General features: G+C 43.6%; 1 protein-coding gene and 1 long non-coding RNA gene across 10 annotated transcripts; one reads left to right on the top strand and one right to left on the bottom strand.

Annotated features, from left to right (window-relative positions):
- Window positions 1-33,049: 33,049 nt before the first annotated feature.
- Window positions 33,050-79,742, bottom strand: LOC133349211 (KH domain-containing, RNA-binding, signal transduction-associated protein 2-like). Of its 9 annotated transcripts, none has more exons than XR_009755915.1 (12): window positions 79,158-79,740; window positions 64,884-65,011; window positions 64,581-64,697; window positions 60,113-60,259; window positions 54,120-54,298; window positions 49,829-50,045; window positions 41,820-41,890; window positions 39,391-39,449; window positions 35,078-36,194; window positions 34,926-34,959; window positions 34,516-34,559; window positions 33,050-33,208 (listed from the first exon to the last, which is right to left on the bottom strand). XR_009755915.1 is itself a non-coding variant. In XM_061562512.1 (12 exons), exons 1-10 carry the CDS (start codon window positions 79,258-79,260, stop codon window positions 34,928-34,930), a joined length of 1,137 nt encoding a protein of 378 aa, XP_061418496.1. In that variant the 5' UTR covers window positions 79,261-79,742; the 3' UTR covers window positions 33,050-33,208; window positions 34,516-34,559; window positions 34,926-34,927. The 9 variants fall into 9 exon arrangements, 6 of the variants coding, with proteins under 6 accessions (XP_061418496.1, XP_061418493.1, XP_061418494.1 ...); XM_061562512.1 differs by having other exon boundaries at window positions 36,108-36,194; window positions 49,829-50,042; window positions 79,158-79,742; XM_061562509.1 differs by having other exon boundaries at window positions 36,108-36,194; window positions 79,158-79,741.
- Window positions 61,203-118,653, top strand: LOC133349212 (uncharacterized). Its single transcript, XR_009755916.1, has 3 exons — window positions 61,203-61,338; window positions 97,359-97,641; window positions 118,522-118,653. It is a non-coding gene; the product is annotated as an uncharacterized LOC133349212 (long non-coding RNA).
- The last annotated feature ends 25,526 nt before the right edge of the window (window positions 118,654-144,179 follow it).

Here is a 144,179-nt window from a genome sequence, read left to right as displayed (position 1 = left end):
TCAGAGTGAAGTCACCCGATGCCACCTCACGTAATTTTTTGGTGAGAAAAGCGCAGAGACATTACTTCATAAAACGATCATTGATATTGACGATGTCAATCTTTCAGATTAACCCAAAACCAAAACTTTATGCAGTGACATGTGAAAAGACCAAGCCTTACAAGCACATTCTTCTGCCATTCAGTGTTAAGTAATTGTCAGGGAATGTAGAGCTGATTAACATCCTCAACCGACTTGGTCGCAGTGTGTCCTATTCACAGATGGAAGAGATCGACACTGCCCTGTGTCTTCAGAAACTCTCCTCATCAGGGAGTGACATTGCCCTACCAGCTAACATCCATCCTGGTATATTCACAACTTTAGCCTGAGACACTATCAATCGTCTTGAAGAAGCCGTCAGTGGTTAGGGAACATCTCACAGAGGCAAAGGGATTGCTGTGCAAACAAAGCCAGTCAACCCAGTTTCTGTCCAAACCATGCCCACTGTTGCCAAAACAAAGCAGAGAAGCATTAATTCACCCCCGCCAATGTTACCAACTTACAACGCTGGACAATGGGTGGGGCCATCACAAAGCAAAAGTGTAGATGCCGATACTGCAGTCAATACTCAGCTTGCCAGAGAGAAGAACCTTGTTTGAGTCCTAGCACGCATGTCACAACAAGAAGACCAGTCAATCAGCAGCTGGACAGGCTTCAACATCCTGACTCGAGGTGAGATGATGGTCATCCCCGATAATGTAGGCTCTCTGTCTACCATCAATGCTCCAGCGACACAAATGTCTACTGTCAACGAGGTGCTTAACCAGTCACTGAGCGTCATGCAGTACTTAAGCCTGACAAATATTGTCTGCGTCTTTGACCAAGCCCTGTACACAAAGGCTGTCGAGATCACGTGGAAACACTGTGACAAGTTCCATTATATCATTATCAGGCTTGGGGTATTCCACACCATCTGCACACTGCTGACAGTCATAGGAAAGCGTTTCCAAGATGCTGGACTCGGAAATCTCTGCATTGAGTCTGGCATTATTGCAGAAGGCCCCATTGCTGGTGTTATGTATGGCCGCAAGGACAACAGGGCAGTGCGACTACACAAACTCCTGTATGAGGCTCTCATGCAACTGACATGGAATGGTTTCCTGTCCTGGTTGGAAGCAACTCACATAAACGACATGGTTTACCTGGAGGAGACATTGAGGACCATTGGCAACCTTGGGAAATAGTCTCACAAGCCACTTTGAAGGAGTTCCTCGAGAACAGCTCATGTACACACATCATGGAACTGTTTGAAGTCTACCGCGAGTTCCTCAGAGGGGGAAACGGCAGCCTCTCGACCTTCTGGATGTCCTATTTGGACATGGTTGAAATCTTGTTGGGGCTCATCCGAGCATCCAGAGAGGAAGACTGGATGCTTCACTTGGCAAGCATTCGAGCAATGATCCATTGGTGCTTCGCTTATGATAGGATGGATTATGCACTCTACTTGCTCTACTGCTACACCCAGATGTCTCAGCTGCCCATCAAATACCCAGATATGTACACAGAATTCATGGAAGGAGGCTTCTCAGTTCCACTGGACTCCACCAATACCTTTGGCCGAATCCCTGTTGACCAAGCTATAAAAGAAACGGTGGACAAAGACAACCTGACAGCTGGAGGGACAAAGGGATTCAGCTTGATTCCAGGAACCTTAACCAAATATTACCTAACAGCTGAGTACAGAAGCATGTACCTCAGACAGCTGAGAGGCCTGATAGGTCAAGGCAGGTCCAAACTGTCCCATACAGATTTACAGGGTCCAAGGATCAAGAGAGATGAAGCAGATGTACATGTCTCTCGTTGACCTTATGGAGAATAACTGGATCAATCCTATGTCCCCTGATGAGACAGATATGGCTAGCCTCTCCACTGGCACCATTGCTACACCTGATGTGACCAGGGATCTCTTGAGAGCTCTTGAGATAGGAGAAGAGGCCTATCAGGTATTCAAGCAAAGTTAGCTGAGGGCCCACCATCTGTGAAATTCCACGACAAGATGACCAAGCAAAGTCTGAAGACATTTTCCAATATAAGCACAAAAACAGCACATTGAAAGAAAGCACAGAATGTGGTTCTGAAGGTAGGTAGAAACCTGTTCAGCCACATGATCCTGGTGCCTGAAAGCAGGAAGGTGAATAGGAAGGATGTCCTTGCCCACCCACTGGGCCCACTGCCGTGGGCTCTGGCAAATGATGTTGGGTCCCTACGAAAAACAAACAAGGCTGCACCTGCCAGAGAGCTTGAAAAGAATGTGTCTCCTGCATAAGACATCCCAACCCCATCTAATTCCATCATAGATGGGATGAGCCTGGTCCAAAAATGTAATGGCAACAACAAAACCTTTTCACAGGTGGCAGAATCAGCCTTGACCCAGGTCCTCCACGAGGGGGCATAGAGTGAGATGATTGATGTTGTTTTTGATGTCTACCGACAGACTTCGATCAAAAATTCAGAACGACTAAACCGGGAAGCAGACACCACTCTCCAGTACAAAAACCTTGCAGGGAGACACCACGTCCAGCAGTAAATACAATTCCTGTGCAATGCAATCCCTCCAACAAGACCAGTCTCTCTTTGGATCTTTCGGTAAAGTCACGTAGAAATACATAAAATAAAATTATAATAGAATACGAAGTTTCGATTGCAACACAAGCAACCATCATCAGGTACAAATGAATGAGAAAACAAACATAGTAAACTTGGAAATATAATGCAATACAACACAGAGAGTCGACCAACAACATAGTCAACACCCCACTTGGTTGATTACGTTCTTGCAAAGATTGCTAAATTAGAAGTTAAGTGTGAAACAAACAAGCACGGCAAAGCTTTTGTGACTGCAGCTTCGAATCTAGTTTAAGACCAGTCTCATCAAGTTTCTGGTGGAAAAGTGGAAACTCCCACGATACACAGAGATGCTGCATGGCAAGGTGTTGTACATGACCTGTGAGGAAACCTTCTACAAGTTGACAGAAGATGAGTGTGAGGAAGTAGCAGAGCTGCACTCCACGCATGAAGAAGCTGACACCCGTCTGCTTCTGCATGCATTGCATGCAGCAAATGTGGGCTCAAAGACAGTTATCATCACAGCTGAGGACACTGATGTCATGGTGCTTTGTCTTGGCTGCCAGAAGGACATCACCTGTCCCATCTACCAGAAGTGTGGGACACAGCACCGCACACGGTTTGTTGATATCAGTTCACTTGGAGACAGCATCTGTGATAGCCTAATTGGCTTACACGCCTTCACAGGCTGCGACACTGTCAGTGCATTCGCCGGTCGAGGGAAGCTGAATGCCCTGAAGATGGTGAGAAAGGACACTTCCTGCCAAGAGACTTTTAGTCGACTGGGTCAGTCATGGAATGTGAGTGATGAGCTGTTCCAGAAAATTGAGCAGTTCACCTGTCGCATGTATGTTGCTAATAACAGCACGGATGAGGTGAACGAACTGCGCTACCAGCTCTTCTGCACCAAACGGGGAGAAGTCGAGTCCAGCCAGCTGCCACCATGTAGAGACTGTCTCTTCATGCATGTTCAACGAGCCAACTATCAGGCAGCAATCTGGAAGTGCGCTCTGCAGGCTAACCCTGTGGTACCAAGCCCTACTGAGCATGGATGGACAGACGCTGATAGCAAGCTGGCCATTTACTGGATGCGCTCCCCACCTAGCATGCAAGTGTGTGCGTCCATGCAAAATGCCAAGCTGCACGTGCCTGTCAAATGAACGGACATGCACAGACATGTGCAGGTTACAGGCCTGCATTAACCAAAAACTGCAGGATGATCCAAAACGTGACTTTGAACTGGGGGAGTCAGATGATGAGATAAACGAGCAGTTTGATGAGTGACACAGGGTGGTGATTCTAATGGTATTACTGTGGTAGTAGGAGTATACTTTGATGCACAGTGTCGTGATTCTGGACTTGGTTACCCTTGTTAACACCATCTAAGTACACACAGAGCTTGATAACAATAATGTAACCTTTTTCACATATACCCATCACTAATGATGTATATGGGAATACATGTATCATTGACTAAGTATATGCGAATTTCAATGTTTATAATATTGAATTAGTTCCTTACCTCACTATGGTATTCCTTATTATCCTGTGTTTTCATTGTGTATTTAAACCAATGAAGACCAGTTTTTGACCGAACTGGCTTTGGTATAAGTAGTTTTTTAAGTAATAATGACCATTTCATCGTTCCGGATGCCTGTCATAGGGTATGGGCATAAAAGTCATGGTAACTACAACTAAGCTGCCACTCCACAAAGGTTATCATGTCATAATATGTCCCACCCACATGGAGAATTACAAAAAATCATTACTAAACTTTGCCACCTCAGCTGGTACTAATAAGTGTTTTTTTTTGGTCTGGGCCCATGGACTAGTAGCAGCATCCTTAACGAGCTTTCTCCACAGAGGTCTATTTTTTACACCACTGGTACTGTACCGCATGGTCCATATCTTCTCTATCCCGTATAATGTCTATTTAGCCTCCTCTATCTGGTCAAACAGAAGCTGCGTGGGCAAGCGCTGGCTGGGCATGCAGCCAAAGCAGCTTCATCATCACAATGCGCATACAGTGCATTCCAGGCAGACGAAAGTCCAACCAAGAATCGAGCGACTTTCTTTATCCAAATATAATATGATTCTCATCAGGCCTCATTGTATTGAGTGCAGTGTCCAACCCTTACCATCTCTATCTATCTGGCCTTTCTGTTTATGTGCTATGAAGATGGGCTATCGCCGAATTTTCGATGGCTATGTATTTTTTTCTTTCAATGCAGTATTGTTGATCAGTGTGTTGAGTTTTTTTATGTTTTTCAATTTAATGATACAATCACAAATTTTAACATTTTTACGTAAAGGCAAATTAAATATTTTCAGAATGCACATTGTCAGGGGTATCACTGGTCTACAATTTTGTACAATTTTGTAGACCAGTCTGATTCAGAGATAAATTGTGCTGTTTATTATGGATTTCGATGTGCTGAATTGAAATAATGACAATTAAAATATCTGATTGGCTACTGTTCCCAAGATATGTAAAAAAATTACATTTTACTCATAAATATAAACTTAGGTCTTTTCATGTGTTCATGGTTGCTTCACATGATAACATGTCACCTTTCCTATTCAAAGTAACACTTGAAAAAATCAGCAAAAGGGTTATATATATAAAATGAATTTTGAAACAAAAGGCAAAAACTATTATGTATATATAAGTACATAGTTTAGTCCGTATTCAGTGTGTACTCGGTGCTTCTTGGCTTGTCTCTTGTATTCATTAAATGGAGCATCTCTTGTCACTGTCCAGCAAAAGTATGCAAGCATTGATGGGCTCAATTTACCCTGATAGCGTTTTTCCATTGTTGCAATGTCCTGGTCAAATGGCTCGCCATGCTCGTTGCTCACTGCTCTGCAAGTTCGGTGGGAAAAAATCTGGATGAGAGTGCAAAAATTGTTTTCTTTAGTGACGTGTTGCAACCAAGGCTTTTGTATGCTTTGAGGAGGGTTACACCAACTCCCTGTAGTTGTCTACCTTGTTGTTTCTGAGAAAATATGTTTCCACTAACTGGAAGGCTTTCCATGGCGTCTTTTTTTTGCTGTGTAGTGCACTGTCAAATGCATAATCTCGAAGAAGGGACCAAGAAAGAAACCTTCCTTTATCTTAGCTTCACTTAACCTTGGACATTTACCACGGAAGGTACTTGAAAACTGCTTGTGTTTTGTCCATGCCTTTGACAAAGTTCTTCATCAGACCCAGCTTGATGTGTAAGGGTGGTAACAAAATCTTCCTTGATTCAACAAGTGGTGGATGCTGAATACTTTTCCTTCCAGGCTCCAATGACTGTCGGAATGGCCAATCTATCTTGATGTAGTGGGAATATCTCGCACGGCTATCCCATTCGCGGAGAAAACAGCAGTACTTTATGTATCCAGTCTGCAGACAAATCAAGATAGCAATAACCTTTAAATCGCCACAAAGCTGCCACTGATGTTGGTCATAGTTTATGCACCTTAAAAGTTGTTTCATGTTGTCATAAGTTTCCTTCATATGGACTGCATAACCAACTGGAATTGATGGCAAAACATTTCCATTATGCAGAAAATATGCTTTAAGACTCATCTTCGATAAATCAATGAACAGGCTCCACTAATCTGGATCATGAACGATGTTGAGGGCTGCCATCACACCATCGATGTTGTTGCAGGCTACAAGATCACCTTCCATGAAGAAGAAAAAGGACAAGATCCTTTTGACAGTTACAGAACATGGAAACCCTAAAATCACCTGCCAGAAAATTCCACTGCTGCAGTCTGGAGCCCAACAGCTTTGTCTTATTCTTGGGTAGTTCCAAAACCTTGACAATGTCTTTCAGATCACCGTGTGTTATGAGGTGTGGTTAAGAGGAGGATGGGAGCAAATCTGGATCATGTGACCTTGATGGTCCAGGACCAGAAGTTTCGTCCTCTTCCTCGTCTGACTCAAGTGAGAATGGTTCTGGTGCATCAGGAACTGGCAGTCCTTCTCCGTGGGGTACTGGGCGTATAGCTGATGGAATGTTTGGATAATGCACAGTCCACTTTTTCTTTGTTGACACACTTTTCCAACTGGAGGCGCCATGCAGAAGTAAAAATTGCTGATATTATCTGTTGGCTCTCTCCAAATCAATGACACTGCAAGAGGCATATATTTCCTTTTCCTGTTCAACTACTGGCGAAGATCTGTTGCACAGGTGTTGCAGCATATGTGTGGGGCCCACATCTGGTCCTGATCTTCAATTTGGCAGCCAAAATGAAGGTTATAGGCTTTCTTACCCATAGTGGTTATACTATGCTTTTGTGATGCAAAAGTCACTTCACCACGAACATAGCAGAAGTGATATGCTTTGTTCACACAAGTACGAGGCATCTTTGCTCACTTTGGTTAAACAGAGATGTATCCCTTTGCAAAATCAAACACTGACAAATAAGAGAGCATGGCACTGTATGGTTTCTAGAGCTGATATAGGGAAATGTGTTTAGCAGAAGGATGTCAGCCTAGTAATGATTGCATCATCCATGACTTCTAGGAATGCCATAATGTAACTCATATCATGTATGAAGCAATACCAGGTTCAGATTGCATAATTCATTGTTTGCTGAAAAAGCAAGTGTTGCACACTCAAAATTAAGGACGTGGGCAGGTGCTACAAATCGAGGGCAAACACATGTATTGTGGTTAATCTGTAAAATGCAACAGCACGTCTGTCACACACAGCAATCTTCAACCGAGTGGCCATTAACCATGTGACTGGTGTACAAGTGCGGTTAATTAATCACAATTTCACTTAAACCCAATTCTACTACTGATAAACCATCCTTGTCTTTGACAGTAACCTTTGCACTTCACTATTCGCATATTACTTTAATCCTAAGCTGTATTTCTATCTATACCATCGACTTATATCGGTATCTTACACCCATTACCTGTACTGTATGTGTACAATAAACGAACTGTACTTGTCACCATTGTACAACTTACTGCTATACATGTGTTCTATTCTCAATAGTGTAATGCGAGCGTGAATGGGGTTGCTGCTGGACTCTGGCCGAATCACACCACCCGGGTATTGGGGGCGGAGCCCAGTATGGGGGGCGTGTGAGAGGGGCCGCCGTTCACCTCGGCTCCAATGGAAAGCGAGGTGAATGAAGGTGGAGCCAGCAGGGCAGTATGGGAAGGCCGGATCTGACGATCCGGAAGGGAGGAGTCAGGGTCACGTGGGAGAGATGATATAGAGGGGAGCCCGGAAGAGATCGGGGCCAGTTGATGGAGTGAAGAAGCGGGACCACGTTGGGTGGCCGCCGCGCCATCAGCCATAGTGGCTGATGGGGCTTCGGCACACCGTCGGCCAGCGGTGTGCGGAGCGGGAGAAGGAGCTGAATAAGGAGTGTGCGGGGCACGCGAGAGGAGCGTGCGTGGCACGCGAGAGGAGCGTGCGTGGCACGCGAGAGGAGACGCTGGTCCCTTGTCAGGACCAGCGGGGTGTGAGGACGAGTGGAGGAGCTGAGGAAGAAGCGCGTGCGGGGGCGCGCGCGAGACGACGCTGGTCCGTGGAGGAGACCAGTGGGGTGCGGAGAAGAACCTGAATAAAAGACAAGCGGAGACCAGCAGTGCCTGACGGAGTCTTTTATTACAATAGCATTGCAAGTAGTCACACTCTGGGTGCATGGGCATGGTTATAGAATAAAAAGTATTAGGGTTAGAGAATTACAATTACAGTACGTAATTACAGTACGTCATCCTTTACAGTGCACAGTGCTAAAATCCCTCCTATTGGATATATCACAAACTAACAATTCAAAGCCAAGCTTGAAGTCTAGAACAAGTCTAGAACATTTCTATAACGATAAAAAACAACCTTTGGGACCTTTACCTGTAAAATGCAACAGCACGTGTGTCACACACAGCAATTTTCAACCGAGTCGCCATTAACCATGTGACTGGTGTACAAGTGCGGTTAATCAATAACCCTGCCAGCCCCCTACAGGCCCAACTCCGTTATTGCATGCTGGTGTACACACATGCATCAATGTACTTGCACAGCACATACGGACTTTCACAATACCACACTTTACTCCCTTGCTCCACGAGGAAATAATTAAAAGAGTGATACATTCCTAATGTGCCACACAAGTATTGTCCAAACCCAGTCATAGATGTATTTGAGTCATTTCTGGTTTAAATTGAGATTTATAACTCACTTATCCTCCACCATTCCTAAGTCAAGGATCGTATATACTGACCCAGTATCATATCTTGAAAAGTAGAGCCAATCAACAATTTTAAGCATCATTTTCATTCTCAATGACCATAATTATTAAAGTTTGACGACATTTATTTCGGAAGCATTTTGGCTGTAGACCAGTGTATGTTGCTGCCATTTTTATTATAATCTTGCGTCCATCTGTGTAATTGCTCTGATAAGACCTTGAATGCCACGTGTTAAATATTGCTTTAATCCTTGCATCTGTACATGTGATTTTGGCACAGTAGACACACGCCATTCATTATACTCTGGTGGGCTGCCTTACATGCTTAATCGTTGACACATTAAGTATGAATGCATTTCTTGATCGTATCAGGTAATACAACTCCATTTCTCCAGCACCTGCCTCGACTTACATCTGTGACTGCCGCCAGTGTAAAACAACCGCCAACATTGTGAACATAACAGGACGTAATAATTAGGGTCGTTGTGGAGAATATAACCAACTAACCAAGCAAGCAATATGTCTCCTTCATATATTTGTCTCTCCACAAAAATAAAAGTACGTAAATGTTTTTTTTACGTAACGTCGTGAAAGATAAAATCATCGGTGATATATATGGCCTGAGCACACACCATTCACATATGCAGTTGAGTGCATACGGTTGTATATGTTTATACATGTCTGTGCGTGTTTTTGTTACAGCCTACGCTGCTAAAATCAATTTCCATAGAGGCTTTATTGTATAAGCGATATACTGGCAAGCCTAGGAGTAATATGTCGCTGCCAGTTTTTGACACCGTGTGTCATACCAGGGCCTGTTGGCTTGTAAAATACCATGGGGTTGGGAACATTATCTGTTCCCCACACTCAGCACATTAATCATATGCCCACTGCCCGCCACCACTGCATGGCAGAAAGGAAATTAACTGTATCGTCTTTGCTGCCAAAGAAGTGATATCGCAGCAGTTACTGAACGGAGCCAATGCCTCTCACCAAAACCAACTTGCCTGTTACAAGCAGAAGCTGTACAGCCGGACAGTCTTTCAAAAGTAATGATTTCATATGTATTTTAAGTTGGGGAATTGTTTTAACGTTCATATATTTACAGAACTACAGAGCACAACGGGAACCTGAAGAATTATTTGAATCAAATGTTCTAATCGTGACCTGCTAAAGAAGTGGCTTGGTTGCTTAGACACCAATGGTCTAATCAGAATCAAAAGCATAATATGTCTTCTTGGTTCTTTCGGTAAAGTCACGTTGAAGGGAAGTAATAAAATAATAAAAATAAAACATAATAAAATAATTCTCACGACATTTCGGCCACAACGCAAGCAGCAGTCCTCAGGTGAAGAGGACGGCTGCTTGCGTTGTGGCTGAAACGTCGTGATAATTATTTTATTATGTTTTATTTTTATTATTGTATTACTTCCCTTCTACGTGACTTTACCGAAATAACCAAGAAGATGAATCCCTGCAGTCACGAAAGCTTTAATTCGAAGCATAATATGTATTTGGATTATAGGATTCCGGTGAGCTCTGAAGCTCTTTTAACCCTGAGCCAGCACTGCTAATACTTGGGTATGGAACTAGGGCAGCTGCCAATGATCGAACCAGCTTTGAAAGTGTAGAGAGGGGATTGTCTTTGTCTCTTCACGATTGAATGTTACCTAAAAGTGTGTGTGTGTTTTATTCACATTGGCAAATATTAGAAATGAATGAGGTGAGGATATTCCCACCCTGTGTAGGTTATGGGGGTTATTCGACCATGCTTCACCAGGCTGCTCAGTGCAGGTTTGTGGAGGTGGAAAGCAGAGACGCAGGAGCACAGTAAAGTACAATCGTGTATTTTTCTCGACTTTTCCCTCGAAATTCCAGGCAAGACTACTGCAATGCTCCATTATTTGGCCTTCCTTCGTCTCTCATCCAACGTGTGCAGCATGTTCGAGATGCAGCTGCAAGAGTACTCACTCATACCTGTAAGCGTCATCAAATTATTCCCATCGTACGATCCCTCCAAATGCTACTTAATCAGTCCAGAATCACCTTCAAGATTGCACTGCTTTCAAACATCTTCACGGGCTAGTCCGTGGCTATTTCCCCCCACAGATTTTCAGTGTATTCCCTTCCCCGGTTTCTCCATTCATGTTCTCATGGTCTGCTCTTCACCACGAGCTTTCTCTTAATAATGTAGTGCTGAACTTTACGCGGACAACTTCTTCCTTTTCTGTCGTCAATTTATTTTGTCCAACACAGCACCAGCCTCTAGCGCGTTCTCTGCTCGTTCGCTGCGCTCCACCGGTCTCGCTCGCTCCGTTCCTCCCTCTCTCTCTCTGTCTCTCCCGACTCCCCTCTATGCTTCTCCATCCCACTCCAGCCGTCGCTCTCTCTCGGCTTCTCCGTCTCACTCTGACTGTCGCTCTTGTTCGGCTTCTCCGTCTCACTCCGACTATCTCTCACGTTCAGCTTCTCCATCTCCACTGCTACCCTATACTTCTTCTTCCACTCCACTGCTGCTCTACACTTCTTCTTCTACTCCACTACTACCCTACACTTCTTCTACTCCACTGCTGCTCTACGCTTCTTCTTCTTCTTCTGCTCTGATCGACTCCGTCCAACTCCCAGCACAACTCCTCGTCTCACTCTCACTCCCCCGTATTTATGCCCGTCCCTATTAATTTCCAATTAATTAGTTGGCATCTCCCCTAACGCCCCGCGCCCCCTGCCCCCGGCGCCATCTGTCCCCATTCCCAGACTTAGAGGCACCACCCTGTCCCTGACAACAACCGGCCAATCACTGCCCTGCATCCCTAATTGCCTAACGGGCCGTCTCTTTCTCCTCCGTTGTCCCCCAGCAACACCAGCCTGTCCCGGTATGACCCCACTGTTCCCCGCCCACACGTGCTTACAATTATCCCCTTTGGCGTGCGTTAAACCACTACATCACCCCCCCCCCCTCCCGTGATAAAGAATTAGCCGTCCCGGCTAAGCACAAGCAACGTAATACGCGACCAGTGGACGGGCAAACATTCCAGCAAAACCCCCCAACACAATTTCAAAAGTCCCCCCTCCTCAACAATGGATACAGTACAACAGCGCTTCAATCAAAGTTAATGGAAAGTCCTTCCTTGAGAACGGGTTCCCACAGCCGGTCCATCACCCCTGCCTGGATGGACAGGGGACAAGGGTGGGGAACGTTCCCTTGTTGGCATGGGAACGTTAAACCACTACAATAATAATGCAATTTGTAACGGACAGAATGGCTGCAACTCAGAGGCATGGAGCCAAGCTCAGAGTCACTCGAAAGTCAAGGTGAGTTTTTAAGTGTCTCTTGAAGGAAACAATGGAAGTTAAGCTGCGAATGTGCAGAGGGATGGCGTTCCAGACTGTGGGGGCAGCCAGCGAAAAGTGGCGTATAGCCGTGACCATCCTGAATCTTGGTATTGAGAGGAGATTGTGAGTTGCACTGCCGTGTGCTGTGCTGTAAGTAGTCAATAGTGAAGAGAGGTAAGGGGGGGGGGGGGTAGCCAGATATGAAGGCACGGTGGCAGAGGCAGGCGATGTTGTATGTGACCCTGCTGGCAATGGGGAGCCAGTGGAGGGCGCAGAGAGAGGCACGAGGACAGAGTTGCAATAGTCGAGGCGAGACCGAACTATGCAATATGCCAATGTGTTGGCAGTTTCCGTGGAGATGAGAGGACGTCGGAGTCTGAGAGCCTTCAGGTGAAAGTTGCAGGAATTGATGATTTGATTGGTTTGGCAGTCGAAGGATAAAGTTGAATCAAGGATCACACCGAGGTAGCTCAAGTGATTGGTGAACCTGATGCTATAACTAGAGATGAATATATGTGCTGACCCTGAAGGATTGAGGGCAAGGTTGCGTGTGGAGAACCACTGTTGCACGGCAGTAGTGCACTCTGAGAGCCTCTCAAATCCAGACGCATTGGGAGAATTGATCAAGGTGAAAAGAATAGTGTCATCATGTATATGAGTGGTACTTGACACTGACACTTGCGATGAGGTGGCCAATTGGGGAAGTGTAGGCCGTGAACAGTAAGAGACCGAGGACGGAGCCCCGAGGGACACCACATAACGCTTTTGTTTCAGCAAATGTGGATTAGCCACCCTGACTGAGGATTTCCGATCCGAAAGAGTGCTGAGCCACATATACCAAAGTCGGATGTCAGGAGGGAAGTTAGAAACGAGTGGTTGACGGTTTCAAAGGCCGATGAAATGTCCAGACTTACAAGAGCAACGATTGAGCGAGAGTCAATAATAATTAAAATGTCATTGAGGACTCTGGTGAGTGCTGTTTCTGTGGAGTAGTTTTGACCATAAGCTGACTGGAAGGAGCAGTAGTTTGGGGAGAAGGTGATATGGAGTTTGAGCTGGATGAGGGCGAGTCGATCGAGGAGTTTAGAGAGATTGGAGAGATTAGTGATGGGACGATAGCTAGAGGGTTCAACAGGGTCGAGACTTGGTTTATTTAACAGGTGGGAATCTCCTCCGGATTTGAGGTTGGATGGAAAACACCCCGTAGAGAATGAGCCATTGCGGTGTTCCTGATCGTGATGGCGAGTTCTGGAGCACATTGCTTGAACAGGGAGCCTCTGCGGTCTGGAGTACCTTCCCCACTCCACACCCGACAAATCAATTATATCATATTATTAAAATCTGAACTAAATGCCGTTTTATTCATCTCGGCATATGCAGATAAGTAGGTTATCTCCTTTTTGGAAATTTGATCGATTGATATAAATGAGTCGTAACATTTTGCCGACTCTACCACCGCCCTTCCTGTCAAGGTTTCCTAGCTTGGTTGAGAAGTTGGGATCATGGTCTGGGATGTGACCTCACTGACTACATTTTTTGTTATGATGTTTTCTTGTTTGTGCTATTTGTTTTAGTGCCATTTCTTAATTTATTTATTACTTTTAAAATTTCCTTGGGTGTAGCATTTCCACTTGCTTGGTAGTGGCTGTATATGGGATTTGGTCCTATTATATATATAGTTAATGTACAGCGTTACGTGATGACGTTATCATGAATGACAAAATATAAAATGAAAGTATTAACAACATAGCGCTGCTGCAGCAGCCTATAACACCAGGTTAATGCATGGTGGTCACCCATCCACGCACTTACGGAGGTTCATACGTGCTTAGCTTCTTATTTCTAATGAGTTAGGGAATGTTACATGACTCCGAAACTGCTGTCGTATCAAATTCCTGGGCACTTTTCTGACACCATAGCGCGTTTTTACCATAGTAATTACAAAAAAGAGGTTTTCCTTCATGACATCACACCAACAAATAAATTGGTGACGGCACACTCAAGTCAATGGTGACGAATGCCGTCGATGGACGTTGTACTAGAGGGAAAGAGTAGCAGCACGACGGGAGTTTGCTATGCCCATCGTTTATCTCTAAGTGTCAATAAAAAAAGTGAGTTCCACCATGAGATACAACAGTGGTTGTCCAAGGACAGACTGCCTCCCCCTCCCACCACCACCTTAGATATTGGGAATTTATGGCAGTGGTTCAACGCTCTTCATGAAGGTGAAGATCGCTGAGTAGGCTTTATAACAAAAACAATCCTGCTGAAAATACCATTTTCTACTCCCTTGGTAACATGATAAATATAAGGGGGAACAGCCACATTGGTCACATTATTTGCATACATAAAATGAGACACACATACACACGGGAATTACATGTGGAGGTAGCATCATAATAATTTCTTTTCATCAGTCCCGTCGCTGTATGAATGATTGCCTGAATTAAGAGTCAGTCTTCATATAATCAATTTCCTTTAAGGTTCCTTTAAGATAGACACTTTGGCATCCGGTTGCATTCACATCAGCATTTTTTATTTTGTAAATAAGTTTGCCCGACGCCCAAACTGCAGTGGCAACAATTGCCTGCAAAATTGTAATGAAACAGTTTATGGGCATGAGCTGTTAACTTCCCCTATCTTCATGGCAATGATGTGAATATAATAGTCATATACAGCATTGGCATTTGGTGTAAAAACTAAATATTGAATACACAAACTGTATGCTGTAAAGTACATTAAGCTCTCATATCCAATCAATTAAAAACAAAATAAACCACCATTGTAGATATGTATTTTAAAAAATCTCAACACTTGCTACAGAAAACGAAACACCATCATCTCACTTACAATCAGCTTCCCTATAACTTCATTGTGGGTTCCATCAAGCACGATTCACAGGTGAACTGTCAGCTTGGGTAACTCAGCGTTGCTTTGAAGCCTTGAAAATTTTGAAGATTTTATGATCATGGCCCTTGCATTGCTAAAACATATGATCTTGTCTGACATTACGCCACTAATTGCTGTACTATCATTTCTCATCCACTGCAAGGTTAGCTCTCTAGCTTTCTTACATCATGAGCATTAACTCTCGTGTTCGGAAAGGGTCTGTTTATCTCCAACATAATTTTTTTGTCAATGAATGGATTATGCATACATTCCACCGTTCCTCTCATAATATATAACAATGAGGTTCATATCCATAGTAAAAAAAAAATTGGCACAACAATCTCATCTGACCTGTCATGGAAAGTCTCTCTTACTAATCAGGCTAAAGCAGGCATTATAGTAACTTGTATTTTTTTCGTGATAAAGCCTTCCTTCACCCTGAACAATTGTAATGACGACTTGATACACTTCTCTTAAGATGGCACTTTATTGAAGACATGTTCACTTGACATCGGCGGAGATCCCACTGCAACAGCCCCGAGTCTCCCGCGCATCTCCCTTATATACCAACCGAGGCCACGCCCCCTTCCCGAACCGTCTCGCTGACTCTGGACGCTCGCTCCACCAGCAGACTCTACCGTCCTCTTCCGTTACCTGACCACGCTCTCTTCTCGATCATTCCCGTAGCCACCAGTCCCTTCGCGCTCACAACTGATACCCCTGTAATTACCTCCCATGGCCACCAGTGCATTCGCACTGTAGGCTGACTCCCTGTCATTACCTCCCGTAGCCACTCGTCCACTCACACCGCATGTAGGCTCTACTATTATTACACAATTATGAACATGATAAAATCACAAATTCGGCGCAAGATAGAATCCTGTTGTCATATCTCGGGTGGAGCACTGAGTTCCTACCTCGCTGCACGGGCAGGATTCATTCACAATTGCTCACTGAAGATCCAGCACTTACTGATTCACTCGAGTCACTTGCTCACCAGCGGTCAGTCGCCTCCTTCTTGCTCTTCCATCGCTACTATCATAATTATCGTTCCTGTTAACTTAATTTATTCATTTATCCACCCATTTTGAGGACTCGGTCTATCAGAAATTGTTTCATTTCATCCACATGGTGTTGAACCACCACACTGCAGGTCATAACAATACCACGCTCACACACTGACTTACACACTCCCCTATAAACACACCCACTCACTCACGTACAAACCAACTCACGTACAAACCCACTCATTCACTCACTCACCAGCTCATTCACATACTCATTCATTCACTAACCACACTACAAGTCACAACGCTTCTCTTGCTGCTTCTTTCCTCCCACTGCTCCACTTTGGAATTCTCTCCCATGGTCTCTTCTCCAATTAAGCACCCTTGTTAATTCGTATATATTCCCACAATGATAGTGCTGTTTGTTTGCTGGCCGCTTGACGTTTTGTGATTTTGTGCCTCTTCAGCCACTGTGTAAAATAAATTCTGTTCTGTGCTTCCATATTCCAGGGAAGATTGCTAACGTGATGCAACGCTCTGCTGACAGTGAGTTCCAATATTATGTTTGTTTAGTGATGAGAGTGGTGAAATTATGTGTGTTCGTGCACGTACACAATTGTCAATATAGTCCCTAAATTTTATTTTGAATAGCAGTCAATTAGGGTTACATTAAAATTCTGAGTAGGTTAGCGGTATCGGAGCGTGTCGTAACAGGTAGCAGATGGTGGTGTGATGTGGAAGCATATTGCACTGTTTGTGTTTTATCATCTAAGCACTACCCTAGTCTGTGAGTTGCTTTGTTTTATATCTTTCGTCAACAATAAATCACAATTGTACGTGTTTCCGAGTTAGGGAATAATTTGATGCATCATTGTCTGCCTGCAATGTAGATCAAACAGAAGCAAGTTAATAGTCGTGCAATGTTTACATTTCGTTTGTTACGACAGTTTTTAGATAGTGTGTTACATCAAAGGCTAAAAAAACAAAACAATGGAGAAAATAGCTTGGCAATTATTTAAAGTGCTAGGTGAATGCAACGTTGGGCTTTTAATTCCGCGACTGCCCAGGTGGCACGTTAATTGTGACCTTAAATAATGTGGCATAGAATTTCCAGCGTGCACCACAGTGCTAAGTGGGCTTTAGATGAGGATGATTAGATGATTCTGATTATCATTAAGTGCTGCCATTAGCATATGGGTCAAATGAATGTTAATCAACAGTAATTGCTTTGCCCTGCTGATCCCGACAATTTGTTAGATATACGTATTACAGTCACAGATTATATTTAGCATTCTTGTTGAGAAAAGCACGTAATGCCGTTTTCTGTTGTGACACGTGACATTTATTTGTAATCGTTGTTAAAATGTTTTACAATTACAGAATCGTGTTGCAGTATATTCTTGCGGCACGTAGCACGTCAATTACATTTTAAAATAAGCCATGCATCGCTTAATTAATCATACCTGATGCGATCAAAACTCTGCAGCGCAACAGTTCCTATGAGACCACCATCTTCACTTTCCTTTAGGCTCACAATTTCTATTCCACGATATTTAATCTTAATTGATTGTCGCGGCAAATAAACATAACAAAAAATAGTAAATAGTAAGACCTAGCAACAAGCAGCATCAGAGTTCAAGTCTAGAGTCAATGTGCATTCGAGCAGGTACATGAATCAACTACATCTGATGCAGTATATGCCCTTTACAGGTCTTCTTAATCAACACTCGTGATGGAATCAGAACATAATGGCTGACCCAGATATTTTAAAATATTTTCAAACTGCATCAGTTGGTTATCTAAACTTTCATTACAATCCACATAGATTTATATTTATATGTTACCAAACTACATTTAGATAATATGGATTGGTAGTAACAACCATGGGACAAGAGAAAAAAAGGTAATTATTTACCAAACAACTTTGGTAAGTTACTGTTCTGGGTATGAAAAGCAAGCTCAAAAGTGTGGAATTCACAGGTCCCAGTTTGTAACCCATTTTATTTGTTTAGCGAATGCAAAGTCCCTAAGCCAAGCGGTTGCTTCCGGTCCTGCTGTGTTGAGGGTGAGTAGTTTCCCCTGAATTTGTAGATTGGGCAGACTTCTAGGATGTGGTAGATGGTTTTCTCCATTCCACAGGAACATCAGGGGATTGATCTTATGCCCCATCGGTGAAGGTTGGCGAGGCATGGGTCGTGACCAGTCCTGAACCTGTTGAGTCTTTGTTTACCAAAGTTGCTGTGCCTGACACCGTTGCAATCATTGAAGATTTGGTCCAACAAGAACTGAGTGCTGATGTACCGGCCCTGGTGAGACACTGCCTCACCAACACTTACTTAACCTGGAATGGGACATTCTAAAAAACAAGTTGAATGTATCCCAATGGGTTCTCCCTTATCTCCAGTTGTAGCCAAAGTTTTCATGGAAAATTTTGAGACAGATGCCATCCAGGCCCGTCCATGTGGAAGAGGTACGCAGATGACACGTTCGTGATCTGGCCACATGCCCGACCAGCTCTGAACCAATTCCTCAACCACATCAATTCCATACACCCAGTCATAAAATTCACCATGGAGGTGGAGAAGGATGGCAAGCTACCATTCTTGGATGTTTTAATCGAAAAGAGACCAGATGGCTCAATGAGACACTCTGTCTACAGGAAAGCCACCCATACAGATGCCTATCTAAAACCTGACTCCCACCACCATCCATCCCAGAAGAATTCCCTCATCAAAACTCTACACCATAGAGCTTGATGTATTTCCGACCATCATCACCTAGCCAGTAAACTGGAACACATACAAAAATCTCTCAAGATGAATGGATATTCAGACTATAAAATCCGTAAAGCTATCACCCCAACAGTTGTAAAAGAACCAATTGAGGACCAAATCAAAACCATTACCTTGCCATACATAGCAGGAGTCACCCAAAATATTTCCAAAATCATGAGCAAACATAAAATCCAGGTTCGATTTAACATAGGAAATAAAATTTATGATCTGATCCCATCTGTGAAGGATGTCATCCCTGACATGCAATACCCCGGCGTCTACAAACTAAGCTGTGTCTGCGGCAGTAGTTACATTGGGGAAACTAAGCGACATGTATCGGACCGTGTTCGTGAACATAAGGCAGAACTGAAACATGATAGAACCAATACCTCAGCCGTGGCTGATCATTGTTTTAATGCGGTGGGCTCACGCGAAATATATTTCTTTAAGACGAATGTACTTTGCAAACCCACTGGCTATCAACAAAGATTCGTTCACGAAGCCATCCATATATACAGACACAGACACAATTTCAACCGAGAAGATGGGTACAAATTGAGCAATCATTGGAAGGACGTTATCAACCAGTTTTAGTCATAACTGGCTGTGACGTTCCCATCCTTACACCTTCCGATGTTAGTTGTTATTTTCGGCACTCCGATTTTACATTAACAGGTTAAATTTCTCACACTTACACAGCCACCTTCTGCGATTTTCCATTAACATGCTAATCTCTCACATTAACATAGCCAGCTCAGTGTGCTCGATGTGGAGGCCGCTCACTGATCTTACATTAACATGCTAATTTTTACCTGCAGCCCTTTAATTAGTGGAAAACCCACCACCGTCGCGGTCGCCACCCACCACTTACATTAACATTAGCTGCCTGACCCATGCTGCTGACATTTGGACTACGCCCATTTCAAACCTTTATAAACAGTTTGCCTTTAGAATCTGACCCCCTTTTCCTGATGACGACTGCTTGTGTTGCGATTGAAACATCGTATTTTTTGTTATTTTCTTTGAACCTAACTCTGTGACTTTACCGAAAAACCAAAAGATTATCTGGACCACTCCTTCCTGGGGAGGTTGAAACCAGGATGCTTTTGTGTGGGGGTCGTAAGGAGGTACTTATTTAGTAGTAGGTTTTTACCCTTTTAAACTGGTACAAAACTGACACCTTTATTCAAGGCATCAGTTCAAGGCGTCAGTTTTGTACCAGTTTAAAAGGGGAAAAACCTACTACTATATTTTGCCACTGGTAAAAGAGATCTCATAGAGGTACTTATTTGCCAAGTCCAGTGACTCCTATTCTTGTGTTCAGGTGAGATTTGTGTTGAAGTCGTGAGTGGGTGGCTGGGATGTTTGCCAGGACATGGAGCCAGGGAAGCGGCGTGGATCGTAGTGTACCAGTGGTGATTCGCAATAGTAGTGTTTAACTGTTGACTCTATGTGTGTGACGACCTTGATAAGACAGGTGTACAGTTTTCTGCTGCTGAGAATGAGAGTGCTATTGCCGAGGTGGTGGTAGTGGCCCCGCATGTTGAGCCAGCTAGTTTGTAGATGAGGTAGTTCCTGGTTTGACCTTGGCTGCTGTTATCCTCAGATGCTTCTTGAAGGTGAGTGACCTGTCCTGGGTCACCCTGAGGTATCTGGGGTTGGTATGGTGCTGGATCTTGTAGTTGTTCATCTGGATATTGAGCTCTTTATTGGCCTTTGCGTTTTAGAGGTGTAATACACTGAACACAGTTTTTGCAGGGCTTGGTTTGAATTGCCTTCTTCGAGTTTTGCTATATCCTCGTTGAGGGTCTGATCCAGGGTGTAGAAATTGGGAGCTTGCGTTGCCAGGCAGATGTCGTCAACGGATATGCATTTTCAGGAAGTGGTTCCTGGGAGGTCATTTGTGTAGAGGTTGAACAGTGGGGGCCAGCACTGAGCCTTGAGGGTGACCTTTAGTCTGTCTCTTCAATGTGCCTCTCCCAGGTGAACTCTAAAATGTATATTGCTCAGTAGTGTGGTGATGATTTTGTTGCCCATTCGGGGAGGGACTGTGGCAACTTCATGAGGAGGCTACAACCTTCTCTGCTGTGCTGTGGCCCTTGTGGAAACCAGCCTGTTCCATGCTGAGGACTTCTTCAGTGGCAGGGGATATGTGATGGAGAATGCAATGCTCTAGGATTTTATATCAGACTGATAGGAGAGAGATTGGGTGGTAGATGGATGCAAGTGTGGGGTCTTGTCCTGGTTTGGGTATGGCGATGACTTTTACTGTCTGCTATTTCTTTGAAATGGAGTTGGAATTTACAATCATGTTGTAAAACCGCGTCAACCATGTGAGAGTTCGGGCCCAGGTGTTTAATTAATTCTGGCAGGATGTTGTCATATCCTGCTGCCTTGATATTCTTTAGACCCTGTATCAATTCCTGGAGTTCTGTAACCTCAAAGGGGTCTGGGCTGCTTCGTCCTCTGTGCTTCTGGAGTTGTTGTCTAAGGTCCCTCTGCACCTTTATTTTGGTGGTTTTATTCAGGGGTGCCTTGGCTATGGCAACCAGGTGGCTGCAGATCTGGTTTGGGGTGATGGGGGGGGGGCATTTTTGTGTAGGGGGCTTTTGAGCAGCTCCCATGCAGCGTATTAAGCTGCCAGCACTTCCTGCTGGAGAGTTTGTAATCGAGCTCTGCTATGGTCTCATCCCATTTAGAATGGCGTGCAGCATTTAGGGACTCGATGAGATGGTATGCTATTTCAGGGTCCCCTGATGCTTCATATTCTTTTAGAAGGGTAGCACTTTCTATGTCCAAGCATGGTATGTAGGTAGGTTGGTAGCTGTGGGAGACTGCCAAGCAGGCAGCTTTGTTGATGGCTCTGCCGGGGCGGTTGTATGCTTTGTCTACTGTGATATTTTGTAGTGAGATTGTTGGGATGCTGCACTCCAGGGTATGACTGTATTTTGTCCAATTGGCTTTCTGAAAGTCCAATCTCAGATTTTTAAGCTGTTGACTGTTGGGACACATAGGCATGCATGAATGAATAGGGGCGGTTGTGACTGTGCAGGAAATCATCAAGGAAGGGGGTTCCTTTGAGAGAACTGACTCAGCACAGGCCAAGTGAGTAGTCCCTGTGCCATCTTGCAGAATGTAATATTTATCGTTGGTTTGGGTCGTGTATGGGAACCAGGTCATTTCTTGATGCCCAGTTTGTAAGTGCTTCCCCATCACTGTCTGGCACTGGGTAGCCCCAGGTTGGATGGTGGCTGTTAAAGTCCCCTACATATATGGCTGGGTGGAGGAGGGTGGCCAGAACTTGCTGTTCCCAGCTCACGCTGGGGGCTGGTATTCTTTGGCTATGTGGAACCCGCCAAGAAGGTGGGTGTTGCCAGGTGATTTTCTTGGGCGGTATCGGTTTAGACATAGGTGCCGTGGCTATGCTTGGCGTGTAGGTGGTAGCACAGGGAGGTCGTAGCCTTTGATGGAGTAGCAGCCAGCCTCTTCTGTTCCAATGTGGGTTTCTTGTAAGGCAGATGATATCTGCCTGCCAGTGTTGGACAGCAGGGACTTCAATGAGGCTGCGCTTGGTTGCCGACGGGCCTTCGACATTGAGTTTGAGTATTCGAAGGGCTGGTCTGACTGCAATGTGATCTTGAAGCGGTGTCTTCTTGGCTTTGGGACTTTAAGGCTATTCTCATGAAGCTTCTCTTAGAATTTAGTCTGCTTATATGATCATTCGTTTCCCCAGGCAGACCTGGGTACTGACGGGGGGCACGACATGAATGCTGATAAATTACCCCTCCTGGGACCCATACCTCACACCCCACACCCATAGTAATCTCTCATTAGATCACAAATTACAATTGGTTTCCTATCACGTCATCATGAACATCATTATGTGGAAATGATACCGTTGCAATTACAAATCATTAAGGTAAAGATATCCTCCATCCAATGATTCCAAAAGTCTGGCCCATAAGAAATATCACTCGACAATGGTTCCTTCCAAATACCTGCAAAGAAAATGACAGGCTGTGATATACGCGAGGTAGAATGTCAAAGAAAGGAGCTGAGAATGTTGAAGACTGAAGAAGCGCTCCTTCGTTACTGAGGATAAACTCATAATTTCCACACACATTTTACATGCGAAAGGGTTATTTCCATCCCATGTTCTTCATGAACGAAAACAAATGCTGCATTGCACTAGTCACTGTGTGCAGAGTACATCCAGCTACGTGGCTCTGTGGGAAAGCACCTGACTTGCAATGGTTGACTCAACACATCATCCCTCCAGAGGTGCTAAGCAAAGTCCCACTTTGGTGGGAAGCAAAGAGCGGTCGAAGATAATCATCCTCACCACATGTGTGAGGAATATTTCACCACTTACTCAGCCCTGCCAGTGGAGATGAGCACCACCCAGTGCTTGTGTAGTGTGGTGTTTATTCACGCGGACAACTTCGTCTTTTCTCCTGTGTCACTTTATTCACAGCATCCCACACGGATGCTCCTCTTGTTCAACACCACGTACTCCTGTCGCGAACTCTTCCTCTGCTCGCCTGCTACTTCAAGCTTACTCTATCTCGCTCCTCTAGCCTGTTAATTCCCCGCTATCCTAGCCTGTCATGGACTCTCTCTCTGTATACTCTGCTAGCTTCTCAGCCCGCTAGCCGATCACACTAAGACTAAAGATTCCGCTAGCCTCTCCACTGCTAGCCTGTCGACAACCGCACCTCCAACTTCGTCCGTTCCCCCATTAGGGGTTCATCCAACACTGCTGGGGAGGATGAGGTGTGGAGAGCGAGGTCCCGGACTTCTCTTGAATCTCTTCACTGCTTCATCTCCAACCAACTCAACTCAACTGCCTCGCACGTTCCCCTTATGTCCCCCTCCTCATTAAGTGCTCTCAGATGGCCCTCATCAAGCTGGTGTCCTTCCGCCGTCCCTTGCACGTGTTCTCTCCCCTATCGCCTCTATCTCTCGCCTCCTTGGCGCCTACCCCGCGTTTCCATTTGCAGCCAGCAAATCACTGCCTCTTTCCCTCATTGCTGGCGTCTCTCTGTCTGCTGTCACCCAGGCCACCCGCCTGCACCTGCTTATCCTGAGCTGACCTCACTGTTTGCAACCCCGTGCTTGAATGCAACTGCTGTTAACAAACCCTGCGCGCATTACACCACTACACTTGTTTAGCCATGGGGCATCTAACTTTGTCTTTCATGTTTTTTTTTTTACGAAGAAGCTTTCCCAGGTTGAAAGTGGTTATACATGATCTCTGTCCATCCATTATCCACCCATTTGCCTATAATAGGGGGGGGAGCGGGGGCACATGCACACCCTTGTTTTGCTAATCCAATATGAATTAAACTTCTTAAAAAAGTTATGTTGCTATTAGGAATTTTTCCTAACTGAGGCGCATTCGTCCAGGCAGAGCTGATTACCTGAGCTGCATTGTCTCATCACGCCCTACAGACCCACTACTTACTGTGCACCTGGTGCAAGCGCGACCGTTATGATCACTAATATATCCTTGGTAATCACCCAGAAGACACATTCATTGTAAAGTCTTACATATTCCATGCCTATGCATCATTTTTCTAGCTTGTTATTTTGGGTGCTAGAACTGGGCTGTAAGGGTGGGTTGGAAGGAGTTATTTTATCATGATGAACTGTACTTTTTGAGCTGTGTAAATCGAGTTTGATACACATGTACTCAGTGGTACAAAACCTCTTCTGAAACCAAACCGTTGTTTGGCTTCTAACTTGACCATTCAGTTCGCTATAAACTTCACGAAGTGTTTCCATCACAGCCATGATCTATCTCCTTTTGGATGAAGGCCTCTCTCTCCAAGCTGTTGCTATCTCTTATGATCGTACAATCCACCTAGTTCCTACGCACGAGCTGATCTCATCACTCCATCTGGTCGACGTGGTACTTCCTGGCCTGTCGCCTTCTTTGGCTGCCACTTCTTCATCGGTCTCGACCACCACTGGACATCGTTCCTTCTCGCGACGCGACCTGCCCAAGCCCACTCATTTTCCCAACAGTCAATACAGTGGGTGTCTCTTGCATATGCTCTCCGATCCCCGTAACAAAAGCACTTTTTTACAAAAGCGAAAAAGTCGGCAATCACGAAGCATGGTAAATAATTTTCTGCTATTACACCGAGCCCAAAAGAAGAACAGGTTGTATATGGATGCATTATATATGTACAGTATCGTGAATATATAGCAACATGACCGACGTAAACAAACATTAGATGCAACCAGGAGTTGAGCACCTTCCCCATGCTCATTTGAGCATTAAAAACACACACTTTTACATAAAGTGTCATGTCGTCTGTGCAAGTGTATGCCTTGTCTTTGTATTCCAGTAATATCACATCTAATGTGTAAGCGCGTGCATACGCACATTCAAATTCAGTTTCATACGATTGGACAAAGGCACTCCGTTGAAGAGAGATCCAACTTTGTGTAATTTGAGCATGTGGAGGGTTCGCGTGCCGCAGTCAGGATACCAAGTACTGCTGGATTCTTCCTGTTGTGTAAAAGTATCTCATTGGGCCTCATGATTTATTTTTAATACATGACGTGAGCTGCAGTGTTATCAGTGTTATTGCAATCATGATGCCCAGACCACCACGCAGTAGGACCTGCATTCACCCAGACACGTATCTTTTTAGTGGGCACTGTGGGATTTATTGATTTTTTTTCTCACTTGGACTATGCCTGCGGGGCATGCGAATTGCTACTGGTGCAATTGTTTAAGCACATAAAGCAGCCTCCATGCTATGGGAAGAGTGTTGCCGTGCGCAAGCCAACATCCTCCTAGAGGAGACACTGCAATTTATGAATCATCCTCATTGAACATTCAAAATTCCTTTGACCTTAAAGACACATAAAAAACACTGCTTTAAATAACGATGCCTTAAAATAGCATTTAAATTAGAATAATGAGCAAGATATGATGGGTAAGTGCTATGTCATGGGAAGATAACAGTGGTTGATCTATAGACTGGATCCTTGCCTACGAATGTGAAATTTCGCCCTCTGCACCTCATGAATTCCACTGGAGATGGGCACCACCCAGTCACGTTGTAAGAGCGCCTGGACATTTTGATTTAGACATTGACTATTATGCCTGAAAATATCTGACTAAATTGATAAGTCAATTACTTTTATAATGCAAACTTTGACCTGTAAGACTGGGCCAATACTTTGATGGGCATATGAGATGCCTCTGTCACCACGGTGCTGCTTGAGAGATGATCTTGACTTTCCGTCTCGAGGCCAGGGGTCGGAAACCTGCGGCTCCGGAGCCGCGTTAATCTCTTTAAGGACTGCTTTGTGAAGTAAATTAAGAAGGACCACCGTCTGGTAAACACCACATGGTGCATTGTGGCTCTTGAAATATTGAGGAGCCTTTTTACCGAAATCTAAAAAAATGGCTATTCCTGTTATTTTGGTTGCTGACCCCTGCTCTAGGAAATGATAATCATGACATATTTTAAGAACCGATTCGAACATATGTTATAATTTTATTTTGCATGGATATAGGCACCACAGGTTACATATTTACATGTTCTGCATACTGTATACATATCTAACCAGGTGGCACCGTGGTGAACGTACTGTAACCCCGTGACCTCGGTCCTTTCCCCCATCGCTCTCTTCCCCTCTGCAACCACAGGGAAATTAACCTAATTGTTTTATAAACAAGGTTTAAAATATGCTTGAATTAGATTAGGCTATATACAGAGCTAACCCAAATAACGTTTGATATTTTCTATTTACTTGTGTCCATTTGTCCCAGTGTCTCTCTCTCTCTCCCTGCGTTGCTCTCTTTGTGTCTGTCCCCCATCTGTCCTCATGGTTCCCATTGTATATCTTCCTTTAACTCTCTCCGCGTGTCTTTATTGTCTCTCACCCCATGTATCTCTCTTCTTGTCTCTCTCCTTGTCCCTCTGTCTTCCTATTCCTGGCTTCGCTGTGCGTGTGCCGTATGAATATATGTTGCGCATTTGGGGAGCGGTGGCGCAGCGGTTAGTGCGCTGTGCTACGAACCAGGCGACATGAGTTCAATTCCCGCTCACGGCAACCACCTGAACCGGTGTTGGACCTCACCTAGGTCGACGTAGTCTCAAATGAGTACCTGGTGCGGTGTGTAAACATCGCGATTGGGGCGTTAAAGGTGGTCAGGCGTGGTGCTGGCCACCCACCTCCTCGTGTGCCGTACCGCGGCCTTCATAGGCGCTCGCCAAAAGCACTTGACTCAACATGATCGTGCTTAGCATGTGTATGTGTATCTGATATCTGACGAATGTGGCTGCATACATGCTTTCGTTCCAAACAGGGGTCGCCAACCTGAAATGCTTGCTGAATTCTCTCAACGTATCGAGTAAAGCCACACACGGGTGTGGTTGACGAGCAAAGCTCAATATATGGAGCAAATGTGAGAACACGCAGGATATGTATAATGTGTATGCTGTAGCCATGTAAGTTTACGCTCCATAGAAGCCACTGAATTACGTGGCCTCATTGGGTTTGTAGACCCTTTTAGAAATTAAAATCCATGGAATTAACGAACTTCAAAAATTAGAACAGATATATCTGGGTTTTATCATATCTGGCTTTCCATCTGGATACAGAACTTTACTTTAGAGTGACACACTGAGCCATGCGCTGCTAAGGGAGCTCCTGTCCTATTTGCTGCTCTACACGCTGCTGTCCCTGTCGGATGTATGGGCCAGCACTTCAGTCATTTGCCACCTCTTGCGTGGGTTGATGAGATTCAAACTATCGTGGCCTAGCACTGGCGGAGCCAGTGGGGAGGGGGTATGGTGGCACGTGCCCCCCCGATGATCCGATCGAAATACCTAATTTCGATCGGATCATTGGGGTTTATTAGTAATACATCATAATTTTGCGCCCCACACTGCCACTGTGTAGCATATTATTATGTGCCAGGGACTCTATGAGATGATAGGACAATAGTCTGCGTCCATAATTGGCAATAAGTAACGGCAAAGCAGTTATAAGTGACTCCGAATTGTGCGCAGTTGCGTATACAGTACACGACTTCCCTGAAGGCATACCTTCAGCGAGCGCGATGCCGATCACACACGGTTCGAATTCAACCCTCGATCGATGGCTGCGCCATCGCCGCACACACATCGAATAAAAAGCAAAGGACAAGTCCTTACTAACAACTCCGATCATTTTTATTTGCTGGAGGCGTTGCCCCCCCCCTACCTGAAAATCTTCGCTCCGCCATTGGTGGCAAGCATTGTCCAATTGAACCCAACTTGAGTGTTAATATTTATAGTCACTCGCATTTCTCCGTAATGTGTCACCCCTATTTCCCCGGTTTTCCATTGATACATTTTTTTTATAATTGCCTGGACCGAATAAATTATGCAAAATACGTGGTTGTGCCCCAGCAAGCGCAGTAGGAAAGTGTCCCTAATTACATACAATTAGCTCTCAAATCACCGGGGCAGCATACATAGAGCATGTGGCTAATAATACCCACGTGCAAGTGTTTGACAGCATACAGACATAGCAAAACAATTAATGGTAACTGCTGTTCACTTGACGATGGGATTGCAGACAAGTTGGGATTAATAGTTAATGTTAGATTACAGGAGTAGGGTAGAAGTGCTTTTTCGGACTCTTTTTGTCCGATGAAAAGTATAGCCTTCAACGTCACATTAAGGCGTGAAACTGCCATTATTCATATATGGCGTTCCATCTCGCTCAGAAAAATACATTCGAGCATTTCTGGTGAATTTCAATTTGGTTGAGTTGTAGGTATTTATGGAAATAAAGAGAAAAAAAAACAGTTTTTCTTTAAAAACTAGAATACTGTATCTTATCTTACACATAAGTAAGTCAACCTAAGTAAAATACAGTCTAAATAGGGGGCACGTCTTGAATGCAAATTGACGGCAGTTAAACAGTAATAATATTGGGAAAGACTTATCTACATAATGAAGCGTTTTTTCTCTCTGTCTGAGCATATTAACCCTTTGGATTATAGATACGCTTAACCTTGGAATCTGTTCGGAATATACATGGAGTATAATATGAATTCATAATCCATATTTAAATGTATTGGTTGTTCAATCATCCATCCATCTGCTCCGTGAAAGGCTTAAATGAGGTTATATAGACCTCACCATCTTCAGTACATTTGCAATGGAAAGCGTTGTCATAGACAATGACGAAGTACAAAAAACAACAATGACAGGTGGGTTTTTGATCAACACTACCCGCTTAAATTTTTTACAATTGTACTATTGCTTCCTTCACCTGCATCAATGTTACCTGTGTGCCATTGCTTCAAAAGAGCCAGTCTGAGCTGGACAGACATACAGCAGATCTCTTCTTATCCATAATGATGTGAAAGAACATTGTTGATCCTATTATCCACGATATTTACCCTGCATATCCACGAGAAATAACTGTGGATAAGTGCAGATAAGAATATGAATGTCATTGAATGCCTTATCTGCAAAAAAAAAAAATAATTGTGAATAGGATTCTGATGTAATTTTACAAATCGCATACTGGTCAATACCCTTGGACAACCCGTGAATTACAGAAAGAATTTGCCACGCGGCTCAAAATTATCCGCAACAAAAGATGCGGTTAAGAGGAAGAGTGTTTAAGAAGCGACTGAAGCAGGGGCGGTTTCTTCATTAGGGCGATTGGGCGACGCACCACCAATGTCATTCAACCACAGAGTCACGCTAGCCGTCACTGTCAGCCTCTGGATATAGTCCAATCAGCGTCATGTCACGTTCTGTGGAGTACCGCCTCTTTTGGGGCGATTTCACTCCGGCTGAGAATCGCCCCGAGTGGCCCCATAGACTTACATTCAAAGATGTTTTTTTTCGAACGGGTGCGCTCCAATGCATTCTCTATGGCTTCCGGGAGGGCAAGCCCAAACGTGCTTACGTCATCATACGTGCTTACGTCATCATACGTAAGCACGTTTCATCCAACAATATAATTTATCGCTACCTAGTGGAATCTTTAATAAAATAAACTTGAGTGGTTTGTTTTAATAGTGAGTATATAAACAAACAAGATGTATTGTAAGAGTCACTTTATTTTTCATTAATATTAAAGAAGTGAAGTTGCCTTTACATGCTTAAGCTGTTAATTTATCCATTGCATGGGTGGACCTTATCCTTATCAATCATCCAGACATTTGCCCCCCCTGAGAGATTTTGCAGGAGCCGCCACTGGACTGAAGCATGCAGTGTACAATGCACAGCATGTGCATTGCCCTGTGCAATGAATGCCATCCGTTCGCTGCGTGTGCATGGGCACATACAATAGCTGTGTGCGTGCGCTGGGTGTTTAAATGTCATATTCGAGTGCTAAGGAATGGACAAATACCCTTCAGGGAGCAGCAGCCGCAAAGCCACAATGCAGGGGTAGGAAAACCCGAGCGTAATCAAAACGGATAGGAAGAACAGGTATGAAAAAATAGGAATAGGTTTTACCCTTTCTGGCAATAAAACAGGTGTTAAGATGTTCAAAACCAAATAAAAACGTTTTGCAAGGAATAATGTCTGCATTAACCACACGTACTTGTGGTGAACATGCAAATAAAACATGCTCTGATAAGTTTAACACGTAGGCTTTCACGACTAATATCCAGAATACAGGTTTTTTGGGTTAGATCGTGTGAATATAGAAATGTGTCGTTCAACCTGCCACCACCCGACACAGCCAATTAGTAAGGTTCGTCACGTAAAATAACATGCAACATCGTTACTAGTACAGCACACCAGATTTAGCTGTCGTTAGATTTGGCTGTCGCCTGATGAAGCTAGTTGTAATTACTGGCGAAACGTTGTATTCAGATTGTAAATGTTGTGGCTTTGCTCTCCAACACACCGGTGTGCTGTACTAGTAACGCATCGGCATGTTCTGTTTTACGTGACAAACCTTACTAATTAGCTGTGTCGGGTGGTGGCGGGTTTAACAACACATAATTACACGATATAACCCAAAAAGAAAACTGTATTATGGATGCTCTGGTAATATAAACATGCTCTGATAATAAAAGAACAGGGCTGCACGTGTTTTTTGCAGACACTGCTATACAGATGCTGTGGCTAAAGTAGTTGCTGATAATCGGGGCACATATAAGAGGTATTTTCGTTTAAGGCGCAGTTAATCAACCGTACGGAAGGACCAAGCAGGGTCTTGAGCCGTGAGTGGGGAGCTAAACTGTGACATTTCACGGGCAAGTTAAGCTATTGATTCAATAATGAATCATAATAATGTTACTTCTCACAACTTTGTAGTGTGCTTGGATAATGTTATATTTTTTTCCAAGTGGAAACACATTCAGATAATATATTTTTGGCAAATGAGATCTGAGGAACAGAGGGATTTGAACTCCCTGCACTCTTAGCGTGGCACCATCCTCCAAATCTGCCTTCCATGAACGCAGGTTGATTAGTGTGAAGCACATTATCACCTCTGCAGTTATTCGCATTTCCCAGCCGTCTAATGAAATGTGACCAACTGCATTATCTCCGGCTCTCGTAACACCGCAGGCATTAGAGCAGAAGGTTTCATAATAATAATAATGCCTCCGACAGCTGTTTGTCATCTTTTGTTCATTGTTATGCAGTGGTCAGGTTATGAAATGTAAATAGCTTAATGCAGCGTTTGTACTCTTTACTTAGGACACTGCTGGTGATGTGATGCTGAACGTTCTCTCATAAAACGCAGATCCTCGTGGGAATTGTATGACGTAATATGGAATTATTAACTCAATGAATATATTTACTATCGGTTTACCTTCCAATTGTCTGTATAAGAATGCGTTTGATAGTATAAGCAACGGTGAGCATATGTAATATTAAAAACTGAACACATTGGTCAATAACACTGACTTGAAATATATACTTTTTTGGCAACGTGTCAGGCAATTGCAATGATCCTTCTTCAAAGAACGATACATTGAAATTTAACACATAAATCAATTAACATGTTCAGAAGATGGGTCATTGCCCAAAACGTCAGCTATTGTTTTATTTTAAGGCAGTCTTATTGACCACTGTGTTGTAGTTTTTGTTGTTGTTTTTGCCTATGTACCACTGTCAATGCATCAGCATCACCAACGTAATTTGTTTAGGTAACGTTGCCCTCAAGGGGAGAGCTGTAATGCAGTGCAAACACCACAACTGCATGTTTAATTCCCGGCCAAATCTAACATTAACAAAAAATGTTATCCGAATCTGTGTTGACGCCACCCTCCCTTCCACCCCCTTTACTAGCCGGCACTGACCAGTATCGTGAAGTATGGACTAACGACTCCCAACGTTCGGTATGGCATGAATTGACAAAACACTAAACATTTAACCCATATAGTATTGCTTTTTGAATGTAACACGTTGTATGCGGCTTTGTTATCCATCCCACTCTTGAGTTGGCACACATGTTTAATCATTACACATTGAATCAATAACTGCTACATTAAATAACAATGCTCTTTAAAGCATTCACTATTGCTTCTGTGAAATAGCTAGAGGCACTCACTGACATAATTTGCAGCTGAAGGAAAGGTGCAATTGTATTTAAAGTACCCAGAGAGTTCATAACAATTAGGTAACTACTACTGACAGATGTGTGAATTGTAATACTTTGCTACAGGTTTTCATTTTCGCAGTGAGGGGAGTTTCCTTGATTTCATAACATTAATGTGATATCGCGACTGAAGTATCATAATCTGGGTAGCACACAAACACACAGGTCAAGACGTGCTGTGCTATATAATATGGATATATATATGGAACATAGTAACGGTCATTCAGGGAAAAAAATTAAACAGAAATGTTAATTCCATCGCCTGGTATACATGGGGTCATGGGTATGATCCCTACCCCGACGCCTGTATATTTGGTGTTTGTATGATCTCCCTGTGGTTGCATGGATTTTTCTCCGGGTCCTCCGGTTTTTACCCTCCACTTGGCTTCCATAACTCTCCACATGATAATCCACTTTGTTGCGCTTTCATTTGTGGCCAGGTCACTTCTGGAAAAGAGATCTATAGTTCAATGGGCCTCACCTGGTAAAATAAAAAAAGTTTAGTTTAAATCTCTGATTTTTTTTATTAAAGATCAAGGTAACAAAACGTTTCAATAATTTTTATAGTTGTAAAAAAAACAAGCTTATTAAAAGACACGCATAGGAAAAGGCACGAAAAAACTCGCACACACATCGGTCGATTCTTGCCAATATTGTTTATTATATAAATAATTGATTTTATAAATTGTTAAGAGACCAAGAGGATGTTAAGTAAAGTTGTATAGCTAAAAGGTAAAAACAAATTAACATTTAAACGAAATCCAACGTGAATAGTTGGGTGGCCGGTGCTCTATTCGCAATGTTCACCTGAAAGACAGCAAACAATCTGTATAAGTTCACATTTTAACTTACAAACATAACATAATGATCACACACACGTACAAACGTACATTAAACACTTCAAAAAATCATTCTAAATATTTAAACATATTAGCAATTAATTTCAAAGCCCGCCAGTGACTCGTAACAAGTGTTTTGTTTCCCAAAATATATAAATATTTCCTCAGCTTTCCAGAATGTACTAAATGATTATGTATATTGTAATAAATGTAGGAATGAACAGAGAACAAAGGTCAATGACATTTATATATTGATGCAGTCTATGAGAATGGTATATTCAGGTTTTCCATGTGAACAGTGTTCGGGCTCCCTTTTGAAACAATGGAAAAAAATCACATCAAGAGAATCATGTCATAAATTCAGCTCTACATTTGTCCACCTTACTGGAATATTATTTACGTCAAATATCGTGTCCAGGGACACAAATGAAATGCAGCATATAATTTATTGTGCGGTCACAGTAGAAGCATGGGGTCACATGCCATTACAGGACAAGATAGGCAGTAAATATTTAAAAGGCATTACATGCATGTGACAGCATAGTAAATAACATAAGTTGGGATAAATTACTTATAACAGTGTCAGTGCATCCATCACGCTCCTTGGACAATCCTATAAACATTGTGGGTGATTTGGTGGATAAGGGGTCTTCTCAGCCAACATTATAAGGTACTTTCTAAGGTCTCAATAACCCAATCAACAATTAATTGCATCGTGAATCAAGCAGAACTAGTGTTGGTAGTAATGGGACATGCCAAAAACAGCTCGCCAACTTTAAAGCAACGTGGTAATAGACTTGTGCGTTTACTAATAATCGACACGCAGCAATGAAACTTCAGTTGAGATACTGGTTGATTAGTTTTAAGCATTTATTTCTATTCAACTATGGAATGTGACAGGTGTTTAATGATAATGACTGAAGTTACACTGTGCACACATAGCATACATTTGGCACGCCCACCCTCACCCTTGCTGTTTATGGAGGTTGCATCTCTTACGATGAAAACTCTTTTCAACAAAGTAACTTACTGTGGGCTTATCAGTCTATAAATGTTTCACTTTAACCAAGTCTAACACAATGTCCCTTCACACACGGCAATGCTAAATGACCCGTACAGATGGAAAACATTCCATCCATGCCCTGTTTCTGTGACTGAATGAGGTGTGATCATGTTCATAAATGCGTAGATGCATTCAGTTTTCTTAAATGTAAAGCATATCTATTTAGTCACGACTTCAGAGGGATGCAAAAATTTGCTTTATAAGAGACTTACCTACCAAGTAGTTTGCACCTGGGTACAACAGTACTATCGTTCTCCTAAAGCAAGAAAAAGTGCAAAATTAAAACTCGGCACAACATTCAATTATTTCGCAAACATTTAAGCACATTATTGCCAGTATTCTAAAGAACAATGACTATCACATATTATCTATGTAAACCCATCTGTCGTATCATGTAATCATTATTTTCGACGTAAGATCACAACAAATTGTAAACATTCTGCAGCAGTGCATTGGTATGAATTGCATTCATTAGATTTGTATTAATACAAATTATACTGTGATCCATTTTAAAGATATATTTTAAGATAGTAGCATTATAAACAAGTGTATTATATTTCATGCTCGCTGGAATATTAACATTTACCATGGCATGTATTAAGTTGCTTTTAGTTTGTATTACCTTTAAATTAGTACCACTGGTATTAAGACTCTTCCTGTTGAAATATCAAGTTACATTTTCTTAGTGCATCTCGTAATTAATGTTTTTTTTTTACAAATCAATTAACAAAAATTATGAAGTTTTATGCGATTAAGACAAAGTATTAGGGTTACCTTCTATTGCTGAGGTGCTTATTGCTTTAGAGATCCTTTGAAATCCCCTAAATTCTCATTCGAATCAGCATGGATTAATCAAACGCGCCTGCCTATAGATATGTACGAGGGGGGTTAACTAGCGTTGAGACAACACAAAGGTAACTTCGTTTTAGCACAGCGTTAAAGTTGGATTACTTGCAGGTGAAGTTTACATTTTGAATAAACCGTCGAGTGCAACGGCAGTTAGGCTGCGATATAATTTTCCGTGAATTTCATATACTGTGCAATAATACAACCGTTAGTCAATAGACCAGTGCGATGCTCTGAACGCAATTATTTTGCAATGTTTCAAAGCAAAGTGTTTACGTCACTTATAAGATTAAAGTATTAACCGATATATTTAAAACAGCACACAGAACTACGTAATAAGATTACTTTTATTCATACAATAACATTTTATGCGATCGATTTAAGCAAATATGATTAATTCAGCATTATAGATTACGATTCAAATGTAAATTATGTACAAAAATTATCTTACTTTAATTCGCATTTAATCATTATTGATAGCAGGGTACTTACTTTATATTGAACATAAATTGTGCCATAAATAACATTTGCCTTTGCTTTTAAATTGCATCTATTTAAGTATGAAAACAAAACTGGTATTTACTTAGTGTAATTGTTTAAAAATTATTAGATCTTCATGCTTGCCATAATTAGAATACACCTTAAAACAAATAAGGTTTACAGACAGCTTGCGTTTTAAAAAGTTGTTAAATTGCTCATGATCGTACTTATTCATCCGACAAACTACATACCATAGACGTATAGGTTTAATTATTTCACTACAGACAAGCGGTAGCTGTAACAAAATTTGGCGCACGCAAAATGCAAAATGTACACCAATTCGTAGCAAAGTACGCGAAATGTGTGCGTCAGCATTACAGCCACAAAGTCTAACACTACGTTTTGAAAATGACACGCGATGAAGTCTAGAACAGCAGACAAATATTCAGTGCACAACAAACAAGATGTCAATAGATACCATAGGGGTGTTCCCTGTTGGCGCCCTTCATGCTCCACACTGGCGCTGCTTTGAGGAGGCCATTGGTATTGGACCACCCATTTTGACCTACAGCAACAACGACGACCGACTCAACGTTAGGGCTATGTGATCGCTTGGTCCTGTACACGTTACAATACAGAATGAACGTGGAAGCGTGGCGAGTAAATGATGCGTTGTTCAATGAATGGTTGATAGAAGAAGTGGGATTTTTTTTTCGAAAACTGACGTGCGCTTCATTCTCCCGGAACAATTTGTTGATGTGCTGACAATGTTTTATCAGCCTTCTTTCCGATTCTAATTATTTATAGGTGTCTATGTCTGAAGCAGAATGGTCTACTTTCTCATAGAAGCTTTGACCAATACATATTTATGTTGGTGACCTTGATCCAATCATGGAAATGGCAAGGGCCAGTCTATTTATACAATGCTAATTTTAGATTTCACAAGTTAGTAATCATTTAATCAACCCCGGAGGCTTATATAAGCAGAAATAATGTCTGACCGGGTTTTAAATTTGCACGCTATGTGCACAGGAGCCTGAACTTCAGTCACTAGCTTTTACCAGACTGAAGGCACATCCGCTTTACGGCAGCAAAGCCTTTATGTGCTGGTTTCACTTGTTAATATGCTTCATCAGCACAAGTAAAGCGCTGCTTCTGACGCATGTTGTGCTTTGAGCTGTTATAGGGAACACATCCCCCCTTTCACTAATGGGCCAAAAATGAAGGTGCAGATTTGTACTAAAATATCAAATAACATGGTCCAAGATGTCACAACAGTTTAAACTCTGCAAAGCAATGTGGGAAAAGGTCACGGTATTCTATTTCATGAGTTGCAATGTGCATGCATAGCAGAGTGAACATATAAACAATTAAATGCTGTAAGCATGGGCTTCGAAATGTATAATTAAAATGTTCATATAAGCATTACATTTGGAGCATAACACTGGTCAACACACTTTTTCTGGCATAAGGTATTGCAACGGTTTAAAGGTAATTTTGGGGTGCTGATTCCAAATCTGGCATCAGTTTTTGTCTATCACATCAGGTTTTTTAGATATCAAATATTGCATTCTCAACAAAAACTGCAGAAGGAAAATATTAAATAAATGTGGATATCTACATAATATGATATTATAAACACACTATCCTAATAATACAGCACCATATTTTAACACTAAAGCAGTCACTGACTCGCAACAACTTGCAATCATAAGTGACAGAGTTAATTTCGGGTAAAATCAATGTAAATGGGGTATGCCGATAGCATAACAAGTAAACCCGTAAAAACAAAATTTTTCACTATAAATACTTTATATGCGTGGCATCGGGGCGGCTAGAGTCATCTCGTCCTCTGGCTTGAGATGGCTGCCACCTATGGGTCAGATGATTGTCTGGCAGCATTAAACAATTGGTAATTAAATATTTAAAACATTTTCCCTAAACAGTGTAAAATTTAGGAATTTTTTTTTCTCACTAAAATGCATTGTCACGCACAACGAATCTGTGTGCAAAATGGCAGCTCGATTGGATCACGGGAAGTGGGTATAAAAACGACCGAAAAATTTCCACGGTCTGAAGCAAGCAAGCAAGCAAACATAATATTGTTGACCAGTGTGAGTACGACTGTTACGATTGAAAACAACGTATCATCTCAAATGCATACCAGTTCCATATGAACAAATCAACAATGTCACGTAATTCACTGAATATGTCATCTAAAAAAAAATCAGATTATTGCACACGGAACGTGCCACCTAAATGGAATATGCAGTGTTGGATTTATAATCGTAACATATTAAATTCAATCCACGGCATAACTGCATGCGATGTATTTGGGCCGAACCCCTTGTCGATCCACTTCTGGAAGGCCCCTCCCACACGAGTTCAGCTATGGGGGAATTGTTATGACACTTCACCTTGCTGGTCAGTGTTAATTGGTTGAGGGGACAGGAGGGGGCCAGGTATTGTTCAGATAATGCTCTCCACTGATGTTAGCCATGGTCAGCAATGAAACTTAGGTCACCGTGGGGTTCAGAACGCAGTGTAATAACCAGGGTACCACTGCTCTCCCTCTCCCCACTGTGAATGTATTAATTGACTACTATATTTACCCCCTCATTAATAATCATGAACAGGTTATATCCTCATGGGACCTCCTTTGCCAGTACCAAAATATGAGAATAGGTTTTCCCCTTTTTTTCTGGAAACAAAACAGGTGTTAAGATGTTAAAACACCAAACTGAAACATTTTACAAGAAATCATGTCTGCATTAACCACAATACTTATGGTCAGAATGCAAACAGAAAACATACTCTGATAATATATGCATTGTCTTTGAAACTGATTGGTCCACACCAGAGACAGCTTTCAAACGAGTAACTGGTGTGTGAACATCGCCACTGGGGGGACAAAGGCGGCCGGGCGTGGTGCTGGCCACCCAACCCCACGTGTGCCGTGCCGGCCTTCATAGGTGCTCGCTAACAGCACTTGCCCCCTCCAGTCTCACAGGCTAAACGGGGGGTCTTTGTCTGTATCCTGTGTGTGGAGGGGGGCAGCGACTGCGTAGTGATTCGCGCACTGCACTACGAACCCGGCAACCCGAGTTCGATTCCCGCTCACGGCCACCACCGGTGGTGATTATTTGAACCGGTCCTGGGCCTCCCCTAGGTCTACTCAGCCTCAAACGAGTAACTGGTGTGGTGTGTGAACATCGCCACGGTGGAGACAAAGGCATGGTGAATCCAAGTCCCGGGCGAAATCGGGTAGAAAAGCTAGTCATCAATAAAACTGAACATTTTGGGCCAGTCTGAATTAACTGCCATTATATCCTTCTTTGCGAGGCCTGGTGACCACGCTATGATCACATCTTCGCCCCACCTGTTCACTCAGTTTCATCTCGTTCTGCTGGACAGATTCATATTCGGGAGTCATCGCAGTGCCTGCTAAGTGTTCCACTAGCCCAGGGGTCGGCAACCTACGGCTCCGGAGCCGCATGCGGCTCTTTACGGGCTGCTTCTTGACGATATGTACGTATGTACAGTATGTACTCAGATGCATTGCGGCTCTTGAAATACTGAATTTTTTACCGAATTGGAAAGAAATGGCTCTTCTTGTTATTTTGGTTGCTGACCCCTGCACTAGCCCTTTAATCCACCGAACCAAAATTGGTGCTGTATATGTGGGTGTTTAAGCTCGAATAAAATCTTTCAATTCATTGTCTTTTTAATGTCCGTGTCAAAGTGCCAATGCAGATTCTCACCAAAGTCATCGTATTCTCCCAAAGTAAGGGTGTAGCTGTAGTCACAGTATTCTTCAGCACTGTATAATAAGAACATACCAGACAACCATTCATATGAAAAAAAAATGTCAAAACATTCAAAGTACAGGTGGTCCTCGGACATATGTCAGGTTATGTTAGGTAATGTTCCTAGAAAAGGTGCCACAAGTTGAAACGATGTATGTCAAGAACTGTTTTCCCAGAGAAACAATTATATTGTTTATATTTGAAGAAAGTTAGATTTTTTTATACGAATACATATCGCATGTTGAATCGACTACCAATCATATATAGAATACAATGATATTCTTACGAAAAGTTATTACCTTGATTCCTCGTAATCCTGGCTTATTTGGACTGAATACAGTCATGGCCTTTCTGCCATGCTCTTTTCAACACCATCACGAAATCACTGACCTTTCCTTTCATCAGCCATTTTTAAGGTTTAAATAAATAAATAAATGCTTTTCCATCAGCTAATAATGCAGAGAAGGTTTAGCACCGGAAGGCGAAGTCGGGAGGCAGATCAACTGGGTGACATCCTTCCCCCACACCTCCGATTAGTACGGTTGGCTATGTATGGTGCAAAACATGTTTAACATACATATGTAATGAGCGACTTCCGACACACGTCGAGTAGAAGGCTTCTTATTTATTAAGAGTACACAGGGCGATACACTTCGTAACGCGGCTACACCTAGGCTGTCCAAACACGCAGCCCATCTCTGTCCTGCGCTACGCTGGCTGGTTGACGAGCGTAGCGGCGGCGACAGAGCTGGTCTTGCGGAAGAACAGCCACGTGGTCGAAGACGAAGAGATGACGATGGCAGCGACGCAACCAGGACCCAGACCCCACACTAACAGCCTCAAAACTCTGGTTCTGTGCTCCTTATACGTATCTGCCTGGCGTGGCCAAGCTCCACCTCTGGCCACACCCCTTTCTAGAACCTATGAGACCCTTCGGGATGGTTCCCGGAGCTTCTCGACTGACACTGCCCTTAACCTTTACCCTAGATATGCCCCTTCATAATAAGGCATTATGTAATGCAGCTATAACTGTAATTTCCCTTACAGACTGGCAGGTGTCACCCTGTCATTACACATACATGCGTACGTATGTTTGTTTGTCTGCAGAACCGGCGCCTGAGTCAGCGTCATTGCTGTAAGTGCGAGTCCAACCGCTGTGATTAACAACGCGGCTGTGGCGAATGGCCACCTGCCGAGAGTGTGGATCGACGTAAGTCGAACCGACTTAAGTCGAGGAACTGCCTGTACTGCTTAAGCATCAATCTTCAGTCGTGTGGCAGAAATACAATCCGCTATACAATAATCACAAGTTTGCTGTAAATTTGTGGATTATTGGCGGTTCGCGACTGCTTCTGTAATACATAGCACACCTTGACGGATTGAAAGAGTATCGCGGACCGCAAAACGGCAATCCGTGGCAGTGGCAGAGGGGCTAACGCAAAGCTGCAATTTTTATATTTTAGCTTTGCATCTGCACAGACTAGGTGTGCTATTCTGGCAAATCGCCTGATGATGCTGGATGTAATTACCAGCGAAACGTCGTACTCAAATTGTAAATGTTGTGGGTTTACTCTGCAACACACCGGTGAGCTGAAGTAGTAACGAATTGGCGTTTTGTTTAATTGACAAATCCCTTACTAATTTGGTGTGTCTGGTGCTGGAGGGTTATGACACATTTATACTAATGCGATCTAACCCAAAAACCATTATTATGCATAATGTTGGTTTCGAAAGTCTACGTATTAAACTAGGAGTGCTAATGTGACATGTTTTGTAGGTTTTGAGACTTGGATATCAAGTGTAAAAATGTTTTACAAATATTTTCACTTTATGACAAAATTGCCTAATTGGGTCTTAGAAACACCCATAACCTTATAATCCACCAATTTACTGCAGATTAATTTAACCTAAAGTCACGTAGTTGCACTTCTCCTTAGTCCGCACATTATTTGTTGATGAATGGAGTCGCACACAGCTTTTCCTTCCATAATCCGTGCCACACTGCATTCAAGCAACATTTTTTGCAGATGATAGAACCTCCCCCAAATAATCCCATATCAACACGAATGTACTGTATATGATTATAGAATGTACTGTATAATCATATAAAGTACATTGTGTATATGTTTTCACTTTTCTAAAACATAATTATGCAGATATTTTAGGACTGGTTTATCATTTTATTCACAGCACAGGTTTCACTTTAATATACATGTATTCTAGTTGTATGATCATGTTATACCAATAATAATCATACATTTTTGATATCACACCTTTTCAACCCAGAGCCCTTCATTATAAAATGCGGTAAACAGTGGTATGACACTTCCAGTAAACTGCATTTTCACCTTACACACAAGAGTAAAGTACATGTATTCCCATACCTGTTAGTCTGGGAGGTACTGCCGGCACCATAGTCCTCTTCGTATCCATTCTCATACACATCTTCATAAGCCTAAGTAGATTAAGTCACATGTAAGTAAGTAGAAGATTATATTTTTATGCTGTATATGAAAAAAAAGTTAAAAGTTAATTTGCAGTGAAATGAAATTAGTGAGGCGTGAGAAGTGGTTAATGAGGAGTGTGGGCGACACACTCGGTGGGGGTGATGCACGAAGGTCGCAATGAACCCTGCCGCGAGGTGCCACACGCACGCCCACATGGCATCTCATCTGCCAATGAGATGGTGACTCGAGTCGATTTCATTCGCAATTTTAGCAAGGGAGATGTGCAGCCCTGTAATTGCCTACTCACACCGCTGCTTGCGGAAGGAAATCCAGTGAAGGGAGCTCTGGAGAACCTATTCCACGCTGCTCATACGTCTTGGAAGAGCTTAGAGTACCCACACCTTACCCCACCATACATGATCTACCGATCGACTCATTCCATTTTAATATATACATTATAATAATACCTCCCAGTATAAACCTTGGCTTGGACACACAATGGTCTATTTTTTTTACATTATGTTGCATCCAGGGAGTAACACTAAAACGAAAACCAGAGCGAAAAGCCGGCTTCCAACCATTTTTTTTTCGGGATACAATCTGAGCCAATGATTTTTTTTGGCTCGAAATGAAAACTCCTCAAACAAGGGATGTGGTTACAGGTTTCAGAGCAGTTTTGCAAAAAAATATATATCTAAATAAATACTGCACTTTGCAGTTCAAATTGTAAATTAAGGTGTAAAAAAATTGCTACGACCTCTATAAGCCAATAACATGGGGCTGCAGTTGCTTGGTGAGATGTCTCATATATTGCACGGTCTGTTCTGGATGACCAGTCGCACACTACTGGAGAGTTTTTAAGTTTTAATTTGTATATAATGTATCCGCATCTGCCATGATTTGTGTGTATGTGCTTTAGGGTGGACCATGAGCCCTCGTAGAAGATCAAACCCAGGGATCTTCTGTGTTGGGTCTTTCACAAGGTGTTTGTTTGTGAACTCCATTCAGCTCTTCAAGCTTCATCGGGGTTGAACTTGCATTGCTGAAGCTTAAGCGTATGGGTCCAAAAGGGCTTGCATGATTTCAAGCGATGAAGAGGGATATTGTTAAGGTCCTGATTAATGGCAAGACGACTGTTTCCCTCGATTTGCAAGATCGAGGGAAATAGCAGCTGCGTCCAGGCCAGGATCCCACTTGTTCTTCAGGGATCACTGACTTGACGAGGGGGCCGATTCTCCAGATCATGATGATGATTATGCCCTCCAGGAGTGTATAGGTCGTGCACAGGAGTGATATTGGCCTATAGCTTTTCGGGTCATCAGTTGGCTTACCCGGTTTAGGTACAGCAATGACCATCATCTTCCACCATGCTTTTAGGATGCATCCAGTTTTCATGTTTTTGGTGTACAGTTTTTCCAGTCATTGCAGTGCCCTAGGGTCTAAAATGATAGAATAATTCTGCAGAGGAATCATCTCTGCCGGCAACCTTGCATTTCTTCATTGCAGCCAAACCCTCTCTCAATTCCTCTGTGCTGATGGCGGTGGGGTTTGTGAGGAAATTGAGGCCAATGTCTGGGGTAATTGGCAATGGATCTCTCGTTTGATGTTTTTGTCGAGCGGTATTCTCCACTAGTTTGGAGGCTATAGAGTTGGGCAGGACTCTTGCGGCCCAGTATTCTGTTGGATTAGCAGCACCCAGATGTAGTAGGGCCCTGGCACAGGGGCTGGAGTGTGTGAAGTCCAGCCTTCAACACACTCAATGCACCGCTGATGTCTGGCTAAAGACTCTCGCAGGACCTTTCTGTTGTCACCTTCTCACAAAGCTGCTTGGCGATGGTCTTGTAGCCCATTCCAGCCTTGTGTAGGTCTACAATCTTGTGCCTGACATCCTTGGAGAGCTCTTTGGTCTTGGCCATGGTGGAGAGTTTGGAATCTGATTGATTGCTTCTGTGAACAGGTACCTTTTATACAGGTAACAAGCTGAGATTAGGAGCACTCCCTTTAAGAATGTGCTCATAATATCAGCTCATTACCTGTATAAAAGACACCTGGGAGCCAGAAATCTTTCTAATTGACAGGGGGTCAAATACTTATTTCCCTCATTAAAATGCAAATCAATTTATAACATTTTTGACACGCGTTTTTCTGGATTGTGTTGTTGTTATTCTGTCTCTCACTGGTCAAATAAACCTACCATTAACATTATAGACTGATCATTTCTTTGTCAGTGGGCAAACATACAAAATCAGTAGGGGGTCAAATACTTTTTCCCTCACTGTATATAGCAAACTGTGCTAATCGGAGGTGCGGGGGAACGACAACAAACTAATCGGAGGTGCGGGGGAAGGACAACAAACTAAACACAAAAAGCAGTTTTAAAGAAATGGCTCTTCAATCCAGATTACATCATATGCGAGAATACAGCAGTGAAAAATAAAAAAGATTACGTATTATACTTCAGAATGGACTATAGTGACATGGAATGAACTGGGGAATATGCTTAATTTTGAGCCAATGCCCTGTGCACGATGAAGCAGTGCCTTCGTATGTCCACAGATTATTGTCAGTGAATAGAAGGCTATCTTAATAATTGTATCATTTTGTATATTTTATTTCATGACTTATAGTAATAGATCGCTGAAAATCGTGTCCTACAATTAAAGCCACTTCGTTGCAAGCACATATAGTACTTGCCATGTTGTTAGAATTACAGGAAAAACTACTGAAAAATACACGCCAAATTACTATGCGTATAATACCCTCATTTCGGCAAGCGACATGGCAAGCATATATAGCTATATGTGTAATTCCTTCACAATATGAATAATTTTATGTATAAAGCACCTTTCATTGAGGGCCTCAGATTGCTGTACAAGACGCAGCAGACACAACATGGCAAATAACTCACAATAAAATAAACGGTAAAATAATTAAATAAATGTTGCTAAGCCATTCGCTGAATTATCTAAAAGTTTAATAAACGGAAGTGGACAGATCACATTTAAGACGAGCTTTCAAAATGTCTATAGACTCAAGATATCCTGATGATATCCTGATGTCTTGTGGGAGGGCATTCCAGAGTCTCGGGGCTGCTGCACGGCACACAACTCGGTCACTCATAGACCGAAGCCTCAACCTAGCAACACACATGGGTGCAGTTTGTCTCTAAGGTAGGCTGGGGCAAGGTGGTTATATACTTTATATATTTTATAGGCCAACATGGGCATGATATGATCTGAATAAGGGTTTTATAGATCCTGCACAAAGTTAATAACTTTATCACTACACATTTTCAAGAGCACTGATATGAATATGGAATTGGTTATTATAAAAAGGTACTCAAGAGCTCCAACCACTGTGCATCTTAACACTACTGTGTATTTCAAAGTTATTCATAATTTCTTAAGTGCAACTGACATCCTGGAGGTATGTTCACATACACAAGTGTTGGCCTGCTGTTGCACGTGTGGTTCTTTCCGAGCTCTACAGCATAGATACTGAATGAAATTATTTTTACAGGGTACGATTTCAACCAACTGGTTATCTAATCACCAGTACTACCGAGACGGACTGTGAAGCTGACTCACACACAGCACTCAGACGGGGCTTCCGGGTAGCTGCACGGTATATGATCCCACATTAAGCCACTATATAGTGCAATTAATTTCATGATAGATTTTTTTGTAGAAATACAAAACATTACTGAAGCTTTGCAAGCTTATTGGAATAATTTGGCCTGAGGCATTTCATTTTCGTTATATATGCATGAGGTCTTAAAGAAAATCACTTAATCCACCAGAGCACATTTTTAAAATCCAGCAGAGCATTCTCATAGAAAAGGGATTATATTACAGTATTTTGAAAATTGTATTTATTGAGTTATTCATATTTTAGAATTATATACGTATTAGGCCACTCCTTGATTTTACCGACATCTCTTGCAAATTAACAGTAGCTCATTTTCATTTACATCTGCAAAGTAACCGTAACAACTTCCATTCGAAAAAATAGTTAACATTGCAAGATAATTACATCTGAAAGTGGTGACAGAATCCATATATATAAAAACAAACACAGCTGGGGTGGTACAAACTAATTAAAATGTGTTGCAGCCATATAGACTTTCATTGAAGTGAGAGTCTGCATAGACTATAAACAAAAAAGTTTCGTCTTCAAACGTGTCAAGACATGTAGATGGCTCGTATTTCCCCAGTGTTATGAGCTTATCTTGCAATTAGAAAAAAATGTTCGTGGTACTTATTTGTATCCAGTACACAACAAAGACACTGACCACCATGTAGTGATATTTAATGACAAATACCACCGTTCGTGAGCACCTACTGAGGCTGACATGGTACAGGGACATGGGGGGGTGGTGTGCCCAACACTGCACTTTCGCTTCCGTGGTCTCCTCAGTGCTGATGTTCATGCACAACGGCGAGTACTTGTTAAAAATCTGACAGCGGGTTGAGACATTGTCGCTCGTCAAGGATGCGCGAGGCAGGGAATCAAACCGAGGTTGCCGGGATCGTACCCACCGCAGTCCCCTCTGACATGTGCACGCTCTGATGCAATTTCATGTTCCCAAAATAAAATATCTCATGTCAACAAAATTAGGAGTCAAACTGGGAGCGGTATTTAAAATAAGTCACACTTCGCCTCCAAACATGTTTTTTGGTCCCAAAATTTTTGACACCAAAACACAACCTGACTACTCTTATCACCTTTGCAGCTGTGAACAGAAGCAATGTAAGAAATGCGTTTCACGTTTCTTCACTTGCCGCAGTGAATGATATCATACACAGCACATATGTAGTGCCGTATGGTTTTACTTTTATTTAAAACTTAAAAAATACATTCCTTTCAGATTGTATTGCCAATTTATTTTCTGAGTTGTAATATCAGAGTTGTGTCCCGAGACGTGGAAACGTCATTCTGGACTTTCCCCGGTCAATGGACAATCACGTCGTGTCAGGGAATGTGGCCCTGCAAGATGACACCAGAGAAGTAATTCTGCGGTCATTGCAATAGATGTCCCTGACTACAACACTGGATAGAGGGTGCTCTTTCACCCTCTTCAAAGCTGACTCCCCACATGTGTCCTAATTCAATTCAATTCATATCCACAAGCTGCGATCGACCAAATCAAGTGAATACAATTAACTGACTTTTTTGTGTGCAGTTATCGGTGACTAAGTTGAGACCATCGGCTTGATTCTTTAGAAAAATACCTTTCAAATCATAATAGTGGTTCGCTTTTTGTGCCTACGTACATGAAAGTGGTAATGAGCAGCCGAAGGATATTTACCCATGAACACTCCCACTCACACGCATTCATGTGTGTATGTGTGCCGTCAAAAGTTGGCAGTGTCTTCTTAGTTCAACGAGCATTAGAGGCGTACATTCTAAATTGCTAAAGCAGATAGTTGTTCCACAGGACACCAACTACAGTATTGATTTGGCCTAAAATTGGTGTATATTTTATTGATTCAGCAGGGATGCTGAGCTGAGTCAACTCAACAGGGATTTGAACTCTGAGCATTGTGAACGTGATAAGGGTGCCCTGCCACACTTCCACTCGGTGTCATACATGTTCAGTGGATACCCTAGCGAGCACCTTGTCTAAGCTGGAATATCAATAAGCACATTTTTAACGTATTGTACTTGTGTAGGGGCATAGTGTAGTAGCATAGCGCTGGCTGCTGGCAGGAAAGCGGATCTGCGGCGTACGGCAGCCCTGACGTCAGCAGGCCAGGATATACACCAGAGGGGGATCTAGGGGAAAGGCACAGAAGGGGCACTCCAAGAACCGCGTGTAGGTTCCAGAAAGGGGGCTTGGCTGGGGGCGGAGCCAGGCCACGCTGCCAGTATAAGATGGGCCCCTGTAGGGGACCTCGAGGCTGTTGTTGGAGTGGGATCCCCGTCATGCTGCTGAAGTCTTCGTCACCGATCTGTTCGTCGTCTTCACCATTCTTCTCATCGTCTTCACCATTCTTCTTGTCATCGTCTCCATCTTTACCATCTCGGGGTGCCACCAGTCAGGCAGCCTACCAACTGAGTAGCGTCGCCGACAATAGACGGACTAATTATTAAGAGTGTCAACCCCGATTGCTCGTCTCCGAGTATGTCACTACACTTGTGCCAATATTACAGCACAGAGGCTATGATGAAGGTGCTATATTGCACAGATAGGTATAGCCTGTCAGTAGGCGGTCGATGTTATTACGTGGTTTTATCCAATTAAGTAATTCACGAGTTATTATTTTTTATTTGCCAAAGTTTGACCGTGACGCTGGCACACAAAACCCACGCTATTTTTTTTCAAATAACATCACGGGATCTTGAACATCCACTGTGAAGCAGGCTACACAGATTTTTGTTTAGCACATCCATAGAATAACCAGGGCAGCTGCAGGGCTCGAACCTCTGCAACAACGTGACTATCGCCACACAACACCGCCTTTTCTCTCTCTCCCTCCAGTACTAACTCTGACTCACTGCTGCACTAGGTATTAATTTAGACTGCAATAATGTAGGAAAGGCCTAGACCAGGCACCAATTGCCGGTGGTGATTTAAACACCAAAATATCTAAAACTGGGTGACCAGGATCATAGAGTGAAAGGTCTTAATCACTGTGCCTTCTACTTTGCAGTGCATGTGAATTCAGGAGGTAGCAAATCACTTCTCTGCCACATTCAATTTTTCGTAGTGTACACTCTGGCAAATAAACACGACAGAAAACATCAAAACCTGCGGCATACTTGCCCATTCGATGTGTAACTTATAATGTCTGGCACAAGCTGTGCTTTACTCTGTGCATTGACCAGAAGGCTCATGTCTTTCCACACTTCACGACTAACTTCACCTCAATCACCCGATGTGATGGCAAGGCTTTGCCTCATGTGCCACCCTGAGGATTATGGTGCACGTATGTAATGCACAAACTTGGAGACATGGCCATAATCAGACTCTTGAGAGTGTGTGGCCAGTAAACTCCATCAAGATGGCACAAGCTTCATCAGGCGACAGTAATTACAACTAGCTTAATCAGGTGACTGCTGTCGCCTGATGAAGCTAGTTGTAATTGCTGGCAAAACGCCGTACTCAGTTTGTAAATGTTGTGGCTTGGCTCTCCAACACACCGGTGTGCTGTACTAGTGACGAATTGGTATGTTCTGTTTACGTGACAACCCTTACGAGTTGGCTGTGTCGGGTGGTGGCGGGTTTTAACGCCACATTAATATATTTACACGATCTAACCCAAAATCTCTATTATGGATGATTGAGGCATCGTTCAATGATTGGGGTATTTCATTTCTAGGTAAACATTTCGTAAATAGGTACACTAATTGTGTTGCATCTGCCGAATGCTGCTGCTTTGATTATTTACGGTTATGTCACCTGGTCCAGGAACTTTCCCTTTTTGTCACACAGTTTAAGCAGTGTTTATTGTTTCACATGAAACCTCTGGCACTTTCTCCTCATCATCTAAAAAAATGGGATGATTCTTGGTAGTGGGAGAAATAAATCCTGTCTGTCTCCTACAACGCGGTAGTTGCATTCCTGTAAAATCCGTGTTATGGAAATATCGCGCTATGATATATAATAATGGGTAAAGCACAGTCCGCGATAACACGTGAGATGTGTATGCAGGCTGCACAAAGACTGAGGCATGTGGGTAGCATCTATAAGCATCCAACAGCATCCCGCCTCATGTGTCGCTACACTGAGGCAGCCGTACAACTGCTTATTCCTACCCGCAGCGACGTAGTTCCATTCACTCAATCGCGTTATGTATAAAATATGCGTTCCCCAATAAATTCATGGCATTCTATCCAATTCGCGTTATGCAAACAACAACACACAGACTGTGTAAGGTTTCGTAGCGGGAAGCCATGAACGAGCAATGGCATCAAAAGGAGTCCAAGGATCAGTAAGCACTCACGTAGTCCTCCTCGTAGGCCTCCTCAGCCAGCGGGAGCGGCAGTGGAGGAGGTGGCGGCGGAGGCGGCGGCGCCGCTCGATACGCGGCGACTGGCCGCATTCTTTGAGGTGCCAGGACTCCCCTGCCGGCAGGGAGAGGGGGTGCCAGTGCCCGGGCCAGGGCGAGGCCCCGCGGGGCGGCCATTCTCCGGGGAACCGCTGAATGTAGCCCGCGGCTGCTTTGAAAAGAAACGATCAGAGAAATGAGACGCGGAGAACTAAAAAACACTTGCGCAGCGATGAGTGTTCCCTTGCGCACTATGGTGGAGCCGATAAAACCAATGAAAATGGACAACAGCAAATGCTATTAATAACAGTTCGACATCCATCAATGTGCAAATTGTATTAGTCTGAGTTATTTAATGTTTATTTTCTAAGTTTTTTTTTACAGCCTTCTGTCAGTCCAAGCTGAATGACGGCCTCCAAACACTCACATACCGATTTGGTCAGGGGGATTGTGTAACCGCATTTTTCCCACATGAGTCCGTGTTGTGGGCTGGTAAATATGGAGGCACAAGAGTGTTTCAGTCATCACCGCTGTTAACCACAGCTGGACTTGGTGACATTTTTAATACTCGTCAAATTCTCAAATGAAGCCCTCCATCAAGGCTGTTTACAATACAGTGCACATGCCACCATGCCACAGCTGCAACCCTTTTTTCATTTGCTTACTCTATAAGACTTTTTAATAAGCTGCTTGCATTTATTATGTTTCCTCAGCAAAACATTACTATCCCTAGACTCCTGGATGATTATATATTTAAAAAATGTCAATGAAAAAAAGTTAATGTAGTGGGATTACTCTCCAACAGACTGGTGTGCTGAACTAGTAACTAATTAACATATTTTGTTTACATGAAAAATCTTACTAATTGGCTGTATCGGGTGGTGGTAGGTTTAGCGATACATTTATATGTACACGATCTAACGCCAAAAACCTCTATTACGGAAGAAAAATATAACTTGTCATACAGCAGATCACTGTCGTAGAAGCCAGTGTGGCAAGACTTGGTATTATTACCTTGCTAGGGCAGAACTTAACCGACTATGAATGTTACGTCTGTGTCCCTGCAGTATGTAATCTTGCCGATAAAATCCTGCTCTATATCCCAGCCCCCTGCCCTTCACCGCGAGACGCTTCAACACGTTTCTGAACACATTCGTCCTTGCTGTAAGTGTCAGAGTTGCAGTTGGCTTTAAATGCTTTCCACAAAAGCCCAATTGCATTCAAATTGTAACACTACCTCTGTAAATTCAGCAAGTGAAATAGGCGCCAGTGAAATACACAGACCAATTTCTTATTCCGGGGGTAACGTGTGAGTTTATCCCCATGTATGTTCACCTAATTACTGGCCTGAAAGAGCAGGATTAAGTATTTGAAGAAATGAAAAGTTGGCGACGTGGATATTCATAAGGAAACATATTTGTGTAAATACAATTACGTAACATGGCAAAAAGAGGCAGGCTTCCTGCTTTAGGTATTCGAAAATAAGATTCAACCAGAAACAGATCTGAAATCATATGAATCGACCACTTTGTCAAATACATAAATGAAAATCTACTGTACATTGGGGTTAGTGACTGCATTACCCACATTTATGTATGTTCACATTTAAATATCGCGATACTGATTCTGAGTAGAATAAACTATAGAGTATTTCCCCTGCATGGATATTATACATAACCCAAAATAATTTACATTTTTATGAAAAAAAAAATTCTGACTGTTGATGTGAAAGTTTTACGTCCACTAGCCTTTCCGTTTTTTTACATTTCAAATGAGTTGAATGTTGTAGTTAAAACTCCTTAACCTGACACCGCACTCTTACCTGGGAACACTGATTTAGCGAAGTTCAAATGGATCATGGGCTTTAGAATTATTTCATTTTAAACTTGTAAGTTGAACTCTTCCCATTATATATTGACTCAATGTTATTTTTGTATATGTAAATATGTATATATATCCACATATATGAACAATTAATCGATGGAGAGAAAACGAAATGCATATTGCCAATTATGTAGCGCATTGGCAATTCGATTTGGAGCACGTGTAATAATACAAGCACAGACCACGAATAAGCAAAACTAGACTGGCGTTGGTGGACGGTGAAAATATTTGCTTCTCATAATCCCCCCTGTGCATTTGTGGAAGGTGACCTTTCACAACGTGGATGCACTACAGCACTGCCCACCGTGTGAGCATCAGCCAAAGTGCAAAAATTGGAAATGGGAGCCCGATGTGCAGCCTAAGCCCACCGTGCAGTACGAACCAAGATCAAGCCCAGCAAACAGGACTTCCTCACCTTCAGCGTCTGCAAGGTGGAGGACTCGTCTCAAAAAGGGCAGCCTTCCCGGCAACTACCATTAAGACTGGGCTACATGCAACGTGAAATGAAATGCAGTATTGCCGCATCGACCTGCAGCGTCGCTTCCGCAGTGGCTAAGCAGACTCGGGCCTGGTTAACACTTGGATGGGTAGTTACCGGGTAAAAGGCAGTGATATTGGACACAGACCGTTCAGTAGGGAATGTAGTCCCTTTGAGCTAGCGATCAACTCACGTTCCAGTATGGTGCCCGGATGGTATCGTGCTCTATTGAGGTGGCAATTTTCAGAATATAAAATTTAAGTCCTGCTCAACCTGTGGGCATTCACGAACCCGTGGTGCATTTTGATAAGCGAAGCAAAGATTCATTCTCATAATATCCTGGTCAAATTACTTGTGCCGTAAGATCTCTGACTTGGTAACATTTTTCATTCTTCACCAATTCTCAAATAAAGCCCTCCATCGAGTCTGGCTGTTTACATCCACGTGTCCTGTCAGAAAACCTAAAAATACCATAATGTAAGTAACAATTTGAAATTTCCAATTTGAAGAGCCTCGCTGAATCTCCTAACGCGTATTACGAGCCTCTTGCTTGGCAAGGAAGTCCAATTTCTTAAAAAATATGTGTGCGTGTGTAAGAGAAACCACAAATTCCTAGACAAAGTCCACACCTACAAGAGAAAAAACAATGAAGCTGCACAGAAACATACTCGCTGTCCTTCCCTGGTAGGTTTGTTATTGCCCAGCATGTGAATGCGTTGCACACATAATGGCACCACTTCATCTTGGCATGAGACCATGGATTCAATCGTTACGTGATCCACTAACAACTACCTCCAGGACACCGGATTGAGAGCGTGCCTCAACCGCACCCCATTTTGATTTATGTAAAATATTAATGGCAGTGACGGCAGTGATTTTAGATCTGGTGGGTGGCGCAGTCAACGTACTCAATTTAACAATGTCGACGTGTAGCAATTGTTATTTTGTCACAATGCTGCATGGCATACACGTGCAGTAACAAGGTGACACAGATGCATTGGGTGAAATCAAACAGTAGGCAAATCGAAATTAATCAATTAACTAATGAACTATATCCTAGCATTACCGGCATAGCTAATTGCACAGTAAATGTGTTTGGTAGGCATTACCTTCCTATGCAATGACATTCACAGTGAGCACATGTGTGCAATTGTGGTTATCACTTTCATGCATCAGTGTGCAATTCTCTAAGGGCCTATCTATTGTGCTCCTATATCTCAGCATTCTATGCAATGGCATGTAAAACGGACAGCCAATCTCGCTAGGTCGCAGGTCACCGTCTTTCCACGGGGTTGAGACGAATGTCATCAATTACAAAAGAATCCCGTCCCACAGACACTGCTAAGAATGACCTCGCCTCAGCTAAAAGGTCCCACCTGTTTCCAGGTCTTCCTTTGCCAAAGAGACAATGGCTTCTCCCCTCCGGTTGTCTGAATGCACAGCTGCATTAATTGAATGCATAGCGGCATAGTCTCCTTAGGTTAAAGCAGTTTTACTACTGTATTTCCAATTTCACACCATCAAGAGTGTTAATTGTATTGTATATCATTGACTAATAACTTACCTGCAAATGAAACATACATATGCACATATACATTTATATATGCAATGTAACGGCAGTATGAAGAGTATTAATAAGTGTATGCTTTGTTTGACGACACCGCCTAAGGATTCAATGTGTCCCAGTTGTCTCCATTCACACACCATTGATACGAGAGAAAAAAAATGGGCATGACACACACTTGCTGCTGGAGAGAAACGGAAGAAGGTAAGTGGGAAAAGCCAGTGGAAAGGAGGTAAGTGAAGCCTGGGATTTCGGGCAGCACTGCCCTAGCATCTGTGATGTCAACCGTGGAAGCTCAATTGTCCGTGCACGGTCGGTACCTGGCAAGGGCATGCTGCAGCGATGGGAGCGGACGGATGGAGGGCAGAGGCACTGGAGCAGGATGGCCCCTGGCGTGGCCGCTTCTGCCGTGGACCCCAAGCCCGACCTCAGCATCGTCCTCTCCTTTGAGGAAGCTGAGTTCACGGAGCTGTTGCTGTCTGATCTCGTCATTGTAGTCCTGTAGAGGCCACGAAGACAGCATTGTATATTTTTTACTGTATTTATATAGATCATTGAAATATATATTTAAATATTTAATACATCGGCCAATAGTTATATGTGTATTAGCATTATATATGTATTATTGATATATTATTATGTATTGATATATATATAATTATCACAGCAATCAGTAAAAAACACGATTGAAGCTGTAATGGGTCAAGGAATAAATGCATTGCATTGAGCAAGGCTATACGAGCTTTGGAAAAAAGATGAGGGAAATAAATTCTAAAATCGAGCAGGCTATTGTTTATAAAAATGGTACGATTGTATAACGATTTAATATACAGGTAATGTTGGCATCCATTTAATCAAGTAACTAAATTAGAATGTGGCCACTTTATATTTACACGAAATAATTTCGTAGTTCAGTGCTCTAATTTAAAACATATATACTACACACAACACTTTGTTTTTGCAGTGTCAGCCATTTCCTTAGAGTGGGAAAAATACATTATCAGGGAATAAAATTTATGCTGAGAAAGAGAAATGCTGCCTGGTTAGCTATACTGTACAGCCATTAGTTATTTTTTTTTCAAAACTGCATATACACAATTATATCAAGTTTTGTTACTTTATGTTTTCATAATTTCACGTAGTTTATTAAGTTGTTATTCATTTCAAAATAATGTTCGATAGTGGAATGTGGTCCATTGTTGCTTTTAACTTTCAAATGTGCAGTGCAGCAGCATTGATGAGCGATTACAGACTGCGCAAAGCCGAGCAGGCTGAATCTCAAGACAGCCTTCAGGCATGTCAGTCTTTAACATGATGTGCAGCATCAGTCATCAGCCTGACTTGTTAACCTCACTCTTGTTTTGCGGTCTGCACGCACTTAAAATATATATATAATTATTTATTAATGTGGAATATATCACCGAGTAGCACAGCTGATCTTTTTGTGATGTTTAGGCAACACCTTGGTCGTTAATCATTTTGTTCTTTTGGGAATTTGGAGCACCCAAAATAAATCCTACGCATAAGGTGGACAACACTGAAACCTTCGCAAGTTTGTCAGAAAACACACGGTCTTTGCTATGAGTGTGCCACTGTATGTGTGTGATGCAGGGATCATCTCTATGCGATGTACCAACCTTGCCTCATTTACCAGATACATCACAACGTAATCAAGGCTGATGGCAGTGATGCCATCACCCTTCAGCACAGCCACCTTCCATCTGTTAAATTTCACAGCTGTCAAACAGTTGACACCTGGCTTGAAATTTTCGTGCACTTCACACCACTTTTCTACTTGTCAGTGACGGGTTTGCGGCTTATTACGGCCTGGTCCCACTGCAAGGGGATTAATGCCACTCCGCCTTGAGTGGCGGGTGAGCGGGCAGCGTGGGCACGGCCAAGGCACAGGTGGGGGGCGGAGGAGTGGGTGCTGTGAGTGCCTGCAGTGGTATGCGTGTGTATTGACTTGACACGCTTCTTTTGAGATGGCACTTTATTGAAGACACATTCACTTGACATCAGTCGGAGATACCACTGCAATAGCCCCGAGTGTCCCGCGCATCTCCCTTATATTCCAACCGAGTCCACGCCCCCCTTCTCGATGATTCTCGCTGACTCTGGACGCTCGCTCTACCGGCAGACTCAACCGTCCTCTTCCGTCACCTGACCACGCTCCCTTCTCGAATATTCCCGTAGCCACCAGTCCCTTCGCATTCACAACTGATACCCCTGTTATTACCTCCCGTGGCCACTAGTGCATTCGTACTGTAGGCTGACTTCCCTATCATTACCTCCCATGGCCACTAGTCCCCTCACACAGCATGCAAGTTCTATTGTCATTACATCACCCCCCATTCTTAAAAAGTATAGCCATCCCGGTTAATACCAAGACTTAAAAAAAAGACAAAAATGCAACAATTAGGGCAGAATGGCAACCCACAGCTGCATGGAAAATAACCCGTCACTCGACCACAGAAACCAACAACAACACAACATGATGACTGAGTGGTGCAAGTCGCCCCACGCGAACAACAGCAACCGCACTGGGGTACACACACGAAAAACAGTTGGCCTTGAGAGTTGACAGTCCACCTCATGGTTTGGAGAGACGCAATCGCAGCCGCTAAGCTCTTGACCGGGCCCCTGACGCCAGTCCATCGCACGTGGCGGAGTCCTGTGGACCTCTGAGAATCAGAGGGTCACATTCTGTGGGCGGCACAACACATCTCCCGGGTTGCACAACCATCCCGGACGACTACCCTGGCATGTCGGACCCACCAGACATTGGCCGCTCTGGACATGGATATGAGATGTCTGGTGGACAAACCAATGGTGACGCCCCACCTATACTCGCATGCACCAAAACCGATTCACTTCCACAATCTCGATCGGTCCCCACTATGGTTGTGCTACTTAGGTGATATCTGCAGCGGTACATACGCAGCTATGCTCTGTCACCGACACTCGCCCGGACGCAATCTGCCATGGCACGGTTATGTCCCGCATTTATTTCCTCAAAGCCGCACCCAGTTAAACAGTATGGGGGGGCCCGTGTTCCCGCTCGCACATCAGAGAAGGAAACAAATATAAACTAGCACTCAACAACGCACCCATCAAATTGTCCACACGCTTACTAGGCATGCACCAGCCACCACCTGTTCGCATGTTCCTTCTCCACCAGAGTTCTGGCGAACAGGGCTGTGTCTCCCGTATCAATATGGTGCAGCAATAGAGAAGTATGACCGATGTCGCACTTGCTCTTACTGAAAACATCTGAAATTGCAGCAACAATTACTTCAATTCGCCACGTTGTGCCTTAGGCAAATCATGATTGTCGCTACAAGGGCTTCCGCCCACGTTTCATCTGACCCGGCTCTGTCCCCCATCGCTTCCATGATATCTATCGCCACCGCCTCGCAACATGCGGGCTCACGTAGGCCAATACGGTAAGCCGCTGGGACCACAGCTGTCCTTCCACCCACATTCAACACTTGCAGGAATGGCTCTTAGCCAGCGTAAGCTCACGGGCCACACTGTTGGCGTCAGGAGAACCGCCGTATCTGGGTCGGCCGAATGCAACTGCCTGCGATACCGCTAGGGAACCAACATCTGTTTGCCCAGAGGGATCTCTACCGATCCCCTCAACAAGGCCTGAATCGCCACGTAGCACCCGCCTCCCTTCCAATAGGATCCCAAAAAAATAACCGCTGCCCCGACAACATCTCTTTACACATCTGATCCGTCAATTTCCGAGGGCATTCAATTGAAAAAGCTGGTGTCCCACAAGCATGGGATACCCCGCATTTATGAAATCACAACAGGACCTGTCACCGCAATTTCCCCAATCCTTCGAAACCCGTCACTCACCCGTGACCGATACAACCGACATGACCGACACAACCGAAACAACCGACGAAGGATGCAAGGTGATAATGGGGCCTGGGGGGACACACCTGCCTAGATGTGTGAGGTGACGTTTCGGGCCAGGTGTCTGTCGTGTCGCGACTTGTCTTCCGCCGTTATGGAGTGGTCGCCGGTGGGAAGACAGATGCTGACGACGCCGCTATCCAGGCGTCGCTCTGACATCCCGGCGTGATGTGCCCCAGCCGACCGCACCTGAAGCAGGCGATGGCAGGCCCTCGCTGTGGAGCAGTCACCTCCCCCCTTGGTCCCCAACCTTGAGGCCATAGCAAAGTCTCCCCCTGGCGTCGAACCCACCCGTGTACCTCCGCCGTCACCTCCTCCCCCAACTCCAAACCCTCCTCCATTGGCGACCCCGCACTCCTTGCTGACCAGACTGTCGAGGCCTTAGCCGACATCAGATAACTCGACCATGCCACCACATAAGGCCACCGGTTCATCCCCTCATGCCTCCCACCGCTTTTTCTGCACTAACTCCGTGTATTTAATCGGGGATCGAACATGGCTGCCATTTCACCATACGCCTTTTGTAGCATAGCCCTTCAGGTCCTCCGGCACAGCTCGGAACACTGCAAGGGTGTCGTCGTCAATGGCGGTAGGCAGGGCTCTCAGTGCTTCCTCTTCCGACCATCCGTTGGCTTGATACGCTGCCTCAAACCTTCTGGTGAAGGTGCCCCAGTCACCTTCCGCTGCTACAAATTATTTTACGGGCGTCATCCGCCACAGCTGGTCAGTCGCTCTTTCCCGTGCCGCCAGAGCTGCAGCCGCCTCGGCCGACATTTTGCCAACTCGCGAAATGGCGGCCATCGGTTGAGTGGTTTCAACCGTGGGGACTCCCACCATGCTCTCCTCCACTCCTCTTGCCGCAGCCGCGACAAGCTGCATGGTAAGCTGTCGGCCGGCCCCCTCTCTCCTCATTACCACCGCCCGTCCCTCTTCACCGGGAGGGTTGTTCACCGGGTCCCCGCCACCCAGTGCTTGTTGCAGGGGTCTCCTCCCCGTCCGAAGTCATCGTCAGTGAGTTCTCCTTGCGACCATGCCGCGGCATGATGACACCCCACTTCTGACACCAGTTGTAAATACGACTTGACACATTTCTCTTGAGATGGCACTTTATTGAAGACATGTTCACTTAACATCAGGTGGAGATCCCACTGCAACAGCCCGAGTCTCCCACACATCTCCCTGCTTCTCGTGCGCCTTTCGGTGTCATCTGGTCCAACACCATGTGAGACTAGGCTCTAAGGAAAGCTGTCTCGGGTGTGGACCAATCAACTTCAAGGACAGTGCATACATTATCAGAGTTATGTTTTTTATTTGCATTATGACTGCAGCTAATGAAGGTCTATGCAAACATCACTCCTTGTAAAAAAAAAGTGTCAGTTTTGTTGCCAGATAAAAGGGTAAAAAAAACAATTATAAATTCCTTATTTTGTATATAAAAATGTAATATTCCCTTTGATCTATAATTTCAATGAAATTATCACAGCAAACCAGCGTGTTTGAGGAGTGCGATATTAATGGCCGTATCTTGCACACAAAATATAATTTAATCACGTTTTATTTCCATGCAATTATATTCCAATTGTGTTATCAGAGTCACGAGACAAAAAATTATCATATTCAAAGCCAGTGCACCACTCCATGTTACAGAGGATCAAAAACATATTCGTCAACAACAACATATAATAGGCGACATTATAGGCAATGGCCCATCTGCATAGCAGACAGATCTCTCTTTATTTAGGTCAGTTATATTTACAAATATGTTGAGATTTGTATTAATTAATTCTGCTTATGCAAAAAAAAACGTGTTAACTATGTTACGAAATGGCTTTTATAAGGAAAAGCTACAATACTGCTGCCTGACATCGTATTGAATCGCCACTTATCTACACGACGGACATTGTTACTGTTTTGTTCATAACAATCAAACCGAAAATCGTTTTAGTCATCAGGGCTGGAAAAAAAAACTAAGTAAATTCAAACTCACTTTAATTTGATGGCTTCTTTGTGCATTTATATGCGACACATTGTATACTTGAAAACCTGGATTAATCATAGGTGGCTGCCCACACTCGAACCACATATCTCAGCTGTGCCGGCTCAGTACTCACATAAAGTATCAGCCCTCATCGGACAACCCAGCCATCTCAATTTCACACACAACGTTATTTCATTTCTTGAAAAATAATAATATCCATTTTAAAAACAAACATTTTAGGGTTATTCTTCGCTTCTAAATTGAAATCCAGAATTCCTGAATAAATAACTTTGTGTCAAATTTATTTTGGCACTCTTTTTGTAAATTGCATTATCTCATGTTTTCACAAGACGTTAAAATATTCTCACTTAAAAATGGAGCCAACACTGTGTTGTGTGTGACACTTACGGGAACAAGATATTTTTTAACTTCATCGAGAGCGTGACCCATTCGTCTGTAGGCTTGTGACGGTGGTGCAAACACCTCAATTAGTACGTGCAGATCCTCATTCAAATGCACATACTTGGCTTCGCCACTTTTTCGCAGATCTTCCTCCTACAGGGTGCAATATTTAAATGCATAAATTAATTATCAAATTAAGCAAAACCACGTTCCGTGTTAGCTTTTTCACTGCATAAAGCACAAGCAAAAATTAGGTTGGTGTTGCAAACAATAATTTTAATTGAAAACATTTTGCACACAGTTTAGTGAGCGCGTAAAAAAATGGGAGAAAAATTAGAGAAGAAATGTAAATCGCTATTGAAAATAAACCCTTAATGAAGTGGCTGGGTTTCCTAGGGTACTATTGTAACCATGCCGTGATACTCTGTATGAGCCTCAGCTTAAGCCTCAGGGCAAACTAAGTAACATGGCAGCCATGTAAAACCGCTTGAGGCGTTTCTCCTCATATTCTTAAGAATTATTGACGATTTTGCTCAGTGATGTTATTTGATTATTGGTGTTTTCACAAAATCATTTAATATTCCATGGTTTATTTTGGGGCAACTCGTGGTGGCTGGCCCATGACTCCCGAGTATACTAACTGAGAATACATGTGTAGTGACATCACGGATGTCACTGTGTAAGTGCCGGCCATAGAGAGGCACGGCGTGGGATGTATTGACATCGCGGGCACCACGTATATGTGGGTGCAGTACCGGTCCTAGAGGGGCTCGGTGAGCGCTGCCTGGCAGTGCTGGATGGCACCACGCTCTGCGTGCAGTGCCGACCCCTACAGGATAGGGTGTGAGAGGGCCGGCCATGGGAATGGGGTTACTATGGGCCATGGCACTCTAGTTGACCCCGAAGGACTTCGTGACCGATAAAGTGTACACAGGGCCCCAGGTGTGGGCTAGGGGTTGTGTCAGGGTTGGGTTTCTGCCGGAGGATTCTAGAAGGTGGTCGTGGCTAAGGGCGGAGCCAGCCACGCCACAGAGGATGTAAGACGGGTCCCAGAGAGGGACCGGCTGCTGTTGTTCATCCTGAAGAAATCTACGTTCTATGTCCTACAGACTCTCCAACACGTGGACCTGGACCCGAGCTGTAGCCTGGTGGTCCACCACCATAGGTTGTTATCTGGTTAAGGGGCAGTTATCCCTTTGTGTTGGTGTTAATAAATGTGTTTCCTCCAAAAAGTAAGTCTGCGACTCAGTTGAACTCACTACACATGTATTGTTATTAAAATTGTTTAATAATGAAGGTTAAATAGCTCGAACTACATTTTAACACCGTTTTATTAAATTATATTCAGTATCCCCATGTGGAGATTTGTTTTCATGAACATCTCTCCTTCGGTATTTTTTAAAAGTATTTTAATACAGTGGCACTCACATAAGTTGCAGCTTCATATTCTCCCGATATTTTCAACTCCAAACACAATTTTTATCAAAGTAAACTGAGGAACACTTGTGAAGTAAAGCTTTCCGTGGTTTCTTGGAAGCGAAGTTTGCCTGTGTTCGTGTCCAGAGGGGGTTCCACATGTGCTCGGTTTTGATACAGCACCCAGCCAGGGTCACCACTGGTTGCTCAAAAATCTATGCTTTCATTTTATTCAATCTCACAGCAGTGAAAATCCTGGGGTGATGGTGTCAGAGTGGCTGTTCATTCATCAGTCCAGCAGAGTGCCCTCTCCTATCCCAGAAATAGAGGTACATATATGGGTCACTAGGGTCAGAATTGATGATGTTGCCAGTGCCCTATCCACCAGTAGTGGAAATATTGTCCTTCAATAGGGCATAAGAAGTGTGTGCATATGATACCTCCCAAGAGTTGTTCATACATGAAGCATGAAATGTGGAAACATATATTTTACTTTTACGTATTTGTAATGCAGTGACGGATTTCTTTAGACGTGATTTAACCGAAAGAACCAAATAATAATTATTACGTCGTATATATTTTTAATCATCAATAAGGTCAAGTTGAAAGTGTATCCATGCTGATACAAGTGTCGTGCAGTGCTCACGTCTGTTGACAATCCAGTACCAATAGTGTGAATTCTGCTGTCCCGTAATAGTCTCCATTCTCTCCATAGCAATCACTTTCTGAAATCCTATCAAATGGTCGTTGTATTATGTAAGATATATAAGAATGAAGGAGTAAGTCATCTACCCAAAATAATGATTTCAACCAAAACATCGCTGCTATTCTATTGTCTAACACCCATTCCTTTTGGAGCCATGAGCTTAACCTATAACAATGGAACTTTAAAGTCGATAATGCTTGGAAGGCCAATTGGAGTTCACAAAAACTAACTAACAAACACCTCATAAGAGACTTGATGCAGAAGATCTCCAGCTTCGATCTTCCATGAAGCTAAAGGCTGGCAACGCTAAACCCATCCAGTGCACAAACCATGGCAGATGTGGATAACTTGATGCACAAATGGAAAATAAAAACTCTCCCACAGTGTGACTGTGGTCAACTAGAACAGGTCATGGAACATATGTGAACATTACGAAGAGGCCATCACAGTAATGCACTCTGCTACTCCTGACACATGTAAAACATTGCTTTACATCAACATCAGCCATACAACGATTTGCATGTATGCATGTATGTTGAACTTCTTTTGCACTGTACATAGCCAACCGTTCTAATTGGAGGCGCCAACCATGCTAATCGGAGATTTCCACATCGCTCAGCTCTGTTGTTGGACTTAAGTCTGTGAAAGAAATCCCGCATTCCTATACTAAAACTAATACTTCCCTCTGAACAACCACTCATGACTGCCCACCGAGTGGTGAAGGCTGATTCGGTGATACCTATTTTACAAACCCTGAAGAGATGATGTGTTAATTTGTACCAACTATAGAGTCATATAAACTAATTGAACGCTTGACGTTATCTTATTTATAAGGTATGCAATGCCTTTTAATAGACTTGCATCTGTTGTGGCCAAATATATATTAAGTGTGTGGAGTACAAGATCCGACCAAGTCCGCCGAGTGTTCGCCGAGCTGCATTGCCTTCCAGTTCCCGAACGAATACATTATAAGGTTACACTCATTACACAAAGTTCTTGCCACAAATGAACCATACTATCTTGCTTATCTCTCCGGTCATTCTCGCAGAAGCTTTAGGCTAGCCATCGAACAAATATGGTCACTGCTTTCAGATGCTCTTCTGCAGCTGTCCTTCCGATGTTAGGAAGCCACTGGAGCTATGCACTTTTAAATCTAAATTGAAAACTCATTTTTTAACTGCTTTTTATGTTTGGTTTGTTGTCCATCCCCCGTACCTCCGATTAGCATGGTTGGTAACGTAGGGTGCAAACGAAGTCCAACATTCATATAATAACAATATACTACATGACTAAACTCTATTTAGACTTTATTCAAGTAATATAGAAATTTATCCAGGAATTCCATGTTTGTTTGGTCAGTATTTATTTGCAACTTGATCTTATCTATTGTATATTTAACATGATTTTGGAATATATTGTAGTTAACTCGAATATAAGTGCACTTTAATTTTGTAATTGTTAAGTAAGGAATATAGTTCAAAATTTGACTGACATTAGAATGTCAATACTTTTTGCATTTACATTTACGATTGAGACTGTTTTCTTGTATTCAAACTCATTTATCCAGGAAAGTCTTACTGACAATCAAGATTCAACTGCAGTAATTGTGAATAATTTTCCTTTGGATGTTGTGTTATGGGGATGATTACCTATTTGAATAGCTTTACGTTTCTGTTGTTCAAGACGTCTTTGAATTTCCACCCAAAGTCCTGTGCATTCAGTCTTGAGACTATTTTCAGAGACTTTGGCTAAAAGATGTGTGGTGATTTCATTATCGAGTGTTTTCACTTTTTCACAACCCTAATGCCCAGCAAGAATTCCACCCACGAGATGATGACCCTCAAAGATGTAGTGATGAGCAAGCTATGTTCTGCAATATAATTTACTGGCCACCTCATGGCTCTATTGGTGAGTGTCTCATGCAAATTGTTACGTTTTCATGATCAACCAACGACCCCCATCTCAAAAACGCTTGAATGCAGACACACACATACACCACAAGTTTAGGTGTGCTTGAAATGTAAACATTATTGGTACATCTTCTTGGTTCTTTCGGTAAAGTCACGTAGAAGGGAAGTAATAAAATAATAAAAATAAAACATAATAAAACAACAACGCAAGCAGCCGTCCTCAGGTGAAGAGGACGGCTGCTTGCGTTGTGGCCGAAACGTCGTGAGAATTGTTTTATTATGTTTTATTTTTATTATTTTATTACTTCCCTTCTACGTGACTTTACCGAAAGAACCAAGAAGATGAATCCCTGCAGTCACGAAAGCTTTAAATCGAAAATTATTGGTACATTTATAGTGAAGTGTGTCAGGTTACTTACAACCAAAAAGCCATGTTACCCACCTTGTCTCTGTCTCGCATGGAGCCTTTACCAAGGATTGAGAGTTTTGTCCCAGTTTCTTCCTTTAGCCTCTTTAGAGAATTCCCTCTTGGGCCCAACAGCTTGCCAATAAAATTAAACTGCAAGGGGAACAATGCATTATTTCAAAATAAATGTTTGAATAATGCAGCGTGGTTTTTTATGATTACAATGTATCATTTGCAGTCGTTATGATGAAAGAAAAAAAATTACACCATTTGACTTTGTGATAAAATAGTATGGCAATCAATGGCACAGCTAAAATGCAGTGATTGTGAACAATTTACCTTTGGATGTTGTCTTACGGGGATGATTACCCGTTCGATTAGCTTCACGTTTCTGTTGCTCACGACGTCTATAAATTTCCATCCATTCTCTCCAGAAGAGTTTCTTCCCTTTTGGCTTTTTTCCACCTCTGCAATCAAAACAACATTGACAATTATAATACATTATTCTCCAACAAAAATACGTAACGATGTACTTGCATTATTTATCATCGTCTTGCAAAACCACACTGAACTTGCAAGTACCCGTGTGTATACTTATACCAAACAAAAAAATCGGCAAGTATGCTATGTTTCTTCTTCTTGGTTCTTTCTGTAAAGTCACGTAGAATGGAAATAATAAAATAATAAAAATAAAACATTATAAAATAATTCTCACGACGTTTCGGCCACAACGCAAGTAGCTGTCCTCAGGTGGAGAACAGGTCTGTCGAGGAGACATAGTCTGAATCACAAGCCCCAGGCTTGGAGCGACTATTTAAGCTGGGATGGAGGGGCGAAGAGCGCCTTGACAAAAGAATTTGCATATCAAGAGGAATTTAGCATATTTATGGGAAATGCAGATATGTGATTAGTACTACTTGTGAAATGCGTAGGAGGATTGGCGAGGGGTTTAAAGTCATTATGCCCGTGCATTATGCAGGATTAGCAGCATCAACGGGAGGGGATAGGGGTAGCATTATTAATGCTACCCCTATCCCCTCCCTCTGTCTCCTCGACAGACCTGTTCTCCACCTGACGGCTACTTGCGTTGTGGCCGAAACGTCGTGAGAATAATTTTATTGGTTTATTTTTATTATTTTATTACTTCCCTTCTACGTGACTTTACCGAAAGAACCAAGAAGATGAATCCCTGCAGTCACGAAAGCTTTAAATCGAAATTTATGCTATGTTTATTCAAGGAAGGATAACATTTATTTTTCTATGAGAACAACGTGGTGCTTTTGTTGTTGCACATTTATCGAAAGATCTAAAAATTCAACTGACACAGACGCTATCATCTTGTATGTGTGCTCCATAAAATATTCACCGCAGGAGGAATATTCAAGCTGGCAGCACGCAAAATGCATCTGTGTTAGTTCAATGCCTTTATCACTTTGCTCATTAATAACAATGACACTTGATCACTGCATCGATTAACACTGAGGCAATGTGTGCACAGCGCACAACACAATACAATTTAAATCATATGGACAAAGACCTAACTCGACACGGTATTTCTAAACAAATACATGAAGGATAAATAAATATGCACGTAACACATTCCAGGCTGCTAGAGTGGTAGTGGTGCGATGCGGGATTTGTGCACCTAATGGTATTTAGTTGCACATTATGGCAGCAAAACCATCAGCGGTGCAAGATGGTGTTAATTTCAAGTGCTCCCCAATGTAGGCGCTACGAATAATTAGTTGTTGTTGAAGGCAGCAGTTCAGTGAGGGTATCAATTGGCTTACAGCCACATGCTGCTTTGAGACGAAGTAAGCTTTCGCGACCAATATTATTCATAATAAGGGTTCTTTAGTTAGATTGCGTAAGTATAAATGTGTCGTTAACACGCCACCACCCGATACAGCCAATTAGTAAGGTTGTCACGTAAACAAAACGTGGCAGTTAGTTACTACTTCAGCCCACCGGTGTGTTGGAGAGTAATTCTCCAACATTTACAATTTGAGTACGACATTTTACTGGTAATTAAATCCAGCATCATCGGGCGATTTTGCCAAAATTGGAAAAAACCAGCAGTGCGCCAACTAATTGGCACGTTTGGTTACGTAACAAACCTTAATAATTAGCTGCTTCGGGAAGTGGCAGGTTAATGACGCATTTATACTTACGCGATCTAACCCAGAAAAAAACGTTATTATGAACGTTCTGCTTTATTTAAAAGACAATCACAGAATCATAATGTCCGCAAGGAAGCAGGCAAAGAAGTTTGAAAGGCTGCTCATGCTTGGTGTGTTTGGCAGCATGGTGTCTTCTGAACTCCACCGCTGAGTTAAGCATCCTGCGGGCATAGTTCATCTTGCAGTCAATAAAATTACTCGACGGGTAGTAAAGTTTACGTGAACTTTATAAACTCCAGCTGTGATGTCATGGGGGTGAACATTATGAAAATGCACATTTGGAGATAGTCACTGCATTAACATAGCAAAGTTTGCATACAAAGTCTGCATTTTACAGCATGTGTGTGCAATTATTGGGAAGGTCCCAGTAACATGAGATGTATTCTTAGCCATGCATACCCAATGGCAATTAGTACCTGAATATTTCCTGGACCTCCCCGATGCCAATTTAACATCGAAAGAAGGGGGTGCTTCGTGCAGCACACATTATTTCTGGGGAGACAAAGGTAGCTCGGGGTGGTGCTGGCCACATTACTTCCTCGTGTGCAATTCCGGCTTTAATAGGATATTGTTAACATCACTTACTCAACAGTCTATTAAAGTAAATGGGAGAAATTGAATTTGTTTGTTGCCATTGCGTGTAGATATAGCCACAGTGGTGAAGTGGTAGCACTCTTTAACTATGAACGTGATGACCCAGCTTTCATATCTGGACAAATCTAACCGGTGGCAAGTGGTGGGTGAACCAGGCTTTATTTCCTCATTGGTTAACTCAACCTAAAATAATAATAATAAAAATACATACATGAAAATGTCCAGGTGAATAATGAGTGGGACTTACTATTGTTATATGTCCTTAATATAATACTTATACTGAGACTGACCACTTATAATACCTGCCGGTCATTCACTATGACTGCATAAGAGAGAAAATGTCACAAAACCATGATCGTGTCTCGAATGATGGATACGGGGTTTTTGACTGTAAGGGTAAAAAATAAGGAAACATTTAATGAGTTAAACATTTATGCTGCTACTCTTCCTCAGGAGATGACTTTGTACTCCGAAATCATTGCCGAAATATTCACACTCGAGTCCTCAGTGGACACACAGGGATGGATTCTGGCAAACAAACCTCTGGCTTTCTTATCGCATTCACACTGGAGTGCTGCCATATGTGCCAAACTATTCTTCAGCAGGAGATGGAGGAATATTGTATATTTTAACATGCATAATATATTAAATAATGTATTAAACAAAGTCTAAACATAGTCTTTGGGTCTTTCAGTAGTCACGTAGACGGTTCAAAGAAAATAACAAAAAACTACGACGTTTCGATCACAACACAAGCGATCGTCATCAGGAGGAAAGACCTCTTTCCTCTTTCCTACGTGACTTTACCGAAAGACCAAAAGAATATGAATTACTGCAGTCACTAAAGCTTTAAGTCAAAGTGTAAACATTTGGGGAATTGGATATTTTAAGCATTCACACCTAATACTAATATGATTTTCAATACGAAAACCTCTAATATCAACGCAATTATAAATTATATTTTATGATAATTGCACCTGCATTTAGCTTATTTGGCTACATATGGTAAGAAAGAAGTTCAACGTACATCAAGTTCAAGTTCATTTATTAGGTGTAGCCCTGTGAGCCATTCAGCTCTTGAATCGGGTGCAACCGCAACAAACAAAAAACAAAAACATGAACAAAAAACATCTTAAAGTGAATATGTGACTAAGTGCAAACAGAAAATTCAAGAAAAAACAGCAAAAATATTGCAGAAAAAACACCGTACACCAACGCTGTGTGCAAAAATCTCAGTGGGATGCAAGTCAAACAACAACAACCACAAGACAGCTTAGATTAAGGCCATCAGTCTAACTCTGTACTACAACAAACAAACATGGCTAAACCAATACACTTTTCGAAATCACCAAAATAAAGCCATGAAAGCAATGAAAAAGCAACCATAGGAACTGTGACGGAATTTTTACAATAAATGGCATAAACAACATCTACTACCAAAACCCTGCAGCCATACAGAGATAGATTTCACAATGAAGCCTAGTCAATTTGAAAATATTATGAGTAAAATAATTAAGCATAAGAAAATAAAAAAAATGTCAGTAACTTTAGTTAAAACTTTTCGATTCCTGCTTTGCCATGTAATTATTAAATAGTGAATTCGTGTATATTCACAAGAGTTATAATACATGAAAAAACCCCATATGGCAATTGGGTATATCTAAAATATATACACATTTCTCCCTGTAAAAATGGTGCCAGTATAAATTTAACAAGGTAATATTTGGAATTTATAACGCCATTGTAACATTTCCTAGAGGTTTAATCTGTCCTGAATTTGTTCATATGTGCTTGTCTGCTTATTAAAAGCTGGTATTTATGCACACTGTGCACTAAAAGTTATTTCCTTGCCAAATGAAAACACAGTAACATGCCCTTTTCAGGTTTGTAATAGCAAACCTTTCATTAAAGACACATGAGATTTTGGGTTTTCAGTCAAGTTTTGAAGTTGAAAAATAAATCACCCAGGATTATATATAAAAGTACATGGACAGGAAAGCATGTATAGTCAGGTGAGTAAATTTAAACTACAAGTCTATGATTAAAAGTAGGCCTGGGTTGGACAAAACAAACCACAACTACAAAACGGACAAACAGAAACCAGAGTGGATCGGTGCACATTTAGACCATGTAACAACAGTTCACACAAGTTTAATAGCGAGCATGTTGAACTTATTTCGCACCATACGTAGCCAACCATGCTAATCGGAGGTGTGGGGAAGGACAACAAACTAAACAGAAAAATCAATTCTAAAGAAATGAATTTTCAATCTAGAATTAAAAGTAGATAACTCCAGTAGCTGCCTAATATTGGAAGGAAGAGCATTCCAGATGGCTACAGAAGCGCATCTGAAAGTGTGCGATGCAGTGACCATTTTGTTTGATAATTCACCAAAAGCCGCTGCGAGGATAACCGGAGTTTTCGTGATGGCTTATGCTCCTTGATGAGATCAGCAAGGTGTTGTGTTTTTTTTTGGTGGCAAGCACTACGTGTGTAATGAGTGTGACCTTATAAATGTATTCGTTCGGCAACTGGACACCGATGCAACTCAGCGAGCACTGAATAGACATGGTCGGATCTTGCAATACCCATCACGACACGTGCCAAAAAAATTGTACACGCTGCAGCTTGGTAATGTTTTCACCAGACATCCCGTAGAGTAGTGAGTTAGAATATTCGAGCTTTGTCGATAGTATGCTACACTCCGCTGTGTTGGCTGTGCCACGACTTGGTAATCGTGGAAAATAACCTACAGATAAATTCAAGCACTCTAGAAAAAATATATTTTTTAAATAACTGCATTAATACTGAGTAAAGAACCCAAAAGTGTATTGATGAGTGCATATGTGATGAATGCAGCCCTGGTGCATTGTTATTTTCCTTGTAAGGAGCATCAAAACTTAAAGTGGATTCACCAAATGTAGTATGGCAATGACGTTTGGGATATGGCATTATAATAAAAACACATCTTAAGTTTTGAGGGTTTGCTATTGGAATTAACAAACTACTAAATGGTATGGTAAAATATTAGTGAATGCATGAAATACAAATTTCGACCAATGCATGTCTCGTCTAACTAAATCCACTATGACTGTGATACACTTTCTAGCCTTGCGGCATTAACATAATTCAGTCCAGCTTTGGTATTGGGGTAAGCACACACACAGCAGTACATTTGTAGCAGAAGACATGTTATACCTAGTATTGTTTTGCCATGTTCCCACAACTACTGAGCAAACTGGCTCATTAGCCTAGGAATGGTTTTGAGCCATTCCAGCACAGCTTAGATTCTGTCCCAACGTTCCATGAGCCACATATCTCCATAGATGTCCCCCCACCTCTCGCTGTCCCCTCCACATACGTCCCTGCCTTGCTGCCAGAGGAAAACGACATTTATTTGATACAATGTAATTTATTTTTAATACATACAGTATAAGCTATCCCAAACAACAATACTGGATAGTATTATTATTTACTTTTAAAATGCATTTTCAGTATTTTGGACCAAAAACACAGCCTTTCCGCATTAACCCAGTTTCCAAATGTAAAAGGTGCGGGTGCATGCAGCCCTGAAATTGCTCGCTCTTGCCAATGCTGGAGGATCTCCAATAGAGTGGGCTCTAGAGGGCCCATCTAGAGGGCAATCGGCTTACTCTGCCACGTTGGTCAGATGTCTGAAACAGCGTGGCACAGGATAGGCCAGGTTAGCCTGGGCAAAACGTGTTTCTGCCAGTGGGCCATACAGGCCAGTTAACAAACGACTTTGGTGCCGCGGGAAGGCTGCTTCCTGTACGTGGACTCAGTAAGGGTGCATTGGGGACCGAAAAAAAACATGCTAGATCGCGTCCCAGTATGAGTTTATAGTCCCTCGCTCCCAAGAGCATACATTTCCCAGTTTTGAACCTGAATTGTAAATGAGCCACACCTGCCCCATGGGATGGATAATAAGAGATGCTGGCACTTCTCATGGATAGTCTACAGTGCTCCAGGATAGGATATCAGCCTATCAATCCAGTGCCAGCTCCAGATCTTCTTCCATAAACAGCGTCCATCCCTGTTTCAAGAGTGTCGATCAGATTACCAAGAAATAGCACTAGCAGTTTTTACACCACTGACCATTTAACACCACCCTTTCCATATCACGCGAGTGCATTCATACAGTACGTTCACATAGAATTCATGGAAACAAGTGGCATTGAAGGGATAAAGAAATGCACTCTGTCCATATATTTGGGTACACGCATGTGTTAACATCATGAAAATGAAATGTGTCTCCACGCTCAAACAGGTGTGGGGCAGTGCTTTGTCTCCAATGGAGAGCGGTGGCACAGCGATTATGAACCTGGCTCGCGGCCAACATCGGTGAAGAATGTATGAACTGGTTTCTGGGCCTCCCCTAGGTCGAATCGGTTCTAAACGAGTAACTGTTGAGGTGTGTAAACTCCAGCGTTGGGGAGAAAAAGCGGCCAGGCACGATGCTGGCCGGCCACCCCCTGGTTTGCCGTACCGACCTTAATAGGTGCTTGCTCAAAATTGGTAATGGCTATATGGGGATCTTTGTTTCGTCTTATTCTCCAATGGTGGTACTGGTAAAATGTCCTGCATTCTTCCCATGTTCCTCCACAGAATGACCACTGGTCACTTTCCACAAAGTTGGCACTCTTCTCATCAAACCCTGGGGGGGTTATGAGTTTGTCCTGCGACCAGGACCTAAACATGTGGCCTACTATGGTACCTCCTCACAGGGCCTATTCTAATCTTGCAGATGGCAACGTGTTCAAGGAAAGCAATGCCAATGTTGAGGTCTGCTAGCCACGAGAGGGTTGGTGTTAGTGCTATTCCCCATTGAACGAGCACAGATGACAGCGTTTTACTACTCTTTGGTTCTTTCGGTAAAGTCACGTAGAAAGAAATTAAATAATAATGTATTTCTACTTGACTTTACCGAAAGAACCAGAGTAGTCCCTGCAGTCACGAAAGCTTCGAATCTAGCGTTTTACTACTACATGGTGTATGAAAGGCGATGAAGACTACCAATTTATAAAGCTGGTCAAGTAATGTACAGGCAGTCCCGTTTCGTCGATTGTTAGTATATCGGAATATTTACGGTCAGTGTTATAAATGTTCTGCTTAAACAAAAAAGGGAAGCATTGTTAAGCGCATGAGAAGAAATAGTGTACATTCGTATGTAATACTGTAATACATACTGTATAGTAAATAAAACATAAAATAAAGTAGCATGAATAGAAATAAAAATCAGTTATATTTTCACTGAGCTTGAGCCCTGATGCTGGCTTGCTAAGTGGCGGTGACGTCACCACGACGCTTGTGCCAGGCCATGTGCACCTTGAGGCCACGTGAAGTGTCGAACGCCCGCTGGCAGGAGATCATGGGGCAGACCCAGGTGCCACGGGTCGACTGACCGAGATGACCGAGATGACTGGCTGATGCACCACCTGTGCCCCCTACTGTACCAACTTGCTGTGCTTTAGCCACCCGGCGCTCCGCTCGTTGTTGTGAGCGTCTCTCCTCCGCCCTCCGTTGTTGCTAGAGGGCGACTGCCTCCAACTGCCCAGCAGCGTCCTTCACGAGCCTCCTCCACAGAGACCGATCTTGACACCGCTGGTACCAGTCATTGGCAAGTCCACTCAGCTCCACGTACTCCTGTACCACATCACTCCATCTCTTCTCTAGCCCATGCCGCGCCCGTTTAGCCCCCTCGATCCGGCCGAACAAAAGCTGTTTAGGCATGCGGTGGCTGGGCAAGCGGGCTATATGACCCAGCCAACGCAGCTTTGCCTGCCGGAGGAGCTCACCGATGGGACTTTGCCCAGATCTTTCAAGAATTTGTGAGCTCACACAATCCAGCATGGTTAAACCCAGGATGGACCGTAGGCAGGCCAGCCTAAATGTTTTCAACCATCGGACACTCCACCCCTACAACTCACAATCGGCAAGCACACACACACTCACACACACACACGGAGCATGCATGCACACATCGACGACAACGGCACCCCCCCCCCCCCCCGTGTGGCATTAACACTGTTGGGGTGAGTGTTGTTAGTGAGCACCTATGAAGGAAGGCCAGCACGGCAGACGAGGGGTTTGAGTGGCCAGCACCACGCCCGACCGCCATTGTCTCCCGAGTAGCGATGTTTAATTGTTTAATATTTGTATTATTTTATTATTTCCTTTCTACGTGAGTTTGCCGAAAGAACCAAGAATAGAAAATAAACTGTTTTATTTTCAATGACCTTGAGTGCTGATGTTGGCTTGTGCTTGTCAGAAGGGGCATTTCTAGGAGACTCATAACATCTCGCGAAGGATCACTCCGTAGTTCGGTTCGTGAGTATGACCGAACGTTCGCAAGTTGGATGGTTAAAAATAACATCTTATGGTGGTTCGTTTGTAAGTAGGGATGTTCGTAATTCGGACGTTCGTATCTCGGTAGGACTGCCTGTATTAATTGCACTGAAACTTACTGCCACCGTGGTGCTGCCTGAAGAGCGCCTGTTGACACAGCAGGGGCACAGACTTCACACCAGGAGTGGCATGTGACAAGCTTGCTGCGGACCACATTCTCTCTTGGGATATTGTAAAAGCTCGGAAGCAATTGTCACCCTCTGCCTTTTCAAACAGGAACGAGTTCCTTCGACACTCATCTCGCACTTTGTTGAAGTGGAGCTGGGATACAATTATTATTTACACAACACTCCAACATGAAACTGCTATATTTTGTTTTGCTGCGATGGCTGCTTTACGTCAATTACTGCACACGTTTGATTTTTGTGGAGGTTACAACCGGATTCTGATGAGTAAAGGAAAGGAATAATCTATAATAACCACAGGCTTCCTGAACTGTGCTTACAGAAATATAATGCAGGTCAGGCAGTTGTAGTAAAACTACACCACGAACTCTAAAAGTCAAATGCACAGGCCTGCAAATATTTGCTCACAACACTGCTAGCAGAAGGGAGCTCTATAGAGCCCCTCGAGAGAGAGAGAGTATTTGGCCTACTCTTCGACGCCACTGGGCATTTGTGCAAAAGAGCTTCATAGCTCATCGGATTCCTCCAGTATAAATATTCTGAGATGTCTTGGAATGAGGTGGGAGTATCCACACTTTACCCTACCTGCCGGTCGACCGACCTTGCTGCGCTCATTTATGCTGCTGGGTTGAATGTGGCGGGGGTGGGAGGGGGTCAATTTAAGAAGCTTCCATTGTTTCCTTTGCAGCACAGGGAGATTGACCCAGTGATGAGTGGATTGCAAGTCCAGTGTGTTAACAATTACCAAGGCAACATCCCTTTACTCACATAACTATATTTAACTTTTTTTTTGCTGCTACATGAAGGACATATACGATTTGCTTATTTATTTTGTAACCTATGTTATCCACAGCGACACTAATTATTATATTCAGTTATGTATTATGTAATTTTGCGTCCAACTAGGACCCATATGTTCATGAGAGGGTCCTTGACTAGGACATCTGGAAGTTCATCAGCATCGGTTCAAGTAAGCCTGACTCTGCTGATGAGACACTGTAGGTCAAAACCGGTCAAAATGATCATTTGATTGAAACAATGCTGCTGCCAATTTGCATTCCCAGAAGGCCTTGTGGTTGATGGGAAGTCTAAAAAATAATTTAGTTATTTATGTGGAGGGACAGATATATGAAAGCAATACATTGTCTGCTTACTTATTTTTTTAATGTAATCAGCGTTGTTAATATTTTGTGTTGAATATATAACAGTATATTTTAAACAGCCATTTTGTGTTCCTTCCACACAAAGATGATCAGTTTTGTAAAAAAGGTAACATTTTCTGTCCCCCTCTTAACATTACTTGTACACTTGTGTTACCAAACTGCCCTTGCAGTTCACAACAAACTGGCATGAGCTGTAACAGTTCAACCTCTGCGCTCAAATTCCTACATCAACATGACTTTCTCTGGTAGATAACTTTCAAATGTAACATAAGCAGTGTTACTGAAAAACAATTATCAATAACTCTCATCATTGTTGCTGTCAAATCGTAAATTATACAACGATCTATGCATCCATTTGTCCATTCAGAAATGAAATAATTTTGATTCTCAGTAAGGCTTTCCTGAATAAAAGTATGGCATTATTCTAGATTTGAAGTTTTCGTGACTGCACGGATCCATACTCTTTAGTTCTTTCGATAAAGTCATGTAAGTATAAATTGCAATTGTTTATTGCTGTGGTTGGCCCACCTGATGACGGACGCTTATGTTGCGCCCAAAACGCCGTGATTTTATTTATTTTATTTTATACCTACTTGACTTTACCGAAATAACCAAAGAGTATGGCATTATTATTATCTTCCTGGATAAACATATGGCATTATTATATAAATTACATTAACATAACATAAGATTATTATCATCATCATTTGCCCATGGGCGCACATTTCAGGGGGCATTTTCTTTTATCAAAGCGCCATTTTAATTGTGAACAATGTCCTGTCACATGGTGTGCATTTCCCATACGAGGTACATGTCGGAGCTGTATAAGAGAAGCATGGACTATGGTTTTCGTGAAGGGATTATGATTGCACGCATGTTGAATGTGAAGTCGAGTTTATCTTAATTGTTTAGAGAATAATGCTTTCTTGAATATCGACTGGCAGTGTGGCACATTGCAGAACCCATCATCCACACGTGTATGAACAATTCGTTGATTGATGAAGCCAGTTTATAATTTTTTTAAGAACAATTGTGTGACACTAAGGTGTAAAGTCGTCGTTGGATCAGCTGTACCTGCAAATGCAGACAACCGAGGATCCTTGACCCATGCCACATTGAAAGGGGTAAAACTGATTTTATGACATAAGAACTCTATATAATTACATCTCACTGCCTTGTGGGAACATAAGATTTAATTTTGAAACTTAAAAGTTTGCCTGATGGGGGTTATTGGTTGGTTGAATTTGAACAGAACTTTGACATTTGACTCACGTGATGTGTGAACATCTCAAATTGACTGTGTAAATATACATTTTTATTTTCCTCCCTTGTGAAAATGTGGCAGCAGGTTCCAGGATATAAAAAAAGTGATTAACGGTATGTATAACATTCAATGTATAGATGGGACTGAGAAAGAACACTTAACATTTAGGCCACCCCTCTTATATGTGTGGTTATCTGTGTGTGCATTAAGTAGCAGATTTAAGGAAATGTTTCTGCCAACTGGCCTTCTCCAAGAAATACTCATTTAGATAACTACGTGTGTTTTTATATTTGAATGCCCTTTCATACTGTGAAAATATTGTAGTCATTGTAAAATGTGTTTCCATGTGTGTGAGAATACAAATTCGTTGTGTTTATACAGAGCGTGCGATGTTGACACGAGTTTAATGTTGGTGAATACAGTGCAGTACAATGTCGCATATTCAACTCAATGGGGACATAGGTTTAGCCGGGTATGCGAAAGTGTTAGATATGCGAATCTAAATTTGCAATTACATCATGCACAAATACGTAACTGGGCAAAAGCAAAGCACAATGTGCTTAAAACACAGGGAAATGTTGCACGGTGCTTTAGAAGTAAGGGAATGTGCTTGAGATTCAGAACACATTACTCGATGTTAAAAGGTCAGATTTGTGAAAATGTGTACAAAATTACATTTATACCCTCATGCGCAAATACTACACTGAGTGTGGACAGTTACCTGGTCAGGTGGGATATGTGACCTTGTACTGTATATACATACTTTTCACCAAACAGTATACTGTACTCTAATTTCCTAACAGGTTTCGGTCGTATATATTATAAAGGAATTAATCACTATTCACACATCATTTTTTTCCCCGCACGCACCATCTATGCTTTATGAGGGAAACTATGTAATCACGAGTTAATTATTACATTCACGCATGCCTTGCAATATTTAAACGTTGGAGAGTTAACGTTATCACAATGGTTCACAGTGGTCATACAACAAGAGGATTAACAATAGCCAAATAAACATGCCAACGTGGGGCTAACGTTGCCATGTTTGGTTGGCCCACCGTTGTTGGGACCAACGTTGCATGTTTTCTGTGTGTGTCTTGTCACCCCCCCCCCCCCAATCTGGTTATTTATGCCTGGGAGAAAAAATAGCATCACTATTCAGCATCAATTATCACCGCCTTGCTTCGCGGCAGCAATTTGAGTCGAGCGCTGTTGTCAACAATCCAAAAACGAATGCACACGTTTATATTAAGTAATTGGTGTAGCTTATGAGGCAAAAAGTGAAAGTTGAGCGTTTTTATCCGTGAAGTGCGAGTCTTCGAATGCTACGGTAGGTTCAATTAGTGCTTCTTCATGAAGGAACGCAGCTACGAGTGCCCTGAAGTGGAATTAAATGCACGGATACAATTGCCTCAGTGTTTGCTCTGGGGCCAAAGATTTAAGTATTTCACATCCCTCCAAAGGTGGTGCGTGTACACACACGCACATAACTGTTATTTTCATGGCCACAAAATACCAACTACAACGACTACGGTAACAAATATGAAAACAGTGTAGACCTACAATTGTAGCCTATCATTTAAAACTGTTACCACGTTTATTGATGTACTATGAAGATTGGCCATTGTCTGAAACGTCACCGTATATATGTTACTTTTAAGGCAGTGTGATTGACGAACGTGTTGAGTTTGAAGGAAGTTTAAATATTTATTTAAATATACATTGTCTCAGAAAAGAAACGTTAATGTACAATCGATGCGCGTGCATTAATGGACAATCCGTAAATGCCCCCCCACCCACTGAGGACATATGGCTGACAAGGCAGCCCAGGTATTTAAGCACCAGGTGATTGTAGCGGGGTGGCTCACCGCTGTCTCTTTACTCTCAGAGTTGCTTGCTGTCGATACACACGTGGGGCCGACTTGCTCGCCACCGATGAACCCTACTCATTTGTTCCTATGCACTTTGCCACTACAATGGGTGTTACGGCGCTACGCAGCGCCACGGCGCGTATGCATATTTCATACAGGCTACAAGCAAGCGTGCACGTGTAAGCATACATAATGTAATGCAATCAGTGCTAAGTGCTGCGGACATTGCTTCCGTGACCCCATCGCGGTGACCTTTGCAAGCAACGGAGACGTGCCTTTTTTTAACAAGCACACCTGGCTTAGTATCCTTTCACTGAAAGGTCCCACAGTTCAGGATATTCATTTGCTTCGAGACGTGCATACACATGGCACCGCAGCACAGTGCCATTAACTAATGTGTTTTTGGCTGATTTACGGGATCCATTCTAATGCCTGGTGGTAATGGGCTCTGGCTGTGTGGTTGTTTGAGTCATGCTGCTGCTGCTCGTAATGCGCTTCTTGCGCAGTGCTTGCGTTTTTCGTTGTGTGTGCGTAAATCGTCGCTTTCCACGTGCTTTCTTGCGGCCCTTTGTGTATAGTTTTCCCCATTCGTTATTTTGAACTGCGGTTCCACCACGGCACATCATTAAAACGTAGCCCTTGGAACGAAAGCGTCTCCCTTTGCTGGCGACGGCTGCGTATCATTGTTGTGTACAAATATGCCCATTGTTTACTTAAGCCGCGTCTTGTCGAGTTCGCATATCTCAAACACGCAAACATTATTCACTTGCTGCGTGCTGGGTTTTGGTAACGTGCGCGTGTGTGCGCGTGTGCGTTCAGGCTGTATGCGCGGAGGGGAATCTTTGTCTTTTAGTGTGCATCGTTTGTACGTGTGGTTTGTGCTGAGAACTGTGAGTGAAGCGTATTAAAGCCACTCTGCCTGCCCGCTCATACACTCACCGCCCACCCATTCACTCACCAATCCACTCACTCACCCACCCACTCACCTGCTGACATTTGCCTGTCCGCGTGCCCCAGCGATGCGCCCTCCGGGCTGCCCTTCTCGGCCGGTGGCGGTGAGGGCAGCAAGTTGCCACCTTCGAGCTCCATGGTCCAATCGCCTTCACTGCAGGCGCCTTCCTGCCGCCTTTCCTTTCTTCCCCACAGCTCTGTTGTCTCCTCTCTCGCAAAACAGCCTCCCTATACCCCCTCCTCTCCTCCTCGGTTCCCACGGCTCCCACGCGGGACCAGAGCCCGCACCCAAGCGGGACACTCCGGGGGCCAAGGTCCCTCTTACTTCACCGCTACCTTGCTCCCGGTCGCTCTTCTCTCGGTAGACACTCTGCGTGCGCTAAAGCTTCGACCTTAGCGCCTGTTTAGCTTGAGCCTAGCTTCGGCAGCTCGCGTATGATGAATGCTGGCCGGGGCTGCGACTATTCGCTCGTCGCCAGCTGTTGTTGTGCGTGCTTGTGTGTGCTGTGCGCTCCCTATACCCGCCCCATGCACGAATGTAGCAGCAGCCCCTGATAACGCCTTCCCAGCGGATGCTGGATATTCATTACCAAGTCCGTCCGCTGCGAGGAGTAAATACGCCTCCACGCTCATCAATGTCGTCTCCTTTTATTCATTTATTCCGTCCGTCCTTTATTTAAACATAATATCCCAAAAAAAGAATGAATGCCTTTGCCCGTAACTGCAATTGATGTGCCTTATTTTTATTAGTTTGAATTGTTTAAATTGGGAGTGCCTATACGTGTCTGTGAATGTGCATTGCGGGCATGCACTGGTTTCTGCTGTGGTAATAATAATTATTAAAATAATTCATTTATTTGATCCATGTGAGGGCTTACTTAGTATTGCAAGGCGATACGATACAAAAACTCCTGCAAAAAAATGTCTTTGCTCTGAGTAATTTTACATTGCATGTATGCGTGCTTTGGCTTGATACTTGTTATATCCAGCAAATATATGTGGGAAATATATAATTAATTACGTGTACATATACACTTTTATGTATACACCTCTATGGGCAAATGTATGTACAAATATTCCAAATACATTTACTTGTAAACACTCATGGAGAAAGTATCAGGATATCTCTAACAGTATATCTACATCAGTAAACTGTATATCTACACCAATACTCTGTGTGTATAACACATAAACTCCACACATTTTTCCATATCATTGCCCTAAAATGGCCTACCTCAAGTTTCCGTACTAGCACCATCACTATTTAACGTAAGTGACCTGCCATGTACACCATCTCGCAAGTTCATATGTGCATGTGACATAGCCCCTTTGCTGCACAGGGCACAAACCTCAAGAACATTGCCAGTACTCTCACAGCTGATCTTAACATTATTGGAGGAATTTTTCTGTCGCTGGAGACTCCGACCAAATCTTTCCAAACCACCGCAAGCACTTTCCACTTGAATAATCATGCAACGGATACCAACCTTTATGTGTCCTTCTGTGGTAGCCCAGTGCGCTATGACCGCCCTGCAAGATATCGAGGGGTTATAATGAACAGAAGCCTGACGTTCAAGCCCCGCATAAAAACAAGTCTGTGAAAAGAGCAAACCAAGAATTTCCCTGCTACGGAAACGTGCAGTAACGACCTGCGGCACCTCAGCCAATCTCCTGTGAACTGCCATCCTCTCACTGATCAACTCAGTATTCCTGCACTCCAGCCTGGTCCTAAAGCTCGTACACAAAACTGCTGTATGCACAATTAAATAACACATGCGCATTTACTGAAACTGACACCAACCCCTTGGGCTCCCTGTTCTAGCAAAAATTAAGCCACCAAATATCCACAGAGACATGCAAAATGCAAGGCAGTTTTCTTGCCAATGACAACCTATCCATTAACCAAGGCATCAACAATGTACATTGCCACCGACTCGAGTCCCAATCCTCCTTCTGGGATGGCGCTGCTGTTACTCTTCTACAATCTCATCCAAATCCATAAGAATGCTGGCAAACAGATTGGAACAACGCAGACTTCCAGAATTAAACACCTTATTCGAGACCCAAACATCACACCTCGTGGCTTTCTCAACCGCATCAGAACATCAACAGGCCGATGCACACATCTTCATGAATAGAACATTTAAGATAAGCCACAGTGAGACCGTGGCCATGCAACCAAATCTCCCGCACTGCCGATTAGCACGGTTGGCTACATACGATGCAAAATAAGCTCAACGTACATACATGAAAACTATGGACCATATCGTGAACCACTGTAGTCTGAGCTCCATCAATGGAGGAAAAGCAAAACGACAACTCTTTGCTGAAGCCATCTCATAGCTAGCAGAACTCGACATTGGTATTTAGCTCCTGACTATTGCCATACAGAATATTATATAATTTCCCTAAATTGGGAAAGGAATGCAATAGGTGACGTTTTGGGCAATCGACATTCTTCATAGCACACGGTATAAAACATGTTATTAATGTGTGTGTGTGTTCCACGGTATGAGTGTATGTGCGGCGGCGTCTTTATTTTGGCGAGACGCATGCAAGTGGCCGGGCACAGAGAGGGCCCAGCCGACTGTGTAGTGCGGCACGTATGCAAGCTCCCACTGATCGTCGGAGAGGCGAAGGAGGTTAATTATTTTATATGAAAATACGTTTGCCCACTTCTGCCAATTGCTTTGATAATTAGTGCATAAATATCATTTAATTCACGGAGAGAAAACAAATGCACACGGGAATGCCATACTGTACATACACACCCGGTATTGGATTTATTAAGGAATGCACAAGTGCATATGATTTGATGTTCATACAACCGTGCAATAGTCTGCATATATGGTAGACACAAACAGTGGTGCTGTTAAGCTGATGCTGGACAATTTTACTCAGCATCGTTGTCTTCTCTACATGCGTATAATGGGATATATGCATTGAAGTGTGTACGTGTCATGAATGCCTCCAGTTATATTGTATATAATTCCCATCACATGTTTCGGCTTATAAGAAAATCAAGGTTCACACTAGCATGCATTTTTATGTTAAACGTTTATTTCGGCTGTAAAAGTATAAGGAAGGTATTTATCGCAACTTGCGGCGAAACCGAGTCACTACTAAACGCGTTTTTCCATTTACAGCGGTCATCACGCGTGTATGCTTTAGACGGCGGCGTGAAGCGCTGCGTGATGACATTAATTTCACCTTCAAGCTCTCAGGCGCATAGTTCCAATGATGTTCACTGAAGGGTCGTTTATCTTTGATGGAAAATGAACATCTAACTGAAAGGAAACCGCCCCCTTTCCCAAAACAACGTGCGTGTACTGGCAGTGTCAAACACGGGGTTGGCACATATATGCTCATGCGTTATTTTAATGTTTCATAAAAAGCACATTTTTCGTGGATAAAGCCATCCGCTATGCGTTTTAATAAAATAACCATGATTACAGTGAAAGTGGAACACAGTGTTCACTATTAAAAAAAGGATATAATAAGTTCTCTCCTCTGGTCCGGTAATGCTGCATACAATACATTGCAACACACCTCTCCCCCTGGTGTAGTGGTGCATTTCCGCAATTCATCGGCTCGGTGATGGGGTTAGTTGAGCACCCAGAGATTGATTTTGTCCATGAATCATCTACACGCATTGTAGCAAGATGTCTGGAATAAGGCAGTACAGCAAGTAGGCTGTACACACATACTGCATTCAAATACCCACTATTTGTCCCTACGTTTTCTTCAGGCATTCTGGTTTCCTCCCACATTAAAGGAATTGGATAACATCACACACCTGGGCCAAATGAAAATAATTGGAATATTTGTGAAACTATCCACTGTAAAACATGAGCCTATTAATGTGTCTCTGAAACAATTATTGAGATCAAACCTCCACTTAAATGTCAACGGTAAATCTGACTGCCAATATATGGTAAAAGGTGCAGCTCTGCAATTGCTCATACCACTTCTGTCAGAAAGGCCTCTACCAGATGTATTTAGCCTCATTACCCATACTGGCCAGCCATCTTGGAAGAGGTGGGAGTACCCACATTTTATCCCACCACACATGACCTGCCGATCGGCTAACTGTGGTGTACCCATCTATACTGCTGAGTAGATATACAGTGAGGGAAAAAAGTATTTGATCCCCTGCTGATTTTGTACGTTTGCCCACTGACTAAGAAATGATCAGTCTATAATTTTAATGGTAGGTTTATTTGAACAGTGAGAGACAGAATAACAACAAAATCCAGAAAAACGGATGTCAAAAATGTTATAAATTGATTTGCATTTTAATTAGGGAAATACGTATTTGACCCCCTCTCAATCAGAAAAATGTCTGGCTCCCGGGTGTCTTTTATACAGGTAATGAGCTGAGATTAGGATCACACTTTTAAAGGGAGTGCTCCTAATCTCAGCTTGTTACCTGTATACAAGACATGTGTTCACAGAAGCAATCAATCAGATTCCAAACTCTCCACCATGGCCAAGACCAAAGAGCTCTCCAAGGATGTCATGGACAAGATTGTAGACCTACACAAGGCTGGAATGGGCTACAAGACCATGACCAAGCAGCTTGGTGAGAATGTGACAACAGTTGTTGCGATTATTCGCAAATGGAAGAAACACAAAAGAACTGTCAATCTCCCTCGGCCTGGGGCTCCATGCAAGATCTCACCTCGTGGAGTTGCAATGATCATGAGAATGGTGAGGAATCAGCCCAGAACTACCGTGGAGGATCTTGTCAATGATTTCAAGGCAGCTGGGACCATAGTCACCAAGAAAACAGTTAGTAACACACTACGCCGTGAAGGACTGAACTCCTGCAGCGCCCGCAAGGTCCCCCTGCTCAAGAAAGCACATATACATGCCCGTCTGAAGTTTGCCAGTGAACATCTGAATGATTCAGAGGAGAACTGGGTGAAAGTGTTGTGGTCAGATGAGACCAAAATTGAGTTATTTGGCATCAACTCAACTCGCCGTGTTTGGAGGAGGAAGAATGCTGACTATAACCACAAGAACACCATCCCCCCCGTCAAACATGGAGGTGGAAACATTATGCTTTGGGGGTGTTTTTTTCTGCTAAGGGGGCAGGACAACTTCACCGCATCAAAGGGACGATGGACGGGGCCATGTACTGTCAAATTTGGGTGAGAACCTCCTTCCCTCAGCCAGGGCATTGAAAATGGGTCGTGGATGGGTATCCCAGCATGACAATGACCCAAAACACACGGCCAAGGCAACAAAGGCGTAGCTCAAGAAGAAGCACATTAAGGTCCTGGAGTGGCCTAGCCAGTCTCCAGACCTTAATCCCATATAAAATATGTGGAGGGAACTGAAGGTTCGAGTTGCCAAACGTCAGCCTCGAAACCTTAATGACTTGGAGAAGATCTGCAAAGAGGAGTGGGACAAAATCCCTCCTGAGATGTGTGCAAACCTGGTGGCCAAGTACAAGAAACGTCCGACCTCTGTGATTTCCAACAAGGGGTTTGCCACCAAGTACTAAGTCATGTCTTTGCAGAGGGGTCAAATATTTATTTCCCTCATTAAAATGCAAATCAATTTATAACATTTTTGATATGCGTTTTTCTGGATTTTGTTGTTGTTATTCTGTCTCTCACTGTTCAAATAAACCTACCATTAAAATTATAGACTGATCATTTCTTTGTCAGTGTGCAAACGTACAAAATCAGCAGGGGATCAAATACATTTTCCCTCACTGTAGGTGGTGGGGGGGCGAGATTTAGGAATCGTGTCCTATTGTTTCAACTGCAAATATACGTGAAAATAAATAAGGCAAACAGCAATGACCCACGATTGAAGACTCCACACCAAATCGTCCCGATTTTAATCACCATTGGATTGATTATAAACATAGGCATAAACGTGCTGTAAACTCTGCGGAAGGTGGGGAGGGGGGACTGTGTGCGTTAGATTGTGCAAAGGCAATGGCGCAGCTCCATTTTATTAGGGCGCACGCACATTGCTGCAGAATGTGTTGGCACCTGTAGTTTTGGTGAAGGCTCAGCGAGCTCAAACAATTTGCATACGATTTCGCAACAAGAAACTTGCCACTGGCAATGGCTGGCTATTTCTGCATCCGCGTGGGTGTCTCATGGGGTCAACCAGGCATGTTATTGAAATTGCTTTTCCAGCCTAAATGGCACAACTCTCCTGCTCTTAAAAGAATGTCCGTATTGGCTGCTTCCCACTCTCATGACACCCCAGTTCATTAGGTTTGGCACTGCAAGACAGCAAAAGCTAATTTTTACACATGGAGTAACCACAATTAGATATCACTATGGACATGACTGTCCCACCCATTAATGTTGCTTCATTACTCCTAAATACATTCCCACTCTTGTCACAACTTAGCATCCAATGCAGCGTGTGTTATCTGTGTGAATTTTCCCTGTTTATTGTCTTTTAGTAGCGATCAATGCATAATTAATTTCAAAATAGTATTTTTGCAATATCAATCCTACTGTACTGGTAAGATTGTTATTACAATTTCTGTGTAGTAATTTAAAGTATACCTGGATGATTCCTTCAGTGACAATTAAATAAAATACATTTCCCATTTAATCTCTCAATGGCTTACATATTTTTGGTACCACATAACTAAAGTATCTGTATTCTTAAAATCAATTACATCGATCGTGATGGATAGGATATGAGCAATTCTCATTCCATAAGCTCGCTGATTTTGTTAGAAAGCATTGACAGAGGGTTAGTTTAGCCACTAACAAATTATACGGGGGTAAATGTTTGAAGGACAGCCAAACGCCTTCTGCCACTGAATTTATTATTCGATAAAATGCTGCATTCAAAACAATCTCTCACGGAAACTGTAGATAATTTAAACATTTACCTTTGGCACAACGTGGTATACATGTGGGACATTGTGACAGTGGAACGTGTCGAGAAAAGAAACACATCCATCTATGCTTAAGTATTGTTAATACTTACGGGATCCGGGGGTAGAAATACCCAAAGGATCCCAGGTTATTGTTAAAAATGACGTCACGGACGAAAGGAAAAAGAAGGCGGGGCGTGAGAGGGGGAACGCACATGAGGGGAGTGGTGACGTTACCGGATGGGGTGATCCTTGGTGGGATTTGGAGTGGAGTGGTCGCACGCGGAGTGAGCTCATGTGGGAAATAAAGATGAGCTGTGTCATCTCAACCTTCGTCTGGTGGACTCATTACACTTATATTACAACGTATTTAAATATATATAGTCTTATTTTATTTATTTCCTAAATACAGGCTTTGCGTCACACCGACCCTCTTTCATGTCCAGGTATCATGGACAAATTTGCGCTCCTACAAATTAACTGCACCATCGCTGTATGAACAAACAACAAGCTCTCTGAAAGGGCCATAGAAGCTCAACATAAATCTTCTCAGGTATTGCTTGGTTGAGTTATACTAAATACAGTGCACACTTAGAAAACTAACGAGCTCTGGGAGCGTTTTTACACTTTCCAGCTTCCAATTTTTATTTAATAGATTCTGCTAAGGCTGTGGGTGGTTGAGATTCCATCCTGCATCAAAGTAAGTTGCAACTTAATTAATGGTTACGTTTCCTACATTTACTTTCACGTATTCCTCGATTTATGAACTTTCCAATATTTTGCATTCATGCAATTGACAATTTGATTAACAAAATTGAATTTGCGCGTAAACTAAATTTCACGATGGCAAGGGCCCATGAGATAAACCACGAAGCACCCAGGGTGCTGCATCATCCATCCGTGACAGAATCATAATCAGAATCTTTTACTGAGACTGAGGGAGGAATCCGATGAGCTTTGAAAATTATTTTTTCACAGATGTCCAGTATGGGTACAGGGTCAAAACGTTACGACAATAAACAATATAAAAATATCATAGGAGCTCATAATATAGAAAAGGCCAAGCAGGTCACTAGATACAAATAAATAACAAATGAAAAAGTCCGATTTATCAAGCTTTGGCAAGGCAGCAAAAACAACAAAAGTCCCAGAACACACCAAGATAACACACAATCCCCCAATAAAGTGGCACATGAACATTGAACTATCGATACAGAGGTATAGATCAAAGTCTCAAATCAAATTGGCAAATGTGGATATATACAGCACTAATCTTCAGCTTCAGGATATTTTTTGAAGGACGATTTACGATGTTAATGGGAGGAAACAATGTTATCCCAAAACGACGATGCTGCAACAGCAAAGGCTATTTCACCTAATCCAATTCTTGTTCTAGGTGTAGTTAAAAGGCAATTAGATGGACGACTTATGTTTCTTGGGTTTGACAACCGGAATAACGAATAAGCTAAGTATATCACTGATTTGCCAATAATGATTTTATGGATGAACAGGGCCCAATGTAGATATCTTCTTGCATCAAGTGATGAGATATTGTATTTTAAGTAGAGATCACAATGGTGAGTCCTGTGTGGTACATCCAGTGCAAATCTAAGAGCATAAGGATGAAGTGGGTTTAGTCTGTATCAAAATAGTGCAAAAGTAAGGCCTTCAGATCACCTTTCCAGTTATTCCAACATGTAGATGTTGTGCTAAGTTCACTGAAAAGGTTAATTATACTGGTAGGAACGAAGTGGACCAGACCACCAATAGATTAATGTGTCCGTCCGTCCGTCCGTCAGTCCGTCCGTCCGTCCGTGGGAGGGGTGGTGTTGAGGGTGGTGTTGGAAATGAAAGACTACGAGTCTTTAAATCTCACAGCGTTTCTTGTCAAAACAAACACTTTTAATTAACGTTACACTAGAATACAGTATTTTTTTCTTTAACTCCTCTATACCCGGTCGATATATCTGTACCGGTACTAAGTATTATTCCTACCAGCCCACCCCGCAGGGTCCTGTTACTGGTAGGAACGAAGTGGACCAGACACCAATAGATTAATTCGTCCGTCCGTTTGTCCGTCCGTCCGTCCGTGTAGCAACATCGCCCCCTACTGCAAACACTTGGCATGACCCTACAAAAACCGAGACCTAGGCCTGAAACTCTCCCTTCGTATCGTACCCCCGCGTGTGTGAAAGGGAGTAAACATTTACATTTAAAGATTTTACATAAATAATTAAAACATTTATATTAACAATTAACTCACGGCGGCCTAAGGCCTACAGCTAGGCCTAAAGCCTAGACCTAGGCCCCAAACTCTCCCTTCGTATCGTACCCCCGCGTGTGTGAAAGGGAGTTGATGGTTAACAATGTTACATTCCCTGATGTTTTTAATAGAAACATTTAAATCTAAAGCTTTTACATTAAAAACAACTCCCTACCCCCACCTCGTCGGCGGCTCTCCAGCCGAGCCAGGCCTGGGAATCTCTCCCCCGCTCGGGGTTTATTGGGCGGGGCTACAGCGGCAGGGGGCGGAGCTACGCGGGGCTGGGCGGGACAACGGCGGCAGGGGGCGTGGGCACGAGGTGGAGGGCGGGGCTACGCGGGGTTGGGGCGGGGTTACGGCGGTAAGGGGCAGGGCAACGAGCTGGGGGCGGGGACACCGAGATGGGGCGGGGCCACGGGTGGCCGGGGCGGGGTTACGCGGGTGGAGGGCGGGGCCATGGGGCATCCACTTATTGGCGGCCATTTTTTGCCATTTCATTTATTATAGCCATTCAATTGTTCGTTCCTACCAGCCCACCCCGCAGGGTCCTGATTTTAGTTTCAAATTAACAGTTATTCAATTGTTTTCATATTTACGTGCTTTATTATTAGCATTGTATTGTGAAAAGTGAAATCGTTATATATATTAGCAGTCGAGTTGGAATGACCGTCCTAAACACATCCCTCTTTTTTGTATTATAACAATGTGAAAAGCCATTCTGATTTACGAAATTCCATTTAACACGTGTTTTTTCAAAGAATGTATTTCTTTCCTAAATCGAGAGATACCTGTACTTTGTTTTTTTTTTCGTGTACAGTGAGGGAAAAAGTATTTGATCCCCTGCTGATTTTCTACGTTTGCCCACTGATAAAAAAAAAATGATCAGTCTATATTTTTAATGGTAGGTTTATTTGACCAGTGAGAGACAGAATAACAACAAAAAATCCAGAAAAACGCATGTCAAAAATGTTATAAATTGATTTGCATTTTAATGAGGGAAAAAATTATTATATGACCCCTCTGCAAAACATGACTTAGTACTTGGTGGCAAAACCCTTGTTGGCAATCACAGAGGTCAGACTTTCTTGTAGTTGGCCACCAGGTTTGCACACATCTCAGGAGGGATTTTTTCCCACTCCTCTTTGCAGATCTTCTCCAAGTCATTAAGGTTTCGAGGCTGACGTTTGGAAACTCGAACCTTCAGCTCCCTCCACAGATTTTCTATGGGATAAAGGTCTGGAGACTGGCTAAGCCACTCCAGGGCCTTAATGTGCTTCTTCTTGAGCCACTCCTTTGTTGCCTTGGCCGTGTGTTTTGAGTCATTGTCATGCTGGAATACCCATCCACGACCCATTTTAAATGCCCTGGCTGAGGGAAGGAGGATCTCATCCAAGATTTGACGGTACATGGCCCCGTCCATCGTCTCTTTGATGCGGTGAAGTTGTCCTGTCCCCTTAGCAGAAAAACACCCCCAAAGCATAATGTTTCCACCTCCATGTTTGAGATGAATGGATATTCGGACCGTACTATCTGCAAAGCTGTTTCTCCAACCATGGAGAGACCCCTTGAGACTCCGATCAAAACCATCACGTTACCATGCATAGCAGGCGTTACCAAAAATATTTCCAAAATCCTGAACAAACACAAGATCCAGGTCCGATTGAGTACAGTACACAAAATCCATGATCTGATTCCATCCGTAAATGATGTTATTCCTGACTTCCAGTACCCTGGAGTCTACAAACTGAGTTGCATTTGTGGGATTGTTACATTGGGGAAACTAAATGACATGTATCTGACCGCATTCGCGAGCACAAGTCAGATTTGAAACACGGCAGGACGAACTCTTCTGCCGTGGCTGACCATTGCTACAACGCGGCGGGCTCTCATGATATTGTTTTCTCCGATACCAAAGTGCTCTGCAAGCCGTCTGGATACCACCAAAGATTTGTCCATGAAGCCATCCAGATATACAAACATAGACGTAACTTCAACCGAGAGGATGGATTCAAATTGAGCAATCATTGGAAGGATGTTATTAACCAAGTTAAACTTTAGTTGCCTTATAGTTTATATTCATATCCACATCTCCAGTCTTTTATTCCCAGCCTTGCACACTACCATCACGAGGAAATTTGACGTGCAGTGTTTCAATCGTGCAAAATTGTCCCCCCATCCCACTTTCACCCCCCCCCCCCCCCCCATCCGATGTACGGGAGCAGTATGAGCAGTATGCTCAGGAGCTTTAATGTCCACCCTTAGGATTAGCCTCTCCAACCCACGCCCCGCCCCACACTCACCCTGCCCTCGTTTCCCCCCCCACCCTCCTCAGCTATATAAACCCTTGTCAAAGCCATCTCTTTGGCATACCTCAGCAACTGTTATCGCTGTGGTGGTCCCCACCTGAAGGACGCTTGTGTTGCGCCCAAAACATCGTGATTTAATTTAGTTTTCACTTTTTTATTTTATTATTATTATTATTATTTTCACCTACGTGACTTTACCAAAAGAACCAAAGAGTATGGATCCTTGCAGTCACAAAAACTTCAAATCTAGAATGAAGAAGTCAATCCAAGAGAAGTCCGGAACCTCGACCTCCACACCTCATCCTCTCCAGCGGTGTTGGCTGAACCCCTGCTGGGGGCACGGGCGAGGTTGGAGGGTGTGGGTGTAGTAACAGGCTATCAGAGGAGAGGCTATCAGAATCCTTAGTGTGAGTGTGATAGGCTAGCGGAGAATAGGCTAGCGGGATATCAGTGAGAGGCTAGCAGGGTGAGAAGCTAGCAGAGTATACAGTAAGAGGCCAGCGGAAACCAGGCAAGCGGAGCCAGAGAGAGAGCGTCCGTGACAGGCTAGCGGAGCTCGGTGTAGCAGGCTAGCGGAGCAAGAGAGGGAGAGTTCGCGACGGGAGTATGTGGTGTTGAACGTGGGGAGCCTCCGTGTGGGAGGCTACAAATAAAGTGACACAGGAGAAAAAGACGAAGTTGTCCGCATGAATAAACGCCACTACATATGTATACGTACCATAAAGTATCTTGAGAGAGTTTTCAACTTGCAGTTGATCAGGAGTCGACAAAGTCCATCATATCGCATGGGTTGGAAGTCAGCAGTGGTTGTTCTATGAACAATCTGGTCATCAGCAAAATTATGTAGAATTGCTGCCACCGTCTCAGGCTAAGGGAGCAGAGGTGGCCATGTTAGTGAGACCCCAGCCAGTTAATGCAGAGGCACTTAACAGGGCAATGCTACTCAGAGTCAGAGAAAACAGCCAAACGGCAGGGAATAATGTAAACACCATAGCAAGTTACGACTTTATCTCGATGTATCGATGGTTCTGGCTGTGTGATGGGTTGTGTGTCTCACTGGCACGACCACCGTTCTCTTTGCGTGGACGCGCTTGCCTCTCACAGCGCAGTTGGCAGCGCCGCAGCTTGTGTTACACATAGACATGACATTAACTTGCCAATCCCCCTAATCTCTCTGTCTAATCTCTCCCATCAACATACTGCTAATCTCCCATTAACACTGCTGTTGTGCGGATATGCGGGGACGGGGCTCTTGTGCGGCGACGGAAGCTCATTTCATGCTCATCTCTCTCCCTAATCTGACATCCTTGGAGAGCTCTTTGGTCTTGGCCATGGTGGAGAGTTTTGAATCTGATTGATTGCTTCTGTGAACACGTGTCTTTTATACAGGTAACAAGCTGAGATTAGGAGCACTCCCTTTAAGAGTGTGCTCCTAATCTCAGATCGTTACCTGTATAAAAGACACCTGGGGGCCAGAACTCTTTCTGATTGAGAGGGGGTCAAATACTTATTTCCCTCATTAAAATGCAAATCAATTTATAACATTTTTGACATGCGTTTTTCTGGATTTTGTTGTTGTTATTTTGTCTCTCACTCTTAAAATAAACCTAGCATTAAAATTATAGACTGATAATTTCTTTGTCAGTGGGCAAACGTACAAAATCAGCAGGGGATCAAATACTTTTTTCCCTCACTGTATATATGTGACCCATAGAGCCTCAGGATATTAACCGAGTACCTGGAGCTGTTCCTGGGCCATTACTGGGCCACTCTTGGACTCGGCATACATACATTCATCTGTACCATTATGTCAACTTAAAATGCGAGAATTGTGCAGTCTGTTGTCTGAGAATTGTCTCAATGGTCCTGAAATAGAGGGAGTTTAATTCAGTGTGGGATTGTAAAAGCACAACTGAGACAGTAATATAATACTGGTATGTAGCAGCCCAAAGTCAAATGAAAAGTCCAGAAAGTGCGAGCTTTTGAATATCATCATGATTCGTGATCATGTACCAATTTAGTGATGGGAAAAAATAATAGCTTGGAGCATTGAACAGCCTTCTGTGCAGGACAAGAGAGAAAAATGTTGTTTATATTGTCCTATATGCATTATCAGGTTAATCAAAACAAAGAAAGATTCAAAATCGTTTCTAAGAGATTCATATTAAATGTCAAGTACAGTCTATATTGTAATGTGTTTACAGACAGAAAATATTTTGCTTATTGAATAGTACTTTGCATTTTATCAATTATTGTGGAGAATGCAATCATCAAACAAAATGTGTGTGCACTATTTTTCTATGCTTTGTGTTGACAATTTACTAAAGAGCATAGGTTATGTTATTGTATTTTTTATTGACAAGAACTTCTATTATTGCAGTTGCAGTTCCATTATATGAGATTCAACGAAATTAAAGGCAATGCACCTCACTTTAAGTTCATTGTGCAGGGCCAGGTGTAGGCCATTTAATTAGTGCAAATCCACGTGAACTGGGTAATGGCACAGCATGCCATTTCTAATTTGTACCACTGCTGGAAATAACATTGGTAGTACAGCCGTTAAGAATTGTCTTAAATTTCACATGTAGTGATTGCTGGCTTTTTTTTCATTCTATAATTTTGAAGAATGTAATGTGGGGCCATGTTGCTTGCTTGACTTCCCTTTCTAAAACGTAATGTCATGTAGTTGTCATAATTGAGTTATTATAATGCTACTGGACATTTAAAGAGGAAGCCCCTTTGCATTGCTGTCAAAGATAAGCCTAACATGGAACACAGCATGTGTGCAGCATTTAACAGTTTTTTACTACAAATAGGAAATTGAGCTTGCTTTAGTATACCTATCGTGTTTTCCTGCAATCATTGATTTGTAGGTTTCAAGTGGAGTCCCATGGACGAGTATTATTACGTTTTACAGAATGATTTTATAAAGTATAAAGAATATTAAATGTACTACATTTAAGCAACCTTAACTTTTTAGTTATTATTCACACTATACATACCACGTACACACATTTTTTCCATAACAAGCAGTGGCATATTATTAAATTTAGTAAAAATTACTCACCGACGGTTTTTGGTCTAAACTTAGCCAGCTTTCTATCCCGTTATGATTGATGGCACACGGTGTGCCCATCTAGACACCACTGGGCTGGTTATTCTGTCTAAAACTGCCTCTGCAATCAGCTTCTCGCTGGGAGGGAGCCCTGTTAGGTGGAACATCATGTCATTCCTACAGTGACCCCTTTACGCACAATAAAGTAGTTGCATTACTGTATTTTCTGGGGAAGTAGACCAACGAAACTGTAGTCAAGAATTTCATTTTAATTAATAGAATTGTAGTGGTGTTTATTCACGCGGACAACTTATTTTTCTCCTGTGTCACTTTATTCGAGGCATCCCACACGGATGCTCCTCACGTTCCACCACACGTACTCTTCTCGCGAACTCTCCCTCTCTTGCTCCGCTAGCCTGCTACTCCGCACTCTGCTAGCCTGTCACGGACGCTCTCTCTCTGGCTCCGCTAGCCTGTCCTCCGCTAACTTTTCACCCCACTAATCTCTCACTGAATCTCCTGCTAGCATATTCTCCGCTAGCCTAACACACTCACACTAAGGATTCTGCTAGCCTCTCCCCCGCTAGCCTGTTACTCCACCCACACCTCCAACCTCGCCCGTGCCCCCAACGGGGGTTCAGCCAACACTGCTGGAGAGGACGAGGTGTGGAGGGCGAGGTCCCGGACTTCTCTTGTATTGACTCTTCACTTCATCTCCAACCAACTCAACCCCATTGCTTCACATTTCCCCCTTATATCCCCCTCCTCATTAAGTGTCCTCAGGTGGCGCTCATTAAACCAGTTTCCTTCCGACGTCTCTTGCACGTGCTCCCCCCTTATCGCCTCCTTGGTGCCTCCCCCTTGTTTACATTTGCAGCCAGCCAACCACTGCCTCTTTCCCTAATTGCTGGCGTCTCTTTGTCTGTAGTCTCCCAGGCCACACGCTTGCACCTGCTCGTCCTGAACTGACCTCACTGTTTACAACCCCGTACATGAATGCAACTGCTGTTTGTAAACCCTGCGCGCGTTATGCCACTACATAATTACTATTTAGAGGTGGCTGGGTGGTTGAGCAAGAGGAGCTATTACCCCGTGCCAAAATGTTAAGCGGACCTTCTAGAATGTTATAGCCAAGCCCCACAGTATTCGAGCAGAAGAGCAAGAAATATGAACATCTCCTTGAGCGTTTGAATGGATTGTCATTTGCAGTGAGTGACCATAACCCTGACATACATACGACCGTACATGGATTTGGGGGGAAAGGAACAAACGCTGACATATCGTTGCGCTTGATGCAGTTAACACGCAGCTGTGATACTTTAGAGCGGTGAGACAGCAAAACATTTATCAACTTGTTATAGGTGAATGGCAATATGTTATCTTATATTGCAACATACAGCTTAAATTATAATTATATTAACGCAAAGCGGCATTTAATATTTGTTTTAACACATTTTAGGTTATCTTACATTATTTTCTGGAAAGCAGCACATTCGAGTGACCGTTTAAATCCTGCTTTTAAACATTTCCTCCAGCGAAGGGCTTTATCCTATTTAAAGGTGAAGTGACAAGGAGTTAAAAAACCCATTTAGCATTGTACAAAAACATTCCAACGCTCTTCTGGCTTTTTTGTTTTTGTTGTGTACCTTGAGACTGAGATTATTGCGTATGATTTTTCTCTCAACGGCGTGCATATTCTGCACAAATCCAATAATGCCACAATTGTAGATAGGAGTGACACGCACAATCAATGAAACCCAACACTTTAACCGTTAATTTGTTTGTCTCCATATGATGCTCCTTGTAAGGAGCAATAGTATTGTTAAACAGGTAGGCACGTTTGCATTTGTGTCTCATAATCGAGATTCAAGAAGTGGAATACAGTTGTATGGTATCGTAACCTTTAAAAAAATCACACGAAGCCCTTGGCTTTGAATTTATCGCGTATTGCCCAAATGCCTTATATTACAAGTGGCAGTAAAGATAATAAACTATCGCCATAGGTAATATTGGACTTTAAAAAGAGCCGGCTAGCTCAGGGGGCTAATGCCCTGGCTGTAAGATTACTGATCCAGCTGTGATACTGTCATCCGGAGCTCAAGCTCTTGAGTGGAAAGCTTAACGAGTAAAAGTAATTTCTGTTCATATAGATGATTCCTTACATACACTAGATATGGATTTTTTTTCACGCAACCAATGACAATAGAAAATTGAACACAAGATGAAAACCATGCATTGCATTATCGGCCACCTTCTATCCACTGCTTGATGGGAACATCAGCATGCCATCGTTATCCTCATTGTACGAGGCCAAATCCATTTTGCCCCTGTGCATGAGCTGATCTCATCACTCCAATTGGCGGACTTTGTGTTCTCTCTGATACGTCTCTGCCTTTTCGCTGCCATTCCATCACCAGTGTCATCCACCTGTTATCATCTCTTTTAGCAATATATCTTGCCCAAGAACACTTAAATTTCTTAAGCCGCCAATATGAACATGCGTTCCTCAATACCTTTCAGTGTGTAATGCGAGCGTAAATGGGGTTCATCTTCTTGGTTCTTTCGGTAAAGTCACGTGACTTTACAGAAAGAACCAAGAAGATGAATCCCTGCAGTCACGAAAGCTTTAAATCAAAATGTAAATGGGGTTGTTGCTGGGCTCGGGTCCTATCACATGGCCCGGGGTATTGGGGAGCGGAGCCTGGTCTGCGGGGCGTGTGGGAGGGGCCACCGTTGGGGGCGGAGCCAGCGGGGTAGTATGGGAAGGCTGGATCTGAGGATCCGGAAGGGGAGGAGTCAGGGTCACGTGGGGGGAATGTATATAAGTGGGAGCCCGGAAGAGATCGGGGCAGTCGGGGAAGCTAAGAGGCTGAGCCACGTTGGGTGGTGAGAGAAGATCCGCGCCATCGGCCACGTGGCCGAAGGACCTCTGCACGCCGTTGTCCAGCGGAGTGCGGGAATAAGGGAGCTAACAGGGGAGTGTGCGGGGCACGAGAGAGAGAGAGAGCGTGCGTGGCACGCGAGAGGAGCGTGCGCGGGGCGCACGCGAGACGACACTGGTCCGGGAGAAGAGGCCATTGGGGGTGCGGAGAAGAACCTAAATAAAAGACAAACGGAGACCAGCATCGCCTGACAGAGTCTTCCCAAATCGTATTTCTCCACGCTTCTTTTCATTATTTATTTTTATTCCACGATCATTGTCAGGGTCCACATTTCAAAACATTTATCGTGCCAGCTGATGTGCACTAATTGCAATATTTTAGTTTATTTCTATTATAAAGTTTAGTTTTTGCCAAATGTACTCAAACCTTGACTTAAAGCTTTCGTGACTGCAGGAATTAATACTCTTTGGTTATTTCGGTAAAGTCACGTAGATAGAAAAATAGCTAATAGATCACGACGTTTCGATAGCAACACAAGCCATCGTCTTCAGGTGAAACAATACAGCAGGCAGACTGCTGAGGCAGGAGGAAATGTAGCGAGAAAGCTGCTGCAACCAGAGGCTATATACGTTTGTGGTGGGCACAACCCAAGGGTAAGTGGGCGGGGCTAGGGATGGAATTTGCAAGTAAATGTAAGAGAACCATTTCCCTACGTCCTGCAGTGTAACTTGCATCGCAATAGCTTACGATAATTTAGCACATTTCATTTGCTGAAGAACATTTCCAGTCTTGGCACAGCTAACATGATAAGTTGCCATACAAGTATTGGCATTACTTGTTCGAAGTTAATTTGTAGTATTCTGTCTCACAGACACACGTTGGAGACAACCGATGGACTGAGTTGGTTTGGATGGGACATTTCTCTCGACACAATGATGGCCGATAGACAAGACTGGTTGCAAAATGGCAACCAAAGGAAGGAACGTGCCCACGAGCCCGACCACCATGGAGATGGAGTGATGAGATCTACTCTTGTGCAGGAGCAAGATGGTTGAGTCATTACAAGACCACGAAGGATGGTGAGAGTACAGGAAGACATCCATTCAGCAGTGGAGAGACTTTTGGCCGATAATGATGGTGCTCACGCTGACGAGGTTTGTACATTCTCTGCCCAGCCACTGAAGATGGCACTCTTCTTCTTCCTAGCGTTGTTCCCGCTGTGGCGCAGGGTCCGCTTTTCGGCATTGTCTTCTCCATTTGGCTCGGTCCAGGGCATCTTCAGGGGATGCGTTGACCGTCTTCATGTCTTCCTTTATTCGGTCCATCCATCGCTTCTTCGGACGTCCGCGTGGACGGCGGCCCTCTGGCTCAATACGCACGGCAGTCTTGGCCACTGATGACTCTTCACTTCGCATCACATGGCCGTACCACCGAAGCCTTGCCTCAAGCATCTTGTCCGCAATGGGGGCCACACCAAGTCGCTTCCGAACGTCTTCGTTCCTGACACAATCCCATCGAGTGAGCCCGAGGCTCCATCTGAGCATCCTCATCTCCATGGTGTGGAGAGCTTGTTCGTGTACAGTTGTGGCTGGCCAGCACTCGGATCCATAGAGTGCCACCGGTCGGACGATGGTCTTGTATATTTTTCCCTTCAGCCTATCCGGCATTTTCCGATCACAGAGGACTCCGGTGACTTGCCTCCATTTCATCCACGCCGCATTGACTCGTGACCTCACATCAGTCGTGATGCTACCATCTGAGCTGATGGTGGAGCCCAGGTACTTAAAGTCCGTCACTTTCTTCAGATCTTCTCCGTCAATACTGATGGTGCCGTCGGTTTGGGGGCCACACTCCATACACTCCGTCTTTTTGATGTTGAACCTCATCCCGTTTTCGTCCAAACGTTCCTTCCACAGGCGCGTTTGTCTTTCCACTTCTCCTCTCTCTTCATCTGAGAGGAGGACGTCATCCGCGTAGAGAATTGACCATGGGAGGGGCGTGTGCAGGTCGGCAGTGATCGTGTCCATGCACAGGATAAACAGGAGTGGTGACAGGGCCGATCCTTGGTGCACTCCAACGCTGATGGGAAATGGCGGTGATATGCCCACTGCACACCTGACTGCACTGGTGACGTTCTTGTATAGGAGTTGCACCCAATGCACGTAGGTTTCAGGGACTCCATGGGATCGAAGCGAGTGCCAGATGAGGTCGTGGGGGACCCTGTCAAATGCCTTTTCAAGGTCGAGGAACGACACGTGCACAGCTTTGTTCTTCTCTCTGTGCCTCTCCAGCAGGAGCCACTGAAGATGGCACTGAAAATAAGATTTAAAAAATAACTTTACACAAGCAAAATTGACATTCGGAGTAAATGTTGTTATTCTATTTGTGCATATTATGACAATACGTTCGGGGGCTAAATGCCAATATCGAGGTCTGCCAATCACGAGAGGGTCTCCAGAGAGAGTGTGCACAATTTAGATATACTGCCATTAAAGGAGTGCAGAGTACAGTAGTTTAATATATGGTCCATTGTAAATATAGTTATACACTCAGCGAAGAGAGTCCGATTTGTGATGGGGAAACATAAGTTATTTCTAGCTGATTGGCCTTCGAGGGTGCACACTGGAGAGCCACGTAGAACACTGCTTATATTGATTTGGACAGCTGGAGAAGTCCTGTTGTGCTTTGATGTGGAGCCTTGCCAGATTGAAATGTTCTTGAAGCTGTGACTGGGAGGCTCTGGAAGCCAAAAGCCAATCCAGAATTTCCATGTCGCCCATTGCTTCACATCACACATTCACAGCAATACAATTAATACATGAAAGGTTTAGAATGGAGGAAACATCAAACAAGTACTGGCATTTAAATGTATTCAAAAACTATGATGTTCCTTTGTAAGTAAAGGGGAGCAATTGAGACGAAATATTAGCCATTTTTAAGTGTATTGAAAGTGTTCCGAATATAAATAATTAAAGTGGGCAAAACTATTTTATACCTGCTAGCTGGATAATGTTCAGTCCATAACTATTTATTTTTATCTTGAGTGTTCAACAAGTTATGACGTTGGGTCACCACAAAGGACCATGACCTTAAGTTAAAAAAACGACATTGATTATTTTGCATTTGCAGAAGACATCAATTGTGCACACGTGCATCAGGAGCCTGCATTGACTCCCACACAGTGCACGGGAATCAATAGCTTTTTTATTATATGCTCGCATTAGGAGCCACCCCTGTGGCACACTGACCGTTTGCGGGATGGTTAATTTTGATATGATAAAAGTAACAGCCAACGCTAACCAAAATCATTTTGGCTCAAAATAATAGCCACATTAGAGTCCCAGTGTTTATTGATTGGCCTTTAAGGATTCTGGATTTACCATCAAAATTGTTTCGTACAATATGAACACTTACATGTAATTTAAACGCATTTATTGGCAGGTGTGTGGCCCGTGTCTCAGAGACAGTGCTTAGATCGTGTTTCACAACTCTCAATTATTTGAGCGGTGTGAAATTTCACAATGAGTTTCATTATAAGGTTAACACATTTGATATGTCACATACAAAATGTTGGAGTCATAAGCAACACAATCGATAATAATAATCAAGAGGTCAAGGGCAGTATCTTACGTTACGGCTGGGTACAGCTAAATAAACATCGACATTTTCCTGTAATAAAGTGAAACAATAAAAGGATGAAGACATTTAAATCAAAATCAAGATTTTTTTGTTACCAATTGGGGTAAAATAAAATCTGAAAATTTGCAAAGCACTCCTTTACCCGCACAAACAAGAAACACCTTTTTGTACAGCAAATAACGGATTTTTATTGATTGAGACACTGAGAGGAGTCTGATAGTGTCCTATTCCAGGGCTGTTATCTGCCAGGAAGTGTTGCTGTTGGTAAAGGTCTGTAATGGATTACAGCCTAGCCATTAAGTGACTGCAGTAGTGTAATTTGTGAAAACATATAAAAGCTAAAATAAAATGAAAAGAAGATCACAATTGAACATCGCTCTTGTGAATTTTATTTTGCCAATGTGGCTTGTCTGCCCCACTGGGACTTTTGATCCACTGCTATCAGATTCTAGGAATCTGCACCGATGTACGAACAAATGCACTATATGCATGCATTAAACGAACCGCGTATTGGAGGAGCAACTTCCATTAGTGTTAAAGATACAGCTGATTATCTGCTTTCCGCAGCGACCGAGGAATAACAATGCATGCCAAGGAGCAGCCTTCCTGTAGTCTGGCCTTGGGCCCCATGTTGAGATCACAGGTCCATGCACATCAAAGACTAATCGGAAGTGCGCTGTCAATACAGCACATAAAAGGAAAGCATATCTCCTGCCGCTAAAAGCGATGACAACAACCTTGAGGGTCACAGGAAGTGAAACATCACTGGAAGGTTACAATGAGCACATTTTGTGCCAGCAGATGTATTGTGCTCCAAGTCGTGACATCTGGGGCATTACCTTTGAAAATTTAAGCGTATGGAGAAATGGGCACAAATTCGGGGATGTTGTATTAGTGACAATTTTTCACATTTTAAATGCTTTGCTTGATGAATGTGCATTTCTACCTATCACAGAGTTACACATAAACTCATGCAGGCAAGCCTCCCGTTGACTGCAGTTCATGTTTAATATGTTTTTACGTTTTAAATGTAAATATGAATTCTAAATTTGACAGCAACTCTTGAAATGTTTAAAAGCATGGAGGTACACACATGTGTATGTAAGCCATATCAATGTGTATATCTCCTAGGGTACATAGTGTTATTGTATCCAAGTACAATGTCGTACATATGACTCACACTGAAAAATTAGATATAGGCGAATAGGTAAAAAGATCAGATTCATGAATATCTGTAGAAAATGACAGTTACACCATGTACAAATATTGCACTGGGTGTGGGAAGTTAATTGATCAGGGTGGACACGTGACGGTCGGTTATATGGCATCGTACTATATTATTGTGGTCTATTCCATTTTATCGTGCAATATTCTGATATCGCAACTCCATATAATTATCAGTATACCTTCCTTATATATATATATGTTTATTTATCCTCAGACTCTTCTGATAGCCCCCCATTGGGTGGTCCATTGGGTAATTTAGAATCACCTCTCTCACGAGCCCGTCGCAAGCCCCCTTTCTTTGTCGGCCTTGCTCAACGCCCTCCCAAGGGAAGGACCTCAGATCAACCGACAGCCACAGCCCGGCTCGCTTCTGCGACCACCCGCCAGACAGCGTCAGAATAAATAGGAGAACGGCAAGGGGCGGGTTATCTGAATCGAACAGTTTTTGAATGGGCCCTCGTTGCGGGGCCTCCAGGCGGGACAAGAATGGGTTTCCCGGGGACCCCGGTGACGATTTGTAAATGGCCTGACGGCCGCGGCCCCTCCCGGGAAGAAGATAAAGGGGAAGAAGAGGAAATGGGTGGCGGTCATTCCGTCCTCCCTGGCCCTCCTGTGGATGGTGCCGCTGGTTGTTCCGTGGTTGTCAGACACTGGAATCCTGTGGGTGGAAAAATAAAATTCCGCTGAGGCGCGACCTTCGTGACCGAACGCCCGGGCTTGTCAGACTACATCAGACACCCGGCCTTCAGGTAATGGGGATGAAACAATCTCGCAATATGGAAAATAGGGTTTCAATCATGACGGGTGCACATACCAGCGTCTGCGACCGACCTGGATCCGTACGCACTGCGGCCTCCTGACCTCAATCACCTCCACCGGGCTATGGTTATGTAATTTAGGGGACGTGCCCAGGGGCACCTGGGGGCAATGCAGCCATTCCTCGTTCCCAGGTTTCAAGGGGTTTCCAGATCCCTGAAGTCCCACCAACTTTTCATTTGCGGCCTGCTGTTTCTCCGAATTACCCCGAGAAGCTTCCCAAGCTTCCGTCAATCTTTTCAGGTTAAGGTGCATGGGCATAGGCACAGTAACTTTCTTCCTGCTCAGCTCTATGTCTAACTGAGTCTCCACGGGGGGGTTGTATTCCCTCCCGTACAGAACGATATTCATCTCCTGGGCCAGAATAACAGCCTCTTCAGCTCCAGAGTCCAGTCCCGCATGCTCCATCTTCGGAAATGCAGTTTGCACAAGTGACAGCAGCTGTGGAAGTCAACGGGCGTCTCGGTCTCCCCCCATCTTGGCATCAGGAACATTTGGCACAAGTTGGACGGCGGATCGAAAATCGCCACCATTTGGGCATATGCCTGTGACAGCGTCGCCCTGTCCGCTGGTGGAACAGTGTGAAATGCCGCCAAGCCGTCGTCATGCAGGGCGGTGGGAAGAGCCAGCAGCGCCTCTGCATTAGTCTACTCAGCGAGTGCGCAAGTAGCGGTGAAGCGGCACTGGAAGGCTGCCCATTTGCCCCCCTCGGCTACAACTCCTGAACGAAGGGCAGCTGCTTCTTAAGAGACGGCGCCTCTGGAAGTGAAATTGGTGGCACGCCAACTTTGGCGTGAAGTGATTGCCACGCGACCGACAAAATGGCGGTCATTTGCACAGGCTGGAGCTCCGCCGCCTCCCGCGCTTGGCTGGTGACGGCGGTGGAGCTGCCCGCTTGTGGCACTTGAACCGCCGTTTCTTCCTCCGGCTCCTCCACGTCCAACTGCGCTATCAGCGCAGCCACCGCAGTCAGTAAGTTGGTGAGGCACGTTTTGCGTGCGCTCCATCTTCCACCGGTCGGCAGCGGCGTAGAGTTGGCATCCCCTGCGCTCTGCTCACGCGGGAGCGCCTCTTCGGGACCGGTCTCCGGGGTCCCTGATTCCATGGCTGTCTGGGGAATCACGTCACCATCGTCCTCTTTATCCGAGGACACAACGATAGGAGCCTTCTTTCTTGCAGACTTTGACATCGTGATTCAACAGCTGTACCCTACTCTACAAAAGTAGCGATGCACTTTAGAGACACTAGTATTTAGGAGGCACTCTGTTTCTCATAGCCTTCACAGGCACAGGAAACTATATTAGGGTAAGGACAGCAACAAGCTCCCTGACCAACAACAATGAAGATGATGTCGAAGCTGATGATGAAGACTTACGCAGTTCCACGGATTCCACTCCAAAGAACAGCAACAAGTCCTCTCCGGGATCTCCCTTTTATCCCCCCAGCATTTCCTCGCTTCCCCCTAGGCCATGCCCCCTTCTAGAAACTACTTTAAGGTTCCCTACTTACTTCACCTGCCCCCTCTGTCATCCTTCCCTCACAATCCTTCCTCCAGCCTATCCCCTGACCCACTGACCGACAGGGCTGCTCAACAACAGGTCCCCTTTTTGCCAGAAACCAGCACTACACGCCATAATGACCTATTCCACGTCACTACATATTCATTAAATGGAGCATCTCTTGTCACTGTCCAGCAATAGTCTGCAAGCATTGATGGGCTCCATTTGCCCTGATAGCGTTTCTCTATTGTTGCAATGTCCTGGTGAAATCGCTCGCCATTCTCGTCGCTCACTGCTGCACAATTCGGTAGGAAAAAATCTAGATGAGAGTGCAAAAAAAATATCTTTAGTGACATGTTTAAATCAAGGCTTTTGTTTGCCTTGAGGAGGTTTTTTACCAACTCCCCGTAGTTGTCTGCCTTGTTGTTTCCGATCAAATTTGCTGATACTAACTGGAAGGCTTTCCATGCTGTTTTTTCCTTGCCGCACAGTGAGTACACTGTCAAATGCATCATCTCGAAGAAGTTGACGAATCTGAGGACCAACAAAGACACCTTCCTTCATCTTAGCTTCACTTAACCTTGGACATTTTCCACGGAGGTACTTGAAAGCTGCTTGTGTTTTGTCCATGGCTTTGATAAAGTTTTTCATCAGACCCAGCTTGATGTGTAAGGGTGGTAACAACATCTTCCTTGATTCAACAAGTGGTGGATGCTGATCACTTTACCTCTCAGGCTCCAATGACTGTCGGAGTGACCAATCTATATTGATGTAGTGGAATCTCTCGCACGACTGTCCCAATCGCAGAGAAAACAGCAGTACTTTGTGTATCCATTCGGCAGATTAAGCAGGAGAGCAACAGCCTTCAAATCGCCACAAAGCTGCCACTGATGATAGTCATAGTTCAAAAGTTGTTTGATGTTGTCATAGGTTTCCTTCATATGGACTGCATGACCAACTGGAATTGATGGCAAAACATTGCCATTTTGCAGCAAACCAGCTTTAAGACTCATCTTCGATTAATCGATGAATAGTCTCCACTCATCTAGATCAGGAACGATGTTGGGGGCTGCAATCACACCATCAATGATGTTGCAGGCTACAAGATCACCGTCAATGTAGAAGAATGGGACAAGATCCTTTTGATGGTCACGGAACATGGAAATCCTAACATCACCTACCAGGAGATTCCACTGCTGCAGTCTGGAGCCCAACAGTTCTGCCTTACTCTTGGGTAGTTCTAAATCCCTGAGAAGGTGTTCAGTTCACCTTGTGTTATGAGGTGTGGTTCAGAGGTGGAGGATGGGAGAAAATCTGGGTCATGTGACTTTGATGGTTCAGTACCAGAAGTTTCATCCTCTTTCTCGTCTGACTCAAGTGAGAATGATTCCGGTGCTTCGGGAACCGGCAGTCCTTTTCCGTGGGGTACTGGGCGTATAGCTGATGGAATGTTTGGATAATGCACAGTCCACTTTTTATTATTTGACACACCTTTCCAACTGGAGGCGCCATGCAGAAGCAAATTCTTTTGTCAAGGCGCTCTTTGCCCCTCCATCCCAGCTTAAATAGTTGCTCCCTGCCTGGGGCTTGTCATTCACTACTCGACAGACCTGTTTTCCACCTGAGGACGGCTGCTTGCGTTGTGGCCGAAATGTCGTGAGAATTATTTTAATTGTATTATTTTATTATTTCCATTCTACGTGACTTTACCGAAAGAACCAAGAAGATGAATCCCTGCAGTCACGAAAGCTTTAAATCGAAAGAGAGCACGACACTTTATGATTTCGAGAACTGATATAGGGCAATTTGTTCAGCAGAGGGATTCAAGCCTAGTTATAATTGCATCATCCATGACTTAACATGATGCAATGCATATCATGTATGATGCAATACCAGGTTCAGATTGCATCCTTCATTGTTTTGCTCAAAAAGCAAGTACTGTCCAAACCCAGTCAAAAATGTATTCTATAGATCCATTCAAAGATGTATTTTAGTCATTTCTGGTTTAAATTGAGATCCCTTCCCTTTATAACTTACTTATCCTCCGCCATTCCCAAGTCAATGGTCGTACTGACCCAGTAGCATATATTGAAAACTAGAGCAAATCAACAATTTTAAGCATCATTTTTGTTCTCATTGACCCAGAATTATTAAATCTAGACTACATTTATCTCGGAAGCATTTTGGCTGTAGTGTTATCAGAGCATTTTATTTGCATGTTCACCACAAGTATGTGTGGTTAATGCAGACTTAATTCCTTGCAAAAGGTTTCTATTTGGTGTTTGAACATCTTGAAACCTGTTTTGTTGCCAGAAAGGGAAAAACCTTTTCTTATTTTTCAGACTTATAGCATGTGTTCCCCTAATGTGTACCATGAAGGGGCACAGGGAAAAAGTGCCTCCCTTGAGTCACCACTTTTATAATGAGATTATCCCACATGAGAGCTCTGTAGAGAGAACGTGTATCTTACAAGGGAGACCTGGCCAAAAATGCTGGCAAAGCATTGTAAGAGCAGGGGTATGAGCACTATAAACTATATATGTATATGAACCAAATACAAAAAAAACATTCCAGGAATACAACTGATCTCATTCTTGAATGGACAGGATCATGGGTAATATACTTGTCAGATAAGAGTGGTCCTTCTCGAATCATGTGAAATTACCTACACAGTGTGTTGTTACCTCAATCTTTAGTCTGTGAAATTGCTTGCATTAATTCGTTGTACTATTATTAGCATCATTACCACCATGTGAGGCGATCCACACATGCATTATCTGTATTGTGACGCGTACTAATGATGCACATGAATTGGCATTGATTAAAAAAAGGTGAACACACGTTTTGCTTCAGCGGCCCGTGATGATGACAGAGTTCCTGAAATTATGGTCTCACGAGTGTCACGGCTCCTCAGGGCCCTGTGGTCTCTTGAAAGATCACCACCTTGTGACACCGGAATGATGGTGCAGTCACTCACACTTCCCCGTCAGGACCACACACTCTGGGTGACATAAACATTTTACTTGACCACATTTTGTTTTCTCTTCGAAGACAAATACCAATGCAGCGAGGCATTGGAACTTCCCTGGGTTGCCATTGCTTTACCAGGTATGGACAGAACCTTCGTCTTTATTTAGCCATGATTATCACATGGCAGGTGTGATAGCTAAGTAACTGAGTGGACTGAGGTGTATACATGCTATGGAGCAGAGAAAAATGAGCATGGTTTTAAACAACTACAGTAAAATGGAGGTGACTTGGTGGCTCAGAGCGCTGAGCCGGCACTGTTGCTGAGATTTCGGATCTAAAAACGAGGCAGCTGCCTGTCATTAAATCGAGCCCCCAAGTGTCGTGAGTTGTTGGTCTGAGCTCAGTCATTTATGGCTGCACAGAAAAAACAAAACATTAAATATACCTTCGCTTAATTTGGCGAAATTCCAGCTCTGAGATTTGAACGTCTTTCTGTCACGTGACGGCCAACACTTTCATACAAAAAAGCGGGGTGGGAAAATACTGCACTCTAATTTGTGGCCCAGAGGTAATGTGAAGGGATATCAGAGGTGGCTCTGTCATATCTGCTTCCGTGGGAGCTTTTTATCTAGCACTACATGATGCACTGCTCTGCTTGAAATGTGAATGAATTCTTGATCTTATGACACAACGCCGGTAGCACAATTTGGAAAACAATACCAGAAAAGTGTCACCTGCTTATCCTTATTTTATGTGGTGGTAATGTGCACTTTGCCGCAGACCCTCGAGCTCATTTAAACAATATGGAGTGGTGCTGCATTTTCCACACTTCATTGATAGTGATGACTAAAGTTGATCCTATTACCTGAGTTATCTCAATATCACTCTCCATCTGTGGATAATGGGAATAGTCACAGACTGTCTTGACCCTGTGGATAATTGGTTATGATCAAATATGGATCAATAGATCGAAATCTTGCACTCGGCATGTATGAAGTGAGAGTCATTTACAGTCAAATAAAGTAAGAGAAATACATTGATACATTTTAAACTCGGGTTTCGAGTGAAAGTCCAGTGCCTTCAAAATACAAATACAACTTTTTAAGATTGTCAAATTTGGGTCGGTGTAATGTGTGTGCTTCTGTTATTAAACATGCAATTAAAATATGAATGTGGTCATTGACTTCCACGTGTGATTAGCTTTTTTTTACAATTCCACGCTTTTGTTAATCGGATATTTAGTCAGAGCACATTTCTTTTTTAACTGAATGAATGTGGATGATTCACACAACCACTAAGCTGTTTTCTTCATACTTATTTCGAATGCCAAAGACCGTGGTCATCATCGTCAGCCATGACATGCCTCCTGCTGCTTGAAGGCCTCTCCATGTCTTCGCCATCACCCACAGTCTTGCAACAAAACATCCAGGTCCTGCACACGAACTGTAAAAAATCTAACCACACAACAATATAAAACCAACACTTTCTCGAACATAATATTTTTAATAGGGTGTTATTACCCAGACATTAAAAAAACGAATAACTTACAGTATAAAAAATGTTTACAAAACATGGTTGTGTTTGATCTTTTAATCGTGTGATCTTCTGCCAAAAATATGTGTATTTTATTAAGGCGAAGGAACCCACTCCCATATACATTGAAATAATATGGACGATTTTGTAACAACAAATCTAATTTGTAGAGAATAATATGAGATGATTAATAATTTTTAAAAAATTATTACCACAATATACATTACAAAATTCTGGAGGATGATAAACTTTGTACCAAATAGAAGTCTCTTTTAAAAATTGCCTACATTTTGTGATCTCACAGATTTGATTTTTAAGTGTATGTATGTACGCAGTATTGGCTAAGAAAGATTTTTTTTACCCCGTATCTGCAAGGAGAGCAGTGGCCAAGATGAAATGACATAAATCATTCATCCTATTATCCAATGAAAAAGTTAAAGGGCAGTTAAGAAGGATACCCTATAAATTGGTGGCAAATGCATCCTAATATATGTTTATTTTTCAAAATGTCAAGCACATAAGAATAAAAAATGCACAAATAATCATAGATAATAGGATCCAACAGTAGGGTTATTTTATTGTGAGTTTAGATCAGATGAGTTCTACAAAGCGTCTAAATGTCATATCTGAAGATTATGTACAAGAGGGGGAATGTTATTCGCAGAGGGGATATGAAGTGATCAGGAGGGAGGGGGGTCTGGAGTTTATATAGCAGGAAAATCTTAAAGAATATCATTTGGGGTGAAGGGGGCATAGTTAACACAAAGCTGGGTTCAGGAAAAGAGAGAATAGTCAGTGATAGGTGGGGTAGAAGAGGAATGTTCTAGACAGAAATGGTAGCAGAAGTACAGTGCAAGAGACTTCTCGTTGAGAGGTTGGCTAGGTGCAGATAGATGACCTTACTTGAGTTGTTGGGTACAAGAAGGAAGGGTACAGTTAAGTGAAATGGGAGACATGTCTAGAGAATTGTTAATGGGGGGGGGGGCATTTTGAAACACAATGGTATTATCCATGATGATATTGGGGATCAGTCAAACAATCTAAAGAGTTAAGCGATGCGATCTTATGGGTATGGATAATACATCTGACAGTTGCATTCTGGATCATCTGGTCAGTGCTCTTGCATAGCCAATAGGTTATTGAGCTACCAACAACATCAATGTGATGTTAGGTTTCATCATATATCTCTTTTTTCACGTGTTTTTTTTTTTCATTTAAATCTAAATGTAGTTCTGGCCAATTGCAATGAATTTCATTGATTTTTATCCACAAGATCATTCCTCAGTTGTTGTTTCTCAGCTTCTAATGACTGTATTGCCATGGAGCTTTCAACATTTCCATAAAGAGCCACGGCAGCCTATTGCTATACCAATATTACATTGCACGAGGGTAATATTTTTGGGTGGATGTATAAAATATGATAACCAAACAGCGCAATATAACGGCACTTCTGAATACAGAACCATTGTAGAGGACAAATGCTTGAAAGGGAGATATCTGAAGACTGATACTATTTTTCAAATATGAATAATGGATATGTACAATGAAATTGCTAACATTTTTCTGACGGTGAAAAAAATGCTACAACCTCCCTGACACTTGATCCTGATGCCAAATTTGAAAGAAAAAAACATTTACTTGACTTTCATCGTTGTTGTGTGGGTGGAAGGAGATAAAGGGCTTTCAATCAGAGAACACACGTGACCTCTGTATGTGCCTCTCCATTCAAAAACTGAACACATGGCTACCTAGACCCACACAAATATACCATTCAAAGCCTCTGGAAATCCAAGGGTGAGGTATATAGTGAACACATAACATCGTGATAGCTCGTATTAACATGCACAACTCTAATCTTATTTCAATATCAGCCATGTCCAACAATGATTGGACATTCTTTGCTGCAGTACTGCATTTCTTACAAAGTTAACCCAGCGATGAAGATCAAATGATTATCACTCGCTACAATCCATCCCAACTGGGATAAAATGATATGCCTTGTTTAGTAATTGTTCAGTAGTGTGTTTTAACAGTTAGGGAATCTGTTCAATCATTGAGCAGAGATCCTAGGTCCGAAAGCACAAAGCAGCCTACAACAGAGAGAATGAGAGTAATGATGGTAGGTGAGATTTGATAAGCTTCTTGAATTGAGTGGGGTTACACGAGGTTAGACAGACAGATTAGAACATCTTGAAGGCAGGTTGTTTGAGGAAAGAGGAAAATTGTTCAATTCCGCAGCACGGCAGCTGCACACATTATAGATGGCAGAATCAGCCAAGCATACAGACCACATGCTATAAATCAGCAACAGAATCATAAGAAGCACTTTTTGAGACCAATGACCATAGTAGCAATAGAAGAGAGACAAGGAGGCAATAGATAGAGTGACTGCAGCAAATATGAGCTAAATATCAATATATAATTAATAAGCTTGAGAGCTTCCAGCATAAAAGATCCGATACAATAATTGTAATTTACAACCATGTTTCAGTCAAATTCTCGGTGGAGACTTCCTAATGTGATGTCGTTCATGGGGGCGGTTTGCTCATACTTCAACGTGCTTGGTCAGCGTGGGTTGGTAAAAGGCCAGGGCGTTTTGAAATATTGCTCGTCACTCATGCTAGCTGTGTCCAGGAATCGAGCTGCAGTGTCCAGGCTTATTGCACAGTGTGTTAATCGCTGCACCACTGCTCCAACCTGATTCTACAGAACATAACTCAGAATAATCATATAACAGATACATAGACTTACCAGGAGCTCCATGCCTAATATATATTTCAATCTTTGGCCAACTTGTGGATTAGCTAGCAGTGGAAGCTATTATGGAGTGGAAATTAAAATTAAATTACAAGTTTTTTTTTGCCATTTCAGCATAATTAATGAGGTAACCACCTTATGCTATGTCTTATATGACTGTGATACCAAATAGTTTAATGGATTTACATTGTATAAGATCACTGTTGTGGATAGTGATAATTAGGGAATTGAAGTAAATGTAGTTTCTTTGTCAATCTTCATTATCGACCAAGTTTCGTTTTTGTTTGTAAAAAAAGTAACAGAATTTCCACTCCAGATTTTCTTATGTAAATCAGTGGTTATCGATGGAGATGTCTCAGCATACTGAACAACCAATGACCTATCACTTTCACCTTGCGATTTAAAAGCATACAATTAATGGCAAGTACTGACATCTGCTACCGAATGCGCGAGAAGTCTGGGGGGACGTAACAGATCAATCGACTTTCTCAACGCAGGCCTCCCCACACTGTCAGTCGTAGGGCTTGTTTAACCATACTTCGCCATGCTTTTCAGGATAGACTGGTGGAGGGGGGGGGTGGATTCAGGGCTGCTTCAAATTAATGCATGCAATAAAAACTTGGAAGTCAAGATGTGATTTATCCGGGCACGTTTTCTGATGGACTACAGTCAACCACTTTTGGGAAAGTGGAAAGATTAAATTTAGTGTATGGATGATATTAGACAGATGAATAGAGCTCAAACACCTACCCAAACCCAAGTGCACTTTCAACATAAGTTGGAAAGCATAAAAAATGCAATGCTCATTTATATTATGAAGGTAAATAACGCAATTAAGTTACTGTAATCATATTTTATTTTTGCATTCTGCTAAATGCTCTTTTTTATCACAGGGTGAAGCAGACACCCTTCTTGCTTCGATCCCCGACTCGGCTCCATGGGTCAGACCTGAGATTGCCAGGCCTGACCTAACCTGTATTCACCATGAAAGATGTGTGCTGTCATTATGTTTAATGGCTCGATTAATGTAATATGTTGCCTCTAATTGCAAAATGTTGCAATTAGAGGCAATCAAGCAGCGTTGTGTTATGTTTGACGTCCAACCTTTGTAGAATGCAACGAAGCTAACGTGAAAAGGCTCACTTCTTAAATCGAACTTAATGCTCCATTCCCCATGCAGGGAAGGAATAAACTGCAGCTTTGGCTACCATAGGAACATAGTCCCTTTTCCCTTCTATTCACCCAGGCAATTGCACTCACTAAACCCAGGGCAAAATATTTATCTGGTAAGCTCTAGATAATATGGAGTACACATTAATGTGAAACTAATTAAAATGTTAGGTAACTTGTGAACATGTACTGTATTACATTGACAACACTACTTCACACCTGTGTCAGGTAAAGCACTGATGTTTTATCAACATTTCCCTTGACATTACTGTCAAATGCGTGTGACCTTAATCTAACCAATCACAATGATGTTGATGTTGCATAATTTTTCATTAAAACAAATCAATTTACAAACACCTCCCATGTGAACTGATGCTGATCTCGTAAAGGAACATAAACCATCATGCGAACTTTGCTCATCCTCGCAGCTCGGCATCGAATAAAGATGGTCACTGCAGCGCAAACGTTCAGATGCGCTTCTGTGACCGTCTGAAACGCTCTTCCTTCCAATGTTAGAAGTCACTGGAGCTATACACTTTTAAATATCGATTGAAAACGAATTTCTTTAGAAGTGTTTTTTGTGTTTAGTTTGTTGTTCTTCCCCCGCACCTCCAATTAGCATAGTTGACTACATACGGTGCGAAAGAAGCTCAACATACGTACCCCAGCTTTCCCACAGTGAATCTTAGGTCTACCTAAAGTACACACCTTACACGAATAGTTTGCATGTGGAGGGATGAATGTATGTATGAGGGTGATGTGTTGTACCTTTACCTATTGTTATGTTACGTTGATATTTATGTTACTTTTGCATCACTGTAGAAAACCCCGAGACCACCATGAAGTTTAAGAATGTCTGACTCTGCTGGTGAGTCATTGAATGTTAAAGCCGGTCGAAAGTTTCCCTTTATTAAACCAATTTTGCTGAAAGCATGCATTCCCAGAGAAGGTCATGTGGCTGATGGAATGTGTACAAATATAAACCTTTTTCATGTGGAGAGGGGGGAAATGATCAACTTAAATATCTCGATCAGAAACTCAGCCCGTGAAAATGCATTGCAATAAAAACAATCCTATCTATAAAATAACAAAAATATGTTTTCTGTATTACATTTGTGAATGGTCAGCCAGTTTTTATTATTATTAAACTCTTAAGGGGTCAGGCCAGAATAAAAATCCACCATATTCAAGCAAGACACATCATTCTTGATAAAATCAAACCCACGTGACCCCATGCCAACTGATGTAGCCGTTAAACTCCGTGTAACCTCCATGCAGCTTATCAGATAGTGGATTCAGAAGGATGGACAGATATGTGATTTAAAAGTCATACCAATGCAATAATTTCAGTCTGGCTGTCCAGAAGCGCTCAAGCAAGGTCATATGGCTAAGCACATACTTCATGTGAAATATTTAGAAAAATGTGTTTTAAATTTGAAAACTGCCATATTGTGACATGCAAGTCTGTTGATGACATAAATGTGGATGTTTGTTGAGATAAAAGCTCAGAGCTGACATTAATTGGATTTGAAGAGGTTAAGGCCTAGGCTCTAGTTTTCTACGCAGGATTTCCCGACCAAAATGATTCATAATTGGTTTATTTTGGGTTAGATCTTATAACTATAACCATCCATCATCTGCCAGAGCCAACCAAATCACGTTGTCACGATGGAAAACATAGCAAATGATTTTGGTTTTGCAGCAAACTGGAATGTTGAGAAGTAAAGCAAAATGTAGACAATTTTATACAAGCGACATTTCGCAGATGATTACACATAGCACCATCAGGTGTAAACAAAAATCTCTCAATAAATAGCTTCCTGATCTGGGTCCTTAAGTAGGCTCTGGTATGTATAATAGTAAGACATTTTCACGCAAAAATAATGGCAGAGTTTTTAATACAGCATATTAAAATGATTATTTGAAGTTCATAACAAGCACATCAAATATGTACCTGATATGGTGTATAGTTAATTTATGATGATATCTGATTATGTTGGGTCCAGTTGACCTGAAATTCAGTTCAGATTTGATCTACATTATTCTGGCTAAGAAAAGTATAGGTACAAGAAGCTGGAGAAAACAGAGAATGAAGTACATAAGCAATTTGAACAATGGGATGCAACTGGGAGCATCCAATGCAACGTTTTGAGTACATATATATCACGAACAGTACTAAATTGAAGGAAGGTCAGGATCGCCAATGTGTTTGATGAAGGACATCATGGCACAAAGACAGATTTTGTTCCAATCGGCTGCCAGCAACATTCAATTGGAAATAAATTAATATATTTGGAAATTAAGTAGTGTACTAAAAACTGAACAAAAATAATAATCAAACTAATAAATTACGTTTAGTCCGAAACCAAATTTAGTTTATCCATGCAAATGAAACAAAATTATCCCCAATTGGTGGATGCCTGGCCCACTGCAGTGTCTCTTGCCATAGATCACAAGTAACAGACCTAAGTGCCAACACAATTACATGTATATGGGCATTCAACGGTCAATATGAATCATTGTAGGAGATAATATGTGGGTGTATGTGTGTGGTGGAATCTGTAGTTAATGTAATAACGTTCAGAAGCCATGAGCTGATGTATGCTGAACTTCTTTCGTAGCCAACCATGCTGATCGGAGGTGCGGGGCAAGGACAACTAACTAAATGATGCTGAAATACCAGAGCTACCAACCCAGGAGGAGGGTTATGGTCTTCCAATCCATTTAAGGGCAGATCAGGCATGAACCACGGTAGTGGGAATGACCAAAGCAGGCCTCAGCCAAGGCAGCTTTAGCAAGCTTATGATGCTTTACAAAGGCTCCTGCAGCAGACCATGTGGCTGCTCTGAAGATATCCTGCACTGACGATGATGTAGCCAGAGATCAGGTGGTGGGAGTTGCTCTCCTGTAATGAGCCTGGAAATAATTGGGAGATGTGTTCCTGCTCCCATACCAAAATCCCACATCCAGGATGTGATATGGGTTTTTGTAGCAGTCTGCTCTAGACACATTCGGCTGTCCATCATTTAAAAAAAAATACTCAGGAAAGCTGCACTGGATCTCAATATTCTTTTGCGGAGGGTCTTGCCTCATTTTCACAATAGGGGCGACGGTAGCTATGCATTTGTTAAGTAAGTAATTGTCTTATATTCTTGTGTCTTTTGGTAAAGTCACGTAGATAGGTTCAAAGAAAATAATTAAAAATAACAGAAAACTACGAAAACCAACAATTATCACTAATTCGACATCTTTGATCGAACCAGTCAAGCGGTTTTCCTTAAAACTCCCTGCCGCTCGACCACCCAGATTGTATGGCTTATCAAAAATCCCTAAAGAAGGGACACCCCTTCGTCCTATCGTCTCCACCATTGAATCACCCACCTATAAACTGGCCCGATTTCTGTCTGAGACCTTACAACCATTTACTGGTAAGACCACCTCAACTGTACTCAACTCAGCTCACTTGGTATTGCTAATTAAGGAGATCTCACTATCTCCAGGTGATTTGCTCGTTAGTTTTGATGTGGTATCTTTGTTTACCAAAGTTCCTGTGCTTGACAGCACTGCAATCATTGAAGATTTGGTCCAATAAGGACTGAATGCTAATGTACTGGCCCTGGTGAGACACTGCCTAACCAACACTTACTTCACCTGGAATGGAACATTCTACAAACAAGTTGAGGGTACCCCAATGGGTTCTCCCTTATCTCCAGTGGTAGCCAATGTTTTCATGGAAACATTTGAGACAGATGCCATCCAGGCATCCACTCTATATCCGTCCTTGTGGAAGAGTTATGTAGATGACATGTTCGTCATCTGGCCACATGGCCGACCAGCTCTGAACCAATTCCTCAACCACATAATTTCCATACACCAACCAATCAAATTCACCATGGAGGTGGAGAAGGATGGCAAGTTACCATTCTTTGATGTTTTAATGGTAAGAGACCAGATGGCTCAATGGGACACTGTCTACAGGAAAGCAACCCATACGGATGCCTACCTAAAACCTGACTCCCACCACCATCCATCCCATAAGAATCCCTCATCAAAACTCGACACCATAGAGCTTGATGTATTTCCGACCATCATCACCTAGCCAGTGAACTGGAACACCTACAACAAGCTCTCAAGATGAATGGATATTCAGACTACACAATCTGTAAAGCTATCACCCTAACCATTGGGAAATAACCATCTGAGGACCTAATCAAAACCATCACCTTTCCATACATAGCAGGGGTCACTAAAATATTTCCTAAATCAAGAGCAAACCCAAGATCCAAGTTCGATTTAACACAGTGCATAAAATTCGTGATCTGATCCCATCTGTGAAGGATGTGATCCCTGACATGCAAAACCCGGCATCTACAAACTAAGCTGTGTTTGCGGCAGTATTTACATTGGGGAAACTAAGCGACATGCCTCGAACCGTGTTCATGAACATAAGGCAGATCTGAAACACAGTAGGACCAATACCTTGGCCGTGGCTGATCATTGTTTCAATGCAGTGGGCTCACACGAAATTGATTTCTCTAAGACAAAGGTAATTTGCAAGCCCACTGGCTATCAGCAAAGATTCGTTCATGAAGCCATCCATATATATAGAGACAGACACAATTTCAACCGAGAAGATCGGTACAAACTGCGCAATCATTGGAAGGACGTTTTCAACCAGTTTAAGTCATAATTGGCTATGATGTTCCCATCCTACCACCTTCCAATGTTAGTTGTGTTTTACGCCCATTTCAAACTTACACTTTCACAGTCACTTCGCGCACTGACCCCCTGGTTGTGGCTCTGCGATCTTCCATTAACAGCTAATCTCTTTTTAACATGCTAATTTTCACCTGGCAGTCCTTTGATTGGTGGAAAACGAACCACTGCCGAGCTCTCTGCCGAATAATTACATTATCATTGGCTGCTTCCATTTGGGCTACGCCCATTTCAAACCCTTATAAAAAGTTTCCCTTGGAAGCTAACCCCCCTTTTCCTGAAGACGACCACTTGCATTGTGATTGAAACGTCGTAGTTTTCTGTTATTTTGTATTATTTTATTTGAACCTATCTACGTGACTTTTCCGAAAGACCCAAGAATATGAATTCCTGCAGTCACGAAAGCTTTAAGTCAAGATTTAACTTTTCTTATTCTTTATTCGACAAATTGGACCATGACGCCGGCACACAATGGTATATCCTCTACTGGTCTTTCAATAATGTCACAAGATCTTTGACATCCACTTTTTAAGTGAACAACGTCCTTATATATTGGTTAATTCATCTGGTGCATGAATTAGGGTGGCCCGTTTGATTCGAGCCACGAACCCCTGTAGCGAGCCGTGGGCCATGTCACCACCCCAATGAAGGACAACACTTGTTGAGTGTTCTTGTGTAGTGATTCACTTCAGAGACAGGGTTAATTAAGGCATCTTCTTTATTCTCACACGTCAGGGAACTACAAACACCCTACGTGCTTCCACACTATTCACACATCCGTCTAATTTGACGGCATTATCTAGCTAGTACAGTTGGCAGGCTGTCTAGCTAGTGGCGTCTAAGGATGGTCAAGACGGCAGTGATGAAGGTGACGAACAGTGACACAGCAAGGGGATCCACTTCCAGAAACAAACCCGAGCACTCGCCCCGGGCCCCCCTTTATCCTCCCGGCGTGGCCTCGCTCTGCCCTCGACACGCCCCTTCTCTGGAACCTACTAGTAGGTTCCCGGAGCTTCCAGATGGACCTCTTCCTGAGCTTCTCTCTAGTTCCCTTCACCCCATATATACTCTCTCTGCTGGCGTGTATACTGCCGTCTGCTGTCAGTACCGTTTTTCCATCAGCAGCCAGCATTATTACACTACACTTGTTCCAACATGCCGAGGGTGTAAAGAGGCTACATGTGTCCAAAAATTTCCCTCTCCTTTTGAAGGATAATGTGAAGGGCAACACGAGGCCTGCAGCTGCTCCGTGTGCCAAGCAGAGGTTGGCTGCCACCAGTGGAACGACTATCCAGGAAACACATTGCAATGGTACAGAAGACATGAGGCTCAAAGGGTGGTCCATTTCCTTAGATAACTAAGGAAATGGACCAGGAAAGGTCTCAGAACTATGGAACGGCAGGGAGGAGAATTCGCCGCAAATAATAGGTACAATTTATCTTGTGGACGATATAGTTTATGCCAAATATATTCTGACAACAGTCAACACGTGTCACGGTTAATCGGATCAAATATTAGATGAGATGTAATGCACACACTTTGTCCTAACCTCCACTAGAGGCTGCTGCTATTGACGTTATTTGTCACTTATCACCTGACCTTGTCTAACCTTCCCTCCTCACCCGCATTGTTATTGCTCTTCATTGTCTTCTCTTCCTCTCTTCGCCAATTGTCTGATCATTGCCATATCGAATGTTTTCTCAACAGCCTCACCTGTCCACCACCTGACCCGCACTCCATCGCCTCGTCAGCCCTGCCGGTTCGCCACCCACTCAAGAAACCTTCAAACTATTCACCAGGAACAATTTCATAATACACGAAGCATCTGTACACATACTTGAGATTTGCCTATATTTGTTTTTTGCTGTACAATAGTTTATTTTAATAAAAATAAAAATCCGATGAGCTCATTGAACATATTTTGAGGATATGACCCCGTCTGAATTAGGTCACATTTTGATGATTACACAGTCTGTTTGATTATCCATGCTGAGTACACGTTTTGTAATTCAATTATAAACCAAATGAATCATGCACCGGTAGTGCTTGTATAATGTTCTTGAAGGAGACGGAGACTTCTTAGAGGCCACACGCTTTTATTCACTAACAATTACCACACCTTAACAGACTGGGGAATGGCCCCTTACTCACACTCACAACCTAGGGAGGTACAGCCTCCGGGCTATTCTAACCACACTCCCTACTTAAGCCCTCCGTCTCTTTAGCCTAGGGAAGGCTAACCCACCGCTGGCACCCCACTCAGCCCCAGCCTGTCGAAGGACATCGGCGGCTTGGAGTCCAGGGTCTTTGGGCGGCTTCTTGCTTCAGCTTGAGATGGACTAACTCCCGCTCTCCGGGAGCCGTCTTATATACCCCCTCTCTGAGGGGCGGGGGTTCTGGGGGCCCCAGCTCTCACCAGCCCCCCTCCCCTCAGAGCGGTTCCAACCGCCTTTTGCCCGACCGGTTCGGACCGGTTCAGACCAGTACCTACCCCTCCCCTAGGTTGTGGCGCGTGTGTCAATCCTGACCACCACACTTGCATTAAAAAAATAAAACACACCTGAAAATACTCTTTGGTTCTTTCGGTAAAGTCACGTAGGTATAAAATAAAAGAAAGTACATCACGACGTTTCAGGCGTAACACAAGCATCCACCATCAGGTGGGAAAGCATGATCTGCTGCTGAGGCAAGCTGATGGTCCTGAAAATGTCTCTACCACTTCTGAATCTGGCAAACATTATTTTTTAATGATAACCACACATTTACCAGAAGCATGACGAGTGATTGTCAGCTGTATACATCTGATGGGTAAGTCATCTGTTCATTACGCACCTCCTAAAAGACCATCAGCTTGCTTAATAGGGATGAGTTTAACATCACCATGGCTATTGGGACACCTAGTTTTGTAAACCAAGCTGTCAACACCTGACATATGTAAACACATTTTTTTCGTGACACGAATATCTCAGGGTTATAAAGTATTTTCCCGTTTCAACCATTTCAATGGTGTTGTCACTATAGTGTTAACTGAAAACTGAAAAACTGAAATGTTAACCGCAATCTTGTCTCCAACTCAAGTTTATGTAGCAATGAGAGCATTAGTGAAACAATTAAATCAGCATTGAGCTGATATTGAACACAGGTGGGTGACACGAAGCCTCGTCGCTGGAGAGTATGCCACTGAGCCAGTTGAATTTATTTTTTTGTGGAGATATTCCCAAAGAGCTATCGAGTGTTCAAGACCGTGTGACTTTCCTTGTGTAATGCGAGCAAGGATTGAGGGGGGGTGGAGTCTGGGTCCCGTGAGGAGTGGGTGGAGTTAGGGTCACGTGGGGGAGAGGATTTAGAGAGAGAACCGGAAGGGGAAAGGGGAGTTGAGACGGAGTGAAATACGAGGAGGCCACGCTGGGCAAGACAGAGAGTGTGGCGCGGTTGCCACGCGGTGGGAGACGTCGACACCGACGGCCATCGGTGTCAGACGAAGAGAGCTAACAGGGCAGTGAGAGGATAGCTGTGTAAGGGGCAGCAGTGACGCTAGATAGCGGGGCAGCGGTGTGGCTGCAAGGATTGCCTGATGGGGCAGCAGTGAGACTGCATATTGGAGCAGCAGGGAGACTGCACAACGGAGCAGCCAAGGGCTGTGGAGAGGTCGTCGAGCGGGACGCAGGCCTGAGCGAGACGCCGTGGTACGGAGATTCTACGAACCCAATAAAGGACAACGGAGATCGACATCTGAGAGAGAGTCCTTTATTACACTTGTATAGGCTAATCATTGTGGTGGAATAATGGCCAAAATCACAATTTGGAACCCCTGCTCCAATCTAAATAGAAGTGTCCATATCCACACATGCACTGGTTTCTGCTTTGCTAAACTGACATTGAATCATATTTAGCTTGCATCTGATTCTAAATAATGTAATAAAAACATTATCTAACTTCATTCCACGTCTATTTGTGGATTTATAACATCGATTGTGCGTGCGTGCTATGCACGAACCTTTGCCAATGTTAACCTCAGCTGGAATGAGCAGATCATATCTACTGTGGCTCCACAATTCCGTAAAACGTATTTGTGACTGAGGACCATAATAGCTCCAAGGTACTAATCATCCCTGCGGTATAGTGTTTGGCAGTAAATTAATATTAATATAAAAAATAGCAACCAATCAAGCTGTGATGCATTTGCTGCTGAATTCCCACCAGACAAATGAACAGCTGCACATTTTAACCATTGTATTAACCAACATGAGAAATAATAATATTATAAATATTGACTCAAAGCTTTCGTGACTGCAGGACTACATATTCTTTGGGTCTTTCGGTAAAGCCACGTAAATATATCAAATAACGAAAATAATAATACAAAAAATAATAATATCACAAAATTGTTAATATTTTTTGTTATTATTATTTTATCTATCTACGTGTTTTTACCGAAAAACTCAAGGAATATTATAATATTATAGTATTATTTTATATGCGGTATTGGGTGCTGATCCTTCACTGTCTGCGGTATAACTCGTTGCCAGTCTGGCATTCACGGTGTATTTCTTAAGGCATATGTGTGATTGTGAATAACGTTGGTGTTGTATGCAAAACGCGAACAGTTGGCCACATTACTTTCATATTTATGCATTGTGCCTGTTTAGATTTGTAATTTAATTTATGAAATCCATGTTAATTGTTATGGAGAACGCGTTTTAAACAGTGTTTGAGAAAGGCACTCAACAAGTGAACACACCAATGAGCTGTGGTGTTGCTAAGGTGTGATAAGTCACGGTGTAGGTGTGTATGCCGTATCTATTATTTTAATGTTTATTTATTTATACTCTCTTTGCAGACATCATAAACTGCGATCACCACTTTTTTACATATGTAAAGACATCGCTGGATGTCAACATGCTGGGTGCAGTGCCGGCCCTAGAGGGGCCCGGTGAGCGCTGAATAATAGCGCTAGATAGCACCACACTTTACGTGCAGTGCCGACCCTACAGGACAGGGTGTGTGGGTGCCGGCCTAAGGATGAGGTTACGTGAGGCCATGGCAATCTGGTTGACCCGGGAGGACACGTGACCAGTTAAGTTGACAAGGGCTCCAAGAGGGGGCTAGGGGTGGTCACGTGATTGGGACCCAGATCCTTTCTGAGGATTCTGGAAGGTGGACGTGGCCAAGGGCGGAGCCGGCCACGCCACAGAGAATATAAACCGAGTCTTGATAGGGACCAGGGTTGTTGTTCATCCTGGAAGAAACCTTTCATCTCCGTTCGACGAGTCTCCAACATGTGGATCCGGGCCGAAGCTGCTGGTCCTGGTCCGTAGTAGCAGTTACGTTGTAACTAGGGTAGTTATCCTGGAGGTTACCACCATAGGTTGTTATTCTGTTAAGGGGAAAGTTACCCTGTGTTAGAACTGAATAAATGTGTTGCCTCCAAGTCTACGTCTGCGACTCAGTTCAACCAATTACACATATTATATGTGTAGTGCTGAACTTTACGCAGACAACTTATTTTTCCGTCGTCACTTTATTTTACAAAACTCTACATATTCCACAACCGAGACTTCAGCGCGTTCTCTGCTCGCTCGTCGCGCTCCGCTGGCCTCGCTCGCTCCGTTCCCTCCCTCTCTCTCTCCGTCTCTCTCTCCCCGAATCTCCTCTCTGCTTCGCCTGTCTCAACTTCGACTGTTTCGCTCTCTCTCGGCTTCTCCGTCTCACTCTGATTGTCTCTCCCTCTCATCTTCGTCTTACTCCAAATGTCGCTCTCTCTCTCGGCTTCCCCGTCTCACTCCGACTGTCTCTCTCCCTCTCGTCTCCATCTCACTCCAATTGTCACTCTCTCTCGGCTTCTCCGTCTCACTCCGACTGTCTCTCTCGTGTCTTCTCTGTTCCCATTCCACTGCTAGCCTATCCTATCTCTCATCTCTTCTTCTTCTCCTGCTCCACTGCTAACCTATTCTATCTCATATCTTCTTCTCCTGCTCCACTGCTAATTTATTCTATCTCTCATATCTTCTTCTTCTCCCCGACTGTCTCCGTCCAGCTCCCAGCATAACTCCCCATCTCACTCTCACGCTCCCGTATTTATCCCCATCCTCATTAATTACTAATTAATGAACCGGCGTCCCCACCTACGCCCCGCACCCGCGGCCCCCGCCACCACCTGCTCCCATCCACAGACTTGCTGGCGCCACCTTGTCCCTGACAACAACAACCGGCCAATCACTGCCCTGCATCCCATAATCACCTAACGAACCATCTCTCTCTGGCCGTTATCCGCCAGCAAAACCTGCTTGCCCTGATGCGACCCCACTGTCCATAACCCACACGTTATTCCAATTTCCCCGTTTGGCGCGCGTTAATCCACTACATATGGAAAGGAGAGGCATACCAAGTATATAGTGCTCACTCGACCATAGGCAGGTCTTATTAGTTTCAGGGGCATTAAGAAATTACCCTTACATGTCACCCAAATGGGTGTCTGCACACAGATTAGCCACATTATACCACACTTTGGGAATTACAGCTACTATGAACCCATTTTGATCATGAGTAGACCAATGCAATGCTGGGGAAGCCGGTCGAAGGGGTCAGTGTGCCGGGGCCATGGGGAGATGACTCCGCCGCTGCTGTTTCCCCCGCATTGGAAACCCAAGAAATGCAGCCCATGCACGCGACCACCATTTTTGCTGATGGGTGGGACAGAGTTCCCACCAAAACAGACCTCCAGCCAAAACTGCAGTCCGCGGTGCCAGCGCTCAATAAATGGCTTCCTTTTGTGAAGGAATTTGTGATGGCGGCGGGTGACTGGGTGGCATTCCGCCGGTGTTTCGCCGCCACCTGCGACCTTGCGGGGTGGACGGATGTGGAGGCGCTGTGGGTGCTCCCCACTACGCTGGATGATGACGCCTTGGGGGCATTTTACGCGATTTCACTGGAGGACCAGCAAATACTACCACAGGCTCTGGCACAGATGGCAGGAATATCTAATATGTGACACAAGTTTGCTGCGCAAAGCGGGGGAAGGCCCTCCGCAGCGCACTTGTGTTGCTGGCGCAGACCACATACCCTAAAATGGACACGGACAGGTTGGACTCCTTGGTCCTGGAGTGCATTTTTGGCCTGGAACTAGACATCGTTCTGACAGCCATAGAAGATGATGACTTGTCATCATTGAAGATCGCGCGGTGTCTCCAGGCAATCTTAAATTTGAAGCGGCATGTGAGAGTGGCTGCATGCGTCGGACCCTCCGAGGTGGTGGGAGCACCCGAAGTCGTTGATCCTCCTCGAGCCTTTGCTTCGCTCAATGGCAACAGGTGGAAGAAGGATTTGGCAGGGCGGAAAGAAGACCGAGACCTGTGGTAGGGGACCTTCCATCGCCCGAGAAGCACTCCCATCATCTGCTTCAAGTGCGGCCTGCCGGGACACATCTCAAAGGGATGCCGGGCCGACCAAGGGAGACTATCCACGGCGCCCTCGTCCTCCATCCGGCCGTCCTCCACTCCGCTGGGTCCCCAGGCGAGTCGCAGCACACCACACACCCGGCCCGTGCAGTCACCTCAGGCATCAAATTTGTGCGCCGGGTCGGGTTCACGTGTTGTTCATTCATATCAGGTTGCGGAGTGGAGAATCAGGTTTTGGAGCACGATGGGTGGCCATGACATCCTGTTCAGTGGTCGGCATTGGCCCACCAAATTGTCGCCGCAGTGGCGGCATCGTCAGCCACAATTGGAACTGTTCAGGGTGTAGAGGTACGGGTGATCATCAACACCGGAGCATCCGCTACCATTATATCTGAAAGAATTTATGATAGTTTGCTTACAAAATCGTGTGTCCTTCGCCCTGTGGAGATTGCGTGTTTTGCCACAAACGGCAGGTCATTGGGGATTATTGGACGACTGTTGACATTGGCGACATCGGGATGACAGAGCCAGTGTTGGTATCAAAATCAAATGCTGGAGTGGAGAGCGTGGTTGCGTATGGGAGTAGGGTGCTGTCCCCGGCCGAGCAACGCTACTGCGTGACACGCCGAGAGTTGTTGGCTATTGTTTATTTTGTCCAGCAATACCATCCGTACCTCTAGGGTAGAAGGTTTGCGGTACGCTCGGACGATGCGGCTCTCCAATATGCACTGCGGGTCGAGCAGCCATCTGGGCAGCTCTCCCGATGGCTACAAGTCTTTCAGGACTATTCTTTTGGAGTCTCATACAGGAAAGGGATTCGCCATGTTAACGCTGATGCACTGTCGTGACTGTCATCAAGCGATCAGTGCGTGTGTCTTACGGGAGCGGGGCATTGTAAGCCCACTGACGCGGGACTGTCTCCCACTGTAGTGGCGTCAGTGGACATTCCACTCCCCGATACGACCGGTGCGTGTGACAACACAATCGGCCTCACCCATACAGAATGGGTGCGACTCCAAGTACCTCATTATTTAAACTGAGATGCTGCGTCAAGAATCTTGAGGGCAGGGAGAACCAGTTACAGTTGTCCCATGTTATCATTAAAGAGGGTCTGCTCATGAGATGGGACAACGAATTACAGCGATATTACATTGTGGTGCCCACCATTCTGCGGGGCAAAGTTAAATATTTTGCGCATAAATGAGTGATGCACCTTGGTGTCTGAATAACGTTGTCCATCATCAAACTTGACTTCTTCTGGCCCGGAATGGCAGATTACATCTAAAATGTGTTCAAAGGATGCACGAAATGCGCTCGCCAAAAAACCCCACTGAGAATGTATCGTCCACCATTGAAATCCACTTGTGTGTCTCTTGTTAATGAACTCATCTTGCTCGACGTCCTCGGGTCATTCCCCACCATTGGATTAGGGAGAACCCGAGATTGCTTGTGTTGCAATCGAAACGTCGTATGGTAGTATTTAATTTATTATTTTATCTTTATACGTGACTTCGCCGAAAGAACCAAAGAGTAATTCCTGCAGTCACGAAAGCTCCAAATTAAGTTTGAACCACTTCTACGGGGAAGTTTTAAGTTTGTTTTTTTATCTCTTTCTCTGGGTTTTTTGTTGTCTCTCTCTCTGCTTGTGTATCGGTCTTCGTGTCTGTGTCTTTAAAATTACACTTAACTTAACTTCTAATATAGCAATCTTTGGAAGAACGTAATCAACCAGGCTATGCGTTAATTGTGTGTTGACCGACCCTCTGTGTTGTATTGCATTACATTTCGAAATTTTGCTAGGTTCATTTGATTTAGTGTACTTTCTCTGTCTCCACTCGTTTGGTCGTTCTTATGTTCTGCTCTCTCTCTCTGTGTGTCTCGGCTGTTGTCCCTCTCCCTCTCTGCTTTTGTCTGTTCTTCGTGTTTGTGTCTTTAAAATTTCACACTTAACTTCTAACTTAGCAATCTTTGAAAAACGTAATCAACCAGGCTATGCGTTAATTGTATGTTGACCGACTCTCTGTGTTGCATTACATTACATTTCGAAATTTTGTTATGTTATTTAATTCAGTGTGTTCTCTCTCCATGTCTCCTAATTTTTTAAGCTTTTGCACCTTACCACTCACCGTGCCACTCATTGACATGTTAATTTCTCTAACCCCTCCCTCTGTCTCCGCCCCCGCCCCCTCTCTCTATTTAAGGCCTTGACACAGATGCGTGGTTTCTCTGTGTGCCTATGTTTTGTCTCTCTCTATGTATGTCTGTGATATCTGTCTGCTTATATGTCTGTCTATATGTCTCTGGTTCTGTGTTTTATCTCTCTCTCAAATTTTGCATTCTCAGGAAAAACGTAATCAACCAGGTAGGGTGTTGACCGACTCTCTGTTGTATTACATTACATTTCTAAGTATACTAGATTTGTGTTTCTATTTCATTTATACCTGATGATGATTGCTTGTGTTGCAATCGAAACGTCGTATGGTAGTATTTAATGTATTATTGTATCTTTATACGTGACTTTACTGAAAGAACCAAAGAGTAATTCCTGCAGTCACGAAAGCTCCAAATTACGTTTGGACGAGACCATGGAGAGATTTGTAAACTAGGGTGAGGATTTTGAATAGGCAACGATGATAGATGGGAAGCCAGTATAGCCAGACAAGGAAAGGCGGTATGTGGGAGATTTGTTGGAATGGTTTTTATGCATAGGAGGGAATACCGGGTTGCAGTAATCGAGTTGAGTGAAGATGAGGGAGTGAATTAGACGTTTTTCGGCCATAGTTAAGATGAGGGGGTGGACTTTGCGAATGTTGTGCAGGTGAAAGCGGTAGGAACGGGCAGTGGCAGATATGTGGTTGGATAAAGAGAGAAAGGAGTCGAAGATGATGTCAAGATTATTGGAAGATGATACAGGAGTAATAGAGAAAGGGGGAAAGGAGATCGTTTGACAGGGAGAAGGGAAATGGGAAGCAGGAAAGAAAAAAAATTAGGGTTTTGGAATGAATTATACAGAGAAAGATATCCAAGATTGGATGGTGAGCAAGCAGGTGGGAATGTGAGATGCAAGGCCAGGAGGAAAAGTGGGGAAGGAGAGGAAAATGTGAGTGTTGTCAGCAAAAAAATGATGGGAAGATTTAATGAGAATAAGAGGGATTTGAGAGGAGATATGTAGAAAGAGAAAAGTATGGGACCAATAAAATAACCTCGGGGACACACAGTGATGGGGGATAGTGGAGAGATGATGTGGTTGGATGAGATTGCTGAGGTGGGTGAGGAGAAGTGAGACTGAAGAAAGGCAGAAGGGGAATAGGGTGGTAGTTCTTATGGCAAGAAGAGTCGAGTTACGTGTTTTATAAGGAGGAGGAATGATGATGACAGCTTTGAAGTATGCTGGAAAGGCACCGGAGGAAAGGGAATAATTGAAGAGGGAAACGAGGTAGAGGAACATCAGAGGGAGGAGACGGGTGTTAGGGAGGAGGAGACAGGGTCGAATAGACAGGAAGTAGGATGGGCGGTTGGGACAGCATGGACTGGTAGGGGAAGGGTTCAAGGGTAGCCCATCTCACCTGTCCATGCAGAGGACCTCACGCGTCCTCCGCTCTCCTCCGCAGCCCTCCAAGCACTGTACCACGTGCCACAAAGGAGACAACAATTTACATCTGGGACCTGTCAAAAGATGCAGTCCTGTAATTAATTGCTCCCTCATGCTACTGCTGGCAGAAAGGCCTCCACGAGAGAAAGCTCCAGTGAACCTTTCTAGAGGGCATTTGGTTTACCCTTCGGTATGCATGCATGTATATTTAATTTATTTTGCACCATACATAGCCAACCATGCTAATTGTAAGTGTGGGGAAGGACTACATAATAAACGCAAAAAGCAGTTCATAAGAAATTCGTTTTCAATCTAGATTTAAAAGTCCATAGCTCCAGTGGCTTCCTAATATCGGAAAGAATAACATTCCAGACGGCCGCAAAAACGCATCTGAAAGCCGCTGCGAGGATGACCAGAGTTCGCGTGATGGTTTATGCTCCTTGACGAGATCGTCAAGGTCTTGTGGTTCATTTGTGGAAAGCACTTTGTGTGTAATGAGTACGACCTTATAATGTATTCGTTGGTCTGTTCTGGAATGAACACAGAGAGTTTTACATTTTTCATTTGTGCCATGGTTTGTGCGGATGCGATTTAGGGTGAACCATGAGATTTTGGAAGATCAAACCCAGGGATCTTCTGCGTTGGGTCTTTCACAAGGTGTTTGTGAGTTATTTTTAACTCAATTCAGCTTTCCAAGCTTCATCGGGCTTTAACTCGAATTGTTGAAGGTGAAGCGAATGGATCCAAATGGGAATGCGTAACTTCAAGCGATGACGAGGATAATTATTTAGATTCTGGTGAATGGAAGGCGACTGCAGCAGTGTTAGTGGTCATACGAGAGAGACACGCCGAGTACAATGGGAGATAACGTTTATTGATGGCGAACATTGAAATAATAGATTTGTGTAAAGAACCTTGGCTTTGTATAATGAGTTAGTGCACTCATACACATATATAATAGCCCAGATCTGTCCTTCTGTGACTGTGATTAACGCCCCCGGATTGGTTGAAGTGCGTCATGTGACCGCGAGCCAGCAGTCAACCAGAGGTGCGCCCTTCCCAAACATGTACGCTCCCGGATTGGTTGAAGTGCGTCACGTGACCATGAGCTGGCCACTTCCTGTTGTGGTGCGCCCTGCACCTCGGAGGCCCGAGAAGCAGGAACATGACGGCCACAGCGCCGGAGACGCAGCCACGGAAAGCTGACGGTCGATCCACTCACACACGGCTCACTCATACACACAGCTCACTCGCACTCACTCACACATAATCGCATGCACCTCAGAGGAGACGGGTGAGTCAGAGTGAGGAAGCTGACGGTCGATCCACTCACACACGGCTCACTCATACACACAGCTCACACACACAATCGCATGCAGCTCAGAGGAGACGGGTGAGTCAGAGTGAGGAAGCTGACGGTCGATCCAGTCACACACGGCTCACTCATACACACAGCTCACACACACAATCGCATGCAGCTCAGAGGAGACGGGTGAGTCAGAGTGAGGCAGAGCAGTGCTCCGTCCACTGCTGCCCTGAGGGACCCCCGTGCTCTACACTGCTGCCCTGAGGCAGAGCCGCGCTCGCTCCGCTGCTGCCCTGAGGGAGAGACGTGCTCCGTCCACTGCTGCCCTGAGAAATAGACGTACTATCTCCACTGCTGCCCTGAGGGAGAGCCGCGCTCTCTTCACTGCAGCCCTGAGGGAGAGTCGTGCTCTGTCCACGGCTGCCCTGAGGGACCCCCGTGCTCTCCACTGCTGGCTTGAGGGAGAGCCGTGCTCTGTCCATTACATTAGTACTCGAGGTTTTTTGGTGCTTAAATCCACTGCTGGATGAAGGCCCGCCACACGCCGTGCGAGTGGATCGTAAGGATTTACTTGACCAGTCTGTTGGGGGCCGCCACAGGCTGTGGTTGTTGGGGGGTGCCGCAAGCTGTGGTTGGTCAGGGCCGCCGCAGGCTGCCATCTATATATATAAAATCGCAAATCTGTCTGTCTGTGTGTGTGTCTGTGTATCGGACCATACGCAGTTTCATTGGACGAAATGTCAGGGATTTACGAGACACGATTGGTCCGGCGGTTGCCCTTGGCAACGGGTAGCGACGCATTCGCCGCGGGGTGGACGCCATTTTTAATTCCCGTTAAAAATAGGCGCACGCATTAACACGCGACTCTGAGGTAAATTCATCAAAGTTTCACGTCTTCTTCACTCCCCCCCCCCCACCACAATGTGTGCAATTACTATTATAGGGTCGGTAGATTATAAAATTATAACGATTAGACAGTATTATTGTAGCGCGTGGGGGGGGGGGGGGGGACGGCACCCATACCCAGCCTCAGCCGGGTGGGCAATTTAGGCGAGGCCGGAGGCTCTGCACGGTACTAGGCCTCGACACCCACCACGTGACTCTGAGGTAAATTCATCAAAGTTTCACGTCCTCTTCACTCCCCCGCCACCCCAATGTGTGCAATTACTATTATAGGGTCGGTAGATAATAAAATTATAGCGATTACACAGTATTATTGTAGCACGGGGGGGGGGGGTAACGGCCCCGGTACCCAGCCTCAGCCGGGTGGGCAATTTAGGCGAGGCCGGAGGCTCTGCACGCTACTAGGCCTCGACACCCCACCACACTATAGGCCGTACATACTACTGCACAGCGGCTGAGGAGATCGTGGCTGGGGGGGGCAGGGGTAGCAGGCCATCTGTGTATATATGTAAGGTTATTAAGAAATATATTTTTCACCTGGGCAACGCCGGGTACTTCTGCTAGTATATTATGTTGTTGGGGGGCGCCATAGGCGCATAGTTACGTTACAAGAATATTTCGTTCGCGTATTTTACAATAGCTCAATTGTTTTTAACTTTATTTTAATCGTTGCGTGGTTGTAAATACGTTCGCAAACAAAAGGCGAGAAGAGGAAGAGGAGTGTGCGCCCCAGGTGAATTCGCTTTGGTTTAGCTTTTCTTCAACATCAGCCACTGAAAGACGGGACACAACACGTACAACTTTTGTCCCCGTTGTTTTGGCTGTCCGTCACACAGAGCAACCGGAACAACAGCATCACCATATAAGTAGCCTTATTGTGAGATAATGGCACTGCTTAAATTTGCCTTAAAACATGATCGAGGTGGTTTTTAAAATACGATATACAAGTTAATGAATACACTGTGGGTTACATATATGAGTTGGTGGAGATTATTTTGGCGGTAAAACACAAGGTACGGTGGAGAAAAACGTTTGCAGCAAGACATTTCGCGAGGGCCGTATACAGTTGAGAACAATAAACAAGCCAACACAAAGCAAAATACAAGTGTATTTTTTTACATGTTTGTTGTATGAAACAAAATTTAGTTTTATTATTTACTTTGGGTAAACAAAACATTAATACATTTCAGTCAAGGCTATTTCATTTTACACTTTAAACATTAATTTTCACAACAACCTTGATATGAGTCTACTAACAACTTGAACGCTTCAGTAAATACAATAGTTAGGAAATGTTTCGTTCTAAAGTCGTGTATTAAAGCAAAGCAAACCAAAATGTTGTTTGTGTTACTTGAAATAGTCATTGTTAAATGTGTGTTTTAATGTTTTCATCATACTTCAGTAGGAGCCTGGTACAGAGCATGAACCGGGTGACGTTAGGCGGGGGGTTACAGGAGTTGCCGGTTCTATTTGATCTGGTGCAGCAGTTAAAACAATGGACAGGTGGCTTAAATCGCCACCTCTGCCCCTGTCCACACGGCAACACTTATGGTTACATCGTTTTATGCCAATTGGTAGAATACGTGCGGTGGGGTAGGGTGTGGGTATTCATAGAGACCCTTTCATTGCAGAGCTGCACATTTTTACCAAGGTGTGTCAGGAGCACTCACATGTTGGGGCAGTAGGCCTACTCCCCATCTTTCTACCTCTTGCCGTCCATTACCGGTTTAGCTCATGTTGACGGTTCGTGCACGCGGCACAGCATGATGTAACGGGCTCACGTATTGTTTCAATAAAAAATATACTTTCATGCAATTACATATTTGGGAATTTATGATTGTATAACAAAACATTGGACACTTACATTCAGGACTGCGGACATAATTCCCCGTTCTAGATTTCTTAGGACTCCGTTGAAATGTACAAAATTCCAATTAGCCAAAGGCAATATATGAAGAATTCCAAGAGGCCTGGGAGAAACATCCGATTCTTGCATGTATAGTTGCTGTGCTAATTTCACATTCTCTGTGTGATAATATTTGATATTTTAATACAGCATCTGTGTCTTTGAACAAAAAGGCCAGGACATGTCGGTTGGCAATGCACTCTATTGGAGTGACAGACCTCCCATCGACACGATTAGACAACAAAAATGAGCTGAAAAGTTAAATGTTCTGCAACGTGTGATTCAGGCCCATGAAGTATACAAGCAAACGTAGTCCACTCTCAGACGATGGCCTCCTCATGCCTCGCAGGCTCTGTGAGGGGTAATTGACTATATTCCACTACGTCAAGCGTAGGTTTTTGTGGCCAATACAATGATCCACATTTTCTGTTGGGTTCGACCATGTGGTAAAAAATATATGGCTCACGTAAATATGGATCATACTTCACCACACCGGATTCGTGAAGGTGGGCAGGAAAGTGTATAAAAACGAGCCGAGTAGCAATGCATGCCTGTTATCCAGCACCGTGGAGGCAAGGGTTGGTGGATCACACACAAGTTGTGAAACTACCTTCCCGTGGGCGCCAAGGTGCCATGCCCTGGCTTGGCAGAAGGCGGAACAGCAAATATGGACTCCACCTGTTCCATATACTGTATGTATGAGATCGAGTGTTTCCCCCTCGCATGCATGTGTAGTGAGTCCAACTGAGTCGCAGATGTTGTCTTGTGAGCAACACGTTTTAGCACAACATACTCCTAGTTATTGACACAACATACTCTCGGGTGGTGACCACCCAACTAACCATGCTATGGCAGAACTAGACACGGTTCCCCTATCCCGGTCCGGACCACAAGCTGGGTCCCGGACCGCGCGGCTGGAGGCTTCTTCAAGCTTGACGTGGATCTCCTGCCGCTCCAACAGTTAGAACCCCGAGCCCCTCTCAGGGCCTCCCTTATATTGGGCTGGGCTGGGGCTGGCTCCACCTCTCGCCCCGCCCACCTTTCGATCTCTCTCGCCCTTGCCCGAAAGCTGCCAAGAGTTATTTTTGGACCTTGTGACCAACCATTGGCCCCCTCCACAGGTGCCCCCCCTCCAGTATCATCCGGTCACATGTCCCCAGGTCAGCCAGAGTATCATGCCCCCAACGTAACCCTCTCGCTCTCTCAACGGGAGCCCGCACCGCACGCTGTGCGTGGTCCCACCACGCTTAACCAGCTCTCACCCAAGCCCCCACTAGGGCTGGTACTACACCCCGTGTCCGGGGTGTACACACAACAGTTTCCATCCCACCGTGGCCTCGTAGGCCCGGCACCACAGTAAAATTCCCAGTCACTACACTTGCGTTTTTATTTATCTGGGTACTCTGCTTTCCTCCCAAATGTAAACATTCAGAGCTTGAGTAATTGTTGATACAGTGAGGGAAAAAAGTATTTGATCCCCTGCTGATTTTGTACGTTTGCCCACTGACAAAGAAATGATCAGTCTATAATTTTAATGGTAGGTTTATTTGAACAGTGAGAGACAGAATAACAACAGCAAATTCTAGAAAAACGCATGTAAAAATGTTATAAATTGATTTCCATTTAAATGAGGGAAATAAGTACTTGACCCCTCTGCAAAACATGACTTAGTACTTGGTGGTAAAACCCTTGTTGGCAATCACAGAGGTCAGACGTTTCTTGTAGTTGGCCACCAGGTTTGCACACATCTCAGGAGGGATTTTGTCCCACTCCTCTTTGCAGATCTTCTCCAGGTCATTAAGGTTTCGAGGCTGACGTTTGGCAACTCGAACCTTCAGCTCCCTCCACAGATTTTCTATGGGATAAAGGTCTGGAAACTGGCTAGGCCACTCCAGGACCTTAATGTGCTTCTTCTTGAGCCACTCCTTTGTTGCCCTGGCCGTGTCATACTGGAATACCCATCTATGACCCATTTTCAATGCCCTGGCTGAGGGAAGGAGGTTCTCACCCAAGATTTGACGGTACATGGCCCCGTCCATCGTCCCTTTGATGCGGTGAAGTTGTCCTGTCCCCTTAGCAGAAAAACACCCTCAAATAATAATGTTTCCACCTCCATGTTTGACGGTGGGGATGGTGTTCTTGTGGTCATAGGCAGCATTCCTCCTCCTCCAAACATGGCGAGTTGAGTTGATGCCAAAGAACTCCATTTTGGTCTCATCTGACCACAACACTTTCACCCAGTTCTCGTCTGAATCATTCAGATGTTCACTGGCAAACTTCAGACGGGCATGTATATGTGCTTTCTTGAGCAGGGGGACCTTGCGGGCGCTGCAGGATTTCAGTCCTTCACGGCGTAGTGTGTTACCAACTGTTTTCTTGGTGACTATGGTCCCAGCTGCCTTGAGATCATTGACAAGATCCTCCCGTGTAGTTCTGGGCTGATTCCTCACCGTTCTCATGATCATTGCAACTCCACGAGGTGAGACCTTGCATGGAGCCCCAGGCCGAGGGAGATTGACAGTTCTTTTGTGTTTCTTCCATTTGCGAATAATCGCACCAACTGTTGTCACCTTCTCACCAAACTGCTTGGCTATGGTCTTGTAGCCCATTCCAGCCTTGTGTAGGTCTACAATCTTGTCCCTGACGTCCCTGGAGAGCTCTTTGGTCTTGGCCATGGTGGAGAGTTTGGAATCTGATTGATTGCTTCTGTGAACAGGTGTCTTTTATACAGGTAACAAGCTGAGATTAGGAGCACTCCCTTTAAGAGTGTGCTCTTAATCTTAGCTCGTTACCTGTATAAAAGACACCTGGGAGCCAGAAATCTTTCTGATTGAGAGGGCGTCAAATACTTATTTCCCTCATTAAAATTAAAATCAATTTATAACATTTTTGACATGCGTTTTTCTGGATTTTTTGTTGTTGTTATTCTGTCTCTCACTGTTAAAATAAACCTACCATTAAAATTATAGACTGATCATTTCTTTGTCAGTGGGCAAACGTATAAAATCAGCAGGGGATCAAATACTTTTTTCCCTCACTGTACCGGCTTACCACATAGCTGCCTGTGGTTCGTCCTCTCTCTTCGACAGCGAGCGAATACTGTGTGGCGCATTTCAAGTTGGAAATTATAATTAATTATTCACAAACGTCATGGTGTTCACAAAGTATTTATCCAGGGTCAAACCTGCTTAATGTACGTGATTTGCTACTTTTGGTCGGAAGTCACTGACGTTTATCTGCATTTGTATAGTCTCTCTGTTAGGTGCACATTGCTGGATTCAACACAAAACGCTAGCAAATATCAACTAGGCCAGGCACCCCTTGGGAAATTAAATCCACAAGTAAACAAAAGCCTTGAAAAAAGCATCCTTTAAAACCATAAATGCAAATCTTTTTGATACAATGAAAGGAAAGCAGTTTGTCAGGAACACTAGATCTTCATGCCATGCTCTCAATCATATGGCATAGGATAGCGTTTGAATGTTAATACTGTTATTATGCTTGATATGTGATCACAATTTATAATTCCTAATATTGGCCAGGTTGTGCCATTGATAGGGGACATGGCACATTACGATAAGATTGCAACTTCAAATCCAAGTAAAAATCGGACTGCCATGGTAATTTGGAAAGTCCACAGCTGACTCTTGGCTTCCAGTGTCGATGAATGCTTCTCCATTTTAAATTTTCACAATACCTTGAGTAGATCATTCTTTAAATGTAACATTTTAAAACAAAATCAAAACAGGTATACCTGTAATAGCTTAGTAAAGTTTACATAAAAAGTACAAATGACACAGAAAACAAAATATAACTAAGCATCATTGCGGAGAATGTTAATGACAAAAATAAATAATGTCCTTTCCCATATTTGTCTCCCCACAAAAAATACAGATCCAAAGGTCATTCGGCCTTCTGAAAGTACACCTCATCAGCATTATTGGGCCAACACAAGAAAACTCTAGACCAATACGAATATTAATTGTCTCATATTGTACAGACCTCCTTGTAGTATATAAAAAGCTACAAAAAATAACGATACGTTTTACAGGTACGTTTTGTCATTTATTTCCATGGGATTATGATATTTTCCACTCAAAGCACAAGCATGGCACACATCCCCTACTTATAATTCGGATCACTTATGGATATGTCACATTCCAATGTTAGTGCTAAGTCTGCTTATACGACAATTTATGTTGCCTTCGAGTAGTACTATACCGATTTTATTTACCCGAGAAAAATAATGATTTGAGTTGACAAATGTTCGAAATTAACTTGCAAACATTCTGATTGGAAGCCATGCATTCTTAACTACTGCGCCACTTGGCAGTGTGACTGGAAATTCCGTGAGGGGCCTGTACATCTTTTAACCATATTTAAATTTTGAACTCTAAATTGAGTAAAGTGTTACTGTAATGGAGTGTGTGTAATGCTCACGTGGAATACAGCAACTTGGGAGTTTGGGTCGGTAGATCAGGCAGATTGAGCAGTGATGTGTCAGAGACACCCAGACACGCAGCGCAATGAGGTCCCATCTGTGCCGTTTGATATTTATTCTCTCCTCATGTGCATGTTAACTTGTTTTGACCTGCACACTCTTTCTTATTTCCACAACCAAAAATACTTCATATATTGCAGTTGAAACTCTATCAGAAACATGAAAACTGATGGAAAATGTGCAAAATGTTTAAAAATATTTAATTATTGAAGATTTAAATAAGATACGACACAATCTATGTTTTGATACTCCACTTGTCCATATTTCAATAACGAAAACTTCACAATAAGTATGCTATGGTTAACAGTTTGATAGATATATTAACATATTGTCCTCTTACCTATAAAAGTATTTTTTGTCTGTGTGCGTGTCCGTCTGTCTGTCCATCTGTCTGTGGGCGCAACTTGTGAAGAATTTGGCTCGCAAACCGTGGGGTTTACATTTAAAAAAGAGTAGCCAGGTACCACGCCGTAAGCCCATGGTGAGCCAGCGCTATTCTGTTTTCCCATCCATCAACTTTAAAGTAGTTTAATTAACAATTTAGTGCGATTTATTAATTTATTATTTCCTCACGCCCCTCTGCGAGCGACACAGCACGCATTTGCGCATGCGCGAAACGCTGACCGGATGTTGCCCCTAGCAATGCACATATGCCATTGGTGGAGGGGGGGGGGAAGTCTCATTCGCGTTAAAAAATGCAATGAAAATACACAAAACGCTGAGGTAAATTCTTCACAGTGTGATGTCCTCTTCTCCCACCCCAATGTGTGCAGATACTACTATAGAATCGATAGATGCTACTAATATAGGCCGTAGATATTACTGCAGAGCGGGCGGGGGGATCGTGGGTGTCGGGGTTTAGCGGCCCAGCCCCCAGCCTGCCAAGGTGCGTCGATATGTGTGTGTGTAAGTCTATATAGCATCGACGCATCCACACATCATGGATGCATGCCGAGTCCAAGCAAGAACATCTGCTGGACTACATAGTGATGGACCAGCGGATGCGATCCCATGTCCTTGACACCAGGACCTACCGTGGAGCTGATCTGCCCTCTGACCATTGACTAGTCATCTGTAAGATGCGCCTGCCATTCTTCCACTCCGGTGGTGGGTGTACACCCAGGACCCCATTCGAACCTAAAGTGGCCTGGTCTCAGCTGATGAAAGTTGCAAGCGAGAATTTCATCATCGCTTGCAGCTGGGGTTGGCATCGTCCCCCACTCCTCCTGATGACGAGGGTAAATGGGCGAGGTTTAGGACTGTGACTCATGCAGCTGCAATGGCTGCTTTGGGTACACAGTCCAGACCTCCCCAGAGACCCTGGTTGACAGAGGAGGTGTTCAGGATAGTTGAGAAAAAGCGACAGGCCCACTCTCATCGGCTACAGCATCCCACGTCAGAGAATGAGGAGGCTTACCGCAGCCTTCGCTCGGAGGTTAGGAGAGCCGTAAGGCGCTGCAAGGATGGGTGGTGGTCGCGGTTTGCTGAGGAGATGGAGTCTGCCTCAGTGGCCCGAGATCACGGATCACTATTTAACTCCATAAAAAAAAGTAACCTGCGGCACCACACCTATTGCCATCATTGGGGGAAAAAACGGTGATCCAATCTCCGACCCCCAGGAACAGGTTTGCAGATTTGCTGAGCATTTCTGTGAGGTCCTGGGGGAGGGGAAATCCCTCAGTCAGGAAAACATCATGGCACAAAGTGGGGATAACCCTGCTGAGGCTGCGGTGCCTAAAATATTAGAAGAGGTCACCCCCTGTGAGTGGCTGGCTGAGGTGCTGAGGAAGTACTTAAGGCAATCCGGAGTCTGAGACCAGGAAAGGCACCGGACCGAGATGATCTCCCAAGCGAAATGCTGAGGGAGGGTGGCGTTTGTGCACAGACTGCCCTATATGACATCATAACAACAGTCTGGACCGCTGGACGGGTTCCGCAGAATTTAAAGGATGCCCTGGTGGTCCCCCTCTTTAAGAAGGGGGACAGCACAGACTGTAACAACTACAGGGGCATCTCACTCCTCAGTGTGCCGGGAAAGGTCCTGGCAAGGATTATTCAACATCGCCTTGCTAGGCACACTGAGGAGAGGCTTGCGGAGCCACAATGCGGTTTCAGGAAACGGCGGTCCTGCACAGATGCCATATTTTCTGTTTGTCTGCTTCAGCAGAGGTGTAGGGAATTCCATCAAGACCTAGATCTCTGTTTTATTGATCTGGTCAAGGCCTATGATACCACCACAAGGCCTGGGCTCTGAGTTGTTATTCGTGCTTTCAGAGTCCCTGCCCCTCTACTCACGATCATTAAGGACCTTCATGAATGTGAGCGGGCCCGGGTTAAACTACGTGACCGGGAGTCAGAGCCTTTCCCTGTACACCTTGGGGTGCAACAGGGATGTCCTCTGGCTCCCACATTATTTAACATCTATTTCGACCGCGTCGTTCGTGAAGCCTTCAAGCGCTGTACCGGGGGAATCTCTATTTGGTACAGATATAATGGGAGGCTGATCGATGCCCAGGTGCGATCAAGGGATGGCTCCCTATTGGTCAACCACGTTATCTATGCCGATGATCTGGTAATTGCTGCTAATTCAGAGGAGGAGTTGGAGACGCTGCTGCTGAGACTGGAGCGTGCCACTAAGAGGTGGGGCCTTACCATCAACCCCACCAAAAGTAAGCACCTGCCTGGGTATTTTGTACCATCGGACACTCCACCCCACAACTCCCAATCGGTGATGTGGCAGTAGTGGAGAGAGTGGAGAGTTTCCCATACCTGGGCAGTGTTCTTATGACCGGCTCCAGTTTATCAGCAGAGGTCTCACTCCGAATCAGTCGAGCGGCAATATCTTTTCATCGGTTGCGTAACGCTGTGTGGAAGCTACCTGGTCTGTCGCTCCGCACGAAGCTTCAAGTCTTATCGGCCACAGTCATTCCCTCCCTTCTCTACACTTGCGAAACGTGGACCCCCCCTAATGGAGCATCTTTGCTGGTTGGAAACATTTAGGCTGGCCTGCCTACGATCCATCCTGGGTTTAACCAGGCTGGATTGTGTGAGGAGCTCACAAATCCTTTAAAGATCTGGGCAAAGTCCCATCGGTGAGCTCCTCCGGCAGGCAAGGCTGCATTGGCTGGGTCATGTAGCCCGCATGCCCAGCCACCGCATGCCGAAACAGCATTTGTTCGGCCAGATCGAGGGGGCTGAACGGGCGCGGCACGGGCTCGAGAACAGATGGAGCGATGTGGTACAGGAGGATGTGGAGCTGAGTGGACTTGCCGATGACTGGTCCCAGCGATGTTAAGATCGGCCTCTGTGGAGGAGGCTCGTGAAGGACGCTACTGGGCAGTTGGAGGCAGTCGCCCTCCAGCAACAACGGAGGGGGGAGAAGCGATGCTCACAACAACGAGCGTAGCGCCGGGTGGCTAAAGCACAGCAAGTTGGCACAGTAGGGGGCACAGGTGGTGCATCAGCCAGTCATCTCAGTCAGTCGACCTGTGGCATCTGGGTCTGCCTCGTGACCTCCTGCCAGTGGGCATTCGACACTTCACGTGGCGTCAAGGTGCACATAGCCTGGCACAAGAGTCGTGGTGATGTCACTGCTACTTAGTGGCGAATGGTGGTTGTTGTTGTTGTAACTCCATGTGTGCGTGTAAAGTTGATGTCTGTGTGTGTTAGTCCATATATGTGTGTGTGTGTGTGTAAGTCGATGTGTTTGTATGTGTGTGGGTCGATGTCTGTGTGTGTGTAAGTCGGTGTGTGTGTCTTTTTCGCCCGGGCAACGCTGGGTACTTCCCGCTCATATGCAATAAATTACATTCACAGACTTTTGATTCCTTGTCATCGGCACGTATCTGCATACCGCAGAAAGGGTAGGCAACTAATCTTGATTTTAGAATGTTACTCAGTTTTACGAGCAGGAAATAAGTTTAGGCAGGAGTTTCACAAAATAACTTGCCTGATTTGGGAAAAGTGCTTGAATGCAGTTTCCCGTTGTAAATTTAGGAGAGCACCCAAAATGTTTTCCGAACAAGCACACAGAGCAGGGCAGGAGGTGAAACATCTGATTAAGGTGGTGTTGTGTTATTTGTTTTTGGCAAGACGAACGATCCGCGAGTTCCGCTTACATCATTAGGAATAAATAGTGGAAGCTGGAGTAATTTCAGCTCGTGACTTACGAGGCAATTTCCTTTTTCGCCCGGGCATGATGCATGTTCCAGACGCGGGACCCTTCGCTGAGTGGTACGCCAGTGCAGTGTGCGTGGTTCCAACAGGCCATTCCATTATTCATGAGCGTGACCAATTAGCTGTAACGCACTAATATTTAGGCAGGTTATACATCTGCAAAAATACTTTTTTGTTTAATGATGGGAATTAACCTGTTTACCTTTAATTAACCACGTAGCGAGGGGGGGTATAGCTAAGTTATAAATTACTCTTGATTTGAATTACTATTCATATGCTTTGTAAATCAGATTTTGTTTACATTTGCGAATGACTGAGTGGGGAACTGTTTCATTTACAACCTTGAGAGAGAGTTTCCAAGCATGCACGAGCAGAATTATCTCAACGCGTTTAAACAAACATGGTAATCAATGGCATGAGCAGATATTCTGAGTGAAATGGTTAAAGAGTACAGTGAAGCTGAAACAGACCAGTAGCAGATGTAATGAGCTGAAGTTTGCAAAGCTCACTCAGTTAATCACTTAACTAGCTGCAGAATGTTAATTACGTTTATATTTAGTGTCATAAAAAATGCAAGAGATGATGCTCTTGCAATCACGGGCGATAATTTATTTTACATTGGACATAGTGCATGGTATTTTCTTTACACAAGTAATGTGCCATCTTATTTTTCTGCGTGTATATACAACAGGTACAGATACAATTGAAAAAGAATATAGATTTTTTTTAAATCACCCACATACATATTTCAAATGTGTTCCGGCTGTACGGTGTGTGTGGTTGTGTGGAAATATATACTGGATTTCGGAGCTATTAACTGGAAACACTGCATACGTAATTGTCAGGAACTCCATACGATGACTAAATGTATTTGGAATATTATTTTAAAAAAATATATATAAAGTACTCACTATGCTTGGAATGCAGAGGTCTTCCTTTCACCAAACTCAAGTCCCCTCGTCTCTATGAACAAGTTGAATAGAATGTTTTCTGCTAAGTTACTTCACTTCCCGCAGGGCAGAGCTCCACGATAGGAGGCCGATAAGATAAATATAACAGATACACATATTATGTCTTTGTATAACCAGGTAGGAGCCTTTTGAGGCTAAAAGTCGATTTTACAAAGAAAACGATGTTTAACATGTAATGTTGGTGAATAATTATTACCTTGAACACAAACCTCTTTATGTGTTCGTTTGATTTATTTTGCTGTGAAAAACTTTATTCTTTGGGTAGGCATTGTGTATTTAAACAATGTGCAATCCTGATGAGAAAGCATACCTCTTACAAGAGAGACCAGAGGAAATATAGGCATGAGAATACATGTGTAGTGGGTTCCACGGAGGCACATACTTGAACTTAGAGGCAACATTTTATTCTACAACCCCAACAGGGTACTACATAACGTACACAGGATAACGACATAGGTGGTAACTATCATGATTAACTGAAGCACAACGGGGTAACTGCATAACTGGGTCAGGTCAGAAACATACTGCCTGACCCATGATGCCAAACGTGACAACCGAAGAGCGAAAAGACATAGCCCGGCAGGTTGATTCCAGAAGACAGCCCCGCTCGGCTTTCAGGATCCCCTTTTTATCCTCAGAGCGTGGTCTAGCTCTGCCCTCGGCCACGCCCCCTTCTGGATCTTCCGAGAAGGTTCTGGGACCTACACCACCTGTTCCTCTCGTCACCTTTAGGCCCCCCTCACTACCTTGTCCTGGTCACGTGCCCTCTCGGGTTCACCTAGACTGTCACGTCCTCAAGTGCCCTCTCTCTGACAGTCACCAGAAGCATGCCTCTGAGGGCCCCCTTCTATGCCATATGTACTCTGGTGCCAGGGAGAGGCTCGAACACGCACAGTTTCCCTCTACTTGCAGTAACTGGTGCTCAACGCCGTAGTGACCCAATATACGTCACTACACATGCATTAAGATTTAGTGAGATGAGGCTGACTTTGGCACATCACGATGACGCAGGGTCATTAAGATCTGCTTGACAGCACCCCATACCTGAGTATTGTCTTGCACACATTTTTTGCAGTCCAGTAAACATGCAACGTTGGCCCAACGTTGCACGTTCACTCGACAGATATGAACATTGGACGCTCTATTGTACTCTCTGAAATCCATCGCATTCGGGAGAAAAAAAACACCGATCTTTGTAGCCAACTTCTCGTTGAACATTGATAATTATATCCCTCTCGTCTGGTATACAGGAGGTCGTGGATTCGATCCCGACCCTGACGCCTGTATATTTGGAGTTTGCATGTTCTCCCTGTGGTCGTGTGGATTTTTCTCCGGGTCCTCCGGTTTTTCCCTCCACATTTACAAAAACGTGTCGAGAGTGTTTGTCTGCTATATATTCCCACGTGATGGTAAGCCACTTCGTTGAGTTATAATTTGTGGCCAGGTCGCTTCTGAAAAAAGAGCTATATAGCTCAGTGGGCCTTACTTGTTAAAAAAGATACTTCAAACACAATCTTCCTAAATGTTAATAGTGACCTCGTAATTATTTTCTACACAAAAAACCCACGGCGCATGAGATCATGATTACTATCATCACATTGACCTGCTGGTCACGGACCCATTAATTGACCTCGACTGTTACTCCAAATTGTAATTGGTATAATTTATTACATGTCCTCGTGAGATGTGTGTAATGCTTCACTGTAATTGTTTGTGCAACTGTTCTCTAGTTATCTCATGGAAAGATTAGTCCAGCTGATATCTATAACAAACCGTTTCGGTTTTGGAGAGTTCCCGCGCCATGTAAATATCGTACAAATAATTTATAAAGCAGCGCAGATGCTGATAATAATGAGCCTAAACATATAATACCATAATAAGCCTGCTATCTATACTATTCAAACCCATCAATACATCTACATCAGCTTATAGTTATAGTTCTGTCTCAAGGCCAAACACAATTGCGGCAATTCTAGTGCTGTCGTTAGTTTTCTGTCTGAAGCGAGGAGTGGTGGTGGTATAACTATGTGGGTTGCTTTAGATGGTGTAAATTATCATTCTTCCAGTAGTTCATTTTAAGGTCACAAAGTCACGTATCCATGTCGATGGACAATGTCCCGGAGACCATTGGCTTTGTAGGAACGGAGCTGTCATAGACAATCATCCACTGCGCGAGAGGACAATTAAATATTCAGTGTATAATAATGGCATATGATAAAGAAGAAGTAGCGAGCGCAATGTTAACTGTATTTTGAGAATAGTGTTTGAGCTATACCTCGAAATGTCAATGTCAAATTCACGTGAGTTAAAAATTTAACAGAACAAGATTAATTGTGGGTATTTATTTAAAATACAGTATTTCTTTAATGTCTACATGGAATGACTATGTATTTTATGTATGTGTTTATTATGCATCATGTTAAAGTTGCTCATTAACATGAATATCAATAAGTGAGCAATAATTGCAAAGTTCAGCATTATTTAGTTGCCTTATAAATCTCTACATATATTTCCAATCTCACATCATCAGTAGCCATTGTCTATCCACCACTGGATGAAGGCTTCCTCACCAACGCCATCTTCAGACTCCAGTGCTGCTACCACCACCTCTCT

Source organism: Lethenteron reissneri, chromosome 29 (assembly GCF_015708825.2).
Source record: "Lethenteron reissneri isolate LAM-NWPU_2019-01 chromosome 29, ASM1570882v1, whole genome shotgun sequence".
NCBI lineage: Eukaryota > Metazoa > Chordata > Hyperoartia > Petromyzontiformes > Petromyzontidae > Lethenteron > Lethenteron reissneri.
This window is presented reverse-complemented; position numbering and strand designations above follow the sequence as displayed.

Bases quoted from the DNA above. Each gene is read 5' to 3' on its own strand.
- LOC133349211 (XM_061562511.1), bottom strand. From the start codon at position 79,260: ATGGAGCTCGAAGGTGGCAACTTGCTGCCCTCACCGCCACCGGCCGAG. The intron at 65,012-79,157 runs GTGAGTGGGTGG...TTTTGATTGCAG, and splicing joins GGACAGGCAAATGTCAGCAG to AGGTGGAAAAAAGCCAAAAG. The intron at 34,960-36,107 runs GTATCTATTGAC...ATATTTCAACAG, and splicing joins CAACAGGGAACACCCCTATG to GAAGAGTCTTAATACCAGTG.